The 140,169-nt window shown below is 46.4% G+C and overlaps 9 protein-coding genes, 1 long non-coding RNA gene and 1 other non-coding gene across 23 annotated transcripts in view; 3 read left to right on the top strand and 8 right to left on the bottom strand.

The window, feature by feature from the left end:
* Nucleotides 1-5,338, bottom strand: part of prox1a (prospero homeobox 1a) — a 30,973-nt gene extending 25,635 nt beyond the window's left edge. For 3 of the 5 annotated variants that reach the window (XM_029849366.1, XM_029849367.1, XM_029849368.1), the window contains exons 1-2: nt 4,555-5,338; nt 451-2,514 (exon numbers count right to left, since the gene is read on the bottom strand). In XM_029849366.1, coding sequence (XP_029705226.1) covers nt 451-2,448 — 1,998 coding nt within the window. In that variant the 5' untranslated portion in view covers nt 2,449-2,514; nt 4,555-5,338. Of the gene's footprint in view, nt 1-428; nt 2,515-4,554 lie in introns of all 5 variants that reach the window. The other 2 variants (XM_011612084.2, XM_029849369.1) reach the window with 2 other exon arrangements.
* Nucleotides 5,339-54,551: 49,213 nt separating this feature from the next.
* On the bottom strand, nt 54,552-69,684 carry rps6kc1 (ribosomal protein S6 kinase polypeptide 1). Of its 3 annotated transcripts, none has more exons than XM_011612082.2 (16): nt 69,491-69,684; nt 68,693-68,728; nt 68,086-68,206; nt 67,557-67,672; nt 67,393-67,486; nt 67,248-67,301; nt 66,751-67,164; nt 66,479-66,603; nt 66,275-66,373; nt 65,051-65,098; nt 64,380-64,512; nt 61,748-63,370; nt 61,269-61,358; nt 57,278-57,360; nt 55,778-55,873; nt 54,552-55,604 (listed from the first exon to the last, which is right to left on the bottom strand). In XM_011612082.2, exons 1-16 carry the CDS (start codon nt 69,590-69,592, stop codon nt 55,497-55,499), a joined length of 3,342 nt encoding a protein of 1,113 aa, XP_011610384.2. In that variant the 5' UTR covers nt 69,593-69,684; the 3' UTR covers nt 54,552-55,496. The 3 variants fall into 3 exon arrangements, with proteins under 3 accessions (XP_011610384.2, XP_029705010.1, XP_011610385.2); XM_029849150.1 differs by having other exon boundaries at nt 57,278-57,357; XM_011612083.2 differs by having other exon boundaries at nt 66,482-66,603.
* A 56-nt stretch (nt 69,685-69,740) lies between these two features.
* On the bottom strand, nt 69,741-74,662 carry moxd1l (monooxygenase, DBH-like 1, like). 2 transcript variants are annotated; one of them, XM_003971724.3, is made up of 14 exons: nt 74,504-74,662; nt 73,092-73,314; nt 72,865-73,011; nt 72,143-72,298; nt 71,993-72,076; nt 71,758-71,913; nt 71,580-71,682; nt 71,333-71,505; nt 71,167-71,255; nt 70,995-71,091; nt 70,817-70,876; nt 70,583-70,704; nt 70,409-70,505; nt 69,741-70,220 (listed from the first exon to the last, which is right to left on the bottom strand). In XM_003971724.3, the coding sequence occupies exons 2-14, from the start codon at nt 73,305-73,307 to the stop codon at nt 70,050-70,052; spliced, it is 1,671 nt and encodes a 556-aa protein (XP_003971773.2). In that variant the 5' UTR covers nt 73,308-73,314; nt 74,504-74,662; the 3' UTR covers nt 69,741-70,049. The 2 variants fall into 2 exon arrangements, with proteins under 2 accessions (XP_003971773.2, XP_029705011.1); XM_029849151.1 differs by lacking the exon at nt 74,504-74,662 and having other exon boundaries at nt 73,092-73,412.
* On the top strand, nt 74,103-84,544 carry snx9b (sorting nexin 9b). Of its 2 annotated transcripts, XM_029849152.1 has the most exons (19): nt 74,103-74,451; nt 75,627-75,713; nt 76,545-76,619; nt 77,131-77,253; nt 77,819-77,896; nt 78,687-78,849; nt 80,254-80,392; nt 80,878-80,962; nt 81,062-81,187; nt 81,292-81,409; nt 81,501-81,631; nt 81,727-81,830; nt 81,909-82,012; nt 82,081-82,158; nt 82,235-82,311; nt 82,774-82,863; nt 83,011-83,125; nt 83,217-83,308; nt 83,409-84,544. In XM_029849152.1, the coding sequence occupies exons 1-19, from the start codon at nt 74,440-74,442 to the stop codon at nt 83,454-83,456; spliced, it is 1,845 nt and encodes a 614-aa protein (XP_029705012.1). In that variant the 5' UTR covers nt 74,103-74,439; the 3' UTR covers nt 83,457-84,544. The 2 variants fall into 2 exon arrangements, with proteins under 2 accessions (XP_029705012.1, XP_003971722.1); XM_003971673.3 differs by lacking the exon at nt 77,819-77,896 and having other exon boundaries at nt 74,106-74,451.
* A 1,166-nt stretch (nt 84,545-85,710) lies between these two features.
* On the bottom strand, nt 85,711-93,620 carry LOC101072052 (microfibril-associated glycoprotein 4). 4 transcript variants are annotated; one of them, XM_029849156.1, is made up of 8 exons: nt 93,500-93,620; nt 88,331-88,623; nt 87,984-88,199; nt 87,111-87,230; nt 86,702-87,023; nt 86,390-86,606; nt 86,121-86,316; nt 85,711-86,047 (listed from the first exon to the last, which is right to left on the bottom strand). In XM_029849156.1, exons 2-8 carry the CDS (start codon nt 88,484-88,486, stop codon nt 85,901-85,903), a joined length of 1,374 nt encoding a protein of 457 aa, XP_029705016.1. In that variant the 5' UTR covers nt 88,487-88,623; nt 93,500-93,620; the 3' UTR covers nt 85,711-85,900. The 4 variants fall into 4 exon arrangements, with proteins under 4 accessions (XP_029705016.1, XP_029705015.1, XP_011610383.1 ...); XM_029849155.1 differs by lacking the exon at nt 93,500-93,620 and adding an exon at nt 89,069-89,118; XM_011612081.2 differs by lacking the exon at nt 93,500-93,620 and having other exon boundaries at nt 86,702-86,839; nt 86,909-87,023; nt 88,331-88,700.
* A 6,870-nt stretch (nt 93,621-100,490) lies between these two features.
* Nucleotides 100,491-114,731, top strand: LOC101071825 (potassium channel subfamily K member 2). The gene is made up of 7 exons (XM_011612113.2): nt 100,491-100,766; nt 101,939-102,255; nt 105,675-105,792; nt 108,548-108,708; nt 109,967-110,162; nt 110,985-111,127; nt 112,136-114,731. Coding segments are annotated over exons 1-7 (1,293 nt in total). The 5' UTR covers nt 100,491-100,765; the 3' UTR covers nt 112,493-114,731.
* trnar-ccu (transfer RNA arginine (anticodon CCU)) lies at nt 108,834-108,906 on the bottom strand. Its single transcript has one exon. It is a non-coding gene; the product is annotated as a tRNA-Arg (tRNA).
* Nucleotides 114,732-119,641: 4,910 nt separating the features above from the next.
* On the bottom strand, nt 119,642-135,502 carry prkg3 (protein kinase cGMP-dependent 3). The gene is made up of 22 exons (XM_029849952.1): nt 135,176-135,502; nt 133,759-133,848; nt 133,337-133,399; nt 133,131-133,257; nt 132,843-133,009; nt 132,655-132,768; nt 132,471-132,576; nt 132,324-132,387; nt 132,152-132,229; nt 131,989-132,077; nt 131,556-131,621; nt 131,409-131,456; nt 131,291-131,332; nt 131,085-131,196; nt 130,831-130,967; nt 122,058-122,147; nt 121,766-121,907; nt 121,519-121,682; nt 121,202-121,318; nt 121,042-121,104; nt 120,880-120,955; nt 119,642-120,686 (listed from the first exon to the last, which is right to left on the bottom strand). Exons 2-22 carry the CDS (start codon nt 133,844-133,846, stop codon nt 120,600-120,602), a joined length of 2,040 nt encoding a protein of 679 aa, XP_029705812.1. The 5' UTR covers nt 133,847-133,848; nt 135,176-135,502; the 3' UTR covers nt 119,642-120,599.
* On the top strand, nt 124,897-130,434 carry LOC115253057 (uncharacterized). 2 transcript variants are annotated; one of them, XR_003891383.1, is made up of 6 exons: nt 124,897-125,052; nt 125,794-125,975; nt 126,187-126,334; nt 128,987-129,103; nt 129,316-129,421; nt 129,710-130,434. It is a non-coding gene; the product is annotated as an uncharacterized lncRNA (long non-coding RNA). The 2 variants fall into 2 exon arrangements; XR_003891384.1 differs by having other exon boundaries at nt 124,897-125,334.
* A 645-nt stretch (nt 135,503-136,147) lies between the features above and the next one.
* On the bottom strand, nt 136,148-139,559 carry LOC101071149 (phospholipase ABHD3-like). The gene is made up of 9 exons (XM_003971719.3): nt 139,180-139,559; nt 138,527-138,687; nt 138,265-138,447; nt 137,981-138,026; nt 137,587-137,699; nt 137,336-137,509; nt 137,209-137,257; nt 136,951-137,116; nt 136,148-136,860 (listed from the first exon to the last, which is right to left on the bottom strand). Exons 1-9 carry the CDS (start codon nt 139,297-139,299, stop codon nt 136,667-136,669), a joined length of 1,206 nt encoding a protein of 401 aa, XP_003971768.1. The 5' UTR covers nt 139,300-139,559; the 3' UTR covers nt 136,148-136,666.
* A 354-nt stretch (nt 139,560-139,913) lies between these two features.
* The window catches only part of ctsbb (cathepsin Bb), a 2,508-nt gene continuing 2,252 nt past the window's right edge, over nt 139,914-140,169 (bottom strand). Inside the window, exon 10 of the mRNA XM_003971718.3 lies at nt 139,914-140,113. Within this exon, the coding sequence (XP_003971767.2) occupies nt 140,037-140,113 (77 nt within the window). The 3' untranslated portion in view covers nt 139,914-140,036. The remainder of the gene's footprint in view (nt 140,114-140,169) is intronic.

The raw sequence follows: 140,169 nt of genomic DNA, 5'->3' as shown, positions 1-140,169 counted from the left end.
AGTAAATGTCACGGGGACCTAATCTTAGTGAGTAAGTGATATGTGACAGGAAAGCTTTCTAAGCACTTACGGCCAACATGAAGGGGAAGGCTGCATGAAACGGCGAGAAGGAATAGGTGTGAGTATAAAAATAAATGCAACAATGCAGCGCAATGGAGGAAAGAACAGCAGTGGGAGGAAAAGTGATTCATCAACAATTTCTCAGTCTTTTAAAAGGATTGTTTTAACTCTTTGTAGTGCAGATGTAATATTTTACACCTGTCTCCATAGGAAATGGCCACCTGATATAGATTTTTCTGGCTTTACACAGGAGAGAACTGGAAGTAACCGGACCTTTTGAGTTAATATAAAAAGTCAAGGTCGCTGTCATACACATTTGCTTGTTATTGCCTTTTGAACAAGGCTCGATCTCCCGCGCTCACACTCACCACCAAGTTTGTGAAAGGATACGTTGCTGCCTGGGTAGGGTGAGATGTCGGACATGTCTTGGAGGTCACCGCACTCGGACTTGATAAGTGACAGAGAGAGTCCTTCAGCTGTGCTTCCGGGGTGTGCTGGTGAACAAGAGCGATGGTGATGCCCAAGGTGGTGACCTGATGTCATCTTCGTCCTCAGGCTGGTGGTCTCCCGGGACAGGTCCATGGAATCTGGTGAGGAATGCTCCTTTCCTGGGTAGCCACCTGTGGGCGCACCAAGAGGACTCTGGAAAGGGTAGCCCATGAGAGGCAGTGGAAAAGGGTGTCTAAAAGATGGAGGACTAAAGCCCATGGAGGCAGAGAGTGAGGAGGGGTGAAGGGCAGGGTGGTGGTGACCACCTTGTGCACCCACAGCTGAGGATTGGTGGTGCTCGCTGGGCGTCTTCCTCACAACTAAGGGCAATGCCTCTGTTTGGTCATTGGTTGCCCCTGGCATTCCGGGCATGTTGGCAAAGGAATCTAGTGGATTTGGAATGATGACATCACCAAAGCACTGAAGCCTAGGGTTGGTGGTGTGAAAGTTTGGGTTGTCTCCATTGACAGTCGGGAATCTTTCAGGAGGAATAGAAAGAGGGTGGAAGGCTTGCTGGGGCGGAGGGCGTGGAGGCTTGGCAAACACCTTAACCACTGTGTCTACCACCTGCGTCATGGCTGAGTTGAGCTCCTGCTTCAGTGTTTCAGCCAGCTGTTTACCTTCAGCATGCATGGACGAGCTGAGGCCCCCTGGTGCTTTGCTCCGGCTGATCCCCTCTCTTCTTGGCTTCTCCCCATCTGCCAGCAGGGCCTGCTCCTGAAGCAACGCTCGTGCCCTGTCCAGGAAATGACCTGGATCCAGGTCAGACATCTCATTGTCAGAACGCAGGTCGTCTCCACCTCGGTCATCTGCGGCAGCGTCAGACCGACTGGGGCTGTCCTCGGACATGTTTCCTATGTCGTTGTGGAGATCGTTGTGGAGGTCGTTGTGTTCCGAATCATCGGTTGAGTCGTATATCTGAAAGAACTTCTCCTGCAACTGCCGCAGCTGTTTCTGCATGTCCTCCAGCTGCAGCTTCAGCTGCCTTCGCTCCTCCTGTTTCTGTTCCTTCCTCTGGCACACCAGCTGGGTGAAGCTCTGCTGTTGCTGCTGTGGCAAACGCTGTTTGCGCTTGTTCTCTCGGCTGCTACCGCCGCAAACTTCGCCTCCCCGTGGGCTGCTGGGTGGCTGCTGCTGGGACTGAGGAGGTGGGCAGTCTAACTCTGTTTCTCTTTCCCCGTCTATCTCATGGTTGCGTTCGTGGCGGGAAGCAGCAGGTATCACCACGCTAGGTGAGTGGCTCATGCCACGTATAATGTTCTCTACGCGCGCTCGCTTGGCACGCATGTGTTCGTCATTGAGGCGTTCAATGTCAAAGGTTGCCAGGCCATGAGGACGTCCAAATGGTGACATGCATTCTGGAGGGGTGCTGTCCTGAGATGAGTTACTGCAGGCATCCTCCTGGGGAGCATCCGGACTTGCATTAGACAGCCCCGATCCTGGGAATCCGGCATCGCCTCTGTCGCCCCTGTCTCCACGTTCTCCCCTGTCATGCCCTCCTCCATTTTTAGCCATGTTGTTCTTGAGGAGCTGAGAGATAATAGTAGTGCCCGGGAAGGGCATCATGGCATCCTCGTACGAGTTAGCCCTCTTCAGGAGCTTTCGGAGTACATTAGATTTGGATTCATTGTCGCTGGCTGAAACGACGCCAGGTCCACCATGTGGCTGCACTACAGAGCACTCCATGGAATCTGTGTCCGATCCGTGGTGAGAGTGAGAGCTCAGAGAGTTCATGGCACTGAAAATGGCAGCTTTGGCGCGGGCAATGTTATCAGTGGTGGCTGTTACGGCTGCTACTGTGGAGGAGGCTGTGCTGCCTACGGTCCTCTTAACACCAATGTCCACACGTCTTCGCTTGGTCTGTCTGTTCAGGAAGGAGTCGCTGTCATGGTCCGGCATCACGGGCTCTGGCTATTGGGCCATATCCCACAAACCCAGTCCGCTAGGATTGAAGCCTCTGAGTACCTGAGGGCAAGAAATTCAAGTTGTTTGACTCATTGATTCAGAACATTAAATGTGGCTTGAGCAGTGGAAAGTTCTAGAAAATAGCCTCAGCTGACACTAGTTGTGTAAACTGAAGTTGACGGGAATAGATTACAACATCGGTCTGAAAAAAGGGGACGAGTGTGGTTAATTCGGCAGTCCGGCTCAGTGACAGAGGGGTTAGGAGAATATGCAAGATGGGGTCAGAATTAGGCCTTGGCTCAACATTCCAGGGCAAAGTCCTACATTTTATGCTGCCCCCTGTAACATGCTGTGCGACACTGAACCAGTTCCCACAGAACACAAAGCTGCATAAAATTATGATAATTACTTAAGTACTTGTCCTCATTTCCATTTTTGTACAGTGTGAGCCAAGAGAGCTATTGATTTTTGAAAATTAAATAAAAATAAATACTTTTAGGATTTTTAAAAAAAAAAGTGTACAGAGAGAGGAAATGTTAAACAACCAAATAATTGTTTAACCTATCTTCAAGCTCAATTTAAAAACAACAAAAAAACAGACACACGTTATTTCAGACAATCTTTACACACGTACAATTTAAAAAAGCTGCTCATGAGTCTACCGTAATCAATATGGTCTTCGTGTCTTAAGCAACGAGGAGATCCACGCACAAAAGAGACACAAAAGAAAGACAAAATGGGCCTATTGATTTTGGTGCCAGCGTGGGCTCACTTCTGTGTTTTTTTGTTTGTCTTTTCATCTGGCAAGGGCAGTTAATTCTGCTCAAATGAATAGGTCACAAGGGTCAACTCCGGCAAGGAGCAACTTTAAGCGCTCTTAGAAAAACCCCTAATGCTGCCCTGAAAACAAAACGTTTTGTCAGTGCAGGCCTGCATCAGTAATGCTATGTAAGCAGCGAGCTCTTATTGAGAGCTTTATCAGAAACCCATCAGGGCAGAGTTTCGTTCTACCCGCAAATAAACGAATCAATAAATATTTGAATTCGGATGAATTTAGAAGCTTTTTATGAGCAATTATTTCCATTTTTAATCATCATTCATCAAGGAAACAGGTATCAAAGGACTCACACAAATTAAACAGCTGTCACTGTGTGGACGGAAGGTGTAATATTTTGAACAATATAATTCTGAGTTAATGTTATGGGCAAGTTAAGGCATACGTGGTGACCAAAACAGAAATCAAGGTGAAAAAACATTTTGTAAATTCAATTTTATTTATTCTGTATTTTTTTAATGTATGAGGTCTACACACACACACACACACACACACACACACACACACACACACACACACACACACAGATAGATTGAAACTTTTCACAGAAATTAGTTTTTTTCCCTAATCTGATGGATGAACGGACACACGTCCCCCCCTCAGACAGTTTGATTCAGGTCTTTGGCTGAAGACCTGACAGCCATATGCAGCAGTTCAGACATGAGTTGACACATCGCAAAGGAGGGGAGGGGGACCCAAGAGCTCGACTTGATCGCTCCATCATCCTAACAATGAGCTTTAAATAGTGGCCAGCACCTGTCTTTTTTGACGGCGCACCTGTCCCTCTTTGCCCATGCGCAATCTCTCGCTCATAAAAAAACCTTTCAACAATTTTCTATGAAGCAGACAAAGCGAGCAGGCGTAAATTTTAGCAGATCATCGCCTCATTATATATACATATATAAACTTTTCAACGTTCAACTTATAAACTTTCAACGCTGTGAACGTCTGTTTCTCTTCTCTTGTCTCTTCTCTTCTGTTCTTTTTAAAACACGAAATATCCCCCGTTCTACAACAAGCATTTAAAAAAAAAAATCTGGCGAAGATCAAAAAAGCATCAAATTCACAGCGCACCAAAACTGACGGACTCCTCCGCAACCAGCCAGAATCGTGTCGCCCCAAAGGCAAACACGAAACCTCCCAATAAAAATCAGCTGACGGGACAAAGGGATCAAACTCGTAAAAGTCTCGGTTTGGTTGTACAACCGAGCCATATTTCACCGGGCTGTCGGGTCATTAAAGCAGCGCACGCTGCCCAAACTTACTGGGCAAAGTTGCAAATCAACTCCATATCTCCGCTTTGATGAGGAAGGTTGGGCTACCGTCCGCAAATCATCCTCACTGAACACACGGTCTGATCACGCAACTCTACCCACAGTTCAAGATAAGGGGAACAAACCCGGACAAATAATGTCCACAGAGGCGGTTAGCTGTTTATTTGTCGTTATTGTCCACCTTCACGATGTTTGATTTGTTTGTTTTTTCCGTCTCCGCACCGTGCGCCGGGGAGGCAGCGCGGGGAGAGGGAGGTATCCGAGGACAAGGTTACTTACCCTTTAGATGAAGAGGGGGACAACCTGAACTCCTACGGCGAGAAAAAGGAGAATATATTCAGTGCGCCGGGGGTTCGCTGGATGCTGGAAATTTTTCGCAGAGGAGAAAAAAAAAAAGCTGGGAGAAAGTCAGCGTCGAGCGAGAGGATCAAAAATCGGAAAAATACAGAAGATGAAAAGCGCTTTTACGCGTCGGTGTTTCCCTCTATCCTCTGCCTGGGACTGAACGAGTGAGAGACATAGAGAGAGCGCAAGAGAAAGAGAGAGAGAGGCTGCGTGTGTGCGTCTCCGAGGTGCATTGGATACAGAGGACTGGATGCTGGAGCGCTCCTCCGCCACTAAGATTCACTTTAAGACGCAGCTGAAGGAAACAGGAAGACGTGCGCGTCACGAGCGGCGTGATGTAACTGTCGCAACCTACCAATAAGGAGCGTCCGTTCGGTCCGGAGAACAACGCACTGAACTTGACCAGAGAATGGGACTTGAATGCAACTGAAGAGAGAGAGAGGAAAAAAGGAAATAGCAGTATTACTAATCTCTTTCTTCTCAAATCAGCGACTGCGCGAGTAAGAATCATTACGCACTTTTACACCAACTGTGCCACAATAAAACGGAAGCCAGCGATTTATTAAGTCCGTCGTGTTCATTCTGTCGCGCAATTTAGCCCATTTTGGTTTTGATTGCTTTTGAATTAAGAATGAATAGTTTGTTGTTTAGCTTTATTGAGATTTCTATTCAATTTAACTCTGACACGGGTGACATCACCCGCAGATGATTCTTTTCTACTTTAGGCATAAATATTCATAAAACGATTACTATAAGCTTCTAACTTGTTCTCTCAAGACTTTTCAACACAAACAGATTTAGGAGCCGTCCAGGCGTTCTTGGAGCACTTCACTTCTAACATATTTTAGCAAATTTCATGCCTATTTTTATAGGTTTTCCGAAAGCACGAGCACAGCCGTATCTGAATACCTTCAGCCTTTCATAATTGCTTTTTTCTGAATCGCTGTCATATTTATACTTTATTTTGATGCAAAAACTGCCGGTGCCGGCTCCTCCACAGGCGCGACTCCGAGCAGCCACCAGAGTGTTGCATGCACGAAGTGGCATGTTGAGATATTTTACGCGCAAAGTTTGCTCATTGGTTAAAGCGAAGGCTGATTTATGAAGAGGCAAAGCAGCACAGAGGCTCGGAGCTTTGCTTTGGAATTCAGATTATCCCGGGAAGCCAATATCTGCGGAGAGCTAAACGTCTCTTTGTGTAATGCTCAGTGAAGAGCCGCATTTCATCAGAAAACGCCTGTCACTGGGATCCGCAACATGCCACTGAAATGTCCCCTCCATCAGCGATAATTAAGGGAAATTAGTGGTAAATAATATCAAAAAAAGGTCGATTTTTCTCGCGTAAATCCAAACATTTATATTTATTACGCGTGGCTTTTAGCCCCAGGCTTTGAAACATTTCCACCTGTATTCATCCCTGCGGACACACTGACATCTGATCCTTTTCCATGAAAAGGATCAAGCTCGCTCTCATTCTTACACATTAATTCCTCTTATTTCACAGCAATTTTTGCGCTTTGCAAAAGGTTTATGCTGAAGTAGCTAACATTAAATACATGAAACGATTATTTCAACTACAGTTTAAAATTTAAAAAAGGGCTTAATTCATGTCTGATATTTAAGAAGAGAAGCGGGATAAATCCACCTGCTTCTGCATGTTTGAGTCTCTATTCTTATGGTGGGCAACTTTCCTATATTTCTTAAAAGAGCAACTGGTTGTCACATTTATTTCTATCATTCTATATTACGAATAATTTTCCTCTTTTTTGCCAAAAAAAAACTGTACTTGTCGGATTTAGCATTTGCACTGGAGATCCTTTTTTAAATCCCTTACACAAACAGGAACCCGGAGTACTTAACGAAAATTCTTATTTTCCACACGCACCTCAGTCAGGTGCCAGAAAGGAAAAGGCGAGTCTATTTTCCATGTCGCAAGCAAGCGTTTTTAGGGCAAACGAATTGCAACGAAGTCAGCAAAGTTTCGTGTCTGGAGTGTCTTTTCCAAAGCAGGTGTCCCGGCCCCCAGCTCCCCGCACTGGCCTGCGCTGATTTGGCCCCTCGGCTCCCCAGGGTGCCGTCGGTGTGCGCACAGGCTGGAAAAACAAGGCCGGGACATTAAAGACACGCTTGTTTTGAAAAGGAAGACTCGGGTGAGGTGTAGAGGAAACGTGTTAGTTAACACCGGCTGCTCTTATCGCGGCCCATTCCAGGTGGATCATCCCGTGTGCTTATTTCATCCCCCCACACCCCCCTCCTCCTCTTTTGGGTTAAATGCGACTCACCTCGATGCCCAAGCCTGATAATGCGCTCTGGCAGTGCGCTCTGATGGCTGAATTTACTGACATATTTATTAGAGCTGGGCCCAGACGCAGAATGAGGGAGGCACTGGAAATAATATTTCTCCCAGAGGTGTTATAAAGTATCACTTTTATTATTTATTTTGATCACGGTCTGACCACAATTAAGTGATGATGACAGCTCGATGGTATGTCGGAGTGAAGGGAACCATGTAGCCGCGCTTTCCTCGGTGTCGATTATTATTATTATTATTATTGTTATTATTATTATTGTTATTATTATTATTATTATTGGCGTGTCTTATTTAACTTAAAACGGTTCAGTTATTATGTCGAGAACAAATATTATTTTGGGGAAGCATCTGTTCTCGCCGTAGAATTACATTAATCAGATAATTACAGAGGGAGGGAGGGAGGGGGGAGGGAAAGAGAGATGGTGCTGCTAAAAGCTGTTTTGTTCCGGAGAGGTCTTCGGGTCCCCGAATAAAAAGGTTTAGGAGACATGACGGGAAAAAAGAGGAGAGAGGAGGCTTCGGTGTTTGTCCGCGCGTGTAGGCGTCTCTCCAGTCCTCGTTGGACCTCGCGTCCAGCACTTAATGTATTCAGCTTTCACCATCAAAGATGAGGACACTGGAGGAAAAAAATAAAAGTGCAGCCATCGCATTTGGTGCTGGCGAGAGAAAACAAATTGTGCGACCCGAACGCAATATAAGAAAGACCCGGAGGTAAATTTACATAGATGTTATTATGGTGGAATTACTTCTGAGCGCATATAAGGCTGTGATGGCTGCACGGTGCGGCCCCGCTGACCCACATCCCTCTTTTTAGGCTACAAGTGGCGGTGATTGGTGTGTGCGTGTGTATACGGGAGAGAGGGGTGGTGGTGGGGTGGATGGATGGTGGGGGGGTGGTGATGTTGCTCATTCTCTCTGGCCTGTTTACGCATTTCTACACATACTTCGGCTCAAATAGGCCCGCAGCTTCATCCGCACTAATGACAATTGGCCATTGTTGTAAAAGCAAACGAAAATAAAAAGGAGCAACCTCTTGATGCATATTAGATAAAAAACAACGTGTAAAACGTGAATTTCACGCTGCGGATGCGCGGTTCTAAAAGAAAGAAACAACAACAACAGCAAAAACTGCACACGAGCTGAGAGTAAAACTGCGGACGTTTGGATTAAATCGTGTGTTATGAAAACGGCTTTCTTTAACAATGGTTGGAAATAATGAGCAATTAAAATCCGCTTGCTTGGTGAGGCTGACGGAAATATGGACGCAATCAAACTCATTAAAAGCGCAGATCGTAAACATCTCAATCAGGCGTCTCCGCGTAAATCCTCCAAACTGGCGCACATTTGCGACCCTTTCAGTCAAAGCGATAAATTCAGTAAAGTTTGTTGCTTCAGAAGTCTCACCAACAACCTTGAAAGTGGATTAAAACAAAATTTCAAAAAAAACCAAAAACGTGCTGCGTGAACGCGAAAGTCAGCAGGAGCGCCGCGCGCGCAAGCACGCGTGTGAGCGCGCAGCGACGCACGGAGCGCCTTGGAGGTGCTTGGGCGTGCAGACATGCTGGGAAATCGCCTGGAACTGTATTAAGCCTGACGTCCTTAAAACAAACAATGGCACCATGAAATAAAGGCTTATGCGCTCAAAGTCAAAGAGCCCCCTCAGCAACTCTCCCTGTTTATCTCCCCTCTGTCTGATACACACACACACACACGCACACACACACACACACACACACACACACACACACACACACACACACACACACACACACACACACACACACTCCATTTCTTGAGGGTTACAGAGTCAGACTGGCAGCTCCATGGAAATCGGGGACCGACTTTGCTCCTGTGAACTCTCACCTGTCAACATGGAACAGAGGACTTTACTTGGTAAACACGAAAGGACTTTCGCTGTTTACTTCTGGCACTAACTTAGCCTATTTTCACTGCGAGGCTGTGGTCACTGTTGGTCCTCTGGTGTCCTTTACTGAGCTTTGAGGAGAGTTTTAAATAGATGCCAAAGTGCGCACGCTTTATATCAAGTGCGTACTTGCGCATGTTTCTTCCCTTTTTTGAGAATAAAAATCAGACTCGAAATGCTTCCCAACAATGCGCTCCAGCAATTGGCCTCATCTATCCAATCTTTTGCGTCCGAGATAAATTTGACAGGTACCTAAAAAAGAAAAGGAAAAAAAAAAAAAAACAGTTTGGAAGCTAATCGAAAATTGGAGGCATTTCACTTTCACTGATTCGTGCTGTGTCCTCATTTTCCACGTTCGCCACACAATAGTGCAGCGTTTCCTTCTACCCATTTCCATCTTCCACAGCGCACCACTTAAATGAAAAAGCGGGCTGTGGAAGATAAGCGGCGGTCTGTTTTCGCTCCTCTGATCAGCGGTAATTACATTTGTTGGCGTGGAGGTAAGTGGTCTCCCCGGGGGTCGCGTATTGTACTCGATTCAGCCCGTGTCATAAAATAAAATTACAAGGAAAGGAGAAGATATCCTACAATAACACAGGCGGGCCGTCAAATCAAAGAGCGACTAAATTAAATCTGAAGGTTAAAAAAAACCTCACGGAAAATACATTAGAGCGATGATGGACAGGGGCAAGGGGCTTCAAATAAACGCAGGTTAATGAGGTTTTAATGGCTTTTATACGACTCCATGGTTGTTAAACGTTTCTCTCTCTCCCTCTCTCCCCCTATGGGTCAATTAACTGTAATTAGTGATCAGTTACCTGTTCTTCTGCACTTACTTAAACACAGCAATGAGAGGTGACAAAACAAGGCGTAAGTAGCTCGAAAGTGTCTCACATCCGCGCGTGCACGCTCACACATGCTTTCCAGTGCCAGCATATTCACCCATCTGGTACCTGTTGACTCTTCTTTTACCTGTTTTATGTATATCTGTAACCTTTGACCCTCAGTGGGGCTTTTGGGCTTTTAGGCTTTTGGGGCTCGACGCCCAACACACACGCACACACACACACGGTGAACACACAGGCGGCAGAGGAGCCTTTTGCCGGTGACCTCTGGACTCGCCAGTGACCCGTCACACCATGGAGCGCCTGCTGCCTGCGGGGAGGTCAGAAAGAGGGTAACGCTGTAATAACCAGCCTCTAAACACTCAGGCAAACGCAGACCCGCTGATTAAGATGACACCTGCTTTCTGCTACTCCAGAAAACCTGCAGGTCAGTGGAGGGGGACACAAATAGGTTTGTTTCCAATGGTGCGTAAAACTAAAACATGGTGCTTTTTTGAACCTCCATGTTTAAACCCAGGGTCCACAGACCAAACACATGCACATCAGGCCAGTTGTAGGCTCAAACCTGCTGCTATAGGTGGCGTTTTTGCCATTTTTTATATTTGATGCTATCCAAAGCCTCCAGTAAACCTGCTGAAAAATATAAAGTAGAAGTGGAAGATCAGTCTTGCAGTTACCTTCATCCTAATGTGATTTTACAGCAGCGAGTTGGGTTTGACCTGCAACTTCAGTCTCGATGCCCATTTTGGGCGTGGATAATTGCATCACGAATGGAAACCCGGCTTCAAATATAGCTCAGAAACCAGCATACGTCATAAACTATGGGTGAATCTTCCAAAAGCTGGCTGAAGCAGCATTTTTCAGGGCTGTAGCTGGGCAGCAGCATGTGTCTAATTAGCAGGAGCCCCAGGACCGCTGATTAACGTAGTTCTACAGAGAGCGGCGCTTCTGTTGCATGTTAGCATTGTGTGTGTTGCAATGTAATATGCAAGAATCAGACATACTTCCACGCATACATCGCTGACCATTGCTAAATATCATGGCAACATCGCACCACCAGCAGAAGGACTTAAAGCCAGTGCTTCTGGGTTATTAAGCACACTTCCTGTTGCCTATAGGATGGATGCTAATTGTCATTAATGATAGTAGCCCACCTCTGCCCTCAGTTGGGACGTGCGTCAGCATGCTCCAAACACGGGTTTGCTCACGAGCGCACCCAACACGCAACTGTACACTCACGCACGTAGCGCATATGCTCGCAGGCCTGATGCGAACCACTGCCGGCTGTTTTCAAAGACTTCCCTGCAGACGCAGGCGTCTGCCAGCCCTGCTATAAATCACACGGAAGCTGGTGCTGAGGGCAAAGCACACCTTGTCCGCGTTGCCCCCCCTCCCCTGCACTGAATAAACCATAACATCCTGCCTCTCGTGCTGCCCGACGCCCCTCTGAGCTTGACCTTAATGAAGACCCCCCCGTGCCCTTGTCTCCCCGCGTGTTTCTCCACTCACCCCTCACTCCACCGCTGCCTCCGCTGAGTCCTATAGACGTTTCAAAAGCTGCGACCAGTTTTCAGGCACCGTTCTAACACCCAAACTGTTTTCCATCTTCATTTGATTGGGACTTTTTTTTAAAAAACAACATTTTTTTGGATTCCAATGACTTCCTGAATGGAATGCGGGATGAGAAAGTAAAAAAAAGAAGCACAAAACAGCAGGAAGCAAACGCTTAACAGGAGGATGCCGACACCCTCTTCCTGTCGTGTGCCGGCTCGGTTCAGGTGCTCCGGGCCAATCAGCTCCCTCCGGTCCATTTACCTCAGGGTGTGTCAGATTTGGCCGAGAAGGTCCACTTTCCACCGTGAAGCCTTCTGGAGGAAGTATAATGTTTCTGGAAAGAAAAGGAGAGGGTTTTTCTGCCTGCTTAGGTTCATAATAGAACAATGACCCCCTTTCCTTACTGCCCGACAGACATAAAGTTAACAAAGAATAAAGAATGTGAGGAGTGTTGGGTTATCTGTTGCTTATTTCCCTTTGATTTTTACTACAGCACTGGGAAATGCTGAGCAAATAATCCAGCCCAGGGTTTGGTTCTTGGCATTCCACTAAAAGGCATCATTACAATCAAAAGCCTGCTTTGATAAAGGGAAATTAAAGTCTCCTGTGTGTTTCTTGGCATGCGAACCGCACAAAACGTTACCTTTGCTAAAATTAAATCCTAAGTATTGCCAGCGAGTTCTCTGGTACGCAACAGTGTCTTTTAATTTAAAAACTCAAGCTTGTTTTAAAGTGGAATTTGTATTTTGAGCAAATGTTTTTGCCTATTTTCATCAGTGTCTCATCGTGTGTCTATGTGTGTGTGTGTTGTTGTACATGCTGTATAGTGGGGACCAGGCTATGAATTTCACTGAAAAGTGAGGACATTCAGGCTGTTTAATTATGACGGATCCAATTTGGTTTAAGGCTAGAGTGGAACATTTGGCTGTGATGGTTTGGGTTAGGGGTCAGTGAGAGTCCTCACATAGTGTGCACGCTGAGCACGTGTGATAGAATACCTCAATTTGTAATATAATGACCACATCAGGTGTCCTGAACCAATTCCATCACATGAGCCTGATTTTGTCCAAAACAGAATTATGTGTAAAATTATTAGCATCAACTTATTTACTACACTATTATTAATGAAAGTCTCTCTTTCTCTCTTTGTCTGTCTCTGTCTCTGTCACACACACACACACACACACACACACACACACACACACACACACACACACACACACGCTGTGTCTTTAGCTAAGCCAGAGGACAAGTGATGCTCGGGGCTGTTCCTGCTCCCATTGGCCTTTTCCTTGCAGGAATCTCCTCTTCCTGCGGAAGTTTGTTGCAGAGCGCTCGCCTGTCATCGGCGCCTGGCAGAGGAACGTGACAGTGGCTTTATTCACCCGCTGACCTGTAAAAGAGGACAGCAGGGGGGGGGGGGGGGGGGGGGGGGGGGGAGCAGATGTGTGTGAGTGTGTGTGTGTGACCTGACTCAGGACTTCTTTTCTCTCCATTAAGGTGGTGTAATGAATGTTTGTGATCAGCAGAAAAGGCTGTTTATGCAACTCCAACAACACAAATGCACCCCCCCACCCATGACCACCCCCCCCGCCACCCCAGCCTCCTATTGTTTCCATATTTGCAGCAAAAGCAACAAACCTAAACATCACTAATGAGTTAGCGTTAGCTGCTTGGCTGTATGTTCCACTTTGCATGTCACAACAGCAGAAACTTCTGCAAATGGTTTCATACAGTTAAAAAGAGAAAATCAGACGGAGGAGGAGACGGAACTGATGTCCATCTTGTCCATCTGCTCTGATGGGGTCCAGCCAGCTCTTTTTTTGTGCCACCAGACCTTTCCCCATCCCACTCTGGACTCAACTGCCCCAAGAGACCCAGTCACTGGCCTTGTCTTGACCCAGTTCAGACCCTCACTTCTGGGCTCTGTGATCCATCCGCTCTCCCTCCCTGTCCTCGTGGGGGTGGGGGTGGGGAAGGGGGTGGTTGGCTGTTCTACAGAGAATCCTCAGATTATTAGATGGTCACTTAAGAGGTGACGGGAGAGTGAAGCACTGTGCTCTTAGCCGAAGATTATCCTTTAAAACGAAGGGACGCTGGCGAGGAAAGAATGGGGAAAAAGGAAAAGGGGTGGGGGGGGGGGGGGGGTAGTGAGGATGGTTGGAGTGATAGCGAAGGAAACAGAATTACAAGTTGAAAAAATGCGCGCGAGAGAGGGTTAATGATAAAATACGAAAGGCTGAGATGGAGGCGCGGCAACAGAGCAAGAGAGGGAGAGAAAGGTAGAAATGGAGAGCTGGAGAGAGGAGACAGGAAGGATGAGCACAAGAGCTGGATTAAGCAGAAAAAACTGTCAAGCCTTCGCTAAAATGAAGACCGCATGTGCTATATGGGGGTTTAGCTAACTTCTTTATGATTTAGTCCTAAAACATCGCAAAAATACTTCATTTAAGACATTTAAAAAAAACACATTTTAGGCCATCTACGAACACAAGCACACTGCTGGAAGGATATGTATCTGGGCTGAACCAAGAGATTAGCAAGGTTCTAATATTACAGATTGCTAATCTAGCTCAAAAGATTGTGCATAGATCTAAATGACATCAAATTCAGAGACGTAAAGATAAACAATCAACAGTTTTAGCAAACAATGGCCAATTTTCATATACTAATTAAATCTGGTTAAAGATCCTTCGCTTCATGTTTAGTGATTGGTAAAAAGAAAACATGTGGAAATATGATGGGCATCAAACTCACCTAAACAATTGAATTCAGAGTAATTTCTTAGAATATTATCTGCAGACCCTTTGTGTTAACGGCAACACAATCTGCAACTCCTGGACCTGGACACCGCAGCTAAAGTTTTACGGCTCCAGCTCAGGTGATGTAGGTGACCAAAAGAACAATAAACGAACTCATCCAGAAACAAATAAGTGCTAAAACTTCCATTTTACTTTTGGAAACAATCTGAAGGAACCGCAGACATCACACATGACACAGAGGGCGAGCTGGGTGGACAGGAGGGACGGACGGGGAGACGCGAGCGACCCCTCCCTCCTCTCTTCCATGTTAATCTCCTCATTTTCATTTCTCTTACCATGTGGGATTAGAATGATTTTATTTAAAGTGTCAGCTTGAGCTGCTGGATTGAGAAATCTGGATTTTATGGGGATTATTATTACAGGGAACACACACACACACATGAACACACACATGCACTCAACCACACACAGATTTTTCTTCTCTTACTCACTAATGACCCGCATCATCAACAAATGATATTTATCCTCAAATTCAGAGACAAACACACATTGTGATACACTTCATCGTGTGTGGTGCGATCGTCTCGGCGACATTTCCAGCCAAACTTTCCCACAACCAGTTTAGACCACTTAGCAACAGCTCCACGTGCGTGTGTGCGCGCGAGCGCGCGTGTGTGCTTTGCTCTTCATTCCCATCTTTGGCTGAACGCGTCGCTCTTCCCGGCGACCCGGTCCAGGCCGAGTGAAACGAGGTGAGCGGCGAACTCTAACCAAAGCTTTGCCCCCTTCTGTCAGATTTAACATCTAATCTACATTAGGCGAAGGCTTCCACCACTCAGGGGGAAAAAAAAGAAGAATAAAAAATGCCATCACCTTTTCATCCTCGGGCCAAGCCTTTTATTCCGCCTCTTCTCATTACATTAAAGGATGAGGGAGGCTGCGCGGTGGCTGAACGGTATTTAAAGACACCATCCTCTCATCTGTTTAATTTCTCTTTATTTAAGAGACTCCCTCCGCCCTTCAGCGCTCCCCGTCTCTGTTTAATTTCTCTTTATTTAAAGTCTCCCGACCTTCATCCGGCTGATTGATCTTTGTCTCTCCGTAAATGACGTGGAAGAGTTGTTAATCCAGGCAGGGTCGCAGTCTGAGAGGAGGCGCAGCGACTTCCCACGGCTGGGGTCACGCTGGTGCCGATTCTGCCGCTCCACGTGCACCTGAGGGTGAACAGACTCGGTAAACCTTCAGTTTATTGATCAATCGGGAGCAAAAAGGTGACTAAAATTTCAGATTATTGATCTGAAAACTTCAAAATCTCACCTAAAATCTCAGGCGGGAGAAATAATCATTTTCTCAACATTGGTGGAAGGTCTGTGTAATCTGGAACGCACGCACGCGCACACACACACACACACACACACACACACGCACAAATCTGTAAGAGCAAGGCCTTGGGAAGTAGGTTAAGCAGGCCTGGATCACCTCTCGCTGCTCTCTCCCAGCTTAGAAGCAGGGAGGCTGGGTGGGAGGGATGGGTGACAGAGGTGAAGAGGATGGGAGAGGAGGAAGGAAGAGGAGGAAGAGGAGGAGGAGTGGGGGCAGTGGCGGAGAAATCTTCTTCCAGGACATCTGTCAAAGAGCGCAACTTGTGCGCTGCTTCTTTCACAGCCTCCAGTGTGACCCGCAGATTCCCTCTTGCATGACTGCCCAAAAACTATGAGCGTTCTAAAGGGGGCCGTGGCCCCTGCACTTTGGCACGGGAGACCCCTTTGAGACCCCTTTAAGTAGCGTCTCATGGCAGGAAGTTGATTTAGGCGAGTTTTAAATGTTAAGCAGAAGCTGTGACAGGGGAAACAAATCGACATTTCGAGCTCTTTCGCTCAAAATGTCAATTGCAATACTTTATTTTATCCACGCGTGGGTTCAAACTTTAGCCAGTGTTTTGTAACCTCACTGAGAAGCCGAGCCGACACAGAACATATATGAGAATATCTGTCCTCGTCCTGCAGGTGTTTGGGCTGTACAGTAAACAACAATGCCTTAAACGCATATAATGGGACACACAAACACACGAGCACAAAAGGCTTATTGTGTGTTGTGTGTCTGCTAAACCATTCGTTTTAATCTGGGATTATGGTATTCCCATCGAGATGGCACCGGAGAAAACAATGCTTCATTTCATGGGAGGAAATGTGCAATAATGATGTTAACACCTCAATCTGCCTTATTTAACCCTTACATAAGGTCTCTGTCTGTTCCACAGACACACGTGCACACACACACACACACACACGTATTTAAATCTATGAACTCAATGTCAGATTTCACAAGTTGCATTTTTTTAAGAAATGTGTGTGTCCGTGAGAGCCAAAAAGAGAGCGAGTGGGAGAGAGAGAGCAAGAGACTGTGTGAACGCACTACGGAGAGTAGCTGCTCCCAGGGGGTGTAATCAGACACTAAAATTGTCCATTAACACACTATCAAATCTATTCTTCTCCACTGTGTCACACTTCCACGAGCCATTTGTGGCTTTAGTGCTTCAGCCTTCCTGCCTCTTTACAATAATAGGATGCTTCTTTATGAATAAAGCCTTCATCACCGCCTCAAACCTACACAACTGACACTACGTGTTGCCATTAATCAGACGTGTGCACGTGCAGAGGCAGATTTTGGGTGCCCCGTGCCTCGATCGGTGGAGAAGGACTCACATTTGAATGCCGGGGATCACACATGATGGCCACTTCTCGTGTTTGGAGGTAACAATGGCTGTATTTTCATTGTGAGGCCCCAGGTGTTGCCAGCTTCACACATGGTCACTCATGGCATTGGAGCTCTGGCACACACCGGCTAAACTGAAGACGGGCCAAGCGTGGCGTGCGCGGGCTGCTGTGTGTGCACGGACAAAGATTTAGTGTGTGTGAGGAAGAGAGCGAGAGAAACTCGTCAGTGTTGGTCTGGAATGCAGATGTGATACTATTCCCACAGTAATCAATCCAGCGACAAAACAACTCATATTTCTGCACGTTGAGCTCTTTTAGCTCGTTTGCAAGAGAATTTTAAAAAGCACATATTAAAAAAACCCATCATGGCCCCTCCCTTCTTTCAGGGGCTTAGCTGTTTACATTAGTGTGTCTTCATTTCAGGAGCATTTCATTATGGTAATTGCACAGTTGTGAGTGCATGTACACATGCATGAACATGCGTTTCTGCCCATATGCATGCTGGGTGTGTGTGTGTGTGTGTGTGTGTGTATGTTTGTGTGTGTGTGTGCATCTGCTGTGTGATCAGTAATCAGTTAGCAGTGGGCTAATGCAGCCTCCTTAACCCAGGGGCCTCATAAGACTGATCTGGCCCTGCCCAGCTCTCTGCCAGGGACAAATCCATTACCCAAAACAAGGACATCAAATGTCAACACACACACACACACACTCACACACACACACACACACACACACACACACACACACACACACACACACACACACACGCATCAAGGTGCATTGATATAATGAAAGAGAAATAGTTTTATAAACAATTGGAAACTTGTAGCGTTGGTGATTATGTCAGTTTATAGGAAATATTTTAGAAAAATAATTAATTCAAACATAATAACAGAAGCTAACTATGCAAGAAAAAGGTGGATTTTATAAAAAAAAAAGGAAATCCTCTAAGGGGGTTCCGGGCATTTCGTCAAGCCCCGCCTGAGCAAACTGCCATTCTACAAAAGGTTTTTACATAAACTGCTCTGAAAACATCCCCTCTGAAGTGGCACAAAGACCGAGGCTCCCCGTGGGCCCGATGGTAAGCAGCAGCGTTTACATATCAGTAGCCCTTGTAGGATCTACAGTGATCTGGCAGGTTGAAGAGCTTTAATGCTCTGTCACCCAGCAGGTCGAGTGTATCGATCCCCTGGGCGGTGCAGCTTTCTGGGCTGGCCTGCCTGGGTGACAGGGCCCCCTCCTGAGAATGTCCCTCGTGCCCGTACCCAACAGATGGCCTCAAAGAGGAACCAGAAACACAGGGCTAACATCCAGTTCTCGAGGAGCAGAGCAGAGGAGCAAATGGCCTGTTAATATTTCATACTGATACGCTCACTCATCTCGGTGCGAGGAAACGGACTCATACGAGAGCGGTGGCGCCTGTGTGTGTGTGTCCTTGTGTTTGCTACATATTCAGCACCAAAATACTCATTCTACTAACAAAGTGAGGACATTCTTCATAACATGGGGCCATTTTGGCTGCTCCCATAACTCCAAAAGATCTTTGAGGGTTCAGACATGGATTCATGGTTGGGGTTAGAAATGAATTTAGCTGGGATGGTTGGGGTTAAGGTGGGTTATCTGTTATGTCTTTCAATTCCCCACAAAGATAGAAATATGAGAATGTGTATGTGTGCTCAGACAGATCATAAAAAAATAAATGTGAGACATGAAGCAAATGTGCACTTTTTCCTAAAGGTGAACTGTCATGGGAGCAAAGGCTATAGGAGGAAATAACAAAAAGGAGGCACAAAATGAATAAAAACGATGCACACGTGCACACATGTACTCCTCCCCAATTACTCTCAGTGCCAGATCCTTTCTTAAGCCAGCACACTTCTTTTAAGCGTAACCTGCTTGCTAATAGCCCATAACCTCTGTACAGATCAGTGGAGGTTATGCTATTTGCTGGTCGGTAATTGCCCTCTTCATCAGTACTCTGCCCGCGCAGGCAGCAGTGCGGCCAGCCCTGGGGTCCTCCTGATGTCATTAATGCGTGATTAGGGCCGGTGGGGAGCAGCAGTTAGGAGGTTAAAAAGCCCCTGACAGCCCTCATCATCGGCGAGGAAACCCTGAGACTGATGCAGGGCCTGGGCAGATGGGCGAGAGCGCGCGGTTGCCAAAGCTCTAACTTGTTTTTCCCCCTCACCTCCAACAATCACGCCACGCTAATAAATGGCGCGGACACGGGCGCAGTGGCACTGACACAGTCACACACACCCACGGACAAACACGGGTTCGGAAAGTTTAATGCTGCCGCTAAAGACGATTCAGAGTTCACCAGGCATGAAGGAATAAAGACACAGATGATGATACAGATTGAATTAGGGACGCGAACTGAACTTGGGAATATTCGGCTGGCGAGTCAAACTCGATCCCAGCAACAGGCGAGAGCGTGTGCCGAAGGGTTCCATCACGTCAAGCATTTCCTTTAAGTTGTTATCTTTAATACATGAGACGATTTCCAGCCCCGGCAGCCCAACAAAGTCATTAGACGGGGAGGAAAAAGATGAAATATATATCAAGCTTCTCTCGGCGGCACCAGCCCCTCCGCCCCCTCCCCTGTGAACAGGTGGCTGAGTTGAATGAGAGGGTGCGCTAACTTGGCTGTCACCATGTTTTCCAACAGAACCGCTGCCTTCTAAAGCCAAACCGCCGTGAATTATACATCTATGGCAGTAATTCTCTCAGAGGAGAGTGCGGGAGAGAAAGTGGGGGTGGGGGGGGGAGTAGGAGAGTTAGAGAGATTAATGGCTGGAGTGGTTGTTTTTGACGCGGCGATCCTTGGCTGCGCTTCCTGCCCGCCGCTTATTGGCTTTTCAGAGCACATTTATTTATTTCGTTAACAAGAGAGAGCGGCCATGTCGCTGTCACTCTTTTGGCCCGCGCGGTGCCAGAGCAGACTTGTCATTTCCTGCGCCGTGGCGTGGGGCCTTTGAACCCCGCCGTCTGAAAGTGCCGCATGGAAGCGTCACAGCTTTGCAAGAACTCCTCCACACCGTTACACAGAGAAACGTTTTACTGCTGAAGGGCACCAGTTTGGATTCAATCTGTCTTAAAAAAAAAGAATTTATCAACCTATTGCACTATAGTTACTGTATAAAAGGGTTTTTAATACTAACTTTATCCATTGGAATCACATGAGTTTGTGCTAAAACACAATTTAAACTCCTCTATCTGAAGACGTGAGAAGCCAGTTTAGGCTTTATAATCTGATATGAATAGTCAATCTATTGACTAATCTGTGTTCAACCTCCCGAGAGAATGCGCACAAAAGGCCCTCGGCGGCTCAGCCAATAAACGCATTCACGTCAGTTTCAACGCGGCGCGGTGTGTTCCAACACAATCTGCCCGGGAGGTCGTGACCTCCGCGTCCCCTGCCTGCGGAATAAAGAGGACCTCAGGTCGGGATGACAGGAGAGTCTTCCAAGGAGTTCATGTTACCACATGTCATAATAACAAGAAGCTACTGTTCCCCCGCCAGGCTCCTTCCTCCTTTGTCTTGGAGGGGCTCTGGATGGGAGCAGACAGGACGCGCTGGCAGAGCTGAAACCGAATATTATCATCGGGGGGAATCTTGTTTCAAGTTACCGAGGGCTGAGCCGTGGGTGCAGCCCCCACTTCACACGACAGGAGCACTTTTTCAACACGCGGAAACAAGTTTTTGATTCTCGCCCGCGTCCTATGTTAAAAGAAACAAACTCCTTCCAGTTTAATTCCTTGAACGGTCTCCCGCGGCCACGCGCTCGCACGTTCAGACCGACGCGCCGGCTGCTTTATTCCTCTCACTTGGGCGCCACGGCGATTGAGAGGTCAATATCTCACTTTACCGCCTGCTACACTTTCTTCTGTCACTCACAGCTCCCTCTCCATTCAAACAGCAGGTTAGCCCAACAAAGGAGACCGCAGGGGAGCTTCCCCGAGCCTTCCGCTTACACACATGCGCACTCACACACACACTCATAGCAGAGACCGTGCAGGCTGCGGCACTGCTCGGAGCTTGACGGGCGCTTTGTGCTCATCCGTCAGCTAACCCCTAGGTCCTGAAGATACCTTCAGTCAGCAAGGATGGCTCCCTGAAAGGAGGGATTCACACAGCTCTGAAATATTGATACCTGCAGCTCGACAACCTTTTGACCCCAGCCTCACGTTCTTAGAGTGCACGGAGGGGGTGGGGAAGTGGGCAGGGGGACTCTGCTTGGCTAACGAGGGTGCAAAAAGTAGAAATTCGGCGGGAAAACAATCACTTACAGTTGGGGAAAGTTTTTGAAACTTTAAAAAAATGATCCACTCCATAAAAGAGTGAAACACTCACTAGGGGGCAGATCTCACAGAGTTACCCTTTGAGTTCAGGACAGAGAATTGGCGTGATCGCGGCAAAAGATGGATGGAGGGAGGGAGCCGGGACAGGGTCGGAGGCTTGACATTCCTCTGGGCGATGTGTGTCTCATCAGTGGACGCGTTTGGATTCTTTTAACGGGAGTCGATACCCCCTTCCGCTTCCTAAGCACTCACTGTGAGCTAAGCTGGGGTAATGCCATTTAACAGGGACAATAGGGCCTCTTTAAAAAAAAAGCAGCTTTTAACTGGGCGAGCGCATGAGGATATCAATACAGGCGATAGTTTTCCATGTGCGATCAAACGCAGAGACGGAGGCGTAATTCTCAGTGAAGAAGCAAACAGATAAATAAATGAAATGACTGGAGGGTGTGTTATTCAAAAGAGAAAAGTGTTCCTGTTTTTGTGTTGTATAACATACAGGCATTCGCTTTGTGCCCCCTCCCGCGTTTCCCCCGAGTCCCCACTTTCTTTTTTGCTCAAACACACATGCTCCTGAATTTGTGCTTCAAGTTTAAAGCGCAAATTTCAAAGGCGACTGGGTATCGGTATCGACGCTTTAGACAAAAGGGCCAACTCTTAGGAGATAGAGGGGACATCTGAGGTAGAAAAGAGGCCGGGAGACAGAATGAAAGTGGGGTTAGTGAGACAACGGGGGACACAGAGAAGGAGAGAGTGAGGGAGACAGAGCTGGAAGAGAAGGAGGGGGCACCATTGCACGCTTTCAACTGCCTTTTGTGGGCCTCTCTGCAGATGTCACCAGCTGTTCCCCTGCACGGAGGGTTCCAGAGCGTAGAACATCGCCTCCGGCCCCATCCTCGGCCACCTTTCAAGTGTCAATCAGACGGGAGGTGTCGGAGGGGAGCGCGGGAGGAGGACCGGTCGAGGGAGGTAGGAGGAAAGGGTGGGGTGGCTTCTGTGGAACAGCAAAGGGGGCCAACAGACTGGGCTTCGGTCACTGTCCTGAGAACGGTGCCAGCAATTCGCCATTGATTAAGCCCCCCCCCTCCTCAACAACCCGCTCAATAACACAGAGAGGATGGAGCCAGCCGTGTGTAGACAAAAGAGGCCCGTGGGCAAGGTTAGCTGGAGATCAGACGGCTGCAAGGCTACTGCATGCACACGGCTAGTGTTAGCCACAGTGGTGAGCGATTCCTGATAGCCCGTGCCCACCGCCCAACCCCTCCTCTATCACTTTTGCTCCTTGGTTCAGAACACGCAGGACCGTGAGGGTGACCTACCATTAAATGTGTATGTTGATGCGAGCGGAAGGGCACGCGGCAGCAGGAGCGGGAAAAGTTGTTAGCGCGAGTGAACAAGCAAACATAAAAGAGGCTGACATATGGCGCGATTGACACCGAGACAAACAGCGTCTAACGAGGAGTAGAAGGTGCGCTTATCACCGTTTAACCTTGGAGCGTCTGCTCGGCCGACATAACTCCGAGACACTTTTATTGACGGCATCAATATCTGCGCTGTACGCGTCTGTGTGCATAACCTTCTGATCCCAGAGGGGATGATGGGGCTGGGACCTGCGGCACAGAGTCATTTAATCACTCAGACAGGGTCAGTCGTAGAACCCCGCACAGGAACCCAAACGATTCTTCTGAAGTTTACATTGGCAGACAAGGCATCAAAAACGGGGCTACTGTCACATTGATGTGACATAATTCAAAGCCTGAAAAAACACAACGATTCTCCGGCTTTATTGACAGCCTAAAGTGCAAGTCCCAGACTCTCAATGTGTCTTATCAGGCGCTGTAAGTAGGTCTATTATACACACTATTGCAGCTGCCCGACTGATAACCTCTGGGCCCAGGCTGTAAAACAAAAGGCCTTTGAAGAGGAGAGGAACCGGTGGGTTTCGTGTGATTTATGTCCTCTCCAAACAAGCTGGCTGAGCACAGGTCTCAGACCACAGCTGACCTTGGTGCTTCCTGTCACCTCATCCTGTGTCTGCACACATACCCACCAAAAAACATGCAAATAAACGGAACACCTGAACCGACACAAATGACTAAAATCACCTCGAGCCGCAGCGGTCCACGACTGGCCAGATTATTGTAGTCAGACAAATGCTAGGACCGGTTGCTTTGTGTTGACGCTCCAGACTAAGCATCTGGCTGGAGGAGTCTCTGCTTCTGTGAATGAAGGGAAGCTGTTTTATATATAGAAGACGGCATAAATTTAGCACATTTATCTTCATTTCATTGACTGGAGGGACTTTTTCGTAAATAAAGGATAAAGGCCCATTTCTTGTTGCGCTTTGGTATCAGCTCACACGGGTACCTTTCCCGCCAACATTCCCAGGAACTTCTTAACAGGATTTTATCTACCTGGGTACAAAAAAAAAGCACACAATTTTAAAAAGCCCTACGGGGCTCTTTTCAGGGAAACTTTTTTAGTCAGGGCAAAGTTTTTTCCTTCAGTTAATTTTGATGGGGAAAAAAAGGGTTCCTGTGGTGGAAAAGAGGACATATTTGTTTTTAAGCCCAGTTTAAGGAGAAAAAAATGCAGCTGATAGATCTAGAAAGAAACACAACTGTTGTGCGCTCATTATAAATCGATCAGAAGGATATTTCCCGTCTCGGGAACAAGAGATGACCCCTCGCCGCGCTGTCATCGCTAAACAAAAGAAGGCCAAATCGCTCCTGCCTGTCAGACATGTAGCAAAACACGACTTCAGTCCAGAGAGCAGCACTTTTTTTCCTAGGGGTAATATCCTTTGGCATTAATCACAGCAGTCGTAAATCAAAAGAGCGTGACCACCCCTCCACCTCCCCCCCCCCCCCCCCCCACCACCCCCCTCCAGGGCTGTACCCCAGGTCCTCCGCCGTTAGAGAAAGTTTAAAAAATCATAAATCAAAAGAGTGACCTCGGCCACACGCCATCCTCCCCCCCCCCGTTCCCCCTCCCGCCACACTCCCGCCGTCCTCTCATCCTCCTCGACCTCCCGGCATCAAAGTTCACCAAACGCGTCAGAAATCAAGAGTGGCTTCCTCAATATTTCCTCCTCCTCCACCAGATTTGCTGCCACCACTCGCTGAACTCCACATCCACACGGCCGCAGGGTCACCGCCAGGTCTTGTTGCTGACTGGCGGAATGTGTCTTTGTCTCCCCCGGCACCACACTCTGCTAACTTTGGGAGTCTGCTCGCTCGCTTATGGAGGTGGCCCCGTGGTCACAGAGTCCCGTGTTTTCCTGATCCCCTCCTACAGAATTGGAAAATAGCAGGAAATGTATATCTGTCATTGTCCATTCAGGGGATCACCTGTAAGGAAACAACGAGGCCAGCAAGTGCTGACACAATCATCCCCGCGCCTAGCAACACATCCTGGTTCCGGCCCAGACGCGAGGGACCGTACAGTACGTCTGAGCCGCTCCGCTTCCTGCCGCACAAGGCAAAGAGAGGGGGTCAGGATGGACGGCAGGTTATCACGGGCTGGACGGGGAATTCTGCAGAGAGAAAAATAATAAGGTTAGACGACGGAGTGACGAGACAAAGAATCAGATAATGCGGAGCCGCTTGTCCTGGAGTCGCATGAGAAAGGAGGAATTGGAAAATCACACAACTGTTTAAATGACCTCATTTATGTTCAATGATTCTGAGTGGCCGTGTTTTGGTTTGGGTTTTCCTCTGCAACACAACGCGCATGTTTTTAAATGGACGCGGTTTTTTTTTCTTAACCCTGACTCAGCGAACAACTGCCGCTTGGTCTTCTCCGCTGTCGTCACGTCGCGTCCTTCCCATCACGCAGAGTACCAGGAAATCACGGCCCCTGGAGAGACGGGAAAGAGACCCTGTTTATCCTGATGAAAAGCCGTACTCGTGATCCCGATCCAGCCCTGCACCTGGCCCCAGTGACGTGCCAATAACGTACCCCCCAACACACACACACACACACACACACACGCACACACACACACACACACACACACACACACACACACACACACACACCATAGCCAAGATATACACGCCTCAGAAATGGAATGATAAACAGGTTGTGGAGAAAATCTACCCAAGAATCTTAATCACAAAATAGTGAAGGTTGTGGGTGCCAATCCCCTGCCTTCGATACTTAAGAGTGTATCGTATATTGTCGATTTACTTTTTTAAAAACGTCCATCATATATTATTTTTAATGGATGGCTTGAGGAAATAGATTTTCAAAGTTTTCACGGCTAATTTTAATTATTGAACACAAACTTTGTGTGAACGTATGTGTTGCTTCACATTTCTGGGATTGTGTGTGCCTACACTTTTGTTCTCAGGTGAGCAGGTGATCTCAAAGGTCAGGCTCTGGTAGATCCATCAGTCAGGCCGGGATATTCTTGACAGCATCATCAACAATGCTTTCGAAGAATTCTTGGGACACTTTTGCAATATGTTAATGTGCGTGTGGCTGAACTTTAAACTGAGCCACAAGCAAAATTAGACTTTTGATTTGTGCATGATCTCACCAGCACACCTATGTCATCCAGACTAAAAATACACAGGCTGAAACCACACTGAACCAGTGCCATGAAATCCAATTTGGCATGAGGACTTTGCATTGTGTGGCCAGTGAAAAAAAAATAGAAAAGGGGGCTCTGAAATGGTTGTCTTTGTGTGCACGAAGAGTCATGTTGCAACCTGGTGGACTCAAAAGCAGCAGCAAAGTTTCAACCTGTGAGTTTCTTGCTCCTTTTGAACTGATCCCCCTCTTTTCTTAGCATTGCTCTCAAGCTCACTTCCAATTCTGTTCTTTACACCATCTCGAGTTCCGTTCTCACTTCTTTTCAGCCCACTTACTCTCACCTTTGAATTGAGGCAAAACTCGCTGGAATGAACAGCCTTTTTTTTGTGCTCTCATCCTCTCGGCACAAAGGCCTCTTAATGCTGCGCTGGCTGCCAGTTTTGGAGGAGTTCCATTGTGTTTTGGACCAGCACCTGTCACCGCAGTGTTAAAATGTGGAGAAGAGGGGCTGGATGGTGTAGGACGCCCTCAGCAGGCTGGGAGACGTGTGTGTGTGTGTATGCTTGGATTTGCACGTGCGTGAGCGCGAACGCGCGAGCACACTCACAAGTTGCTCCTTGTTAAATTGGGAAGGGGTGTGATAGAGGTGTCATCGAGGTCATTCAATCTGTGGTGTGTGTGTGTGTGTGTGTGTGAGTGAGTGTTTGTGTGTGAGTGTGTGTGTGAGTGTGTGTCCAGACCAGGCGCCAATCGTCCTGATAAAAGCCCTTTGACACTCAGCTGTTTAACAGCTTCAACTGTTTTTGCTCACTGGATTAATCACACACACACCCACCCACACACACACACACACGCACGCACACACACAGACACACACACACACCTACACCCACACACACACACACAAACAGCTACTTAGATGATCATGTGACACACGAATGCATCAGAACAGGCTTCAAGCACGTGCACGCTCTGTCTGTGCGAGGACGTAAGTGGATAGCTGAGATATCATCACAACAAGGACACACACTTCCAGACGCAGTGAAAAGAGCCAGTTGTTGCGACATGTCACTTTCAGCGGACATGACAGGCGCATGTGATGCGGAGACGCCACAGAAGTGTGTGCACGTGTCCACAATTTATTTTTCCAGTTTTGATTGAAAAATCTGGGACAAAGATCAATGAAATACAAACAAAATCATGACGGTGGAAATGCCTTAATTATACGTTTATATATGACTTTAACTTACCTAAAAAGACTTTTCACCACGGCGGTGGTGACCTGCAGCCCTCGCTCACCGCATTCAAGTAACTTGGATTTGGTTTCTGTAGACATTTTACCCCTGTTGGACATCACTAGAAGTATCTAGAACCAATTCCAAAGTAGAAGAAAGAAGGATTACGACTCCTTGGATCTCTCATTAGTATCAGCTGAAATGTGCACGTGAAGAGATGGCCGAAAGTGCCATGAATGAATCAGGGGTTTGGACCCAAAAAGACCACAAACAGGAAAAAGATGAGGGAGTTTGCCTCCTAATGCTGTTTGATAAGTTTAGCTAAAGTTAGCCGCCATAAGCTCACATCATATCAACTGTTTCCAGCAACACTCCTCACACCAGAATAGACTGGTATTTTTAAACCATTGCTCCCATCGCGGTCTATAAACCCGTGTGTTTAACCACAGAAGAGTGACAGCGCTGATGAAGAGAGGACGCAGTAACATTGTGTAAGCGGCTTAACGTGCACGTTTCCTGGGCTGTTTCGTGTTGCGGATTCTTCGGAGGTCATTGTGTCGCGTAAACAGAATCTGCGTCGCGGTGGGAGACTCCTCCCCCTGAATAATCTACATCTTTATTTACATGACGGCCTGGTTCAGAACAATGTGCTAATGTAGGTGAAGACCAAAGCGCTTTCTCCCGGACCTGCTCCTCCTTCCCTCTGCGATGTCTCCATGACTGGGGTTGACCTCTCGGTTGCATTCGCAGCCCTCAAGACCGTCCAGCCATTATCTCATCTTATCCGTCGCTAAGACCCCAGCGCCCCCAGTCTGGGCCGTGGAGAACCTAAGACGCTCTTGGCTGCTGACATTTCCGAGCAGATGTTTCTCCACCCGGTGCTTTTATCGCCGCGGCTTTCTTTCTTAGAGGGGCGGAGGGAGGGAGGAAGAATGGGATAAACGGAGGGGAGGAGGTTTATAAACATTAGAAGGCCAACAGCTGGTTGCTTCTCGCTCCCTGGGTGCATTAACCTCTTTGGCCCTCTTGCAGCAGTGCCGCCACAAGGAGCCTCTCAGCATCTGGAGCTTAAGTAGGGGGAAAATATCTCAGTCATCACAGTGAGGGGACAGAAAAGCCTGGAAACAGCCTGGAAGATGAAAACAGATGCAGACACTTCCCCTTTTTCAGCCGCCTTTTCTTGATGAGCTCCTGTTTCTGGTTCGGCGAGGTTCCCCTCCCCCCCCTCCGCCCACCTGGCGTAACCTCTATCTTTCTGTAAGTGTGTTTTCACACCTGTACATCAGCGCGTCCGCAGATCAAGTCGGTCGCCGTCCAGCAGCTGCCATTTTGAACATCCTCAGTGTACCTTTTCTTGAGTAAACAGGCCGATTGTCTGCGTCTCTCTCAACCCTGCAGCTGCTTCTCCTTAATCCACTGTCATCATTACCGTCATCATCGCCATCATCTTTATAATCATCAGCCTGCTTAAACACAAATAACAAAGGTATAAACACACAATAGCCCCCAGTAGGTTTGTGGAACACATCAAGGATTAGCAGGAGAAAAGACAGAAGGTTTGCCGTCTTTATTTGAATAAGCAGCATTTGCTTCATGCCGGGCTGGGCCCTTTTCTTCATCTTTGCTCAGTATTGGGTGTTGTGTGCTTAAGGGAAAGGTGTGCGAGTGTGGGTGAGGGCGCAACAATAGGACAGGTGCTCCTGAGTTTACCTTCAAGCAATTTGTTAGCTCAGGGAACAGACGCATAGAGATCTGGTCCCAGCTAATATGCCAATATGGCCACCACAGAAGCACATTAGCGTAGCATGTAGTGACAGCCTGACTCTAAAGCTAATGCCCAACATATCAGGGTCAATAAATTCCCAAATGGGTAAAATAAGGTAGTTGTTTGCAGCTCATTTCCCTGCTGCTGACCCAATAAATACTCTAGAGAATTCGGTTTTGTGTTAATCTCCAATATTTTGTGTGATTTCAACGGCAGGTTTTTAGCATTCCAGTTGAAGTCAAGACATTATCCTTTGAACAATGCCAAACTGCCTTATTGTTACATTAAATATGCAGTTCTTTAATAAATAAAAGCTAGTGTGCCCACCTGTGTGCATTGTTTAATTATGTATCATCATTACTGTCTTTGTTCCCAAACATCCAACAAACACCAAGCAAATGAAATCCTCCAACATTTTAAATGAGTAACCACGCGCAGCTAAAGTGAGCATCAACTGCTCAAATCCATCCATAAAGTAACAAATTACCCAAGTTAAATGTTGTGACTTCACTTGCTGTAGCACATGTTAAATTTAGAGCGAAAATGAATTCACGCTGATGACCCTCCTAGAGTTTTCCTCGTCACCTTCTTGGGCTGCCCTTGCCTACGTCTTCTTAAACCTCAGAGAGCATTGAGTCATTTTCTCCCCACCGCAGGCTGGGTGGACACGTCCACGGCCAAGTCTCACCCGGCAGCGCAGCTAGAAATTAATTAAAGCCGAGGAGAAGAGGCCGAGGCGGGAGGAAAAAGGTCGGGACGAGCAGGAAGGGAAGGAAACAGAGAGCGGCGCGGTAACGGGACGCTGAGCAGAAGCATTGTGTGGCATGTGGACTCTGGGAACAGCGCGATCCTGACACAAATCCTTGGTAAGGGTCCTTTTTTCCTGCCCTCCCTCCCTCACCCTTTTCTCTCTGCCATCAGTAAATCCGGGTTTCACTACAACTTAAGCACTTAGCCGTAATCCCCATGAAGAGGCGATAGCCCTGCACAAGTCACTTTTCCACCATTAAAGGCATACAATAGGGGCGTGTTAGGAGCTCACTTAAATGGATTGAGCACAAAGCCTGTGCTTGATAAGTTTTTAGCTGGGAAGAATCCGCAGTTTACACCCCTCCTTTTGTGCATTCTCTTAGATGTACTTGTCTCAACAGTCTAAGCCGATTTTATCCCTTTTTGCGTTAGTTTAATTCCTGTTACATTGAAAGGCTTTAGACGACGTCCCATTTCTTTCTCTCCCTTTCCACCCACCCCCCCCAAACAAATGTCAGTGAAAGATGCACAATGGAGGATATCTCGCCACTTCCTGCAAACCGAACATCAGGGGATGATGGTCTCTTCTTGATATTTCCACAACTCTCCCTTCAAATTAAGCCACTGGTTCTAATCTTTCAGCGCGGCGCATCAGCCGGACTGAGGGGAAGGATTCTGATACGGTTGTCTCCGTCGGACGAAGGCTGCAGAGGAAGTGGACTCCGGCCTCTTTGGAAAACGCTAATACCCACCATCCTGCGGGGGCAAGGAAGAACGTGTCCCGACACTGCTTATCAAAGCAAGAACACTGGAACACGAGCAGCCAAGACATAAATCCAGGGACAAAAAAGACAAAACAAAAGCATCGCTCGCCATCAAGGAACGGTCGGGAGAGACAATCCAAACATGAAATCAATTATTGCTGCAGTTTGTGCGAGACCCAGATAGGGGGTCATTCTGCCGGGGCCGCAAACGAGTCCTTTCCAGAGTGGGACCTCTGTAGTTTCAAGGACGTGGAAGGAGGTTTGAGGGTAGGTAGAGGTTGCTGCGGCCAGCACACCTCCAGATGCCGAAGAGTTCAGCCTCTAATGAAATGCTTTTAGCTGACAGAGGCAACGTGAGAGGGACACGGCTGAGTATTTAAGAGGCGGTCTAATCCAGAGGTTTGAGTGTTCCCCGCTGCCACCGTGTCTTAAAGCAGATCTCAGTAGGAGGTGCTGAGATGCTCCTCTGGGTTCGGGCCTCTAATGCTTTGATTAAGCTCATCCAGCCAGGCCTGCGCTGCGGAGACTAAAGCTCCATTTAAGGACCAGACAAAGACGGGGCCTCTGGGATGGATAAGAGTATTAAATCTGACTGCCAGCCCCACAAACGCAGATGTAGATTGTGCACGACATGCATGGTGCAGAACGTTAGACAAAAACAACCTTGGGAGCACAGTTTTCAGGCATTTCCTTCATCCTCTGATGCATTGCTGCAGAAAACAAGGTGGTGGAAGTCCGGCTTTCCTGGCTGAGCTGGAACGCCGCTAACTAGCAGCTGTCAACCTGGCGGAGGAAGGGTCTTCTGCCGCACAAACGCTGACGTGCACTGTGCACTCTCTTGAGGAGAATCCTTACTCTCTCTCTCTCTCACACACACACACACACACACACACACACACACACACGCATTTGCGCATTCACGAGCACCGGCACAGAATTTTATGTTGGGCAGGCCCAGATGGTCAGGGAGGGGAGCGCTGCCCAGCGTCAGGGAGGGAGGATGAGGGAAGTGGAAAAATAAAACTAACTAAAAAGAGAAAGTATGCATGCGTGGCTCCACCCCCTGCTGGTAGTCTGCGGTTAAACAAGCCCCGCCCTCTTTCATATTCAGTTAGAATTTGTCTGTCAGTCGTTCAGTTAAGCTAGGCTAACCCAGTTAGCTGCGAGGCGAGTGGCTCTGAAGTAGAGTCTAAATTTGTGGTCGTTCAAAATACTTTGAAACATGTTTGTCCGTGAAATCAATATCAGACGGAAGATCAAATCGCCAAACATTGAATCTAGTTCAGCTGATACAGTCTAAATATTCAACTGGCACAAACAAACAGTGAAAGAGAGGGGGGGGGGCAAAACAAAGGCTGGCGTCAGAGCAGCAGAGATGTTTCTGGGATGTGAAATCCTTTGTCCAGATGGCGATATTTTTTCCCAGCTTTAATTCATTTATTTCATGTCACAGTTGCTCTTTGATCGCTGCTCTCTAATAATTAATGTGGTTTTTGCTGCGCGCCGCTCTTGAAGTCCTCGTTCTGGTCTCTACCAGCACGAGCTGGCTTTGACTTCAACACCTGATGGGGAAAAGCGTGTCTGTCTTTCAGTCACGGTTTAGGAGAAAAGGGGCTCCCTTTCCCTCTCTGGCTCTCTCTCTCTAACACACACACACACACACACACACAGCATCTCTCCAGAGTGATTGGGATACAGTGTTTGGCACGTGTCACTCATTTATTATTGATCAGATCCAGCTGCTGTCATCCACGCATCATTTAGAGAAACACTTTGGTTTGTGGAAACGATCATCTTGGAAGTCAAAATTACTTCCTCCTGCAACTCCTACTGGTCTGGACATCGCAGAAAAATTCTTCTACTTATAATTGAATATAAATTCGGATTTAAGGAAGTAGAGTAGCACATGATTCATTTGACCTGAAGAAGATTTTATAGTTATTAAACATCCAGTTTATTAATAGAAAAGAGACTCTGTGACTTTTGTCTCCAGCAGCCCGACGGCTGAATCCTGCTTCAGAACTCAGTCACTGACCAAGAAAGATCCGGTTCTTGCAGCCATTGTGACCGGAACATTAGTGCAAGCTAAGCTCCGTAGAAAGGTGTTTCTATGACAACCACACCAAAACCCTCCACATTAGTGTGACTGTCAGGTGTGAGTGTGTGAGTGTGTGTGTGTGTGTGTGTGTGTGTGTGTGTGTGTGTGTGTGTGTGTGTGTGTGTGTGTGTGTGCTGGACCGGTGACAGTGGAGGATAAACTGTTACACCGTTTTGTTTGTTTGTTTTGTTTTTGGTGCACGCTCTGGATAAGAGCATGAGAATTCCTCCAGCGTCTGACACCACGAATGCAACACGATCTGCCCACTTTTGTCTTTACCCTGAACAGAGGAACCGGGTGCGAGATGCACTTGTTGGATGAAGGTCTAGGGGATAAGATGAAGGGGGCAGCAGGGAGCTAATGAAGGGAGGGAAGGGGGGGGTGTCCTCTGCATATCCACTCAACCATGCCTGTTCTCAATACCCCCCCCCCCCCAACTCCTCTCTGACTCTCTTCGTTTTTTTGTTTTTTTCCAAATGCAAGTCACCGTGAAAAATGTGCTGGTCCAATATTTGCACAGAAGTGGTGCTGGGACAGGCAGATAACCTATCAGTATTTGAGTTTGGCTTCCCATGCTCCAAATAGCCATCCTCCGCCTGTTTAGCTTATTGATTGGCTTGGCAAGAAACTAGGTCCCCTCAGCAGTGACCAAGGTCATACAACACATGGACTCTGTGCCACCCATCTACCCCCCCCCCCCCCCCCCCCCCCCCCCAACAATACCCCAGCCCTTCAACGCCCACCACGGTCTCCCAACTGCCTCCTCCTCATTTCAGTCGCACACAAGATCACATGATGAACATGTATGTCTGTATAATGGTTTTATATTAAAACTGTTTAAACCATTGTTAAGGGGTCCGTCCCATTTTCTATTGCTTTTCCTTTACAGGGTTGCAGGTTTTAAAATGCGAATTAACAAAAAAAGTGAGAACATTCAGAATAAGTCGACGTATTCATACCTGAATGCTGAGGTGGAGGATTTTATTGTCTAGTAAAATAAGTGGGTCTTTGCTGTTAATTAAAGGGGCAATTAAAAGTCTGCTGATGTGAAACATTTAACTGCTGCATGTGATTAAAGCTTGAAATACATACGGTTGTAGTATCTTACATGTATGTGAGTGAGTATCCGTGTGTGTGTGTGTGTGTGTGTGTGTGTGTGTGTGTGCGTGCGTGTGTGTGTGTGTGTGTGTGTGTGTGTGTGTGGTGGCTCAGGGCCTGGACCAGAGGCAACGTTCCCGATTCTTCCGCGAGGATCGATGAGATTGAATTTTGAAGGTTTTCTCAGGGGCATCAGCTCTGCTTGTCAATACTGCTCTGTGTCACAAGTGCACTTTGTACACATGCATAGACACACTCACACAAACACACACTTCCAATTCAGTGTCCCACGCCAGACCTCCTCTGCCCCCCCACCATCTCCTGCTCTTCTCGTCCTCAATTAAACTTGTCCCATTTTCATCCTTTCAGCCAGCGTGTGCTTGGATCCTCAAAGTTAATTGCTGCTGTTTTGATCTCTCCCTGCATTCTTTTACCTTATCAACACCTCAGGAAGCCTCTCAGGATTTGAGATACACACTTCTGGATCAGAACTCAGGAGAAAATGCTACTTCGAGTGTCAGTATTTGCTATCATTAGATTTCAGTTTCATGCACGTGTAAAAGGGCCATCAGCCTGACCTTCATGATCTTCAGGACCCCCAGCATAACCCCCCCCCCCCCCCCCCCCCCCCCCTTATCTATTGTCGTGGGCTGAAAGTCACACGCAAACACGCAGCATTTGATAAACACACCTATAATCACTCACTCGTGCACTTAAACGTGGCCGTGGGGAGTTTAAATGTCATTGTCAGGGAGGAGCGGCAGCCCCGGGGCCACAACTGTGTGTGTCTGAGTCCGATCTGGTACCCTGCCACACGGAGCTCCAGGCCTGCCTGGAGGCTAAATTCAGCCTTGAAGGACATGAGACAGCGGGCGAGGAGAGGCTGCATCTCTCCTGCACCGAGCCAACATGTTCTGGTCTCAAACCAGAAGTGAAGCCTCTCGTCTTTTGATTGCATCTTCTCTCTGGCTCTGCAGCCTCCTGCAAGCGCGCACACACACACACACACACGCAACGACATCTGCCTGCTGTGCCAGTGTGGGGCATCCACGCTCCATCATTGTCATCTCCCAGTCTCCTGCGCTCCTTCTCCTCCTTCATGTTCTCCTCCCCATCCCTCCATCCATCAGCATTTTCAGACACAATGCTCTGACAAGGGCACGTCCATTCTCTGGTCATACATCACCTTTATAGTGGGGTTTGGTGGGGGTGAGGGTGGGGTGGGGGTGTTGTGGCGCTGTCCCAAACTCCTTCACAAGCTGGGTGAGTGCCAGATATCAGTTTGTCCGTTTGACATTTCTCTTTGTGTCTGGGGTCTTTTTGGTTTGGTGACATTACCGGGGAGTTTTTAAAATCCTTTAATTTTAACCCGCCACCCACTCCAACATGTGGTAAAATGTTCACACTATTCTGAGTGCACCTCTTCATATTTATTCAAATGTAACTGTACCAGCAAAAAAAAAAATTTAAAAAATCCCAAAAAACACATTTTATTCACTTGCATCAAAGCTCTCGATCAGCTAATTGACCAAGTTTAGCACTTAAATGATCAGAGCCAGATAACTTTTAAACCTCAAGTTAAAATGCAATGGTGGACGGAATGTATGCAGTGGTAACTTGATTTACCTGTTTGGAAAGCATTTTAGAGATTTTTGGATGATTTTGTTTTCTGTCTTTGACCTAAAACAATGCTAGTAGGGACAGCGCTAGGTGCCACCCAGAATATGACATAAAATCTTTAAAAGTAGCCCAGAAATCATAAAAACAGCTAAAATCAAAGATCTCTGCGGCACTTTCCCCCTCCTTCCTTGCACTGCTGCGCAGCTTGAAGGACACCTCCTTCTCACCTTTTGCTGCTCCTCTTTAGCTTTTCTCCTCTGGCTCCATCTGTTGTTGTGATCCCTGCCTCTCTCACCTGTTTCTTCTCTCTTCACACCTGGGCTCTATTCTTGGCTTGTTGTTCGCTGCTTCTGTTTTCCAAAGTCCCATCTCTTCCTCTACCCCCCTCCCCTTCCAGCGCTCCATCTATCACTCACTCTCTCCTTCTCACCTCTCCATGCTACCTTCTTTCCATCTGTCCTTGCATCATTTCTCCTCTGGCTCACCTCTCATTAAGCCCCTGTGCCTATTGCCACCATGCCCAGCGTCCACCCACACGTCTCACACCTCTCTTTCCCAGTTCTTTCAGTGTTTTTAGGCTTTTATGCTTCCTTCCTGACCCATCTGACTTTGTGTCATTACGTTATTTTATTACCTGAAGTACTTCCAGTAAATAAACTGAATTTTTGTGTATTATTCTGCTGTTTTATAGTAGAAAAAAAAACTGTCATGTGATGGTCATTTTTTGGCCCCAAAATATACCAAAAATGCCATCATCAACTAAAGTGCATAGTTTTTACCAGCAGTAGGTGGACAGATTGTGACTAAGGTCAAGGAAGCCCCACGGCTGCACATGTGTTCTCTGACATCTTGGAAGTGTTTGGAACAAATTCTTTTAAATCCTTTTAATCCTCCTGGTGAGCCATTTCAAAGAAAAAGAGAACAAAAACTACATGTGGAAAGGGGTGATGTCCTTCCATGCTGTTGCACCATTGTTATCATGCGAAAAACACTTGTTGGCGTCACCTGTTTTATTTTCTGTTTAGTGGTTATTCGTCCGACATCATACAATGATATTTTAGCCACGACACGCCCCTCCCGTACGCCTGTTTAGATCACCCGGCAGCCTTACCTTGACCGCGTGACTCCTCCATTGATCACCGTCTCTACTTCTTCGCTCTGGAATACAATGCATCACAAAGACCAAACAGTCCGTGAAGGGCTAAAATAATTGTTTATAATAGACCCTCCACTTGTAATGACAAGAGTGCCATGATGGGTTTTAGGGTGTAGACAAGAGCTCCCGCTTTGTTCTCAGGTAATTTTCTTTCCCAGCCGTAAGTGGTCAAGGTCCGGCGTTTTTTAAACGCATTTGAGCAATGATGGTGTGTGTGTGTGTGTGTGTGTGTGGGGGGGGGGGGGGTCTGTATTGTTTCAGGAGATGTGCCAATGTCCATTTTGAGTGCAGCAACACTCACCTCCCCACTTGAGGAACAATGGAACACACTTCAGAGATGCTGCATATGAAGTATGTTTATGAGTGGGCTTTGAAAAATGATTGGGGGGGGGGGGGTGTTACACAACACAAGGAATAGGTTTGGTTCTGAGAGAAATGAGGTGGACCCGGCAGGCATCCTTGACATTCTGCGATAATTAAAACGCGTTGACACGACGGGACAAAGACTGATTCACCGTGGCCGTGTTTACAGTAGCGCGTGATTGCAGAAAGAGCTGCAGCCACTCGAAGCGCAGGAGAAAATGGTCTAGAGTCTGGGGGGGGGGGTCATTGTTGAGGTACAGTGTGAGAGAAAACATTGTGTCTGTTTTGTTTGACATAAAAGCCCGCTAACAGCTCCAGTAAAACGGAAGCCGTGCCATCAGGGATCTGGTTACCTTCATCCTTCCTGCAGAGTGGACACCCCAAGGTCCTCAGGCTCACCTGGAGGTGTCGGTCTACCACGCAGGGGGGAGTTCTGTTGGTAAGTTCTTATTCTGAACACATGGGCAAAGAGAGAGACTTCGATCTAAGTTGCCGCACGGAATAATGGCATGCTAATGATGCCAGCATCTGGCCGTTCCATCAAAGGTTTATATTTATACTGAGAAGCAGTGGAGAAAAACACAGCAAGCACAGCAACTGCCTTTGGTGAGGTCACAGTGTCTTCTAATGACCTCATTTACTAACAACAAACCCCAGCAACCGAGCAGCAAACACGCAAGAGTGGATGGATGGGAGGAAGGGTGGAGGCAGGGCAGGGAAGAGGAGGCCATTAGAGGAATGAAGACAAGAAGGATGGAGATATAAGTCAAGAAAGGTGGGGGTGTTATGATAGAGAAAACATGGTGTCAGTGTGGAGGCTGGAGAAAAGGTTCCCTCTGAGTCTGTGGTTGTTGGGGAGCCATGATGATGTAACACCTCACGCATTACCTGAATGTTCTATGGAGATGTTCTTGGTGGTAGACCCATGGAACACCTGGTAATCATCGCTAAATCTGTAGCCATCAGCAAGCCTGAGCCTGGTCCTGCTCAAGGTTTCTTCCTGTTAAAAGCTGGTTCTTCTTCGCTACTCTTGCGTGTTTTGGGGGTCAGTCTCTGGGTTTCTGTAAAGCGTGTTGAGTCAATCATTAGTGTAAAAAAAAAAGGATGAACCGAAGTGAATTGAATTCAACAAATTTAGATCTAACTCTGGATCTTTTGGAAACAAACATGGTCTTTGACTCCTCACTGAGGGCCCTGCAAGGGGGGCAACCGCACCTGCCTAAAGTGGTGAGTGCACTCAAACATCTCCCACCATCATAAATTGGCAGATCTCAGAGTAGAGATATGGAACAAAACAAACAAAATAATACAATCTGAGTTAAAAAAAAAACTAATTTGCTGCCCAGAAATTAATCAAACTGAGATTTCTCTGCAGCATAGTTCACAAGACTCAAATCCTAATCATGACTAGATTCCAGAATCACCAACTGTGACTGGAGGCATGTCATCTGAGTCCAAAAGAAAAAGAGCAGCGAATCCAAGCGCCGCGCTTCACTTCTTTTCTTGACAGTTAGCATAAGTGCACCCAGCCATCTCTGCCTCTCTCCTTCCATCCGTCTGAGCAGCACTAAAGCCCATCTTAATCTCCCTCTCCCACGATCACGGAACAAAGAGCAGAGTGCTGGCAGATCCTTGTTTTCCTAACTGATGTCGATTACATATTTGATAAACACGCATTTGCATTAGCATTAGCCGAGGTCGGGATTAGCAGCGTTCATCCTCAAACTGTTCTGTGTCTCCGCTTCGCCTGTTTGTTGATCTTTTTTCCTGGCAGGGCCTCCTTTTTTTCCCTCCTCCTGTTGTTTGTGGCCATCTCGAATCCTAAAGGACACGACTCCGCGCAAGCAAGAGCACACAAATATTTGAGAGGGTGATTAAAAATCATTTGGGAAAACAGATTATTGACTGTTTTTAAATCAATCTGTAAGCACAAACAGGCTGCTTTAAGGAGTCAACAGGGGTCAGGCGCACTTTGATTCTGTTCATTTGTATCCCTCCTTTTTTCAAGAACTTTCTTCCAGTTGCTGATTGATCCCTCAGAATCTCCCTCAGCGTGTAACATTTTCGCAGCAGAGAAAATATTTCTCACACACAAAAAGTCGGGTAAGTGTTTCAGAAATGCTTTTCTTGTCTTTTCCTCATCCCGCTGCAACAGCAGCGAAGAGGCAAGAATGAGCTCCAGACGGTTGCATGTGGTGAAAGGTTTGAAGGGTCTCTGTTGACCACACACAAAGACACTGATCTGCTTAGCCGGCTTGAAATCTCTGAGTCTCTCTCTTCTTCAAAACCCTTTTCAAACCCCCCACACACTCAAACTCACACAGATGCCTCGAACATTGTGGCCCAGATCACCAGCCCTGAATGAGGATCTTAAAGACCTCTTCCCGACCACCTATTAAACAGCTTAGAGGCGTATAATTGTCGAGCAGACACGTCGCTCCAAAATGGGCTTTTAAAAGCCACATTGTTCTTCTCTGCCACCAAAGGTTGAGTAATCCTTGGGCTTAAGCAGCTGAGAAATGGTCCGTCTCATTCTGTTCTCCTCCTGCTAATAAGATCCTTCCCTTTATGAATGCTCCTCTTTTAATTGTTTGACATTCGTGCTAATCAAGGTTTTGTCTTTGCCTTTAACTTCGTGGAGAGACTCGGGGCAGTTTGTCTCGTGCTCCTCTAATTTCTCGTTTTTGTTTGGAAAAAAAAAATCTTCTGAGGCAGAAGGGCAGTAATAATTGGTGGTAATGACAGAACAATAAAGAGCACGGGGGGGCGGGGGGGTGGAGAACAAATAGAGCCCCCTGTGATGAAGTAAAGCTACATCCTGAGTTGAACCTAATTGCATTTGTGGAAAACAATATTGGACAAGAATCAATCAAGGAGTCATGTAGCCACTGCTAATCAGATTTTATTAATGTCCCAGCGATCACTCATGGATCACAAATCCGAAAAAAATGGAAAATTAACCCCTGAAGTTCTCGGACATTCCGTTTTAATTGGCGAGATGAGAAAACAACCGCTCTAGAAGTCTTGATATCGGGCAGGAGTATAAACGGAGTGAGGGGATTGGAAATAAAAGCCACTCTTTCCTTAATTAAAATGTTTTGGTCTTCTTCCTCCCTGACCAGAAAATTGCCATATTAGAGGCCCATTAGCCTTATCAAGGCAGGCAGAAAAATCCCGAAGATTCAGCCTCTAATAAGGCCGCGCTGTGAGACCAAGACGTTTGGTTGATTAAACTACACCGAGATGATTTCTCTGTTCCACCGTCTTGGTCAGTTGACTCGTTAATCAGTGCAAAACACATTATTTTTAAAGTCGCAGATGCTTTTTGATTTTTATTCAGGTCGATTCTTGGCTGGAGCGACTATTTCAATTTTAGCGTCCCTGTCTTCCATTTGTCCAGGACGACTTCGTTTTTTTTTTATTTAAAAAAAAAAAAAAAAGCCAATTTCCATAAAGCCAAGTGCATCTCCACCACTGTTATTTCTGTCACCAGATGCTTAAATCAAATCAAACAATTCCACAGATAAGAATCATTAAATTGGCTTTCGTTGAAGCCAAGTGATTGGTGGAAATGAAATCCGGGCTCTCCTGCTGGATCTCCAGGTCGAGGATTTGCAGGGGATGATTGATGTGATTGGTTGTGCGTCCCCTCCGAGAGTTGTCCAATTGCCGGTCCATATATACCCCGCTGACCCCTCCAGCCTCTTCATAACTCCAACTCCACGGCTCCATTTAGCAAACAGAGGCTGCTAAAGGACTGCTAAGCTGTACTTCAGCGGTCCTCCAATCCAATCACTCATTTACCTGAAGTGATTTTATCACTCTCCAGAGATAATCGTGGAGAGTCCGAGCACAAAGTGCTGGGTTATTGAACTGACAATGAACAATTAACAAAGTTACCATCCTTGTGCATGTTCAGGGAGCGTCTCTTAACGAGGTATTAGTGGGCCGAATTTGGTGGCATGCCTTTTATTTAGACGCCATGATGTAAATAAATGCCGCTGAGTTAAAACTAGACATTAGTCTCTAAGCGGTGGACGGTGGATATCCTCTCCAGATGGATTTCTCTCTGTCAAGTAGCTCTAAAAGGTTTTGGGATTTGTGGAGTGGGCACGGCCACTGGTTTTTGCATTTTGGGCCGTGCACTCGCAGTGGTCGGTCTAAGGGGAGATATTAAGAGGGGAATTATCTGCAGTGGAAAGGGAGGAGTGAAGGCGATTTGTATATATCTTTTTAGGAGGGAGGGGGAGAGAGAGAGGGAGAGAGAGAGGGAGAGAGCATACCACAGCGGTCCGTTTGGTCAGTATTAAAAAAAGGGGCTCGATTGCATTGAGCATTTTTGAGAAAGCTGCCTGCATCATGCAGCTTTGCTCAGATCTCCCCTAATCCTTCCCACTTCAACCTTAGTCCACTGCAATCTGCATGCCAACAGATTAACACAATACGCAAAGATAATTCATCCGGCGCAGAACTGACAGTGATCTCGCAAATCTCTGACCGGCCAAGGGAAGATACCTTCCCAAAAACCCAGATTAAGTCCACGGATCTGAATCCTTAGACCCTCTCAGGGCACATATTAGCATGGCTGCTGGACATATTATTTATATATTTAGCTGATTTGAAAAAACAGATAATTCTCGGCTTGAGTGTCCTAAAATCTGCCTTGGGTAGGACGCAGGAATGAGACCATAGCCCAGATTGAGGGAGGGAGAGCAAGTGTGGGAGGTGGGAGAGAGAAAAGAGGAAGATCGTGCTGTAATCCATATTATATGACGGCGAGAGCGAGGGAATTATTTAAGAAGCTCTTTGTTGTACTCTTTTTGAAAGAGTCATGGGGGGACGGCATGAAGGCGGTCAGTCCTATTATGTGATTTCAATTAAAAGGCTGAAGATTGGAGATTGAGGAATTATGAATTTTCATGCCGAGCGAATGAAAAATTGAGAGATGTAGACAGAGAAGAGGCGCAGAAGAGAGGAGGGACGGTGTTTTTGAGGCCAGATGAAATGATTCACCGGTGAGTTGTTGCTCAAAGGGTTCGCCTTTAGAGGCTCGATCCTACACACGACTTTGATGAACTCAAACCGCTGTCTTCACCGACTCAATTTCAAAAATTGATCCTCTGCAACACTGCTGCGCCGGGAAGGCTAATTTGCGTCCTCGAACGCAACACCAAGCGGTCTGATTTGTGGAAGGATGGTCAAGATGATGGGCTCAAGATGAACTCTAGTCCTGTTTAATTAACTTCTGCTGTAGTTGGACCCTTTATGTGAAGGCTGTATATGTCAGTGGCCCTCTGGTGGTGGGTTAAGGTAAAGAAATAAGCTCCGCCTACAGAGTTCTCTCATCCTTCTTAAAGATCTTCATCTCTGCATCATGGCAGAGGTTTCACATACATCATTTTTAATGAGATGATGGACAGAAACATGACGTGTGGTGGAGGCTGCTCACATGTAACCACCGATAACGCGAGCAGCCAGCGCTTCTGCGGTAATCGCCTGTGTTTATTGGCATCTCCAAATCTCTGTGTGGACAAAGTTGCCAAACTCCTTCCCCATTGGTTTTTCCTCTCCCGGTGCTGTGCTGGGATAGTTTGGAGAGCCTGCCGTGTTCCCACAGTGACAGACTGTGGCCCCTCTCTGCCGCGCTCAAGGGCCCTTGAGGCGGCCATTATCTGGACGCCCGCCTCGCTGAGGCATATGGGTAATTACTGAGCTAATAGAGTGATGGAGGGAGAGACAGAGGCGGGAGCCTCGGCCAATTAGATGATGCATTAGTGCTCTGTCTTTTGTAAGCACCTAATGTGTGGGGAAAGGATGGGGTAGATAGAGAAAACGTGTCATCTCTGAAGGGTCAGGATCCTTGAGCAAATGCAAACTCTCTCCCTCACACACACACACACACACACACACACACACACACACACACACACACACACACACACTCACACACACACACACACACACACAGAGTCAGGTCTGTACAGCTTCACCTGGACTTTACATTGACCTCCATTCATTTGTTCAAAGCACTCGCAAACATAAGATTAAACCTGACAATAATCTTAATAATTTTATACCCAAATTCTTATCCAAACAGGATCAAATTATTGCTCATACATAAACTTAATTAGTCCATGCTGAAAAAAATTGTTTGACCCAATGTTGTTGATCAGACCAAGTTAGGAGCCCGACAGACACGTTTTGTTGTGCTCCATTCTGCAAGTGTTTCAGAAATGAAGTCATAATTATTGCTCTCTCTCTCTCTCTCTCTCTCTCTCTCTCTCTCTCTCTCTCTCTCTCTCACACACACACACACTCTCTCACACACACACACACACACACACGCACACACTCTCACACACACACACACACACACACCAAATGCAGATGAGTCCAAACAAATGTGGAGACCCTGCCCAGTCTATTGAGGTCTGCTATGAAAATCCACTCCATCAATTACATTAAAGAGGCTGCCTAATGACGGCCACAGCTGTAATCACACTCACATTTTACACCCGCCGCCTTTGTTTTAACCCATTACAACTCCTCTCATAACGGACACAAATTCAGAGTTAAGAATTCCTGGTTTTGTCCTGATCCAGTGATCACAGCAAGTGATTCAGGTTTTTTTTGTTTGCTTTTTTTTTTTTTAACTTGGCAGTTGCTGCTCGACTCAGTGAAGTCGCTGGAAAGAACAAGTTGCAAATGTAACAGATGTTACATCTTTCAAAAGGATGCGCAACTAGAGTTTGTCCCTTATATAGTGAAAGAATTTTAGATTAAATGTGTGTTCAGATTGGTGGTCCTGAATGGTGTTGAGGGTTTACCTTCAGGTAAATTTGTAGAAATTCAATGTTAGTACGTCAGGCATCATGTTTAGAGCCACTTCTATTACTTTTTATCCACTGTTCTCCTCTAGAGTTTGGCATTGTCTGCTGTTCCCACCCTCTTTCCAAACTGGCTTATTGATTAGTGGGCAAAAATACCTCTTAAATATATGGTTGCAATAACTTTTTCGGATCAAACTATACTTAAAAGGTGCCGTCGATGTCAGCAACACAGCTAATCCTCTGCAGTATAAATGTGTGTTGGAAAGATTTACGTACTTTACATAAGCCTAACACGCTGTGTAAATACTGCTCTGCAAACAAGATGGTGGGTTTATCCTCCTCTTCTGTCCCTGGTTGTTAGTGATACAACTGTGTAACGGACTCTGCGACAGCCAAGCTTCAAACAAAACGCATGCTAATGCATGACCTGGCTCTCCAGCCTCCCCTCCTCTGATAGAGGAGCCCAGTTCTCAAGTACCGCCAACCTGGTCCTTAGTCCATCAATGCAGTAAGGTCCATCAATGGCTCTCCTCTCCCAACATTCAGACAAGTAACCCTCCTTCCATCCTCCAGACAGAAAGCAGCAACCTCCTCTCCTGTGGCCTCCGCCCCAGGGAAGACTGGTCCCCATCTCCTCTGGACTGAAGGGCCCTTCGGACGTCTACTGAGAAAGAGCGGCGGGGTGGGAAAAAGAGGACGAGACGATGAGCAAAGGACCGAAAAGCCTAAAGAGAGGTGAGAAAATGTGTGTGTGGGGGGGGGGGGGGGGGGGGGGGGGGTGACAGAGCTTTGAAAAATCAGAGAAGAAGGTAGAGGAGATGAATATTGCATCAGGCCCCTGAGGTTATGGCTGTAGTTCATGTTGTGTATTAATGTGTGAAGTGCTAGTATTCTCTGTCATGCTAATCTCGCCGCGTTTCTTTGTTGTGTTGGCTGGTGTCTGCGAGTGTCATTGCTGCTCTTCCTCTGCTTTCTTCTCTGGCTTTGGAGTGGACGATCAGAGGGAGTAATAGGGGGTAAACACTGCTGTTGTCTAAAAGGATCACATTTGAATAACTAATACCCTGCTAGCATTAGCATACATTAATTATTCAGCCCCTTCAAAGGTGTTAGCAATTTCTAAATGAGACCAAGTTGTGGTTTTTTTTTTTTTAGTTGTATTTATTTATTAAATATTTTGCACTGCTGTTTACAGAAGGGATGCTTCCAGGAATCAGTGCACAGTAAATTTAAAAAAAGGAAGCTGCCATCAGATCTGTGGCCCTTAAGGGGTTAAAACCCCCTTAGAGTTGGTTGCCTGTCCTTGTTTTGCACCTTTATGACATAATTAAAGGGAAAGTTTTCACTGCGGCAAGTTGTGTGCTCTTCAACCGCTCCGAAATCTTGGACGAGGAGAGAAAATTTTGCTGAACCGGGGCGAGCCAAAATTTCCTGGAGGTACTGTGTCGCTCAAGTCTCGTTTGGTGGGGTTGGGGGGGGGGGGGATCTCCTCCTGCCTGTTTTATCCACATAATCAGGAGTCTGCGGAGCAGGAGCAGAGGCTTGGCAATGAAGGGACCCTGCCACATTAGAGAGGAATGAAAAGCAACGTGCCAAGCCTGGCGCACCAACACTTCAGACACAGCATCCTTTCTGATTTGCTCGGGGAGAAAAAAAGATAAAAACTTTGGGAAGAAGGGAGAGGACAGTGGGGGGGTGCAGGCGCTGAGACTGTTTATCTGGAGCGAACCGGGCCGATGTTGCACTTTACGTGCGTTTGTTTTTTCCTTTTTTCCCCTCTTTTCTTCTCTGTGCCCATGAACTTTTGCAGCAAATCATTGGGGAGGAACAAAAGGAGCCGCGGCGGGTTGACAAAGAGGAGAATAGATGGAATGCGAACGACAAGCCACCATCTGCTCTGGAGGATGACCAAAATCTTGACACACTTCAGCAATCCCACAATCCCTTGCTCCAGGAGCGTTCCAGGCACCCCATTCATGCTCTCTCCGAGGCTCCCAGAGTCTCTGTGATTTCCCCCTTTTTTCTACTCCTCAATTAAGTCATTAATTCCTTTCTTCACCCCCCTCTTAATGACCACAGAGGCACAAACAAGCCCCGGTTGCTTCCTATTGAGGCCCTGTGATTGGGCATAATTGCTGCGAGGGCCTGAGTATGGGGGGAGAATGGGAACGGGGGAGGAGGGAGGCATTGTTTTTGGAGCGGGGAAGGAGGACGTTAGATGGGACTCTTCCTCTCTTGACCTGCACCCAAAAGGTGTCGATGACCGCGCGCTGACATCTTACATGGAGGCGCCACCGACAGTTCCAGAAGATTCCCAAAACCAAAAAAAAGATGGACAATTCCAGAAGTTGACAGAAAAGACAGGAGTGTGCATAAATTTCCATGTTAAGCAGCAGATGTGCCCAACTCCTAATTATTATGACCGATCAGGTCTTCATGCAAGTTTCAAGACTGCCATGTGTGGAGTGCTGGAGGGGGGAAAAGACACAAACGAGGCCTTTTGAACCAACGCTAAAGAGTTATATTTATTTAGAAGACAAGTCATGGTGTCATGGTGTCAGGCAGGAGCTCTTCCTCGCCCCGTGTGTTGGACTCCAACTCTTTCCACTTCAGGAAACTTCCAGGGTTGGTTGTTGTTGCCGTTGGCTTGCGGCTTTCTGCTAACACCTAACCGCTTGTAGCCACCAAAGATGCCCTCCAAGGGAGAGGAGGTCCAGCTTTGCAGCCTAAAATCAGCCGTTTTGTTTGGCTGATTGTGCATTATGTGACCATCTGCAAAAAAAAAAGTGCAAGTGTGGGTTTATGTGTGTGTGTGTGTGTGTGTGTGTGGTATGGGTGGGCCTGGGGTTGATGAGGGATGTGCAGGGAATTAGATGGCATTTAATAACACATTTTGGGGATAAATGCATTTTAGAAATACTCACAGATTGCTCCATTTATAGATGTGGAGGAGTACAAACGCGAGAAAAGAGAAACAGAGGGAGAGGAGAACAGATAGAGTAAATCTCCAGATTAGAGATTAGCCATAGTAGCAGATTTAAAGGGGCGTCTGGTCCCGGGCCAGCCTGCTCAGGCATCTATCTGGCTTCTGCTGGCGAGGCTGCTCTGGCCCTTCTAAGTAGATCACTCAACTCTTACAGTGGGGACGCCTGTGTTATGGCTCCTCTTCCTTGAGCCCTACGCCTTTAAAATAAACCTCCAAATCCTGCTGGTTGAAGTCCACTGGTTCATTTCCTTTCCTTTGGGAGGGCTGGGCGTGGAATATTATACTATATTATACTATAATATACTCCTTTAGAACGTGTGAGGGCGGGCGGGTGTTAGCGTGGGGGAAATAAGTGACGTCGCCCTTAGCCTAATGATTATCTTTGGTGTTTTTAGGGCTGTAAGCAGTTCTTATTGGGAACTAATTCCTGTTTTTACACGAGTGTAAGTAATCTGCTGAAGCCATCACATTCGCCCAAACACTCTTACATATGCGGACGCCAAAATCAGTAGGTCAAATAACTATTAGACACACCCGCGGTGTAAATCCCATTGGGGCTAAGCTTTAGGGGTTGGGTAAAAGGGGGCTGCACCAGAGGTGAGAGGTTAAATATGATCTGCAGGAACTTATAACCCATTTATGTCCTTTTAATCGGTTTTAAAAACATGTTTAAACAGACACTTTGGGCTTGTGTTTACTTCCCAAATCTCTTGAGCATACGAGCGAGATCATTGTCAACAGCTGGACAATGTCAACCGCAAGTGCACTGATCCAGAGACCTAATTCAAATAATGACACCGCGTTTTAAAATGATCTTTTGGAGATGAGGGAGGGGGCGGGGGGGTAAATGTGCTTGATGACGGGCACGGCTGCAGAGGTATCCAATTAAGACAGAAACTTTCAGTCCTGTGCAGCTATTCGCTGGGAAAATACGGCGTATTGTGCAGTTCTGACACGGCCTTAAACAAAGACTGAGCCGCGATATTCTTGCCCTGTATTATTCTTCCGTAAGCTGCTTACAACCCCAGTTGTGGTCTGATACAGAGATGAAATCTTGGGGAGGCGTGTTTCTGGACCCAGGAAGCGGTGGCCGCTGATTGAAGAATAGAGCTCTTGGACGGAGGATGTGCTCTGGGGGGGGGGGGGGGGGGGGGGGGTTCACGCAGCCTCCCCGAAAGACGAAAGGGACACAATGAGAAATCACAGAGCTTTTCACTTTCCCCTCCATCTGCGCGCCGCGGAGCGTGCACGGTGTGTGCCACTTGGCTTAATTCTGTCCCATCAGCCGCCGCAAAAGCCCCCAGATCCAATCGCAGAGATCAGAACGGGGCCAAGACCATGAGATGGGGAGCCAAGGAACAGACCAGAATCAACAGCCCATTCTCCCAAGACCCCCCCCCCCCCACACACACACACACACACACACACAGAGAGGAAATGAGAGGGCACAGGAACAAATGTGCAAATGTGGAAGAGAGTAAACAGAAAGTTTGAGATATTTTCTTTTTTGTTTGGCTGGATATAAATAAGAAGAATAAAATGAAGGAACAGAAGTTCTCATACCTTCACAGCTGGTGTGCTATTTAAAAACAACAACAACAACAAAAAGGCCAGGAGATCAGGGCAGAAAGATGAAACAAAATAATGCTTTTCTCAAATACCACAGATTCTCTCTCTCTCTCCTCCTGTGTGACTGTTAATTGTGTGAGAGCAGGTCATCAGTAACAGCACATTAGAATAATGGAAATAGATGGCAGAGACCTGCCGATGGCAACAGAAGCCATCTTCCATATTTGCATGGCTGTGTGCGCTGGGACAATTATGTCATTATCACAGAACTGTGTGTGTGTGTGTGTGTGTGTGTGTGTGTGCGTGTGTGTGTGAGACAGACAGACAGGCAGGCAGGCAGGCAGGCAGACAGACAGACAGACAGACAGACAGACAGACAGGCAGGCAGGCAGGCAGACAGACAGGCAGACAGACAGACAGACAGGCAGACAGACAGTTGAAGCTAATTGTTAAGAAAATCTCACCCCTCTACTTGTGAGCGGGTTTGTTGTTTCTGTGATTTTTGGGTCTTGAGCAAAATGGCCAGATGGATCCACATTAAATGGCGAAACGAATGTTTGATTCACTTTTATTTCCTGCAACACCAAAGACCCAAAGAACCAGCTTGAATGCTTGAAAACGGACAATAACAACTAAATCCATCAGTTATGAAAAAGGACTAAAGAAAGAGGAATAAATGCGAAACAGGGAAAAGACTAAGATGGAACTGATAAAAAGACAAATTGACAATTTTTATAGCAGCAAACTCGGAGGGAAATTCCCATCTTTCACCCAAGGCGACCCTCCCAGTCTATATTCGGGTCCTGCTATGGCTTTTCCTCCATTTCCTGCTGGTAAAAATCCCCCAGAATGGCGTAAAGAAAATAGTAAAAACTCATCAATGACATCTTCCCTCCTTCCTCCAGTTCCTCCTCCACCCCCTGACAGGAGTGAGACCTTCCAGGACTGGTGGGACCTCATCAGGGACCCGAGACTTAAGAAAACACTGCTAAATTAAAAGTGGGGCGACCTTTGCCCTCTGGCTTCCACTTCCTGGACTCACCAGGTCAGGGAAGAGAGCGGCACCTGCCAGCATGCTCCCTCGCTGCCGTCCTATTAGCGGCGGGTGTATTTCTACATCGGCCTCTTAAAATAAGCAACAACCTGTGAAACCACCAGATGCTTTTTACTCCCTCACATCCACTATTTGATGGCGACGGCCGGGTCTGAATTTAAAAAAATTAGTATTGACGTGACAACTCTGAGCAGTTCCGAACATGGACAACAAGAGGCCATTAAATCCATCACCCGAGTCTTCAGGCCGTTTGGGCAGCAACAGAGATGTTGGACAACAGGCATTTATCTCACTAGCAGCAGGCATTGTGGAGAAAAGGTGCGAGGTCTTTTTTTCCCCCTGTGAAACCTCTTAGCGTCCTATAATCAGGAGTGATAATGTGTCTCATTCTATGCTAATGTGTGTGTTTTACAGCAATCAGGCGACAGGTGATGATAGCGCGCGCTGAGAGATGCTCTGACGCGTGCGTGTGCAGCAGGAGTGTGTGTGTGAGCGTGTGTGTGTGTGTGTGTGTATGTGTGTGTGTGCAAGTGTGGACGCAAGGCACCATTAGTGACTTCCCAGGTCCTCTTCAGGAATACAATGGGCGGCGAAATTGCTTTAATGGAAAAAGGCTAATGTGAGACGCACACACACGCACGTACAGGCACATGAACACACCGCCTTAGCAAATCACTCAAGCCAGAGAGAGGTAGAAAAAGGGAGGATATTATCACTTACACTTGAAAAAAAAATAGAGATGGAGGAGAGACAATAGACGTGGAGGAGAGAGTCGGCGCTGCTCTTCTTCCACTTACTTCCTGCTTCCACCCACTAGAGTCAGTAGTTTTCCAAAACAGAGGCGCGTATTCTCAAGTAAGCGTAGATCTGAGCCCGTCTGTCTGCCACCCTCCAACATGCAGCTGTGATTTGAGAAGAGGGGAGAGAGCGCGCGCTTTTCACGGTGCTTTCAATTATTTAATGTGTTTGTTTCGTGGAAAGATATCGAGTCTCACACCAGGATTCCCGATCATAAGAAACAGACTCCCTGTTTATCCTGTCACCTTTTTACTCTACCACAGCACTGGTATATTGTGATCTTAATCTAATCTTGTCATACGAGGGCTCCCGATAGTCTCAACATGTTTGCCGACAATGATAATCCCACTATTATGTCAGTAGAGTTGATATCATGCTCATGAAGGCAACACCAAGACGATGCTTAAAGCTTTTCATCCAACAGTAAAATGATTTCACGCATCGCCGGATGACAGTTGAACCTGCAACCAGCCAGCAGAGGGCAGCCGAGCCGCATCCATATAATCCTTCTTTATTCAAAGACTAAAACCTGTAAATACCGCAACTTCCTGTTAGACCCAGGGTCACATGATCTAAAGCACCCAACGTCACTGGGGATGAAACAATAAAATCATTATCCCCAATTACTGATTGGGAAAGTTCCTTTCCTTTGAGGGCTAAGAATTTAACAGAAATATATACATTAAAAAAACACATTTATTTTATAGTTTTCAATATATTGAAAGAAGAAAGTTTCCTTTACCTGGCTGGATCTCAACTGAAGACCACTAATGCACATTAGCATAACTGGCACACAGCCTTTTCTTTGAGAGGCAGGTCCACACATACACGCACACACACACACACACGCACACACACGGTTGGGTAAGATGAGGCACGTCCCTCCTTTGCTTCTCAATGGTCTCATCTGTGCCCTGCTCAAGGCTGGCATGGCCTGCAGCATCTGTTTGACTGCAGGCCATGCCATAAGGTGCCAGGGCTCCAAGGATCCTCAGCGCTCCCTCAAGAACGCCGCTCTCCGCCCCCCTAACCCCACCCTTCACCTTCATTCACATCTCGTCCTCAGATGTGCCCCCCCACCCCCCACTTTGGATGCCATTATCATAAAGTCCAAATAACTCGTATCGCCCCCCCCCCCCTCCACCTCCATCATTCGCTCACTCACAGGTGACACGTCAACCACCTCCCTGGTCTGATGGGTTTTTTAAAGCGCCAACCTTCCCATCTCCTTTCTTAACCTCCTCCTTTTCCCACTGCCCTCAGGGTGAGTGAGGGCTCGACAGGCTGGCACCGTGACTTGTGCGCACACACGTGCGTGCGTGCACGTGCGCGCGTGCGTTAAGGGAATGCGCCTCATTGCCAGGAAAACTCGCACCTCGGAGGAAACAGACAGATTAGGGTAGGATCTTGCTCCCAGCGCGGCGTTCAAGCCTCATTCCCAAGACCGTCTCCTTAACAGGCGTCACATTCCCCTCCAGGTCGCCCGGGGCAACCCCACATTCCCAGACACAGGGAGAAGAGCGAGTGATCTGATGGCACTCTCTCCCCTCTGCTGGTTCTCCATGCCTCCTGCCCATTAGCTTCCACCGTGACAGTTTTTTAAAAGAGTAAAATGGAGACTAAAGACCAGGGATGCTTTCATGGGGAAGGGGAGGACGGTCCTATGACAAAGAGGTGGTGGTGGTCAGGGGGGAGGGTGGGGGGTGGGGGGGTGGTGTCACTGGCTAACAAGCAGCAGCAAGCTACAGAAGGTGTGTGTAGCCAAGCATGAGGAAACAGTTGAGACAGCTCAGGCCCACTTGGGTGAGCGTGGAGCTAATTCTGTGTAAGCGAGCCGCTGACGGCGTGCCTCGGCCTCGCTGCGCCGCCCTTCCACACGGATCACGGGGGCCCACAGTGCAACAAAAGGAGACACCTCAGGTCTTCGGGGGAGGATTTACTGGTGACACATCTTTTGGGCACCGGTTGGGACTCCTTTACCATCTGAGCCTCTCATATCATGACTCACACGCGGACATGCGGGTTATATAAAGTGATCCAACGCGGCGGAGAAGGTGAGGTAGACCAATGCTCGGAGCCAGAATATAACCAGCACTTTGTAAAGAGGTATATTGGGAGGGTGGGGGGGGGGGGGGTTCTGCAGCAAGACACCTTCAATAATTGAAGCTGATGGGGAGTTGAGACATGGCTCAGGGGTTAGCAGGCATTTAGACTCAACTTTGTCTCCCCTGAGAGGATTCTCCTGAGCACCTGCATGAAAGGGTTTAACGTTTAGGACCAAAGTGTTGAAATCGGAACATAAATGTAGTAAAAGGACAAGTTGTTGTGGAGTCTGGAGTGGAATAAAAAATAAAATAGTACAGTACAAGTAGCTCAGCTACAAGTACCATCACATTACATCACTGCAAGACCCTGGGAACAAAACAGGTATAGATGGAAACAAGGTGCAAACATTTCTTATAGATTTTGATTAGAGATTGCCCCCCCCCCCCTACACACACACACACACACACACACACACACACACACACACACACACACCTTACCCTTACATGTGGTATTTCTTGTTTCTGACAGACGAGCCTTTATCAGGACTCACTGATGCTACAGATAAAGATGTGGCTGTTCTCCGGGGGTCAGAGTTCACAGGCTGCGTTAATCACATCATGGCTGAGATGCTCCCTGTGACATCTCAGCGACCATGTTTGTGCTGAAAGCAGAACATCACGTAGGACGGCGTCTAATGAAGGTGCACCGCGGGTCAATCGCCTGTTTGCCAAATCACCGGACCCCCCCAGGCCAGTTTATTGTTACTGTTCCAGGCACTGGAACACACTTACAGCCCAGTCCCAGTCATACCAAATGTAGATTTAGAGGATCAACACAACACATTCAATTTAAAATCTATGGAATCTGTTTAAGTTTGGATTAAAATGTGGCCGAGCAGTTTTTCAAGAGTCCCTCTGGGTCCATGGACGATTGTGGGTAAAGTGGGTGAATTATGTTAATGTCTCCTCTGTTCATTCATATTTTTAGACCATAATTTGTCCCTAAAATATCTTTCTATGCTACAAAGTCAAGTCTGCCAGGATATATGGAGGCCAAATTAGCCAAGTAGACAAAAATGGAGATTGTATAGCATTAACAGGATGGTGCATCAGGAAAATAATATCTTCCCCTCACGGTGCCGTTCACCTGCACGTGCTGATTGTGGTGCTGCACTCTGTGTGTGTGTGTGTGTGTGCGTGCGCGTCCGTCTGCAGTTAAAGGAATGTGTGCTTGTGTCTATGGGGGGAATTATGAAGAGGCATTGTGTCTCCTCATAATGACATCATGGCTCTGACAGAAGCTGGAGAAGATGCCCGAGGTCTCAGAGCGGAACTCTTCAGCTCGATGCAAGAGTGTGTGTGTGTTTGTGTGTGTGTGTGTATCCGTCCCTGGGCTACAGGAGTCCTCCTGGGCTTTGTGAACGAAAGTCAAAGCGGCAAAGACAAAAACAAAGCCTGACCAACAGCAATATGAAGCAGAGGGCAGGCCATTTGGCTGCTGCCCGCTCGCTGGTGCCTGTGCGAGAGCGGCGGGCGCCAGGGCCGAGCATTTGCAGAGGGGGGAGGGAGAGGGGGGAGGGAGAGGCGGGAGAAAGCTGCAGAGAAAGAAAGAGGGAGGTCCAGGAAGTTGCAGAAGGGGTTCAAGGGTCAATTCAGCCTGCAGGACCGGGTGATGTTTTCAGGCCTCAGAACGAGAGGCCTGTGTTGCATCATGGGAGTCCTTGGCGCGTCCCCTGATCCTGCCTGTGACCAGACGGATTCTTTCCCGCGGCTTTGAGTGCACTCACCGAAACACTGTGCGTTATAACGTGAGTTCTAATTATGCCATCTTCTTAATTCCACCTAAAAAGGGTTGGAAACCATCTAAAAACTTCAGCCTTAATCTCAAATTTATCAGATGAAAACACAGTCTGCACAGGCAGAGGAGGAGCAACTTCCCTTCCTGCACCTCTGGATGTGCTGGGGGGGGGGGGGGAAGGGGGGGGGGGTTCCACATCCGTGGCGAAGGCATTACAGTCACATCTCACATCTGAATGAGATTGACAGGTTTCCTCTCTGAGCCCAGGCGAACCTCTCGCCCTGGGTGTGTGTGTAATGAGAGGCGGGTCTGATGACGGGCACTAATCAGCCCCGACTCTTGACCCCGTAGGGGTGAGGCTGACACAAGGGAATACTCCCTGACACGGTTAGCACCCCCCCCCCAGATTCCAGGTAATAAACGTATCCAGTGAAATCTGCAAACGTGAGATAAAAAGATTTCTGCCACCTTCAGACTGACACAATTCATCCATATTTTCCTACAATCCACCCATCAGACTTTTTTGCCAGTTACACCAACCTGACAGTGTGTGTTGCAGACTTATCGAGGCACTTGTATGTGTGTATACGTGTGTGTGTGTGTGATTGCATGTGTGTGTGTTTGCATGCTGGTTTGCATCACTGTCACAGTGAGACACAGCAGGCGTGACAGCGGCTTTCTAAGAGTATCATCGGCAGAAAAGACCCTCCGGACGGCCCCTCCTGCAGGAAAACAGCATAAAAGGAGGATGAGCGACACATACTGACCCACGCAGCTTTATTTTGACCCAGAATGCACAGGAGCGAGCATTCAAAGGAAAACTGTTTGAAGGTGTTTGTACCACCTGCTAGTGGAGCGCAGCATCGACAGAGCCGGGATTTCAACACGTCATCCTCAATAATCTCATTTAAAAATGCATTTTTTTTCCCCTCACACAATTAAATATCTGAAATGTTTTCATACAAAATCACATATAGGCAGAAGTAAAACAGGCAGAAAAGTCACAACATGTTGAGGCAATAGGATTGGATGTCAGCAGGGAATTAACTGGTCAGTGATTTTACTTGGCAGTAAAGATAAATAATGCTTACATGCAGAAAAGCAGAGTTCTTTGATGATACAGGTGGCTGCACACTAAACTGGCTGAAATCAACTTTAAAATAATCTACTCATACGACCTTTTTCAACCTTGCATAGCATCCGCTGGGGGTTGGTCTCCGTGAGCACGTTGGCGACTTCGAAAATCTGATTTTTGTTTACTTGTGTGTTGGAGCAACTAGTTTAGCTCAGATAAAAAGCGGTTTGGCTCCTGGCTCATCTCACCGGGCACTGTGGAGAATGACCAGAGGCAGCAACAACAGCAACAGATGTGGGTTGCGCACGGAGCGGGTGGCGCCCGACAGCGGTGGGTGAATGAAGTGTTAAGAAAAAACGTCTCCTTTCAGTTTGGCTCCCTCCGGCTTGGCTAAGACTCTCTCTTACACGGGTGCTTCTTGCATAAATTATTGCACCGTACACGTGGTTTAGTGTTCCCTGCACAAATGTCCTCGTCAACTAAAACTAAGGTGAGGTACAGCAACAGTCTACAGGGAAGATAATACTTCTTGGCAACGTCCATCCCAAACGTGAGGGCTGTGCAGTGATGTGCAGTCTGAATTAACGACACCTCGGAGTGTTTCCTTTTGCTTTTACCCTCCCACAATGCTCAGCGTCTACTGGGCCAGTCCATGTTGACAAAGAAAGGGTGGGATTTGATATCATCCACACCTGCCACACCTGCTCCCAGTCGTTCCACTGGATTGTACTGGAGCAACTGCACAAGACAAACAATAGAAATTATTATTTAATCAAACACAAATTAGGTCTAGTGAGCAAGGTTAATTATATGGTTACACCTTAATTCATGGGGAACTTTGATGCTGTCTGTTATTTTTGGCATCGCTGTTTAAATATCACACAGGAGCAGAGATGATGCTAAAGCCTCACCTGCTCCAGCAGAGATCTGGCCTCCTCTGAAACCAGCTCGGGGACGTTGAGAGTGGTGTGGCGGCCGATTCCCGCTGGATGGCACCGCAGCAGCGACTGCACGAGGGACGGAGGGGTGGACAGAGCAGATAGCCATTAAGGAAAACAAAGAAAAGCCGACGGGCCGAGGGCTAAAGAGTCAGATATGCTGACGCCTGGTGAGCAGAGGGGTCAGCGCGGGACTGGACAAATAGGAGGCTGAAGAGGCGGAGCACCTGAAACAACACTGATCACAGCAACTACAACAAGACTCCGATTCAACTACTGTTGCTCTTTCTTGCAACTGCTGATTGACATAAAAAATGACCCATATTTACATTAAACATCTGTCACGCTGGAAAGAGTCGATTAGGAGGAATACTTGCGTTCGTGGGGGGGCAAAAAAAAACAGAAAATAGTGCCATGAGGGAGAGAGAAGAAGTGCAAGTGCTTTTCTAACCACACAACGAAGCGCTGTTGTTAAAATAATTGACAATAATGACTGTAATGACCGTGCAGCAGAAGCACATCTTCAGCTGACAAAAGCTCGAAACGTGTGTGGCAAGAGGAAGCGGACGCTCTCTGCTTTTTCCATTAGTTCGGTTTTCCCTCCCTCTCGCTCTCTTTCTCTGGTGCTGCGGGAGTTCTGGCTGGGTTCCTGGCTGCAGCCAAGACTGCTCCAGGCAAGATCTTATCCTGCAAGGATCAAGAGACACTATGTGCGCCTGGGTGTGTGTATCCTTGCCAGGACCGTACACAGACATAATCATCAAAGGAGACATCTGTGCGACTGACTTTTTTTCCCAGGTAAGTGGGTGTGTATTGTTCGACATAATAGCGCTAACCTAACACCCTAAATCATGTTTGGGCAATTGGCGGGAACAACTGATACAGCTGATATGAAATCATGCCTGCTGGCAAGCAGTTAGAATGTATTCAAATTTAATAGACAATAAAAATAATAAGGGGACTCTCTGCACCTGCGCTGGCTGCTGCAGTGATGCTACCGTGTGTTTTTGTCCTTCAAGTATGTAAAGTTATAATTAGCCTGCGTGCTGTTGTGTTCAGAACACAAAAGGCTCATCCCTTCCTCTTAAAAGAACGACCCTCAGACGGCCCTGATGGTGTGGCGCCTTGAGAGCTGGCCCGGTCTTCACCTTCCTCGCCGACCTCCGATCGGCGTACTCAGAGCCCAGCGCTGCTCCAGGAGCCAGCGAAGGACGCCCAATGAGAGCTGACCCACTGGCCCGGCAGATGGAGCTGGGAAAGTCACACCGACGCCCCTGGTATTCCCCGGGAACCTGGGTAAGAGGCCGGAGCCAAGACGCGCCTCACACGCAAACATGGCACCGAACAACAAACGCCACCTACTCACGCGAGCAAACACACAACCTGGCGCTACCACAGACAGCGTGACGGAGCTGGGAGCCAAGACACCTACACATCGCTGGTAACACCTTAGCAACAAAGGTTTGGACTCACCGTGCCAGTTAGGAGTTCAAACAGGATGGCGCCCAAACTCCACCAATCACAGGCTGCAGTCTCCTCGCTGATACCTCCCACTTCTGAAACAAAAGCAAAATACTGAATTCATCTGGAACTTTTAGAAGTTCCCGGTTAGAGACTGCAGATTTCTGGAAGTTAATAATCAAATGTAATTATTCATTTAGAGGTCCGACACCTCAATTCATACAAGTAGCTGAGCGATTAGACATTAAAAGCCTTTAAATTCACAACATTAATTACTTTGTTTTTCATTGAAGTGGCAAAAATCAGCCCAAAACGTGCACAAAACACGGACACAGTTACACACAGGAGCACACACAAACAAGTGTGTGTCTCATAAAAGGCTGATTTGCATAATAAAAAAGCAGTTAAATTGAGAAAACCGTCTGCTGCAACTTCGCACCATCTGCATGACCTGACCTCAAACACACACGCGCACACACACACATTAAGACACGTAAAGCAGGAACAAATGAGAACAAACACTGAGGCGGTTTGGTTCAGGTTGCTTTCCACCGCAAACGTCTTTCCTCTTTAACACTAACCTAATGCACGGTGGCTAGTCACTCACAGAATATAAGACTTATACCAAATCTGACAAAAACATATTTTTAAAATTTACAAATAGCTGTTTCGAGTGATTAAAAAAAATAAATCTGACTACTAAAATAACTACATACCTCTTCATCATCTTTTTTACATATATGAAAAAAAAACCCTGCTCATTGCGAAGCTGTGTCTCAATTATGATTAACTTCAAATACACAAAATCTACACATCACACAGCTTCTGATCTGGAGCTTCGGAATAAAGTTCCTCTTTCAACTTCACGTTCTGCTCCACTCACATGAGGCGTGTTGGGACGCCACAGATTAACAGAGACAAACCAACACTTTGCTAAAGTCAAGGTTTATACTGTGTGTGTGTGTGTGTGTGTGTGTGTGTGTGTGTGTGTGTGTGTGTGTGTGTGTGTGTGTGAGCTCTGCTGGGTACCAGATGGCCTCTTGTGCCGCTCAGCTTCCCTCTGCGCTGCTCTTGCTGGAGAGGGCCGGGGCCCAGGGTCACGGCTGTGTGTGCCCAGGGACCGGGCTCCTCAGCTGGCTGAACACAAGAGACAAAGACCCCTCATCTCCCAGAGGCCTGTGTGGCTCTCTTGCAGTTAAGGTTAGAGAGGGCTATGATACGCGCCGCGTGTCTGGTGTGTAGAGGCGCGCGCAGACACGCAAGTGTAAATACACGCACAGCCAACTGAGCAACCAGTCTTCAGGCCTCCCCAGGACCACTGTTTTGACAGCCAAGGAGAGAAGATTGTCATTGAACGGACTAGTGATACCTGCGCGTTTAAAAGCTGGAGGGGAGATACGCACACACAAGCGCGTCTCAGAGCAAGGTCGATGTCATCACAATGGATTAATGTCTGAGGAGCTGCGGGGAGAGTACAGTGGCGCTGGCTACACTTACCGCTCTGTCAGAGCGAGGCAGGGGGAGCAGGAGACAGAAAGAGGATGGGAAAGGAGAATTAACTGCAACCACAGGCCATGGGTCATTCAAGCCCGCCCCCACCTCCCTCCCAAACCACTGTACCGATGTGTACAAATCCAACCACTCTTCTTGAACAGTGCGTTTAAAAAAAAATAATCACGAGGATTCAAAGAAAACAAACGGATGCGGAGAAGTTCAGATAAAACAATGCATCGCGTTCACCTCGCGGCCTCTTCTTCCCTTTCCCCTCAGCCGAGCAGCCCCCCCACCACGCATCGTATCTTATTCACACCCCGTCTCCTCTCTCCTGGGGACCACAAGGAACTTTTGCTCTTCTCCTCTTTCACCGACTTCCCTAAAACCTTAACCGACAGTCATTGTTGGAGGAGGAAGTAAGCTGCGCTCAGGTAGGAAGTAAGGAGGCGAATGTGCGTGTGTGGGACAAGACACACACACGTTTCAAACATGTGAGGTGACCGCTCGAACAAAAATGGGAACTAAAAATTATCACCCACAGATCTTCACGAGCAGATTAAAGTAAAAAGTTCCTGATAAGGAACAATGACTGTGAAGCCAAAGATAAAGAGGAGGAAGAATACTGGCGAATTTCCCATTTCTTACACGCTGGAGACAATCAATCATGGCCAGGCTTCCCTCTCTACAGTGAAATAAACAACCGCTCACCCTCTCGGGGTTTCTTTTTCTTTTCCTTACAAGAGAACAAACTATCAGACATCTGATGTTTATGGATTATAATGAAACGGTGAGAAAGTAAATAAGCAGAAGGGCAGAATAAATACAATAATACCCTGATGCAGGATTTTCCAAGTCCACTCCCGTGTTATTTGGGTGTGAATGCGTGTGCTATAAAAACATGTTTCTCTCCTTCTCTCTCTGTCACACACACACACACACGCGCGCACACACACACACACACACACACACAGGACAGACCCCCTGCAAGCTTTCTGGCAAACATTCATAAATCTGTCATCAGGAATGAAGCCATCACTAGGGTTGACCCTGTCTGGATAAACTGCAATGCATAACAAGGGCAGGACAGACACACACTCCCTAACCTCCAGTGTGTGTGTATGTGTTCTCAAAGACAGGAAGATAGGCGGGGAATGAGTGCAGAGTAAGTAAATGAAAGCTGGAAGAGCAAATCCCCTTTAAAATATGTGGAAATAAATTCAGCATTAATAAAAATAAAAAAAATGGGAGGAAAGAAATACTGAAGAAGTTCAGCAGTGACTGAAAAGTATAAAAGTATAATGAATTGATGCGCTGGGGGATCCACAGCTCAGACATGGCATAATACACCCCCTATTGGCCACTTAACGGTATGACATTAACAACAGAACATTAATTCTAAAGTTATTTAACTTTTCTTTCACACCAGAGCTGAGCACTTCTCATTAATGACAGATTTATTTTATTATTTTTATTATTTCACCTGCAGCTATTCAAAAATCTTGTAGGGGATGATTTTTTAAAACAGGCTAAATGGTTAAATAACCGAAAAACCTAAAATTGCTGTGCAGTCATGGGTCAGCTTCTCTCTCTACGTGCTTCTGTTTCCATCAGCCGGCTTTGAAACAAGCTGTTGCTAAGTAAATAAAAACGCACACTTTAGATATTAGATGGAGCAGTTGTTGCTTTCAGATTTATTACAACGGTGGAGTCCTGTATGGCCTGGCCACAAGGATTTGATTTAAATCTGAAGTGACCTTCTGGGCTCCAGAGAGGATGAACAGGAGTGATAACATGAGTGCGCGGGAGACTGAATGGGCGCGAGGCTCGGTATGTGAGCCGCAGCAACATTCTAAAGAATAGTCATTGCAAAACATCATGCAAAAGTGGCCGGTCGGAGCAGCATGAAGCAAACTGAAAACCTGAAACACACATTACATTTTTAGAGGGATGCAGTAGACACACTCACGAACTCGGTTTCTTCGGGCAGCTTGTAATCAGCGTGCCAGAACTTCCACAAGCCCGCTGGCTCCGCGCGTCATGCTATGTGACACCTAATGTTGCGCAACAGCGCACTCTATGGTGCGATGCAGGAACTGCAATTTTTTTCCCAGCTTGGCATAAACTAAACCCTGGTGCGAACACAAGCATGAACTTTTCCCATTTATCCTTATGATGTTAATGCTCTACATGGTAATTTAAATGTGAAATCACACTGCAGTGATTCCATGACCATACTGGTCTATACATGTGAATCATTTGAAATAGGAAGTATCTTGTACAGTTTTACTGTTGCAGTAAAAAAGTGAACACTTTTTGCACGACTTGGGTGGTTCATGTTTGGCTATGAATGAGGGTTTTGTGACCATGGGAAAGTGGCCTAGTTATGGTCCTGCATGCCTACAAAAATTAACCCCTTGCAAACCTCAACCCTCACAAACATACGCACAAACACAGAAGGAAGTGCACGTCAGAGAAGTTGCTTTTGTTGTTACGTGTGTAAAGGACTCACCTGGTGCACAATACATGTTGGAAATGGCTTCTCTGTCACAGGATTCCGCTACATCGACCCAGCTACAGAAGTACGTGAGCTGAACGTGACCTAAGGAGAAAGGAAAGGCGTCACTCACGTTGGCTCTTCTGAAGGCTGTTCATTTTCCAGATTTCCTTTCTGCTGCGCTACATCCCTCTGCAAGCTTTTCAGGGAAACAGCCCCTGCGATTACTCCTGTTTAGCAGCTACCCGTTAACGCCATCATTAGAACTAATGGTGTCATTAGGTAGCAGTGGCCATTAGCCTGGGCTAGTCAGACTGATGCACAACACTACACCCCTGATGGGCCCTTCAGAACAATAATTACCACCCGGCAGATGAAAACAGCCACTCAGGTAATTAGATGCTTGTTGATAACGAGGTAAAGAGATGACTGTGGGATGACAAAGGAAGTTTTAGGAGATTCTGTGACCAATGTGTCAACAGCAGTTGTCTCACCTTGGTGGTCAAGCAGAATGTTGTTGGGGTTCAGGTCTCTGCAGATGATGCCCTCCTGGTGCAGAGAGTCCAGGGCCGTCACCATCTCTGCAGCCCAGCACCTCACGAGCTCCTCCGGGATACGAGCCTGGGATGCAGCTAATGACAACTCATCCAGCTTTGCAAACAGCCGCGACACTTCTTTATCAAACTCGGAGCCTCCTGGACCACAGATAACTTTGGATGATTCGTCGTCGAGAGCAGATGAACTTTTAACCGCTGCGTGGGCCTCGGTGCCACTGGTGGAGGGGCTGAAGCTCGTGCTGTAACCGCAGGGGTGTGAAACCAGGCCAGTGTTTTCATTTGTACTGTCCTCATGATGCTCATTAAGCGAGTCAGTAACTGGGAGATCAATATCTTGGCACGCTGCAACAGAAATGATAGGTTTATAGGTTTCCTCATCCTTGAGTGCCACAGAGCAGTGGTCCAACATGGAGCTGATGGGAGAAGACGACGCAGCACTGGGGCCACAGGTTGCAGAGGCGGTGTGTAAAGATGGCAGCTCCTGCTCTAGTGGCAGCTTCTGCTCCTCTTCTGGATGGATGAGAAGTTGTAGAACATCAGGCTGGATGAACCTCTGAGGGGAAGCTGTGGCCTCGAGTCCCAGAGTCACCCCAGAAGTCTCCAACTCCTCGTGTGGAGGATGCAAGGCTCCACTCGGCACGGGCAGGTTGACCAACAGGTCCGGGGGATGACCTTCATCCTCGACTGCTGCCTCTTTAAATGAGATGACTGGCACCGAGTCGTTGGACCCCTTATCGCTACAGTCCAGACCCCAAAGCTCCCCGCTGTGGACCTTGACCTCCTGAGCCAGCTCCGGAGGGCCCTCAGTGACATCTGAGCCTAGGTCAGACGTTGAAAAGGTGGGGACAGACTTCTGAGAGAGGTGCTGCTCCCCGAAGTCGAGACAAGTCGCCTCGCTTGCGCTGTCTTTGCTATCGATGCGGAAAAACTCCATGGGCGTGTGCTTGGACTGATCCAGCGTCAGTGGTTTGGCCGGGGAGGGAAGAGGACTGAAGACTTCAGTGTGATCTTGTCCATCATCACAATATTGCTCATGGCTGCTTTTAGACAACTCTGTAAAAAAGCCGAGTTCCTGAGAGCTGATGGGCGAAGAGAGGCTGTCGTTGCTGAGCAACGAACGGCTGCGGGAGGACGTCGTAGCGGTCCCAGTGGGGACGTCTAGAGACAGCATTTCCTGTTCACTTTTCTCATCCTGCTCTTCTAACACATCTGCATTCACTTTCTCCTGCCCATACTCGTTGCAAAGTGCCAAATAACTGTTGGGGCACTCTTCCTCTGAGACAGCTCCCGAGTCCAACTCTTCGTTCAGCTGGGGAAGGAGTGCAGTATTCGGAAGAGACGTGACGGCGCTCTGCTCTTGCTTTTGTAGCTGTGGGACTGAATCGGAACAGGGGCCGGGCCCAGAACCAGAAGAGACAGAGTCTACGTCCAGATGCGCTAACGCGTGCTGTGGGGTGCGGACTGCTGCCGTGTGGCTCTTCTGGATGAAAGGAATGTCGAAACTCTCCTCCTGGCTGGAATTGTGAAGGTATTTTCCAATGTGAGACCACAGTTTCCCACCTACAGGTTTAAAGAAACAACATTAAAGAAAAAATATGAAGAAACACACCAACATTAAAAAGCAACATCGGATTGAATTGTTTAGGCAATACACCTTTATTATAGCACATTAGCATTGATGTAAATACATAGAATTTACCAGGTCATTACCACAAAGGTCAACTAAAACCCTTTATGAGTGGGAGTACTTGTCTAGTTCTCCAATTTAGGGGGCTCATCAAGCAGCTTCTATTGTCTTTTGGGTGGCAGATAACTCACTTTTTTTGTCCATAAAAACTTACCCCAATGACAAAAATTTGTTTTACGCCAATTTATCTGAATGAGGTTTATGTGTGTTTTATGCTCGCGGTGCCATTTTAGCGTTATGGCTTCCCTCTGTCTTAGAGACGCACGCGCAGCTGCAACAGCAGCGATTGGAAGTCGGCATCTGTTGTGCGTGATGAGAATGGATCGGGAGGTAAAAATGATGATAATGATGGCGGGGCAGCTCGGTGGCTCAGGAAGTAAAATCGTCCACATTATTTTGCGTAATGTCACTCGGGTCACTGCCTCCCTCCACCTGTCTATCCTGATACTGTAGAAGTACCTGACAGATGCACAAGGAACCAGAAGTACCCACAGAGACCCTAAAACGTTGGCAGCGGTTTGATAAGACCATTATGTATCGGTAGTAAGTATGGCTTTTTTATTTTGCTAATTAGATTATGCTGATCAGTCTAATATCATCAATACTGTCCCCTAATGTCACAGCATGCCTCACTAACACACAACCTTAGACATATCCTAGAACGAGCGGTATGAAAGAAGGCCCAGGTGTTAGCATTGCTAATGAAGCGCGGCACCACCTGGTATTCAGAATAATGGCCTGTGACACACACCCGTCTCAATCAAACATCTGTCCAAGACAAGGGCAGAGGGAGGTGGAAGAGGAGAGGGAGGTGGGCCAGGCAAAGGAGAGCAGAAAAAAAACCGATCGGGGACACCGATGCCACAAGCATGAGGTGTTTACCTTCAGCATATTGTAGCAGAAGGAAAACCGCGTCGTCAGAGACGATGAACTTCCTCAGCTGCACCATGTGGGGCACAGAGTGAGGCATGATCGTCCTCTTAACCCGCCCACAGTCACTGCTCTTCCTCAGGCCCTGCAACAGAGCAGATACATGGTGAGTAATTAAGGTAAGCTCGACAAAGACACGGAGAAATAAAAGGGAAATATTAGTGAAACAAATCAGTCAAACCGCGAGGACACGACGCCGTGCAAACGTGTCCACTTTCCCTTTCATTATGAAGTCAGGCCAAGGAGAAACCTCCCATTAAAGAGATGTCAGATATGCCCCGCGGCAATCTGAAGTCACCGGATTCATCAAGCCACATACAGCGCACAACTTTAACAGGCCCATGCAGCTCTATCAGGGCTACGCTCAAAGTTCACATTGTCCATGACAGTGTGTGTGTGTTGTGTGAGTGTGCACGCGCGTGCATGTGTTTAGTCATCTGTGTCCTCTCTGTGTGTTGGCATCTGGCACACGTCTCACACCTGAGAGCGGAGGAGCTGACGGGGACAGACCCATTAGAATCAATTACAGCGGTCACGAATGCGGACTAGTGACACACTTAGGACAACAAGGATGTAGAGGGAACACACACACACACACACACAGAGTAACAAACACAACCTACTTTGAGGATGAATGTCTCTTGTGTCATCTTGTCCATGACCAAAAGCACCTGCAATAAAACATCACTATTAAATTGAGGTAGAATCAGTTTGGATGTCAACACCCAAAATGGGATTTAGATGATATTATAGCGTAAAAAACAAAACAAAAATAATAATGCTGATAGGGACTGGAAAATACTTCTGCAGCTCTCAAATATTATCTCAAATATTAAATTGGGATGGTCATGTGGCAACTGGATATTCAAATTGCTGTTTTATTTTTACTGTGCTGCTATATTTTACCGGTTAAAGCACATCCACTTGTCTACTGCAGCTTCAATCTTCCTGATATCTCCATTTCCTGCCTCCTCTCCCTGACATCTCTATTGCCCCTCTGCTCCCTCGGTCTCTCACGGGAGAGCTCGAGCATATGTGCATGAGCCGTCTGGGCTTCCGCGTCTGTTTTGTGGGTGCGTTCATGCCGCGTGACCCTGGTGGGGAGCGGACAGGTGCAGGCTAAATGGATATGAATGGAGTTGTGAGTAAACAGAGCGGCGCTGCTAGCCAGGGTGCTAATATAATTAAGATACAAACATCAGGGAAGGGGGGGGGAGGTGGGAAGAGGGGCAGCAGGGTAGGAGCTCTCTCCATCTGTCCCTCTGTCCCCATTAAAAATGAACGAAGGAAGGAGGAGGAGGATGGAAAGAGAGATTAAACCGGATGATTGCTAGATGACAGAGATCCCATTTTTAATAATTTTGTCCATCCTGTGTGTGTCTCTGCTGAGTGGCACATGTTGGTGTTGTGTCAACATTTTCCTTGGGGTTTTGCGGGTGTGGAGGATGAGCATCATTGACTCGATGTTGTGTGCCGCTCTTTGAGCCGCCTGCCAAGTCATTTCATGGCTGAGCGGTGAACTTGCTTCGATGGCAGCTGGTTGAGTGGACCGGCAACCTAAACTGACCTTGTGGTGGTCATAACTGACGACGAGCGTACACACACACCCTTTAACACACCATCCAACCAATCTATTACATTTTATCGCCGCAGATAAAAAGAGACGGCTGAAGCAGGGAAGGACACAGGAGGAGAGACGGAAGGATGGATGGACTTTTCGGGGAATTCAATTAAAACGTTTCAATAACAAACACAAAGAAAAAAGCTCAAATTTGAGTGGATTTTAAATTAAACATAAATTTCTGAACTGTCAGGAACGTTGCATGACTAGTCACAAGTAAACTGACCTTATCTATGATGCCCAGCACCCTGTATGCTCTCAGCTCCTCAGATGGACCCTGGTAGCTCCCCCTACCGGTGGATGTACAGCACTGCACCCCTAAAGCCTTGGGGTACACAATCAATTGGATCAGAAATAATTGAATCAACTGAATCTATATTGAAAAGAAGCAAATTGGTAAATATTTTAAGGAATTTGTGATCTTAATCACCACCGTCTGCGTCGAGCCTTGACCCATGTTGCTTCTCAGATGCTGACTGGCGATCTGCTCTGCACGCATCAAGTACTCTGCTGTCTTCTTCTTCACTGCCTCTCGCCGCGTGGGGCTGGGCTCACCTGAGGAAAAGACAGGTGGAGAGGGGGGTAAATATGTAAATACAATACCAGCCTTTAACTGTAAGTACTGTAGATGAGTCACCAATATCTGATTCGTTATATATAAAGATTACTAAGATGAAAGCTCGCCAGTTCTCTCAAACTAACCTTGCACTCCCCGAAGCAGCTGGTCCACTCCGTTACGGTAGCAAGAGAAGGCTGCGTGGAAGTCCTGCTCGTTCTCCTTCTGCACGGCCAAAGAGATGAGCTCGCTAGCTCTGTCCAAATAGTCCGACTTTACGTCTTTAGAGGCGCCGCTGCTGACTTTCTTCAAGCTTCCAGAAAAAAGTAGCAACCGCCCTGGCTTGACCTCGGGGTTAAGGGTGGAGGAGACTGGGACAGGAGATGGGGTGCGGTGATCGTGCAGAGAGGGCAGGCGAGGGCTGTTGCTGCTGCTAACTTTAGTGGCTCCCCCTTGTGGGTAGTATGGGGAGGTGCGGCCTGAGGCCATGCCATCGTCCAGATCAGCCAATGAGTCTGTTTCCAAAGCCTGGGAGGTCAGGTCGCTGTCACTGGATGGGCCTGGAGGCAGGAGGGCAGAAGGACACACATCATTGCTACAAAGTCTTTGTGTCAAGTAAAAGTAAGCTAGGCAAAAAAATTACCTCCATACTCAGAAGTGATCGTCAAATCCTCTGCAGCACTGTGGTCTCTTTGTACTAAAATTATAAATATATATATTTGTAGATTGAGCAAACATGAATCATCTTATCAACTCATTCGTTGATTAAAAACAAGAAGCGTCTTTACCGTCAGAACTGCCGTCCGATAAGCTGTCAGCCAGGAAGTCAGCGAGCGGCTCAGCTGGCCCGATCAGCTCCGACCCATCGTGAATCTCACCCCCCTTGATAAGTGTGAAAAGCATTTCAGTCAACAAGCATTCGCGGGTTTCTGTGAGTTCCTGTTTTGCGTACCTTGAAAAACTCTCGAATGTGTTGGCTGTTGTAGAGAGCGGGAACATTAGCGGAGAACTGCAGCAGATCCTCGGAGCACTGTCGTCTTTCCTCTATGACCGAGTCATCAAAACGACCTGCGTGCGGAGACCACATCATTACGTCTACATGTTTGCTTTTCGTCTGGAAACAGCAGGAATTTAAACTGTCTTTCTGATAAACAGAAACATGAAAATTCTGCTTTTCACCTACACCCATTAAAGTACTTTCTTAAAATACAATCTAATGCCCAGTAAATTAAGATTAGCCTGTACCACCAAGACATCAACAAGGAATGTCATGTTTATGCTGAAAGCCTAAATATTATATCCTAAGTATTGTCAGGGTTATACCGCCATCTAGTGGACGGAGTCCCGAACACCCATATCTTGATCATTGCTCAGCCTATGTGCACATATAGCATAAAGCTACATCAGAAACAGCCCGGGTTTAGCATTAGAAATATTAAATGGTGTTTAAAAGCAGAGGATCGAGCTGCTGTCTTTCTTACCAAAAACTTTGGCTCTGGCAAAAGGAGGAAACAGCTCTGACTGGCTGCACAGAGTTTTGTGAAGCTGCCAGAGGTTTTGATGAAGCTTCCGGAAGTCACTGTATCTCTTCCATACTGTTATCTATAGATGACAAGATAAATGCAAAGAGAGAGGGAAGAAAGAGAAGCAGGGCAATAAGCATTTAGCACACGTGATGCTGCAAAAGATGCTTATCTTTTCAGTTTTCCACTTAAACGATTAACCTGAATGTGTTCCTGTCGACGAGCATCAAACATCTGCTATGCTGCAGTGGTGACATTAAATAATATATAATATCAAACAATGACAACTGGGCGCCAGTAAAGCTGAGAGAAGTTGGTAATGAACAATAAGAGTGTGAGGCAAAGGCTGATGGAGTTATTAACATCATGCCTGCTGCATTAGTGCTGCTTCCTGACACGAGTGCATTCCAGTGTGTTACATGTGAAAGAATGTGTCTTTTTACAGCTTTTCCAAATAACACAAGCAAGAAATGAAAAGTGCAAAAAGGGACAAACACAGTCATATAGGGAATTCCTTATTATTTCATGGGTAAACAAGGGGAAATATGAGTAGTCAATGTCTTACCTCTTGGACATCCTCTGGGTTCTTCCTAGAAATGATCTGTGGAAAAGGAGGATAAGAGACATCGAGGTCATGGAAATAATGTTTCTGCTGCAAAGATTTTCCTGCACGGCCGGATTCGACAATGAGCGCCTTCTGTAACAAATGACGAGTCTTCAGTGGCACATGGAGACGTCACCAACTTCCATAGCAGGCAGGACAGGAGCAAAAGAGGGCTGTCCTCTTGCTGTCCTTATTCAAGCAGGGAGGGTGTTTAAAAGTCACTTTACACTGTTACAGCCTGACAAACGTGTGAATGAATAGCGTCTATTCCACTATTCATTTCCTAACAGTTATATCTATTTACTTTACATTAGGAGTCTTCTAGTGTAAATTTCTGCAGTCAATGCTGACTTTATTTACACACGTCAGGCTTTCACCACCCCCCAGCACGATGCATGATCTAATCACCAGGGTCCATCACCACCGTCCTCTTATTGGCGTTCCATTGTCTTTAGACTACACCCTAACTAAGCTAAACCTCATAGCGATCTGTTAATATTGACAGGTTAGGGAAGCGCTTAAAGGTGGAATTAAATCAGAAGTTCCTTTGTTGACATGTATTCGCAAGTGGATCGCCCGAGCAGATCTATTAGCTACATTTCAAGGTTTTACCAAAGCTGCCGCTGTCATCGCTCTGTTGCTAAAGCGACGCTATTTGTGTTGTTTTTGCATCATTGATTTGTTAGCACAGCCAAGCTACAACTGCCAACAGCTAGCATTTAGCCTAGCTGTCAGCCTGTCCAACCTCCATTTACGTACCCTTGCGGTGACTTTGTACACAGTATAGCCTTTCTGGTGCCTTTTAGGGTCCGTGACAGTGTAAAACCGAGCAAGGTCTCCTTTCTCCCGCTGCGATATCATTCTGATAGAGCCAACATTGCCACGAACAACAGCCAGCTAGCCGTACATTCATTCACTGACAACCGAGGCAGTGCTAAAGAGCGCCCCCCTGAGGAGGCGGAGCGCCACGACACTACAGAAGCCGAGTAGGTGTTTTTATATGTTTTATTGAATATTCATAACAGTTTCTCTTTAAGTCACCAACATTAAAAACTAGCATTACAATTAGTATCAATGTAGAAGTAGGTGCAAATTAAAATACACCTTGTATCATATATAGAAATCAAGATAGGAATTATGATTAATATTAGGTTAAGTTAATTAGACTACTTAATTCTCATCATATGGCATTGCAAGCTTACATACAGTGTAAGCACAAATATTATGGCTATTGATTAGCAAAGGATAATGTAGAGAAGCCTCTTTAAGCATCAGGGGTTGTTGGTTACGATTGCACTACTTTGGATCCCTGAAACCGTTAAATCGATGTGATCCAGAAAAGCAAAAGTATGATCCCTGATGGGCTCAGGATGCAGGAAGTACGCAGCACGTTTGAGCCGTTAGCGGGAGGAACGTTGTCCGCACACGTGACAGTAGGCGTTTTCATCATTTCCCTGATGAAGCCGTTTTCGTACACTGAAAACCCGAACTGTGGAAAACAAGGAAACCAATTCAACGTTCTGAAAGATCATTTGACAAAATAAAGTGCAGCACCAAACACATGACCGAAGTTTGAGATAAAAATTAACTGGGAACTTATTTCACCCAAGTGCTTTTTGGGGATTACTATATTACTATAAGTCCTGAACAGGTGTGACCTCTTCGGCTGTTACTTACGTTGTCGTCAGAGGCAGCCTGGATCTGAGGTAAGGTCTTCATCTGCTCCTCGTAGCTGGCAATTTCATCCTGGTCTGAGGAATTCCCATTGAAGATCCTGTTAGAAACAAGCGTTAACGCGAGGCCGCGATGGCGCGAGGGATGGATTTATTGTGCAGTTGGTGCAGAGCGAACCAGTCGCTCGTGCTCATCAGCGGGTGTGTGGTGTTTGGACGGCTGACGCACGAGGTGACCTCGATCAGAGGGTAGTAGAGCAGGAAGGCCAGGCACATCTCCTCAGTGGTGGCCAAGCCCATCTGGAGGGGTGAAGACACAACAGATTATGGAGATAATGATGATGATGGTGATGATGATGGTGATGGTGATGATGATGCTCCTAAACATAAATCCGGTGTTTGAAGCCTTTACCTTGGTGACCCTGCTGCGATTGGTCGTGCTGTAGGTGCATTCTACTGCAATTTCATCACCCTGGAATTCAAGAAAAGGTCACAAACTGCCCACATTTCAGTCTTTCAGATGAATGAAACCACATCACGGCCGGACAAATGTGGGATAAAATGCAGCTGTGGACGCGGTTGGGATCCACCTGCTTGATGGTCCTGACGTTTCCCAAATGGTGCGCCTGCTGCATCTCAAAGTTGTAGTTTTCCTCCACAAAGATGAAGTCGATTTGCTCGCCATTCCTGCAGAAAAGGTCACAAATCCATCGCTGAGAACTGGAAACCGGTCGGTTTATCTCTGACGCACAGCTTTCCCACCTGTAGTGGGCGGCTCGGACCTCCCTCCCCACTAAGTGGGTGTGTGGCAATACGGCAAACACCTGAAGATCAGGTATGGGCTTCACGTGCTGTCAGGTGGGGGAAAAAGACCGTCAACACTCGGTGGGCTTTTAAAATCGGCTCTCCTCTGAGATCCATCCCAGACCTGAGGAAAGACGGTGGTGTTGCAGACGCCATACGTGTGGAAGTGGGCAGCCTTGGGTGGGATGTTGTAGTCCACATAGCCAGGCTGCACCCCCGTGGTCAGCGTGCCCACGTCGTGCTGCCCAGGCTGGGCGGGCCTGTGGTGGAGCCTCAGTCCTGAGCTGTCTGTCCTGTCTGCACACAACACGATCCAGTCCAGAATCTGCTGCTTTCCTTCTCCAATGCTAATAATGCGGAATCGCGCCGACCTGCTTCCTTGTTCGGATTGTTGTAGTGGATTTCCAGCCTATAAAGCACGTCATGGTCCTCGCCTCCGATGGGAATACCTGTGTTTTCTGGAAGCTGGTACGCCTGTTGACAGTTAAAGAAAACCCTTGAGACGGCAGCTCCACAAACGGAACCGCCTGGAGATGGACCTTCTCTTACCCTTCCCCCTATTCCCCACGCAGCCACCACAGCGAAGCAGGCGTCCCCCATGCCCCCCCTGTAGCACTGCCCGTCGGACACCTCGGTCACGTAGGAGGGGCAGCGGTACAGCAGCATGTGGTGGACCAGGTCGTGGTGCTCAATGTCTGGCTCCACCTGAGGGGAAAAGAGAAGGAATAAAACGGGTCCAAACAGGAAACTCGGTGGTTTGGAGATCACGGATTATCTATAATACCAAATAAATGTGATGTTTTGTGTTGAAGGTGGGTAACGGCATGATTTTACAGTGGTAGTAGGTGTGAATGGCGGGAACGGTGATCTGAAAAAGAAGAGAGAATGAATGAAGCGAGGTGAGAGTGGATCACAGATGTCTTATTATTCGTACCTGCTCCACTGTGACACTGAAGTGGTCGGAGCTGTTGGAGGCCGCCGCCCTGGGGCTGTAGTTCAGCAGGTTGACCTCTCTGGTGCCCCTGTGGGTACGATGGTAGCCGATGTCATCTGTCAGCCCGAAGGCATAGATGAGTTTAACCGGCTGCGCCTTCGAAACAGACCAAAAGGTTTAAAAGAAATTGCGAAAAATGGGAGAAAAAGGCAAGTGGAGGTTCAGGTTTACAGAAAAAAAGCGCTAGAAATCAGTTACTCTGCATTTTAATGCACGATTTTTGATCTCTTATCATTAAGAACATTTCTGTGCACTTTGAATTGCTTCAGCTTCCCATAAAAATAAAAAAACCCTGTTTTTCCAGTTACGTAAAACAAATCTTTTTGTCCTTTTCTGTTGTTTTCGCCATCGGAACATTTAGGTGAACCAGACAATAAGAGTGAATAAAAGGGAGGATCATATGAGCACAGGCAGGAAACCTGAGCTTTGAGGAGAAATAAAGATTCTATAGCGTTGAAAATACTGAAGCACGGAGAAAAATGAACCAGCTGCAGTTCAGGTTAAAGCCCAGTGGTGTAAAGCCACAAAGTTGGATTGTGATTAGTTCTGGAACATTTTGTGTCCACAGCAGTAACACATGTAGAATAATCAGCTTGTTGCTAAACACGGCTCGTTCATATGGTAAAACTCAAGTTCATGCAAGTGTCCGCCTATCATCTCACTCTGATATGGAAGTCTTGGTCATCACACGACTGGATCGGCCTCCTAAAGCTCATCCTGGTCTGACCATCAGACTCTTCCAGAGAAAGGAGGGTGTAACTCTGCAGTTTGTCCACCACAGGCATGGATTTCCCCGTGGCGTGATAGTCCTAAAGCATGAAAACACAATGCTTTAAAGCCTGTAGCAACACAAGCTGCTACACATGCACTTTTTCTGATATTGTCTTACTGCGAAGTAGTTTCCAGTTGGTCCGATTCCCCCGATGACGATATCAGAGCCCTTCATCCCGCCATTAGGACTGAAGCCAAAGCCCACCCAGCCTGTTGTGTTGACCACCAGCTCGAATGTAATGTTCCCTTGGTGATTATCAAAGCCCCAACTCAGACACACCAGACGGTCCTGGTCCAGGTACTCCATAAAGCGAAGGTCAGGAGGTTCTGACATCTGTGCTCTTTGAGTCCAGAGAAACATGAAGATGAGAGGAAGCAGAGAGGCCATGATGTGTCTGTGAAGCTGCAGGCATTCAGACTGAGCTCGAGCGCTGAGAAATGTTCCCTCCCCCCTTCCTTCCACACACCTGCACTGCTGGATGGGCTCAGGTGATAACAAAATATGCATAGTCATACAGACTTCACCAGCCATCAACAAAAGAGGGTCTGCAGCTCTTTAGCTTCCTTATCAAATATATGCGTTTTTTTATAATCATTTGCTCAGTTATAATTTTCACTTATTACAGTGTCTGTGTACGTCTTACATTTCATGGTATTTTTGCTATTTGAAACAATTTTTAATAGGATTTTTTCGTGGCTGTGTTCTATTTCGGCCTATTTACAGTATTTTGATGATCATATGTGCAGAAACAGAGTTTTGTTTTCATTCTCAGCTCCAAAAGACCTCAGCACTGGTGTAATAGCACTCGGTTGCCTGCAGATGTCGCCCTCGACGCGCCAAAGCGGCATCCGGTCTTTTTTTTTTTTAATGAACGCGTATTTTTCTTTTTTTTAAATACGATTTTGCATCTTTGATGTAAACACATTATTTTCCTTGTGTGTGCCATGACAAAATATTAACACTCTACTCTTTTCCGAAACAACAAAACTACCATTACCATTAAAATTTGAATATGATTTGAAATTGTTTTGATTATTCGCTCACGACTGTTTCGGTTTAGTGGCTGCCTATGTCTGAGTCATTTCGTGACTAATATTTAGAGTTGGGCTTTATCTGAAGGCCTCGCTCGGCCCTCCCGACCGACACCACCTTTCCGGTTCTCCCCGCCGTGCAGGTCACTCCCTCCGCGCTGTCAGCAGCTCCGTGTGCCGTTCAAACTTGGAGTGTCTCTGGGAATAGTGCGCGTCCCGAACCGTCGTCTTTTTACCCCAGCATTCGAGTTTTATACGTTTTATGTAGCCAAGTGTTTTAAACGTGAGTGACTCGCGGAAGAAAGCAGCGGGAGGATTTGCCGTGTTTCCTTCGCTTTTAGCTGAGAAGCAGCGGGGGGAAATGTCCAGCTGAGGAGGAGAGACCCAGAAAACCGCAGGGCCCGTGTTTGGAATGATTAATCAAAGCTTTGACAATGGCAGTAAAGGTGAGATCGATCCTCGTTTCAGGTTTATTTTATGCTAGTTTGCGTGTATTACTTTGACAGGATCCTCCTGACGACAGCTGTTTGGAGAATAACGAACGCTGGAGACGAAGTTTACTGGTCTTCAAATGAGCTCTTCACTCGATAAACTACATGACGAGCGTCTACAACATTTTTATAGACTCGGGTTTAGTTATGTATACTGAAGAAGTAGTGGACATTTGTAGTTGTTAAATGTGAAGTTTTTTTTTTTTTACATGGAAAATGTTTCTCATTCGTGTCTTGTGACATTTTACTACCTCTCCAGTGTGGGTCGTTTGGGCTTCAGTGGCATTATGGGAAATGTAGTTATTGTTTTGGGAAGCACTTCGCTGAGGTGCAGAATTGACCTTAGCAGTTAGCACTTTTAGCTGTTTAAGTATGGTAATGCTTTGTACTAATATTAGCGCATGGTTAAAACACACAAACACACACAGATTGAGGTTGTTGGTAAACCTAAACATAAATGGGTTTAACCACATTCAGCACACACTCAATTCATCTGTTATACATTAACAGACCCCCATTTTTCAAAGATCAGAGGGGTTTTTATGCAAGGCAACATGTTGCATTGATTTGCCACTGACTTCTAAATCAATGATATTAACTTCACCCACAGTCACCAACTAAGATATTGACAACAAAACACTTTTGCAAAGCACACCAAGCAAAATGAACACACACGCACACACATGTGCACACTCACATTCATACCAGAGGTGATGGAGGGGTATTAGGCATTAATTAGGGCTGGTGAGCCACAGAGACACTCAGTTTCTGTGGAATTGTATGGTTAACTTGTGATTGTTTCTACGTTTCACAATAGAAGGAAAGAGAAAATTATGGAAGTAAAAACACCATTAAGTCAAAATTACAAAATAGAAAAAGACGGGGTTCATCAAAACAGCCTCGGTTTGTTTTCGGTTTATGCTTGTCCTTCGTTACAAGTCAGCATAATCTAGCTAGAAGAACTAGTTCTGCCTGTTTATCTCTGCTCTATTTTCCCTCCGCCAACGTCACAACACTAATGACACCACTGTTTCTGCAGTTGCACCTGTGTTTGAAATAGAGGTCAAATGAGTATAATTTCTCTGATTTTATTAATCATTTGTTTGTTCTTGTCACTTGTCTTTGCAAAGGCACAAGTGTTATATGACTTCACTGCTGAGCCTGGGAACAATGAGTTAACGGTGAAAGAAGGCGAGACGGTCACTATTACCAATCAGGTGAGTGTTTATCCCGGAACTCATCCAAACCTTGAACTCACAAGGGGCTGCTGACATGAGCCATTGATGGACAACATGTTGCCACAGCCTCCTGGATGGAGATACTGGAGTTGCCATGGTGCAGCCTTCATCTGTCTGTCTGTTCTGATATTTTCTTCCTGTTTTTAGGCCAAAACACATTTCCTGGTGATAAGCTTCCATTTCTCAAAGTCTAGCTGAGCCGAGATGCTTTGGCAGCTCTTCTGATGCTACGTCCTGTTTTGTTACAGCCTAGAGATGTCAACACAGGCTAATTTACATTCTCTTTTACTTCTCTAGGTTTACAGAGGATATGCATACTTAAATAAACGCACTTAGTCATTAAAAACGTGTTTTTTATTTTTAAAAAACCCACATGATCCAAGATTCTCTCTAAATGACACAAGGACACGGAGAGAAAGAAAGGGCGGAAGTTTGCAAACATGATGTCATTGCAGTCAGTCGCCAGTGGCTCAAAGGTCACTCACTGTTTGCTGACCTACATACTTTCCTAATCTAGTTCTGTCTTAATCCAATGAGGGGCTGGTGTTCTTCTGGAAAACAGAATGTTTTTATTCACAAAATAAACTTGATGTTGAATTTACAGTAGATGTCAGGGCTTCTGAGGTGTTTTCATCTGCTCTGGTTTCCTCCACAAATATTTAAACCAAGTTCAAAGTGGTGAATCGTTGTTCACCTTGTTGGCTGCGGTTGAGTCAATCAAAAACCTGAACGCTGAATAGCTTCATCTGTCCATTCTGCTGTTCTCTGCCAGCCGCCTGCTCTCAGTCCCACTGCGGTTTGTTCTTACAGAATGTTGGAGGTGGCTGGATTGAAGCGCAGAACTCGAGAGGGGATGTTGGATTAGTTCCAGAGGACTACGTTGAGGTAAGAAAGACCTGTAACAACACAGACGGTTACCTCTGACTTCCCACAGCATTTAATTCCCTTAATGTCTCCATTTGCTGAGAGGCCTGAGTTGAGCACTGTGGTACTCTCACGTACTGGGTGCTGAAATCACAACAGGATGTTCCTCTTCCACCGGTTTTGCTGATTAGGACTTTTGTCTTTGACTTGTTTTTCTTCAGGTTATGATTCACCCTAAAGACTCTTGGAAAGAGGCACAGAGAGTTTGATTCAAAGTCTGCGGAATCCCTAACACAGTTTAGCTCGGCTCTAAACAACCTTCTGTGTTTAGAAAAGAGAACCGGGTTCTTTCTCCGCCTGATTCAGTAAACAAGCTCACAGACACGTGTGTGTTAGGCCTTTTATTTTAACCTTCCAGCTACTGATGAGGACTCGCTGTAGTTCAGACGTTTCATTTTGCCATCACTCAGCGTTTATCTTCATATTTTAAGGCAAAGTTTTGTTTCCCTCTGGTTCTGATTCTGAACTGTAGGTCGGTAAGCCGTTCACAGCAGCAGGGTTCACAGCACCAACTCCGGGTGCAGCAAATATTGCCTCTCAGGACCTGTCCATCTTTGATGCATATGCTCCCCCATCAGCACCGCCACAAAACCAGGTAATGTGACCTGTGACCTTTGCTGACCTTCGTTCGCAGAATCTTGTTTACGCAGGGGACATTTTCTGTCTGGCGCATATAAAGAAGTATGGAATCATTTATTAGCTTAATTTAAAATAAATCTGCCATCTTCCTGATTTGTTGTAATTGTTTTGATGGTGTAGCGTAGCGAGCCAAAAGCAGAAGTTGAGGGTTTAGTTCTAGTGAGGTTTGAAGTGCAGATGCAGAAGTGAGACCTGCTGTTGCCAAAGATCTTTGTGTCAAGCTCGTTTAATTCATTACTGAAGAGATGAGTGCCAGTAAATGAGGCGCACGAGGCACAGAGAGAGACGTTAGCAGAGAGGAACAGCTGTGCACTGTTCACTGTTGGTATGAATGAAGTGCATGTGTCACATCGGAACATGCATCACCGTCCCCCCCCCCCCCCTCTTCTTTATTTCACTCGTGCCCCCTCAGACACACACGACTACGTGTATCCAGGATCACTTTAACCCATCCCCTCGCCAAATGTTGGCCTTCACTGCTGGCACTTTGTGATGATGTCACCTTCTTCCCCCCCTTCAAGGTGGATACTGAGGTCTTTATTCCCCAACCGGACACCCCTGACACCCCCGTCTCCCCCTACCTTTCGTCCCCAGATGAGGTAACCGCCGGCGGGGGTGTGGTGGGTGACGCCGGTGTCATCAAACCCCGGCTCTCCACCGTGAGCCGTTATCTGCCCCGCCCCCTCCTTTCTCATTTGTCTGCGGTGGCAAATCTCCCCCCCGCTCCCCCACAGCATGTCACCCACTCACTGCACCTGACATCACCGTGCACATTCAAATGGCAACAATCAGCCCCCACACTCCTGATCTTTAATGTCAATCAGCACGATGTGAACCGAAAGATTAGTGGGTGATTTTGACTCTTCACATAGAATCATCAGACCGGAACACCGACATTTCCCGTAAACGATGATCTGAATTTAATAATTAACTTTCCGATGCCATTGCATAATGCTGAAAAAAGGTATTTGGTTGCTCACTGCTGTTGTGATACTTCTGGTTCCTCTGGAGAGCTTCAAACGAGTCCGACAGGAGTGGAGTTTTACCTTCTTTCCACCCCTGAACCGGGTCAGATGGGGCGTTCCATAAGATCGGCCTCCAGCAGCATTTGTGAATGGTTTTGCGTGTGCATGAGTGGCCACTCACACCAGCAGGCATGTGTGTATTTACATGCATGTATGTGCAGCATTTTCTCTTGTGCATTTGTGGACTCGGCATATCCAAAACCACTCTGGGTAATTTGCCGTTAGATCTGCGGTCTGTATCGTGTGTGTGAGTGTGTGTGTCTGTCTGCATGTTTTCGGTACTTTTTCTCTTGTCGTTAAACTAGAATGGAGTCTGTGTTCCCTCTCTTCTGCTGTCACTGATCTTCTCCCTCGTCCCTCCCAGACTAGCAACGGTAACGATCCCTGGTCTGCGTGGAACTCTGACCCCTCCGGGGGCTCCAACAACAACTGGGCGTCCAATCCAGAGGGCACCCAGACAGGGACGGGTGCTGGAGACCCCTGGGGCTCTGTATCCCAGGGCCACCCGCAGGCCTACCAGGGTCCAGGTATGTGAGTCGTGATGGTAAATTTGAGTTTGTCTCCACTGCTGAGCTGTTGGATCATTTGAGTGGTTTCAAAAAGCTTAAATAGCTGCTCTCTCTGGTGTCACAAAAACCTCTGTCTGGCTCCTTCTCTGTGGGTTCTCATGATAAAACCACAGCTCTGAAACCTTCAGGCTGAGATAAAGAGAAGCCAGAGCACAGTCATTCACGAACAAACAGCACTTGTTTAATGGGGCGGTGCTGTGTCATCCTCTGCAACCTGATAAACGTCACTTTGTCTTGGCATGCGTCAGATCTGTTTCCCCCTGAGCTGTTTACCTGAAAGGGCCAAAGGAGAATTCCACCTCGGTGGGATGCTGGAGCATCTGCGATGGGACTTTCAGACAGTTCCAGGGCTGAGCAGATGCTTCACCATGTGGACGGTGAAGTCATAATCCAGAACTGCTGCCAGGCTGGAAAATTCTGCCTCACACAAATTCACCAGAGCTGTTTTTGAATTCGCCAGACCTGCTTTTTCAGCTGCTCTTCAGTTTGTTTTTGAAGGAAGTGGAACCGTTGAGTAGATGTGCCGATTTATTTCCATCTCCTCTCTCTTTCTGTCCCCAAAGACATCTACCCATATCCTTATCTTATTGATTACGCAGGTATCAGTATTTGTCGTCTCGCTTTTGTCTGCCGGTACTAAAATTGTCCTTGTAGTTCCTGGCAGTTTTAGATGCATGTGTGTTATCGGTTTGTATTCATTTTAACACTCATGCAGTTCCATTAACCAGTTAATTAGCACCAAAATTCCTCACGGTGCTATCCAGACGCTGGGCATTATTACATTTAATACAGGTTATTTCACATTCAGAGTGAACGCAGCCAGGCCTGCTCAAGCAGGTAGAAGGGTAGAAATGTTGCTGTTACTTTTAGTTTCACCTTTTTACACTTCCAGCAATCAGGTTTAACGTATTTAACACCTATGGAGGCAGCCGCAACAGAGCTCTGCATCATGCACACAGCTGTTTTGTTGTCTCGGTGACTGTTTCTCAGGTCATTGTTAATCTCATTTATTAGATTATCGTGTCCTGACACACAATTATTCCGGGCTGTGTGATGCAGCAGCAATCCACGGATTTTCTGACTAGTTTGCTGTGTGCACAGATGCACAAATTCTGTCTGCTTGACTGAAAATCATGTAAATAATGCTTATTCTTGTTGGATGGGAAACAAATCTTATCCAGCGCATGTGTGTGGCGGTTGCATCATGATAACCTGGAACCGTTGCTTCCTGATCTAATGGAAGGTCTAATCGGATGCACCGGAGGAATGTTCTTGAGATCTGCGGACTTGTTGTGAGAGAGAGTGCAGATGCCGTCTGTTTCTGAGGTGATAAACCGTGGCCACGCCTGTGTCCGTCCTCAGGAACTGATTACGATGAGTGGGATGACGAGTGGGATGACGCCAAGTCCACCGGCGGCTACGGCGAGTCCGAGTCTGGAGACGGCGGAGCCGTCCAGAGGGCGGGCGCTCACGCCCCCTCCATGAAAATCTCGCTAAACAAGTAAGAACACTGTTCTTCCAACTTTTCTGACTCCAAATATGGGGATTTGTTGTTGGTTTTATTTATTTATTTATTTTAATTAAGCTACTTTGACACCTTTTCAAGGCTCTTAAAGTGATGAGCAGTGAAAGTTGTTTGTGGCTTCAATCTGTGAAGGGCCTCTGAGTCTCCTCGAGCTAAAGTAAATGTACTAGATGTGTTTCCTTCCTCTTGACATTTTCACAGCCGTTTCTTCTCGGTTTGATCTTGTGTTGTTCACATCCTGTCTTTGTTCCTGCGTTTGACCTGTTCCAGCACCTTTTGCTGTGTCACCAACGCTCTCCTTCAGTCCCAGAGGTGTAGGGCATACATTATAAAATAACTGAGAGCTTACCAGTTGCTCCTGGCCAGGTGGAGCCCAAAACACTCGCTGATGCTCACGTTTTAAACCTAAAAAAAACCCCAACATGTTCCTGAAATGCTACTTCTCTTTTCTCTGCACGCAGGTTTCCGGGGTTCTCCAAGTCAGGTCCAGAGCTCTACCTCTTATGCAAACAGTTCACTAAGGGCAAAGAACGGGTGCCGATTTATGTAGGTCAACAAGCTTGTCCCCCCTGATTTAAGTACAGAGAACTCCTGTTTGTTAGAACACACAGCAACAGTTAATTAAACTTCGTATTTAACGCTCAGATCGGCGAAGTCGGTCCAGTGTGGCTCTACCCGGAAACTCAGCTGGACTGCATGGTGGCAGATCCCAAGAAAGGCTCCAAGATGTACGGTCTCAAGAGTTACATTGAGTACCAGATTACACCCAGCGTGAGTATCCAGCTGCTCCTGGAAGTGAAACTGCGCCCCCACATTTGCTATTCTGGAAGAAAACCACCGTGTCTGTTGGTAATTCCCTGGTTCTGGATTTGCAGAACACAAACCGACCAGTCAATCACAGATACAAGCACTTTGACTGGCTGTACGAGAGATTACTGGACAAGTTTGGTTCGGCCATTCCAATCCCCTCTTTACCAGACAAACAAGTGACGGGTAAGCAGCTGACTCGGCGTGAAATTACAAACCTGAGGGGGTTAAAAAAAAAAAACACTTCTGCGTTCTGTTCTGTTCTGTTCTGTTCCAGGAAGATTTGAGGAAGAGTTCATAAAGATGCGTATGGAGCGACTGCAGGCCTGGATGACCAGGATGTGCAGGCATCCAGTCGTCTCCAACAGTGAAGTATTCCAGACGTTTCTCACGTACAAGGATGAGAAGGTCCGTCTTCCTCCTCCATTTCCTCTTTTTATAATGATCACACTCCTCGGTGAATCATTGAGTAATAACTATATCATTCCCGTTGATCCGGACAGGACTGGAAGACGGGAAAGAGAAAAGCAGAGAAGGATGAGACGGTGGGAGTCATGATCTTCTCCACGATAGAGACTGAAGCTCCTGACCTGGGCGCCCACGAAGTGTGAGTTGAAGCAAACCGAGCTCAGGTCCTCTCACATGGGACGTTGGCTCCACCAGTTTACCGTTTGTGGTGTGACAGGGAGCAGAAATGCGAGCAGTTCAGCAGGTTTACCAAAGCCATGGACGACGGGGTGAAAGAGATCCTCACCGTGGGCCATGAGCACTGGAAAAGATGCACAGGCCGTAAGTTGACACAGCACAGGCGCTCACGAGTGTTCACCAGCCACGGCCTCATTCCTGCTTCTCTCCAGCTTTACCAAAAGAGTACCAGAGAATCGGAAAAGCCTTCCAGAACCTGTCTACCGTGTTCACCAGCAGTGGATACCAAGGTAGGGCGAGCACGCCAGCTTTAGCCTGGCAGCGGGTCCAGAAGCCTCCATTAACTAAAGGTTTCCACCACTTCAGGTGAGTCCACCTTGACCGATGCCATGACCGCGGCCGGCCAGACGTACGAGGAGATCGCTCAGCTGGTGGCAGAGCAGGTAGGTGGAGGCGTTTCTGGGCTTCCTTAAAGGTCTTTTTATGTGGCAAAAACAAACGCGCCCTCGTGTTTTTGCACTTTTCCTGCGCGCGGCCGTTCTTTTACATCCTTCCCCTAAAACAACCCTTTAACCCTCCGTCCCGTTGGTGCTGTATCTGGAGCTGAGGGAGCCTTTGCCTGTGACCTTTTAGATGGTTCTGTGCAGCTCCGATAAATCAAACTGCTGCCTTTTTTTTTTCCTGTGGAACCGTTGTCAGCTGTGATGCTACAGATGGGAGCTATTTTGCACTTTGGTTAAGTTTATATCTAAATAAATCTAGGAGGAATGGCTCCTGTGAAGTCTCGTTTCCGTGTATTCTTCCATGTAATGTTCAGATCAGGTTGCCATTTCCTGTTTGAGTCTCACTCTGTTCCTCTTTTAGGTTCATTTTTTTGTGTTCCTGTGTATTTTTCTTCACTGTAGCCAAAGAAAGACCTTCACTTCCTCATGGAGACCAACAATGAGTACAAGGCTCTTCTCGGATGCTTCCCAGACACCATCGGCGTTCATAAGGTGCCTCAGGAAATAGTTCCACGAAAGTTGATAGAAATCAGATTTCAATATTTTTCCAATTTAAGGGACACAAATATAAGTCTTAGTCTGGTAATATGTGACAGTAAAAGCTCCTTTACTTGTTTAAAACTTTCTGAATTTTCACAGGCGGCCATTGACAAAGTGAAAGAGGGCGACAAGCTGGTGGCCGCCGGTAAAATTACCTCTCAAGACAAAGTCACCATGGCCAAGCGCGTCAGCACCATGTCTTATTCATTACAAGGTAGCGCGCGCTCAAACACGTGAGCCGTGGACTTTGCTGGAACCTGATATCTGAGTTCACGTGGTCCCTCCCTTCTCTCCGTCTACCACAGCTGAGATGAACCACTTCCATAACAACCGTATCTATGACTACAACAGGGTCATGCAGCAGTACCTGGAAGAGCAAGTCAAGTTTTACGAGACGGTAAAGATATTTGAGATCGACCCTCTCGAGCGTCTCTGGCGTTTTGGCGCCCGCCATCCCGATCGCTCGCGTCATATTCGCCTTTCTTCTCTGTCGACAGATTGCTGAGAAGCTGAGGAACGCACACCGTCAGTTTGTGACGTTGTGAGGACACCTGCGTCTCCTCTCCCACTACAGAAGAAGAGAGAATCCAGCTCCAGCTCCGATCTCGCTCATGCCGCATTCTTCTGCCTCCATTTAATTTAAATTTCACTTCTCCTGTTTATCGGACCTCATCTCCTTTGCTGCTCGCGCCAACGAGTCTGGGCTCGTCCGGCCCGGCAGCGTTTGATGTAGAGACCAGCAATGGTGGCACAACACGAAGCATTATTGACACACACCCGGTCCTCTGTCCAAGGGTTGCAGCTCTTAATACGTCAGTATCACTCCCCGTGCGTTTCATCTGCCATTTCTGTTAAAACATAGTAGGTTTATCGGTGTCGGCTCCACCTCACGTACTGACACTCAAACCAAAGCCGCCCTCCCGTCTGTCAGTTTCTGAACGCGCTGGCGTCAGAAGCAGAGCCGTACTCGGTGTCTCCCTCGGCCGACGGCGTGCTTTTGTTGTCATGCTAGCACCACTAACATCTGCAGTGCAGCTTGGGAGTCGGCAGAGAGTGTGTCTTCAGCTGGCACTGTCCTGCTGCATTTCCTGTAAGGCTAACAGGAAGCTCCACCTCCTTCCTGCCTCACTCGTGTCCACTCGCTGTGTGGAACAGTCGGTTGCCTAAGTTGGCGCCCCACCCAACCCCGAGCCAGCACGCTGTGACACTGCAGTTTACATTTGGAGGAGGAGAGAGAGGATTGGAATTCTTCTGTAGGGCTTCTCCTTTTGAGCATTGGTGGTCTGCTCTCTTCCAGTTTGCTTGTTTTGTTGGGTTTTTTTTTTTACAATGGAGGTTAATATGAAGGTGCAACAGCAATGTTAATCATAAGCAAAAGGAGATGAGTTGGAGGCAAAGCCAGGGTTTTTTCATTTATGCAGTTTTACTTTGCAATGCACAGTTTTCAATCAGACTAATCCTCACCACTTTGTTTTCTTATTTGATGCATATGGAAAATATATATTCTGTCGGAGCTGTCGGGTGCTTCTCTTCACCGGCATACTTTTATATGTATAGAAGTATTTCCAATATAATGTACCTAAAAGAGAAGCAGAAATTCTGTTTGATTTATTAAACAATGATTTGTACCGGGCCCGTTTGGTCACTGTGTCTCCTGGGTCACGCACAACGTGCCCAGTACTCTCTGGCACAGTCGGAGCCTTTATTTGCACTGGTGGATTCTTGCGTGGACACACGCGGGGGGTGAGAATGAATCGGCAGCCTGTGCGACGGGTCAAAGAGCGCGTTTGTGGGGGAGAGTGAAAGGGCCTCTTCAGCCCTCGTCGAGCTCCAGCTCCGTTCAGGTGCAGCTGGACTCCTGAGCGAAGCCCCTAATGGGGCCTTCGTGTTCGTGGAAGCCTGCCGTTATGCAAAAACACGTATTAACTGAATAGAAACCTGCAGCCGTTTAAAAAAAAAAATGCTCCTACTGTATTGGAACAAATCCACCATGTCTACTGGAAGCTACTGATAAACGACATGTGCGCGCCCGTTCAGATTATTCTTATCTGTCCTAGTTTTCCCTTCACTGCTCATACACAGCTAAAACTGCCGTATTTATATGAAACTGCTTTATCTCTATAGGTTTAACTGTACCAAATCATTTTAGATATTTAATTTTTCAGTTATTTCTGATAAAATCAAAAGCCTACAAATTCCCTTAAAAAAAAAAAAAATTAACCTTAACGCAAAGAAAAAAACACAATCCTAAAAGAGTGAACAGTTCTATATAGTTTAAAATGTACCTGTGGTCTTTACTTCTCTTCATATTTGTGCACGTTTCGTTTAGCGTTGTATGACTTTTTCAATAACCGCTAGATGGCGACATAACACGCTAATCCTCCAAAGCGCTTCCTGCAGGGCAGGTCTATGCTTTTATTTCTAACTAAATCAATGTAATAAAACCAACCTTGAGAATTTACACCGCTGCAATTATTATCGATTTAGCCATGACCAAAACGTTTTTTAAAAAAACCATTCTAAAATTATGAAATATAACAAATCAAGTGCGTTCAAGTGCTTTTTATTGGCTGATTCAAATCAGGAACTGTTTATCAATACACTGATCATTATGATCAAGTAAAAGATACGTATTTTCAACTAATTACCTAATTAAATTATCAGTTTGTGTTATGTACTACAGTGGTACATACCCTTTGTTGGGAATAATCAAGTGTACATATTTATGTTGCCTCATAATTAGTCATTAATGATTAGCCTCTATAAATTGACATTTTTTGCAATTTTCTTTTTTCCACTACTTATTCCTGTTTACAGACAGGTCGCCAGTCCATCGCACACATGCACACTCCTTTCTCGTGACAATATGGAATTCTTTTCTAGGTTGCATTTGCCGGTGATGATTCCAGAGTCCTCTCCAGGTTCATCCGCCACGGCTTCCTGTTGTACCATCACTCATTAAACGTCAGCTAATCCCATCATGCCCGGTTCAGGGTGACATATGGGCTCGAAAGTTGCGAGGCCGGATCATCATGCTGACTTTCCGCAACGAGTAATAGTCCGAGTCTTTCCAGGAGTACCAAACAATCCCATCGGGGCCCAGTGACCCTCGGGTTTTCAGGGTGTAACGGCCTCCCTGCAAGAGATGAGCGAAGTTAGGACCCGCGATGGAACAAATATGACTGACGGTGCTGTTTGTGGACATTTACCCTGTAGTAAAAGCCGTTGAGGTTGGCGTAGAAGCACTGGTTGTACCACCAACCGCTGTGGGAGATTTCAGCGCAGATGTTCCCGCTATCGGGGGTGCTGAAGCTTTGCTCGTCGTGGTACCAGCTGAAAGAGTCCTGAACCGTCCCAGTGAAGCCTGACACGTGCAGGCGGTACTGGTGCTCCTCATCCTCCACACTACAAACACACAATCACGAGCCGTTGTCACAGCAGGCAAACAGAAGCAGCTGTCGGCAGCGTCTGCACCCACCTGAATCTCTGGTAGAGGGCATGTTTGTGCTTGTTGCTCCAGTCCTCCAGGTGGATCCGGAGGCTGTACTCCCCCTGGGCGCTCAGCTCGTGGATGTGTTCGTTGCCCAACCAGAACTCTGAGTGCAGGTCACCGAAACCATCCCGGTAGTCCCTCCAGTTGCGGTCAAAGCTCACTGACCCGTCAACACGCCGCTGGATCACAGTCCAGCCGCCACCTGAGATGCAAAAGTGGCGTCATGCTATCAGAGAACTGTCCAATATGGAGGGTAGAGACCAGCCTGGCCAAGCTACTCTTGTTGTGCAGGCTCACCATCCGTGTCCATATCACAGTAGACCTCCAGAGGCATGGCGGCCAGTGATGGGACGATGGTGTAGAGGCCCGATCTTCTGACTCCATTGTAATAGATGGAAGCACAGTCTATGGGGCAGCTCCTCACGTGCTGAACATCTGAGGGAACACAGCTGGGACTGAGTGCCATCGTCCTGCAGACATTCACCTCTGTGGAAAAGGGCGTACCTGAGTGCAGGGCTTCCTGGGTGTTCATCAGGGTGTTGGGGTGGCCGATGTTGACGAGGCACCCGTGGTTTCTCTGCACTTGATCCACCAGGAGCGTCAGATTATGGAGTTGATTCTTTATAAATCCACCCCAGCACAGTTAGTGGCTTTTAACTCACATTTGAGGAAAAGACGAATGCGAAGCGTATGATGGCGTGCATACCTGGAGGTCTATGATCAGAGTGCCCTGTAGGTGCAGCAGGGTGGTGGCATCAGTGTGCTGGACCTCCAGCTCATGAAAACGATGCTCCAGTGACACGTTTATATGGTTTGTCTCTTCATGCTGACAATAATGACCAAAATCACAATTTACTGAGTTGTTAAATGATAATTCTCAATTATTTATATATCTGAATCTTGTTTTGAAATGAATGTTGTTTAAAACATCTTGTTGAGCTTTAAAACAAATCATACAATAATGAAATCCTTTGAAATGTCATCGAACTGTTTTGTTTACCACCCCAAAACCCGCGTACAGCTCCCCCTACTGGTATGTAACGTAATTACACACACAACAAAACTCCAGTACATCAGCTCAGGGCGCATGAAGGCACCATCAACACCAGTTTACTGTACCAGTGTGTCATGTTTGATATTTAAGAACTTTTGGTTTGTACATAATATGCTCACTGCTTGGGACACATGCGACAACACGTGGGAGAGTAGAAGGCTAATCCTGTTAGTGACTGAGGTCAAGGACATGCTGTGCAGAAGCCAATTTGATGACCAGGCACAATATTACAGAGCAGACAGAGACACCATTACTGCCATGTGTTCCTTAAACAATGTTTTATATCCCAGCACATGCTTATGTTTGAACTGCTGTGTCTAGTGCCAGGTGTCACTGCCAGTAAAGCAACATCAACAGAGCCGAGCTTCATTATTTAATGCCTACTAGAAGAACCCAGTCACGAGGAGAACGCCTGCAGAAATCTTGCTGTCACTCAGCGGTCCGGCTTTATGAGACAAGCCCTCAAAAGCAGCTGAAGGGATTGCTGCTGGAAGCTGACCCCAGGCCTGCTAAGTCAATATTCACCTGCAGCTCCAGGACCTTGATGCGGTGCCGGTGGTTCCTCAGCTCCTCCTGCAGCTCTGAGATGGTCTCCTTCAGTGCCGCGATCTGCTGTTTGCTCTCCTCATTTTCGTGCAGCCAGTAGGAAACTTCCTCCGTGCAGCGGAACATGTCTGGACATTTCTGCTCGTCCAGCTGAGGCAGCGTGGCCACCAGGCGGCACATCCCATTATCCATCACCTGGAGAGATGGAGAAGATGTCATGTTTCTGACCCTGCTGCTACCACGGGAGCAGTGCATCAGCGTGAGCCCCCTGAATGTGTATGTGCATGTAGGTGATGGATCTGAGGACCGCATTCTGTGGGTATTACCTGGTTGGTGTACTCCCCACACTGCGACCCCCCGCCATAGGCCAGAGAGGTGGCATTTGGGGCATCTGACGCAGCCTCTGGCAGCAACACGATGAGGATGAAGAGAGCAGAGCACCCTGTCCAGCCAGCCGGGTTGGTTAAGGATAGGATGGACATGGCTCTCAGCCCGTTAGTCTGCTCCTGCCTTGTCACAGTGAGCGGGGTTGGGGTGCTTCATCATCACCATCATCATCATCATCATCGAAAGAGAAAGTTGTTGCGCCGTGCCTCAGTGGTGACATTTATTAAGATGTCTGTCACAGAAGAATGACTCTCTTTATCCACTGCTTACATTAAAATGCACACACACACCTATGCTTGTATCCTTGTACTATTTTTATGGGGACTTTAATCGACATAATACACCCCCGTGCCCCTAACCCTTAAAGGCTCGTCTTAATCCTTAAACAGTCCTTTGAAGTTGTGAGGACCAGACGAAGTGGCCTCACTTCCCAGAAATGTCCTCACTTTGATGGTAGAATGAGTATTTTGGTACTCAATCTGTAGCATGTACAGAAACACACACACACACACACACACACACACACACACACACACACACACACACACACACACACACACACACACACACACACACACGCAGCTGCCCTGTCAGTTTTACCTCTACCTGATCCGGCAGAAAGGTTTTTACTCATGTAAACATTTCTGGCACCCCTCAGGAAAAGATGGCATACTCACCCCGACCGTGGCGCAGGTTCTGCCCCACACCTGGCCCATTTCAGGCTGACAGGTTCTCTGCATGTTCCTCTCCACTTTCCCTCTCGCTCCGTGTGACTCATCCTCCCCCTCTCTCCAGCTCTCTCTCTCTCTGCCTCAAGGTGTAGACATCTTAGTCCCATAATCTACCTTTAAGAGGATTCAAAGGGCTGAGGGGTGGAGGGCGCCACAGAAGCACACCGTCATAAAATAAGTGGGTCAAGAAATACGATAAATTATATTATTTTCATTGGATGTTGGGAAGAATCTAAATTCTCTGATTCTGATCAGACCACACAAACAGGAGTAAAAGCTGAAAAAGAGATAAAGAAGACTGCAACTGGAGAGATTAGCGGGCAGATCAAATGAAGTGTCACCACTTCCCCGCAGAGATACGGAGTAAATAAGCACGAGGCATCATAATTCTGCTCAGAATCAACATTGATGTGAGTGGGAGGACGAGGGCGCTCATCCTATTAGTCTTCTGCTGTAGTTTGTCTTTAAAGGGCCCTGAGGAGACCAGCTGCATCTGCGGGGAGATCCATTTTTAATTGACAAGGTGGCGTCCGCTCCGTCGGAGAGCCGACAGGTGGTTGGGGCCACATGGTGGCACCACATAACAACTTGATGGGCCTCCATCTTTGACTAAAAACAGCTACATATTTGAGTTGTAGTTCTTCTAAATCAACAGAGACTCACTCTGAGTGGGGAGTGTCATAGACGTGTTGCTGCCGCCCTGACAGTCGCAGGTCGCTTTATTTCATCATGTTTGGCTTCTTCATGAAATATGTGGAATTTATTTTCATGTTTTCCTGGCCTGAAACTCAGGTTGGATGAAGCTTAGTTTAGGTCTTTCAATTCGATTTTAAATGAGTGAGTTTCCACTGTTTTACTATAAAAACGTAATTTCCTTGAAGTTTATGCCTCAGAGCAAAGGCAGAAGGCGTATCTCCACTGCAGCGGCACATCGCAGCCATTTGTCAGTGTGAACTTGTAATTATATTTAAAATCATCATTAATCGTGGCTGAGCGTTGCTCCTCCTGCCGTGTTGATCTGCGAGGACGGGAGCTCAGGACAGGAGGTACTGGGAACATGACGCACGTGTGGAAGGACAATTTATAGATGTTACGGGGCAACAAAACAGAGTTTGAATTGATTTATCCGCCGCTGTTGCTCCGAGTAACAGGAACCTCTTGTTACAGCAACCACGTGTATCTGCGGTGCAAACAGCCATTAGAGCAGATTAAATATGCAGCTACTATAAGTTCCTTTTTTTAAAAAAAAAAAGTCTGTTTAATACAGGCAATTATAGTGCAGGTGCATCGTACAGTCACAGAGGAGACTTTTAAATTCACAAAGAAATAAAGCTTGATGTAATGCAGCACCACAGATCACATGCTTAGCTAAAACGTTCTTCCTGGACTGCGTACTTTTCTGCTTAATTCTGTATTTCCCCCACTCTAACTTCATTTTTACCCCTGGGGGTGAGTGAATGCCCCTGTTTGGGTATGTGCAGTGCTTAACAGAGGATGATATCTATGTTAAACTCAATGATTTAGTGTGCAACCACTAATTATAAATGCCTATAGGAGGTACTGCCCGGTGCTGTTGCACGATGATCGATACATTTTATGTTTGTGCACGTGAATAATTCAAACAGGACATAAATCACAAGTCTGGCGGGCGGCTTCCATCCAGACATAAATAAGCGTTTGTTTACGTAACGGCCTGCGACGTAGTTACAGCTCAGCGAGAGAAAAACGCTTCATTGAACCAGACGCCAGCGCGGCTTCGCCTCCCAAATGTTCCCTGAACTCCCTCGAAGAGGTGTCAGCTCCCCCCGTTTCACCTTTCCCTGTCCAATGAGACCTGCAGCCCAGCAGATCACAGGCCGCGTGATGCAGGGGGGGCCGCCGGGGGTCTGGAGGCCTGCATCGCTGCAATCCATCCATTAATCACTATCAATCAGCATGCAACTCTCTGGCTGCACTGTACACACACACACACACACACACACATACATACAGTTCAAGGTCTGACTATAATAAATCTGAAGTGTCACTAGACTTAATCTGCTCTATTCATCACTGCAGTCTTGTGAGCTCCGCTGGCCTTATTACCTGAACACACCTCGGGGACACCCTCGACGTGAGCGGAGGTGAGTAACTCTAAGGCCGGAGCAGCAGGAATCACCGGCGAGGGTTATTGAGATGGCTTCGTAGGATCAGCAGTAACAGTAGGAAGCAGTTACCATAAACGCGGCGTTTTGTTCCACACTATTTCTCAGCATCACAACACGTCTATCTCATTACCTCTAATTAGTGGCGCGCCAAACTCTCTCGTCGGAGGGTTGTTGATCAGGCATCTGTTTCTCTCTTTCCTCAGGGTGAAAAATGGTCCACATGCAACCGCAGAGAAGGATTTTCTGGTTTTCGCTCTTTCTTTCCCTCCACAAAACAACGTGTGGTTTAAACTCGTCAAGACAAGCTCATGGGGCATCTAAAAAAAAGCCCGGACTCCTGGGCCGCTTCTCTGATTCTGATTCTCAGAAGATTGGGGGTTATTTTTAACTGCCCCAACCATTGTACAGATGAGAGCTGCTGATTAGATAAGACCCCTGTTGTCCACACTTGATGTTCCTTCCGTGCACGGACGCCCTCCGGCCATCACTTAAAGATGAATAAAAACCCCAAAATACACAAAAATACTCATCAACGGGTGAAGTCATTGTTACCTGTCATGAATAATACTGGTCACAGTGACCTCACGGCATCAAATGACAGGCAGAACGACTGGGATGCTGCTCTCGACCTGTCAGTGATGTAAAACGCTGCAATTTTCCATCAGTCTGCTGATGTTTGTCGAATCAACACACACTCACACACACCAACATTTGACCACCATGTATCCTAAGCCACCCAGGCTCAACACACCAATGTAAATCACATTTTGTATGAAATGGCCGTGTAACCATGGCAACGATGTACGGAAGAGAAAGGATACTCACTCATGCCCACAAGAAGGTTAAAGAAATGATTAAATGGCCAACCTAGATCCCCGAAATGGATGTTTTGTGCAGACTCCAGACGATGCGCTAACCAGGCTCTCCTCCCATGACTGACAGCTACCGAGGAATTTCCATAATCCTTCGAGCTGTACATGAACCATAACTTCATCCTCCCACTCCGGCCTTTTACAGCCCACATCAGGCACGCTGGTGTGTTCAACATTCAAAGACGCCAGCATCTGCATTTTATTTTCCATATATCAAATGTTAATGAGGTCAGACTTACATTTATGCGCGTTTGCACTTTTAGCATCCAGTAGAAACAGCAGTTTGGTTCTTCTGTAGCATTTTACTTTGCAGTTCAAAGTAAACATAAAAAATAAATACACAAATACCCATGTTCAACTCCTCACAGGGGGGGAGGAGGGCCAACAGGAGAACTGGAACATTTTTATAGTTTCATATTTATATTCATTCTATTTTTAATTTATTCTATTTTATTTCTTATTTTATTATATTTTTATTATCTTTAATAGGTTTAATGGGGTGAAATGGTGGTGGGAAATGTTGTAGATGCTTGTAGATCTTTGGAGATGCTAATTTCCCTGGTGGACACCCCCTAAAGGGATCAATAAAGTAATCTTGAATCTTGAATCTTGAAAGCCCAGCACAGCTGCTGTGGGAGCTGGCTGCTATACACTATTTAAGTTCATGGTTTGCAGCCTCGTGGAGTCACGTGAAGCCATTCAAAGTGCTGCACAGTGGTGTACATTTTCTGGCATTATTAATCTGACAACTGAGCAAATGGTCCCATTTGTGTGACAAATCGGATGCTAATGAGTGACGTTATCATTGCCTGTAACCAGATGAGATGACGGAGGGGAAGCCTGGAGTGGCAGCAGGCTCCCCCAGCTGGGCTCAGAACCTTGGCTCTTGTGGCTGATTGTGACTGTGGCCACATAAAAATCAAACCACCTTTATAATCCTGAAAAAGGGGAGAATTAGGTCTTGACCACCTGGACTCGAGTGTCCACTTCAGTTCAGTACATGTGTGCAGCTCTAGCCAGGTGGAGGTGCCGACTACATTGTATCTTTTCATTCATATTGCATAGTTCTCTTTTTTTGTAATGTAAAAAAAAAAGTATGATTCATTTCTGCTGGTATGAAGGTTCTGAATTCAGGGGAGTTACACACAAACCAATCGGATCGCCACAGCCCAGCAGGTTCCACTGGATTATTGTTGTTAAAAATGCTGTAATGGTGCAAGATTCACCAGGTAGATGATGAGGTCCTAGTTTATGTGATAAGAAGAGGGTGAACATCCTCACACACACACACACACACACACACACACACACACACACACACACACACACAGACACACACACACACACCCATATCTCACATGAAGTCCCCTAAGAGAACAGAAGTACGGAGGCAGTTGCTACGGTCTGTTCAGGGGCAGTAATGGGCGGACTAGACCGATGATGGTGGGTGGAAAATAGAATCCTTCTCTCTGCGTCCTTGGCCAGTCAACAGTCTGCTTCCACTGACTCCAGATCAGCTCCTCCTTCCTCCGTATTCGCCTCCAAATTAACAGAGCGAACGCGCTGATATTGCACATCTGGAGGCACGGAGAAGCAAAGCGTGTCTGAGGGTTGCTCTGTTGTTGCCGTGGCTATCTGGTTGCCGCTGTACTCGCGTTGGAAGCCGGCAGCACTTGGGTTTCCAGAGCTGCGTGCAGAGTGTGTGGGAGCGAACCGTCTGACCTCGCCGCTCGGTCCGGAAAAAACAACAGGCGCAAAGGAGGTGTAGCTGTGAAAGCTGGTTACTATGGAGGTGATGCGGCCGAGCCAGACAGCTTTACACTGATGGATGTGGTTCCTGACGGCAGCCTGATGTCTTTACTCAGTAGATTAAGACCGCAAAGCCACATACTCCTAATTACTGCTCCTTGAGTTAATCAATAAGGCTGAGTCAGCTTTTTCTCCGAGCCGCAAAATGGCCTCAAACATTCCCCTTCTTTAAAAGCCCCATTCATATTTTAAACGCTGAGTTCAGCATGTTTAATAAGTATGATGACGTGGTCACATGTCCTGGGACAGTCTGACATGGAGTCTGCTTTGGCAGCCATCCTGGCTTCCTTTGCGCAGTAAATAAACCATTTACCCATCGGCCTCCCTAAGTGAGTCCCAGTCCCAGCCCCTTTTCCTCCGCTCCTGCAGGTCAGGATCAGCAGATTCTCCTCCTGCAACCAAAAGACATTCTCGAGAGGCCCCCTGAACGGACACCCCACACCAGTCCCTCCCAATCTGAGCTCATCCACCTTATCTGCTCCACGACCTGCCACTCAGAGGGGTGGGAGTGCCCCGAAGACCCCAGGAGCTGTGCAGCCGGGGGCCAAGTGCTCCCAAATGGAGAGTTCAGTCATGATAAGGAGATCATGTTGTGCACTTTGGAAAATCGAAGCCTCTCAATTTCAACATGATTCTTGTTTTTAAGTCCCACACAAATGGCAGCGAAGTGTGTGTGAGGGGTGTCTCCTGTGACCTACATGACATCCTGTGATCTCACTCCCACGTCTGCGGAGCACGGGGGGGGGGGGCGTTTGAAGGAAAAAAGGCAATGCAGATGTCGTATACTCAGCCTCTCTTTGGCTTGGACTGATTTCCGAGGCTTTCAGCAGTTTTTTGGTTGTTTTCTTTGATCTAAGACAGCAGGATCTGTCCGAGTGGCAGCTGATGAGCTTCAGTACCTCTGTGAGATGGGTGCTCCGGGGGAAGACGGGTACTGAAGGAAGGTCAGAGCGAAGGAGGCTCCTGTGGGCTCTTTCTTTTAATTTGTGGTTTGGTGATCTGGTGTCTGCAAAGGGGGAGGGCACGGTGGAAGTGAGCTACGAGAGCACGGTCCCCTCGTATGGATTTCCCATGTTTGCCTCTTAGATGTGCATCGATCGGTCTGTCATCGTCTCCGACCGCAATGTGTCACTCAGTGGGAAGACAGTGGCCGGACTGAGACACTCAGAACAAACCCCCCCCCCCCACAAGTGTGTGTGTGTGTGTGTGTGTGTGTGTCTGTGTGTGCGTGTGTGTGTGTGTGTGCGTGTGAATGACTGCTGCTAGCTGCAAAAATCAGGAGAATGTTGTGCAATTATTTATTTTCCAGACAGCTTAAATCATAAATCAAGGTTCTGTCAGGACACAAACTGTTGGAGAAAGGTGTCTTGTGTTCATCAGTTCATTTTAATTGCCACACTTGTCACGGTCGCCGTGCACATGTGCCCTTCAACAAAAACAGCCCCCATGCTAATGTGCCCTGATTTCTTGGTGACAGGCTGCGAAGCAACAATAGAGCAACAATCACTGGTAGAAAAAGGAGGAAATTGTCCCTCATCACCATGAATGCAACAGCTAAATATAGTCTGATTATTAAGGCATTATTAGAACTATTTTCCAGCATTTACTTGTGACATTTCCTGCAGAATTCTGCAGCCTTATGTAACCTGGTAAAATACTGTACCGATAAGTTTCAGGGCTGTTTTTTTTTTTTTTTGCTGTGTACAGCTTTCAGTCTCGCCATGTCTTTTTAACAACAGTTGACAGAGATTTAATTAGCTAGATTTCATTAGCTGCTTCACTGAAACCACCTCTGTTTTGAGTGAGAGTGTTTGAAAGGAAATGACAGACAGCAGCGAGTGTTCTGCCCAATACAGATGCCGTGACCTGCTGACACACACGGACACGCAGTAGAGGTGTCTTGCCAGTGGTCACATGGTCATCAGGTCCATCCCTGCGGCCTGCAGGATGAAGAGTCCTTGAGCGAAGGCGCTGGATCCCAAAGTGCGGTCAATACCGCATCTAGTGAGAACGTTAGAGCTTGAAACCCAGCTTATAGATGCAGCCCTTTGGTGTGAATGCAGTGAAATGCTGAAACACTACGTGTGAGTCTTAACCCCCTTCAACAAACTCTTCAGTTTATTTCTATCAGTTATGCAACAGTTCTCAGTGTGGGAGAGAAGTGGCCTGAAAAGGAAAACAGACGTTGCTGAAATGATGAAGTTATCTGTTTCGGCGATGGATGTAATGCAGATTCCATTGTCAAGAAGAGACGGCGACCACTTTAATAACTGAGGGAAATTGAACGCTGTTGACCTGAACGGCTTAACTCATTCATTTTCTTTGATAGTCAATTATCTTCCAAAGCCGCCCTCAGCCGCGCCATGAATACCAATTCCAGAAATTATACAGTAAAACCAGATTTTTGAACAGCTTTGCTCGGCATCTTTTCAGATCATGACAAGTTAAGCAAAACAACGTTTTAAATGAAGCGGCATGGCATCAGACACCGATGCCCCAATCACAAAACAAAGCAAATGCCTAAAAATCATAACACTTTAAACGTTGCCACATTATTCCCAAGAAGGAATCAATTCTTTTCTTAACTAAAAAAAACACAGTTTGACATCATTTAACATGGTTTTAAAGATGTAATTGGACTTGCAATGTTGCAAGTCAAACATTAATTATAATCTCTTTCTCTTTTCTTGCAATAGAAAAGATTGTTAGCGTTGTTTTTCTCCTCACCGCCCACCTAAAGTTTCTTCCCCAACAATATCTTTTAGTTTGGGGATGACAATAAAGTGAGCTGAATGTAACTTATTTTTTCATTAGACCCGCAGCACCGTCAGACAGTTTAATGTAGAAAACTTCTCCAGCCTTCAAAAAGCAAGACCAGAAATCCAAGATCAGGACAAACTCGTGTCCCTAAAGATGGATGTGGTCACATTAGAGAAGCGGCGATGCATTCAAACATGACGGGTGACGTAAATTCTCCAACATCCACGCCTGAAAACGCGACTCAGCAGCTTGAAATACTGCTGATAAACTGACTTTGGGAAGAAAAAGACCCCCCACATAAGTGGAAGTGGTCACCTTGAACAGTAAATCCCTTTCTGAGCTACACTACACAAATTCTAGTAAGACACATTTCTGTCTGAAACCACTTTGGAGTCACCTGACAGGTCAGACATGAGGCTGAAAATAGATTTTTACACTGGTGTCTCCCCTTGTTTCTGGTGTTAGCAGAGATTACTATTGTAATTGCATCCATTAATGCGTCAATGTCACCCATAATGACGTTACTGTCGCGCGACAAAAGCCAAACGTCCCCCGTCAGGTGCGCTCGTGTTCACTGGAACACGTCAGCAAATTAGCCTAAGAGATGCTGAAGCAGGAGTTCATAACGATTTCTAACGGGAGGACGAACTTATGTTAAGCTGTTTTCTTTCTAATATACATAAATGGATTGCAAAAATCTCCGATCTCATTTCTTTTAAACCTTATTTCCTTAATCTCCCTCTTCTTTACCTCATCTCTGGGCTGAGAAGCCTGGAAATGACACGAGGGGCGGAAATAAGGGCGCGATTTAATAAAGAAAGGAGGTGCACCCACTGTGATTGTGTTCCTGCTGCCAATTATATACTAACAAGCTAAAAGATGCTAACTGCACTTACCATTCCCATTTAACACATCCGCCAACGGGTGCTGCGGATGGAAACCAGACTCTCCAGTGTTGTATATGAAGCATCTGGGTGGGTGTGGTGCTTTAATGTGATAGATATTTGAGTTATTGTCTCTGCCTGCGCCCACACTAACACCAGCGGACACACCAGCCTTTAGCATTTACCCTCTGAGGAACCGTGGGGGGAACAATAGTTGTCTGAGAGTGTTTAATGTGTTTTAGGACGGACTTGGGAGAGAAACTGAGGCACTGGAATTGATCAGGATCTGTTGTGTTGGTTTAACTTAAAATCTCATCAAAGCTGTGAAAGCGGTCAGAAAAAAGCTGGGAAAGGGCAGAGAGGAAGACAATGAGGGTGTTTATGGATTTTCATCCTCTGTCCACAAAGTCAGAGTACCTGGTAATTGAGTTCATCCTAAACTCAACTAGGGGTGGGGGGGGGGGGCACTCACAGAGTAAAACGGAGCTGAGGTTATTACCTTATAAAATTATTAGTATTGTTGGCGTCCTCCCTGTGCCACTTGATCATCGAAGCGTATGGGGAGACACTTTTGGAAATGTTTTAAATTCAGGAGATTAAAATGTTTTAAAATGATTGTTTTAAATCTGTGGCCCAGACAGTCGGAGCTGCAGCTCTGAAGTTGGCTGCTTATTAATGCCAAATACTGTAACCCCCAGCAGCACGAATGGCTCTCTGTCCTCTATCTCATTAGTGGCCTCTGAGATTCAATAATGTCACGGAATATTGATATTCCATAATTGTGGGTTCGCTGGCACTGCACAGAAAAACTAGCCAGTTCATCCTTTGCAACAACTGCACGGTAACCATAGCAACTTGAATGTTTTCCCACAGCTGCAGGACTGGTGTTGAAAATGACTTAATGTCAGCAAATAATCGAAGTCCGTCAACCACAATTGTGATTTGACATCATTATGTCACTATGGTGCATCGCTATAAAGGAACAGTTGCATTCCTCAATCGGCCTCATGGAGAAATGGATCCCCCACCTGTTGGAGGTGAGTCTAGGAAGACGGGCAACGATCGGAGCTTTTGCGAAAATGGCTCTGCGGGTTTCTGACGGAGGCTCAGACGCATCTTCCACGTTATTGAAAAAATAAGCACAAAAAGTCAGAAATGGGCAGAGGAGGAAAACAACAAAAGACCTCAAAAGCCACTCGGCTGGAAACTAAATGGTTTTATCTGCTCTTAGCGTCGAGCTGCACATCATCCTTGATGTATTTGTCCTTTGCAGATCAGCCAGAAAAATGTGACCATGGGTCAAACACACACACACACACACACAGGAAGCATCCTCCAGGGTGTGTGTTAGCTAAAGATCACAGATGCTTTACCCTTCTTCAGCACCAGAGACCTAGACTTAGTGGACTTGAAGCTCATCCTTGAGAACCTGAGAAGAACTTTTTAGGGTGCACATCTGGAGCCAGCAGCACAACTGGATCTCGCAGTTCTGACAACTTCTTTCAAGGATAAGGATAAAGGATAAAAGACTTTATTGATCCCACATTGGGGAAATTGCACGTTACAGCGGTAGCCCGTGGTGTACAATACAGAAAAGTACTAAAAGAAAAAAGAAAAAGACTATTATATTATGTACATTGCTACGTACATTGTACAGTATATACAGAAATTAAAATTATGTACAGGAGGAGTGTCGGACAGTGTGAAGAAAAAAAATAAGGTGCAAATAAGATGTGCAAATAAGACATTCCAGAGGTAGGATGATTAGTTAGTGCAAATATGCCAACGCTGGGTTATTGGTGCTACAATTAAGTGTTGTGCATGTTGAACAATCTGACGGCAGTTGGGATGAATGACCTGCGCTAACGTTCAACGCCTTCACGGTGGGTTCACCACTGCTGAACTGGGTCGCTGGTTCTGGTTCTGCCGCCAGTTCCCTACAAGGCCTCGGGGTGTTGCTGAAAGTGGCGGGCGTGGCGATGATGGCTGATCGCCCCCACAGGGCAGGTGAGGATCAGCAGTTCTTTGCCAACGATGCTTTTCCGAGCCCTTTTCTTGCCCTTCCTCTGGTACCGTTCCGCCCTCCTTAATGTGATGAGCCTCTTCATTATGATGCTTGTGAGTTCTGACAGGGCAGTCCTCTCATCTTCCTTCGCATCTCTGGGATTATTAGTTTAAACCTGTGGCCCAATTCAATTAGCTGCTGTGGCTCATGCAAATCAATACCGTTGTTTCTCCTTAACACACTCGCACCAGGAGAGAAGAGAAGGAGATGAACTGACGATCGAATCACCTTAAAACCGAGTCTGCGTGGTTTGCACCTGCATGTAGACGTGCGTAATAAACCACATCTGGAACGTAAACCATCAGATAAATTGAATTAAGCTAACTGCCCCGGAGGCTGTGTGGCCACCATGACCTCCTTGTCGGGGTGGGATGGATGTGGAGATAAAGGACTGCCACTGGGATGTCACCACAATGAGCCATTGCATGATATGGCTGTGAGGATTGAGCTGGACCAATGTGGTGGGGAATATTTAAGATGGAGAACTTGATCCTGGAACAACTGCACTCATTTGGACCAACACCTGTCTGTGGCTGCCTGGAAAGATCAGAATCAGTGACGGCTCATAGGTTCTTCCCTGAGCCTTTAAGGGAAGCGTCGTGGGGAGATACGTGCTCTTACGTCCACGTCTCAGGAGTAAAAGTCCGACTTGGAGCTGCGTGACATCACGCGAAGCCTCTGAACGGACCCTGCATCATTTCCTCACACAGTGTCCACCAGAGCGGCAGGGAGAGGTGCGCGTGTCTGCTCCACAAACCCTCTGCGTCCTGCCAAAAGGGAGGAAAAACACCTGACCGGACACAATCCCCCCCCCTCTCTCTCCCCCTTCTCTCTCTCCCCCTTCTCTCTCTCTCTATCTGGATTCCACGGAGGCGTTTTCCTGCCTTTACGCACTGCTTTAACTCGTTTGATGGGGAACACCGTGTTCTGGATGTATTTTCTCCTGGGCTGGTGAAGTGGAGGGAAGCGCAGGAACCATGTGGAGGACGACCCCTGCCCGAGGATTCGGAGCCGGGCACAGATTCTAGAAATACTCACGCTGCGTTGCAGGTGGGGGGGAAGAAGATCCTTCGAAGAGGAAACAAAGAGAGACGAGATGGTAGAGAAGTAAGTCCCTTAAGAACCGAAACTTAAGTTATTGAAATAAATGTTTCTGGACATGTTTTTTGAACAGCAAATGCGCACCTTAGGCGTGCACCGTACGCGGATTTCTGCCTGGTGTCATCGCACTTTATCCTTCTGTCCGTATGGTGGGAGTCATCGCGAGGAACATTGGATACATTTCTTTAACCTCCAGGCTCGTTCCTATAGCTGATTTGATCCACATTGACACTTTCAGAGTGATTCTCCCCATTAGTTGTTTACTGGTCACACTGGCTTTTAGGTATTCATGGGCAGATTATGTAATGTAACAAGCTGTTGGGAAAATGGGAGTGTGGCACGGACTATTCAATTTTTGATGAGGTTCCACTCTGTTGTGGTTATTACCTGTATTGTAAGGGTTCACAGCCGGAGAATTTCACTCATAATGTCTGTATTCATGCACGTCTCCTCAAGGTGCAGTCTTGGAAATAATTTGATGGTTATATTTGTGTATTTTGCTCCGTATTGTGAATCCAGGCAGGAAATACGGGCTAGAGAGCTAGATCTAATGAAACCTATGAAAAAATAAAGCGCATGTCGCTGCAGATGTATAGCTCCAGTGTTTTTAAATGGAGGATGTTGTGAATCGTGCTGGAGACAGTGCCTCGGTGACCTGCTGCTGATCTTTACAGCACGATGTCGTAGGCAGATATGTGCCACATCCAGGCAGTGTTGTTCCCCACAGATGTTCCTAAGTCTTTCGGGTTTTAATTACATTATCAGAAATTTGCGAGGAAACGAATAATATATTGATATACACCTACGGCTAATCAATAAATTAAAGCAAGAATGGCCCCGCCGTGGGTTCGATTCCCGGTCAGGGAATATCCAGTTACCTAATTGCCCTTCGGAGATAATTATAATCAATACCTGCCTTGAATATAAATTAAATTTTGGGATAATGAATGCAGGTTTTTCTTAATGAGATAACTTGAAATGTGTTCCCTTTAGGTTTATTACTTCCTTAAATTTCGGTTTTCTTTTTCTTTTTTAAGTTTTGCAGCTTTTACCTTAATGGCAGGTAGCTTGTTTCGGAGGTCACGTGATAGGATAAATGTGATGAAAATTGAGACTGACCTGCCCAAGGAAATTTTCCACCGATAAACAAACTGACTGACGTTAATTATTCCTCACAGTGGCTGCACCTGACCTGCTTGACCCAAAATCTGCCGCCCACAACTCCAAACCTCGCCTGTCCTTCTCCACCAAGCCAGTGGTCCTGAACACCCCCGAGGACAATGATAGTGACACCCGGACCACAGTCATGAGGTGGAAAACAGTTTCAGCCATCTTCTTCTTGGTGGTGCTTTACCTGATCATCGGAGCAACCGTGTTCAGCGCGCTGGAGCAGCCGCACGAGAGCTCGCAGAAGTTAGCCATCCTGGCGGAAAAGCTGGACTTCTTAGCCATGCATGCCTGCGTGAACTCCTCAGAGCTGGAGACTTTGGTTAAGGTAAGCGCAAACATTAGCATCGTCTGCATAAATGTAGGAAAACATCACGTGTGAATACTGATGTTAATGTGCAGACGGCTCTGATGGCTGAGGGTGGGTAAGGCCCAACCCCCCAGCATCAGGCTTGTTCCATCATCCCGATATTCCTGGTTCATGGACCCTGAGCAAAGATCTGCTGCTGCTGCCGCCACACCTTAAGGGCCTCAAGCCAAGGTGCTCCAGCAATCTTACGAAGACTTTTCCCTTTTGGAGGTTTTCCAGACAGAAGAGACATCAGAAGAGCCTACTGAAGGGAATTACGTAACTCTTTAGGAGAAGAGGCTGCTGGAGAGAGACGTTTGGATCAACCTCATGACCTTGCTGCTACTGCAGTCCAACCCCAGGGGTCTTGGGCTAATAATGAAGGAACGAACGCCGTTTTATCATAGATTTAAATCAGTTAATCATAATGCTGACGGATTACCTGAGATTCACACCTGTATTTTACACGCACGTGGCGCAATCCAGCCGGCTGGGGACGAGCACGTCACCCTCCTCCCAGCCTGGAACGCTGCCTTGAGCAGGTTCAATGCAGTCCATGCACATTTGCCAGGATCCACAGCTCAGTTCTAAAATAGCACATTCAGTTCATGATTGTCAACTCGACCCTTTTTTTTGTGGTTCAGCTTCGGCCAGTTACTTTCTTGCTAATTGCTTGTCAGGCAGCTGATGAATGAGGGACTGAAAGCTCTTTCGCTCCCTTCCTATTTTAGGAGCCGTCTCTGTGCTCGCATCAAGTGAAATTTACAGTCTAGACTATGACTGTTTTCACACAGCTAAGGGGTGTATTACTGACTGAGAAAAGCCCATCTACTGCCTGTGAGTGAGATTCTTTTCCATGGAGACCCAGCAGGTAGTGGGTGACAGTTATGGGAGACGTCCGAGTTGCACCTCAGAGAGGCGTCATCTGTCAGACTGGGTGATGTGGCAGAGTTAAACCTACAGCAAACAGGAGGCTGCTAACAATAGTCCGCTTTAGCAATTTTTATTATTTGTGATGTTTTTATGGATTCGGTGGCAGCAGAAACTCCTCCAGTCTTTACAGGACGTTGACGCAATCTGCCGGCTGAAAAAGAGATTCAGTGTTAGCTTTAGAATGAAATAACGTGCACTTATCACAGGAGAATCGCCCAGTTTTATCCATCGTTCGCCAGGCAGCAGCTCCATGAGTTACGCAGCTTTTCAAGCAGCCGTTTCTTTCCCTATGATGATTTATTGATAGACATCTTTCATACAGGTGTGCACCATCCTCACACACATAAGCACACACACAAACACACAAACCAGCAATATTTTTAACGCACAACTCCCACTGATCAAAAGCCAGTCAGAGAAGAGATGGAGGAAGGTGCTCTCAAAGGGAGTAATTAAAAAAGGGAGCGATGTCAAAAAACAAAAAAAAGAACCCTGCGACGATTCTCTCGAGAATGCAGCTTGAAGAAAACCAGGGTGCCCCCCCCCCCCCCCCCCCATCCCCGTGGTTATATTAAGTATTCATACAAATCTTTGCCAAATCAGTGAACTGATAGCTGTTTTGGCAGGCGAACAAAGGGCTGAGCGAGCCAAGCTTGTTTGTTCGCTTCGCTAAATGATGTTTACAGGAGCATTCGGTGGAGGCTTTCAATGTTTTATCTTTCAATCATCAGTTTAATTTTGTTTTAAAATGAGCAACATTAGAATTCGTTTCCACTGTCCAGGGCTTCTGACTATGGAGCTTTAGAGACATTTGAGGAGGAGCTTTATGATCCCATATGCTGCTGGCCTGCAGAGGCGTTAGAGAGGCCACCACTTAAGGTCTTTAATCGCCTTCAAGCTTAATCACTCCAGGTTAGTGTTTTTCATACATCTAAGTCTCCATTTGTTGAAAAGGCCAACCACCACCTTGCATCCTGCCAGATCCTGTTTCTGTGTTGGACAGCCAACTCAACTACCCCCTCAGGCAGAATGGAGAGCCTTCCTGTGCCCTCACTGTACCTCTGAGATCCTCGCCGTGCCCTCAGGTCTGCTGGGGTCTTCTCATTTGTTTTTTTTGCGTTCACAGGTTCAACTGGGATGCCAGATTCTCGAAACTCATCTGGATTGTGTAATGTCGAAATGAGGAGAGGCGGATGATTACGGACGCATAACATCAAGCATGCCCTCACTTCAGACTGTTTAGCCCCTGATTTAGCACCTCGTTGTGTGCTAATTAACTAATGTTGCATCACTGAGAATGGGAGTAAATGAACAAATAAATGTGACCCTTGTGTTTCATGAAGCTTTTTAATCGCTGAAGGTTGGAAGCATTAGACAGAAATGATCTGCAAGGATGTCTGCACACACACTCCGGGAACGTTGTGCACACACACACACACACACTCGGTGACCCAAACACCATCCAGCAGGGGCAGAATGACACAGTCCATGTGGTGCCTTGACTGCGCGTAGTAACGCAGCTACAGACGGACAGAGGTGTATCCAGGCTGAACCTGTGTGACGCCCGCTGTCACAGTTAATGTCATTTTCCTCCCACTCCCATCCTCATCCTCGTCCTCAGCCTCTCAGGCTGTTCAGCCACATGAGCATTTTCAGCAGCCACGTCCTCATAAACCCTCAGCGCTCTACTGCTATACTTTGTCTGAATTTGGATAAAACGTATGCCCGAGGCACCAAGTCTGTGCCTATTGTCAGCGTTGATGATGAACTCAAAGCCCATTATAAACACATTTATTTCAGATTAATGTACATGCATTCATTAGGTCCCACATAAAGATGATGAGCTCTAATGAAAGGAACAGTAGTGCGGGCAGGAAAAGCTCATTTTGCAGTGGGTAGATGTGGCGATTCAGCCTATGGGATCCGTCTCCAACAGTGATGTATGGGTCACTGTCCACCAGAAGAAGAGGTTTTTAAATTGTCCATGGTTTCTGTCTCCTATCCTTTTTTATGTCTCACTGTGTGAAATACTTTTTTAATATGTGCTCTTGCATCTTTCTGCCTATTTTATGTACAACCGAAGCTTTATTGTTCTCATTTGTAAACTGTTCTCACGTGTAAAACATCTCACAGCAAATAAGCATGTGTGTGTTTTATAGTTGCTCCTTATTCACTCATTTTTCTGTCTTCCTCGCTTGTTTGCTGTAAATCCTGCAAGACAAGGATCTTAAAATCCTGTTAGCGGCTGAGGGAAGTGAAGGACAACTCATTTTCTCCTCCAGTCCAAAAAAAAAAATACCAGAAAAAGGATCATAGATTCTAAAAAAAATTAGCTCACCTTTTAGCCGCGCGCCGACCCGCCGATAGACCCCCACAAGCGGTCCAAGCCTCTTCACTTGGATGCACACTGATAATTTTCCTGATCTGTGTCACTCCAACAATACTTTCCCCCCCCCTCTCTGCAGCAAGTGGTGTCAGCCGTCAGAGCTGGCGTGAACCCTTCAGGAAACTCCTTCAATCAGACCAGCCTGTGGGACATCAGCTCTTCCTTCTTCTTTGCCGGGACTGTTATCACAACTATCGGTGAGCCTTTCCTCGCTCGCGAGGCTTGGATAGTCACGCTTTGACGCAGTGTTGTGCCAAGAAACCTTTTTATTTCGTCGCTCCCAGATGGTGTTTGGTGCTGACCCTCGCTTTATTGTCCTGTTACGATTTGACCTCAGGGGCACCAAAGACATCAATTCTAAGTTAAGGTGCCAGTTCAGTTTAAAAGGAGGACCGATTTGTTTGTCGTGATGTGCTAATGCATCCAGCATGTGTATTTAACACGGTGGATAATAAGCTTGTCACCTCCAGCTGTTGGACAAAATGGACCCAGCCTTCTCTATCGGCCCTCTCGCGCCATCAGAACAGCTCTGACCTGTCAGGACGTGGACAGGGGGACATCTGAGGGTGTCTGCAGGGTCCATTTTCCATCCTAACCAGTGGCTGTTGGGTTATGCTGCTCAATATGCCATAAATTACCGCTGATTTTTACTTAATTAAATCATTTTTATGAACGATTTTGACTCAAACACATATTTTCCCAGTCAAACAGATGGATGTGTGTTTTAAAGGGACGCTCGCATTGTGGTGCAGCATGCAATGTTTTTTAGATGAATGGTCCTCATCTGTATGCAGAACGCAGCCTCGGTAAATGGAATTCAAACAGCACGCCAGGCCTTTCACACAGCTGTTGACTGTTTCATTATCTACTTAGGTACACATCCACCTTCTCAGCACAGATCTGAGAGCTGAGCTTTTTAGCTTTTCTGTTTGCTTCTTTCACTTCAGCTTCAGACGTTCAAGCTCATTAACACATGAGAACCCAGAACCTTTTCTCCTTAAAGAAAAATGCTAGGGGTTACACCAGCGACCATGTGGACAAACACAACCTATTGGAAGGGTTTGCATTTATTTTTAAAAGCTTTTTATGTTCCTTTTGTCATATTTTTCACACCGTGGTCACCACATGTGTAGCACGTGTCTCTTAGAGACCTAGTGAGTTAAAGTCAAACTCAAAGGTCAGCTTTAGTGTATTTAAAGGCTTTGTGACAGTTTCAGTGATTTTATGGGTCCATCAGTCATTCCAGCAGTAAAAAGGGACTTAAAGGAATCACAGCCAAGCTAACAGTCATAGTAAACTTTTGAGATAAACTGCGAGGATCCGAGGGTGTAAAGAAGCTGTTATGGGTGATTTTGCTTTCACGGTTTTATCACATAAATATAAGTTCTGGGTGGTACTTGTGATGTTCGGTGTAAAACAACACATGTTTGCTGAACTCTCTGTTGGCAGTAACAAAAAGTGATATTTTAGAGGAGCTATTTCTGAAGTCACTGCCTAAAGTCTCTTTAGAGAGATACACTCTGAATGCAAAACTACGTTACATAACACAAACTGTAAGAGCTGGCCTGTTTTCTAGCACAAATTCAAATGCTGAGTTGGTTGTACAGTTTAGATGAGGTTGTGTAGAAACCTGGAATTCTGCCATATTCGTAGTCCAAAGGTTGCTCTTTATTATTCACAATGCTAGTTTAGAAATTATGCATGAATCCAGTTTTTAATCCAGACTGTTCTCCTCGCGAACCACTTAAATCACCACTTTATGACATGGCACACAAATAAATGTCCAAATAAACTACAAATAACCAAATGTCTGCCAGTCAGTGTGATCCTACCTGGTCTGACTGAGCTCTACTCCCAGGCAGCTGTAGCTCATTACAAACAGGCTTCATATTCATTTCCATCACCTTTTTCCTGATATTTTGACACTACAGTCATTATGCTGAGCAGGGCCACTTTTGGGCCGTTTATTGTTGCTTTATACCGTTGCTGCTGCCATTAAAGCTCAACTCAGAACATGTGAATTATTCCTTTAATTCTGTTAAATGCTTGCTGTTTCTCTCTTGCATGTAAAACAAAACCATTATGCTTTATTGTCCAGGACATAAACCCAGTCAGCACTGCCCTGAATGTAGCCATTTGTGGAAAATAAGATTTTTATTTTCATTCAGAGTCATCAGCTCATAAAAGAGGAACTACTTTAAAGTTAATGTTTCATTCCGGCGGTCGTTGTCGGCATTGAGTGTGAAACTAATTAAAAATTGTCATCCAAACTATTTCTAATACTCCCATTCTAATACAGGAGAGAGGAAAACGCAGGTTTAGCCTAATCCCATGAATATACTGACGCTTCTGAACACAAGTCAAAGCTGCTCAGTACAGCATTAAGATAATGTGAACATGACGGTTTATTTTCATGTAGAAAAAGCTGCAGGATGCTGCTCGTATTGAGTTTTTTTCAGCAGAAGCACCCAGAGGAGCCAAAGCCAAATTAGATCTCCTGCCTGGCATTGAACTAATTATAAAATTAATGCGAATTGATTGACAATCTTTTTTTTTTTTTGCATTTAGTCTCTAGTCTCCATGTTCCAAAGAACCCTGGAGCTCCCCTCCTGAGACGAATGACTCCATTAAAGGTGGATGTAGTTCATTATGCAGACTCCGTATGAAATGTTGAATAACGAGAGTCATACTGGTGGTTCGGAAGTCTCGAGGTCACGAAGGTTTCTCTCCACTCGGTTTCCATCTGAGTCTTCAACCTGTCTGTTGTTTCTTGTTTTTATCAGCTTTTCTGCTAAATAACATCGGTGCAGACTGATGACTGTTGCTACTAATGAAAAGATTATTTAATGGCTGAGAGAGCGGGTTTATTTCCAGGAGAGGGGGTCAAAGTTCAACAAATGAGCTAGTGTTTGAGGGGAGAGTTTTTCATCTATTTCATCCATCCTTTTGCAGGGTTCGGAAACATCGCTCCTCACACCAAAGGAGGCCGGATCTTCTGTATCATATACGCCCTGCTGGGAATTCCCTTGTTTGGATTCCTCTTGGCCGGTGTCGGAGATCAGCTGGGAACCATCTTTGGGAAAGGCATTGCCAAAGTAGAGAAGATGATTGTGGTGAGCACTTTTTATGTTGGCAACTTTTAGGTTTGAATTTTCTTTTGTGGAAACCATTTAAGTAAGTAATTGTGCTTCACTGGCAAGAAAAATAAGGAATAGCCACACTATTCCATGCTTAAGCTCACCCCAGATGGGACTTGAACCCACAATCCCTGGCTTAGGAGGCCAGTGCCTTATCCATTAGGCCACTGGGGCTTGCTCTGAAAGGTATTGTTGTATAAATCACAGTGGGATTCAACAGTGGGTCAGACATGTTCCACATGAGAGGGTTTGACATGTCCACAAGAGGGACAGGGAGCTGTGGGTAGGAGGATGCTGAGGGTGGGACTATCTGTAAGGAGACAAGTTGTTTGGCATTAGAGAAGAGGATGCAGAGAATAGAATTTGCAGTTTGTGCAGATATGAATGGGGGGTAAATATCTAAAGGGTGTCGACACTGAGTACATCCTCAAGTTCCACTTTAGAGAAATAATGGTCTTACCAATTGTTGGTATTGCATTTATTCCTCCATTGCAACAGGTTAATTAGGATCTGGAGCCAGCTTCCTCCCAGAGGAGGAGGAGGAGGAGATCCTCCTGGAGCAGATCCAGATGAACTGCAGTGGTAGCTGTGTCAGGAAGATGGAGGCTGAGACTCCCCCCTCCCCCGCTCCATAATATAATGTAACACCACTGCAGACCTTTAGAATCTACAGTACTGAGCTCCGCTCTGAGGCCAGTGGACACGACAGACTCTGGATCTGCGGGATGCCCCCCCCCCCACGTCTCTGCGCTTTAGGGGTTACATAACCCTGACAGGAGGGGGGAGGAAAGGGCGCCAAATGCCAAGAACCAGCAGAAAATGATCACCTCTGGAGAAGGGAGCAGGGGAGACGGCAGTATGCAGAATTCAGTTTGACGTGAGACTAAAACAAAGCTGATATTGGAGACGATCTACGTCAGGTCGCTCTGTCTCAGCTCGTTTGGGGCCATTTCATGTCACGTGTCACGACCTCAAGAAAGTTGAAGGAAATGATGACACTTTCTGAATATTAATTTCTCGTCGGAGCAAAGGCTCAGGTCGAGGGGAAAATCACCGCGACTGGAGGATTTAATTAAAAGAAACTGTTGATTTTTATTACATCATTTATCACCTCTGTTGCATTCGCGGCGTCTCATCCACGATTCCCCCGCAGCCCCGTTGCTCTCATCAAGACAATTGCTTTCTGAACGCAGAAATAATTCATCGGCTCGCTCGTTGTCTCATCTCCACGCAGAAGTGGAAAGTCAGCCAGACGAAGATCCGCGTGTTCTCCACGCTGCTCTTCATCTTGTTCGGCTGCCTCATCTTCGTGGCCTTGCCTGCTGTCATCTTCAAGCACATCGAGGGCTGGAGCACGCTGGAGTCCATCTACTTTGTCGTCATCACCCTCACCACCATCGGCTTCGGGGACTTTGTGGCCGGTGAAAAAGGTAATCCGATATTCTTTCTTTACCCGTTGGCCCTTCATTTACCTCCAGCTCAGACTCTAGTTTAAGCTTTGAAAACTTCTTTACTTTGATGACTTCCTTTAAAAATCAGGACAGGAAACCCCACTTTCAACACGTACAGTCACCAAGAGGCAGCGGCGCCTCTGTTGCGGTGATGTTTGCGTGGCTCGCCGTCTTTGTGTGTCATCTCTTCAGCTGTGATTTGCTCTGAAAACTCTGGAATGAGGTGTAGAGCACGGATGACCTGCTTCCCAAAGTCTTCAGTGGCGATTTAGGCTGGTAAAGCGCACAAACGGGATGAGCTGGCTTTCAGAAAACACAGAAGAAAGAGAGATTAGACGAGTGGAGCGAGCTGCACAGGATTCACGGGAAGCTTTTTGGTGGTTGTGGAGGGTTGCGCTGTACATGCTGTAAGCTTCTACAACGGTTTGGAGACTGTTTGGAGTCCAAAAGGACTGGCTGGCGTCCCGCTGGGTGGTGGTCAGGGCCTCCCTGGGCGCCCCCCCAGCACTGGGTCGCTGTAGTTGTCAGAGTCACTGAAGCAACGCTGGTCAGGGCTGCCAGATGAGTGGGAAGCGTCGGTGAATCTCCAGGGAAGGATGAAAGGACAGTATTTTAAGCGGAGAATAAGTGGCGTCCAACACATCTGCGCAGAGGTTCCTGTGCTCCGGTGGAGATGGTCTCCATCACGCCTTTTTGAAGCAGTCGGTCTAAAATATTTCCTCTCTGTGCCCGCTAGTTCCAGATGAACGTTGTTACTGTCGATGTGTTCTCATCCGTCACCGTTTGCTTTGTTTGGCGCAGCCGGCTCAGAGAGTCCGGAGTACCTGGACTACTACAAGCCTGTGGTGTGTTTCTGGATCATGGTGGGCCTGGCGTACTTTGCCGCCGTGCTCAGCATGATCGGAGACTGGTTCCGAGTCATCTCCAAGAAAACTAAAGAAGAGGTACGTACATCCCACCAAGTACCGTCACATCATCCAAAGCAAAACAAAAGGTTTATTTGACCCGAGACCATGTTGTGACCGAACCTTTGTGCCGTCTTAATAAAAATGCATCAGCAGACTGAGATAAAAGGAACCTTTTTCATCTCTGTGCAAAGGAAAGTAAGATAATGAAAGAGGTGGAGTGTTGTTCAAATCCTGCGGGCCTTGTCCACCTGGCCAGTGACTGTGCTGAGTGGATTAGCTGCATCAGAGGAGGCAGCTGACCAGGCTCTTAGACTACCTGACAGATGCTTTTCTTTCAGCGCAATCAGCTCTTGTAACAGCGGTGCTGCAACGCTCCCGTTTGTTTTATAATGCTAAAGCCAGCACGTCCTCAGCAGCAAGCTAAAACCTGAAATGACCTGAAATGTTCTGTATTTCATCTCCACGAGCTAGCTTTAATACACAACAGGACTCTTACGGTGCACTCTAATATGAACAACTCATCACGGATTAATAAATATACATTGACATATTTGTTGCTGAGATGAATCCAACAGAAATATTAAATCATGCTCATAATTCTATATTTCGCTGTCGGTATAAAACACCTCTGTTCACCTAATTACAGCGAAATGATGTGTGAACGATGAGCCGGAGAAACCAACAAAATGAGAACTGAAGTACTCGAGTGTTTCTGCTCCAGCGTGTGTGTCTAATGTGTGCACACCTGCAGACACACGCGGTAAATTTGTAACTTGAGCGCGCAGAAGTCGACTTTAAATGAGTGCGACTCAGGGCCTGATGAATAATCAAACACCCGGGAGGAACAGGCCTGGTGGATTATGAACCGGAGAGCAGAACTGGCTCCCGTTCCCTCCAGCACTTCTCAAGAGTTATAAAGCAGACAGCACATGAATAACAAGTTCATTTATTTTAAAGGGATATCAAGCTTGCTTTTAATGGGCAGTAATTAAATAATCAGTAACTGACTGTAAAAGAAAAAAAGGCTTTGATATCTGTCGGCAGGTCGGTGAGTTCCGAGCTCACGCTGCCGAGTGGACGGCAAACGTGTCAGCGGAGTTCAAGGAGACCCGGAGACGACTCAGCGTTGACATCTATGACAAGTTCCAGCGAGCCGCCTCCATCAAGCGCAAGTTGTCCTCCGAGCTGGGCATCAACGCGGCGGTAAGCCAGGAAATGACCCCCGGCAAGCGGGCGCTGTCGGCCAACGTGTACGAGGACAGAGACGCTCCCTCCAATGTGACTCTCTCCCTCAGTCCCATGATGGGCGGCCTGTCCAGAAACGGCAGCCTCTACATGAACGGCCTGAGTCCGGATTACGCCGACAGGCGAGAAATCGCCATCATCGAGAATCTGAAGTGAGCGCAAACATCCGGCGGGCTGAGGAACAGCGCACGTGGCGGCAGACGGTTTGTGCTTATTGCCTGAGCACCAGTGACGCTCGCACGCTCACTTGATGGATTTCCTCCAACCACTGATTGAAAACATCGACCCAATCACGGATCAATGGCCCAGATGCCTCCATCCAGCCTCCTGCCACATCATCTCCCAGGTCCAGCATCTATCCCAGAACCTCTGTGCCATCGTGTTTGAGCCAAATCCAGACGGAGCTCTGGGACTTTAGCGTCGGAGGGAGCGAGGGCAGGAAGGAAACCAAGGCCCAGACAGAGGCAGCGACGCAGCGGGCGCCTCCGCACACCCACAGACAAGCCTGGAAACACAAAGTCCAGGCCACTCGTCACATTTAGAAAGCAATAGAGCTGCATGTGTTCGCCTCCACGCTCTCTGAAATCTGCATCAGATAAAGAGGATCTTCACGCAACCAAAAGGAGCACTCTTTTGTGAGCACGCACTCGTTTTTCTCTCCCTAAGCCTTCGCTTCTTCTGCTTTCGCAGGGCGGCCTGCCCCCACTACACAAACGAATGTTGACACGTTTCTCCTCCGTGACTGATGTCCATCTTCTCCCAGAGGAATAATCCACTTGTGCCTTATAGACAATAAAACCCCCACTCCTGAGGACGTTGGATGCACGAAAGTCACGGGGGTGACACGCGTGTGAGCCCCAGCCTTGTTACGTACGGACGGTTTTAATGTACATTTGCAGGAATTTTGGACAGTATGAAGAGAGGCTCTGATGGACGTCGAGGCGAGGACGCTTTTTTTTTACCCTTCTGAGGAGAAATCTACAGAATGCATGACAGATGAATAGTGAAACTGACTAACTGGGAAAACAACACCTTTGTCTGCCAGCGTGAATTTGGCATTTCCCATCAGCCTAAGTGCTAAGACGGTTACATTAACCCCGGCGCGGCACACGGGCGCGCTCGTCACGCTGCCCATTACTCCCAGCGTGGTCGAAGGCTCGGACACACTCTGTCATTCTGAAGCCCTGTTCCGGAGGCTTCCATAAATTGAATCCACTGCTGTTTTTTTGTTGTTGTTTTTTTAATTTAAATGCTTCAGGATGGGGGGGGGTGTTTGTGCCACATAACAAAAGCTTTGTGCTACTCCAGAAATGAATCCCTGAAGGTTCCAGAGCTGGGCCACGCACGTCCACTGTACATTCTTGCTTTTCCTGTGTGACGCCACAGCTTACATCACTGCCTTCAATGACAGAAAGGGAAACGTTACACCCGGACGATTCTCACCTGAATGTATAGAACCCACTTCTGAGCATTTGTTGAGATAAACGCCTATATGCAACCGATCTGGTCGCGATGAAAGGTCGAGTAATCCTTGATGCCAAATACACACTTGCCATTTTAGATTCAGGATATTTCTGAGAAGAGTGCAATCGTGGTTTTCCAGCTGGGTTGGACTGTGTGACTTAAACTGATTATCTGATATTTCCAGTCTGTAGCGTTTCCGTCTGCAGTAGGACAGCAGGTGCGCCAAATGTCTGTAACCTTTTTTTTTTTAGTTTCTCAGCTATTTCTGCCTCTGGTGAGTCTGCACGTTCAGTATTCAAATCAATCCAGATTAGATCTGAGACTATCGGTTCACTCTGGGCATTAACATGCGACTCCGCATGCGTCTCATGCGGCCACTTGTGAGCAGATCTCATTTCCGCAGCTTATGCATGCAAATAAACAGGCAGATCACGGGGAGATGTTCTTAGATAGTGACAGGCTTTTCCATTTAAATAAAAAAAAAAACAGCTAAGAATATGACCCAGGCGAGAGTCTTAAATACTCCAAGAGGCAAATCAATTAATGAATGATGATTGATGTTGATGCCATTTTCAGACTGAGAATGTTTTGATTTGACTACCAGAACCGGTGTTGCTCTAATTGACCAAACAGAATGAATCATATCGTAGCGGCTGAGCCCTTTTAAGACAACACGTTTTTTTTAAAAAGCTGGTAAATCATATTTGACTCACACATGAGACCACACAACTGTAAAAAATAAGCACAAACTTTATGGATTTCTGTGTTCGGCTCCTCGTCCCCACTCCTATAGAGTAATCTGGGGGATTCCGCCAGAATATCGATCACTGTTTACTGTGATATCCAACATGTTTGCCGTCAATAAAGGTGTCTTTTCAATGTAAAATAAAATAAAAAAAATCATGTTTACATTTCACTCATACTTCAGCAGGTGAAGCGTAAATATCTGTTTTGTCATATTTATTTGTTCTGCCTGTTCTGATCAGATCGGGATGATATTAAACACAGATCTGAACTGGGCCCTGAGAGGCACTTTTAAATTTAGAGTTGCACAGTTAACTGTCACGCAGCTCCTCAAAACCAATTCCAAGAATATCAGAGTGCTTGATCATTTTTAATGACTTGAAACAGGTTGCAGAAAACCTTTCGTGAAAAGCTCGCTGCTAATGTTAGCGCAGGCCTTCTGCAGCTCAGGCCAAATGATTCCCTCTGGATGTACGACACAGCTGCCCATTTTATCTTCCAATTTGCCAAATTTGCTGGCTGGACTCTGAGGGAGCCTCTCCATCCTTTACACTGTTCCTGCAGGTTCCTTCCATCAGCATTTATGGGCCAGTTCGAAGATAAATGTTAGCTGAAGTATGGTTAAAGTCCAATAAAAGCTGAGGAAGCTGCATTACATTTGAGCATTGTGCGACGGCGACGGTATTTGTCCAGCTCAAATATAACCTGCAGAATTTAGACAAAATCAGGCTGTAAGACATATTTTATATGCTGCAAAGAGTTTGGATTTCCTCAAATATAATATCTCTTGAGCGAGTCAGGAGGCTGTGAGATAACAAAATCAATACCGGAGCAACAAATTTAATTTATGACCAGCAGAAAGAAACAATAAACTAGAATGGATGAAATAATGAGTAGAGAGCTGAATATCTCACTGGTACTTTTCACAGAGTGGGCTCAGTCTGAGTGTTCCAGCTGCTCCGCCTCTTGTTTTTCCTGAAAGCCTGAGCAACAGTTTGCGTCTGACCCAGCGTAGGTCATCAGCTGTCGAGTGGAATCAAATCACGGAGGCGTCGCCAAGACGCTGTGAAGAGATTAAAGACGGGGAAACGTGGTCATTTTGCATTTCTGAATGCAGGCAGCGACTTCAGAAACACACCACAGGCTAGTTTAGGGGTCAGGCTGGGGGGTGATGGGCGACCTGCTCCTCCCTCCAGGCTGCAGGAGTGCCGTCAGGTGGTTGCGTATCCCTCCGCGACGTTAAAAGGTCCAGTGTTGAAAAACCCACGCAGATGGTTTCACGCGGCGTCCTCCTCTGCTCTCCCTGGGGGATGCTGCTTTTAATTAAACGGGAATCCCAGTAAATCCCAGTTGGGATGTATCTACCCATTCATGAAACTGACTGTATGTAAATGAGTAAACACTGCGGTTTGCCTTAGCCTCTGCCACAGAGAACGTCCTTAATGTCCAAACAGGACAACAGCAAACGTGCTTTTGCATGTTCGGATCTCCCAGTAAAAATCACCCCCTCCCAGATTTCTCAGAGGTTTTGCAATAAAATATTTTCCACGTGGCAAACACAACAGGTCCACATTGTCTTCCCTGTGTGATTGATCGTGATAATGGAGACAAGGAAATGCATCCGGGTGCACTGGGTCCTCCTGCAGAGGTAGACGTAGTCAACTGGGCTGGTTGGGGGTCGAGCCATACCTGGTGGTTGTCTCGCAACAACATCCTGGAGTGACTCATTCTGCACATATAACCTGTTGCATTACTTGATACATTAGAGGGGTTACCTAATGCTTAGGTAACCCCTCTAATGTAGACAAACTACAGGAACATCAGATTTCATGAGAGTTCCCTTTCCTGACTGCTGAGTCAAGAACAGGTGCTTTGAATGAAGGCTCCTCCAAATTGTTTTCATTATCAATAATCACTCAATTTTTAGAATTTGTTTCACTACGTAACGTGAGAAGGCGATGTGCTGTTACCAGCAACGCTAGGTAATCGCAGCTAATGGTTCGCATCTGATGAAGACTTATTCGTGCACCAGGGGTCTGTAGAAAACGGCTCGTACCCCGTCGCTGTGTGCAGGACAACATGGACTACACCCGCATCCACAACGCAGACGGTGAGTCACAAACTGTCAACGTCACGACTTCCAGAGCGCCAACCCCGACACCTACACGCAATCCCCCGTTCGCACTTCATATTCAATCAGTCAAGTTTTCAGGGCTTTTTCTTCCATCTATAACTTCCGCCCAACGTAAAGATGAAACACACATCGATCGCTGCCAGCCGGCCTTAATGTGACTGGACAGGTTGCTTAACAACCGGGTGACATTGCACATCAGCGCCAGGCAGGTGCCCTTTAGCAAAGCAGCAGATGCTGCGTTGCACCTCGAGGACACGGCCCTGGACCCTGCCCTTCAGAGGGAATCCAGCACCACTTACTGTGGAGATAATGGCAGTTTAAATGTACACACGAAAAACTGAAAGGGTCTTAATACTCGTTTCTTTCTATATGAGCCTGGAATCACAGTTAATGGACATAGAGGGAGGTGAAAAAGCAACTTTCTTTTTTTTTTTTAAGTCCTGCTGACAGGAAACTACTGAGCTGGCCTGGCTGGAGGTTGGCTGGTTCATTAGGGATTCTCTCTGCAGTGACATCAGAGAAAAGCAGCCACCTTTTGCAACCGTCTCAGGCTGGGGAGCTACAGAGAGATACATGGAGAGCCCGCGTGTGCGGGGGAGAGAGACTTGGGCCCTTTGTAGACGAGTGGATATTTTTATTTTTTTCGCTTGCAGCAGCCAAGACCACCTGGCACGATCCCCGTGTGTGTGCCAGTAACTCTGTTCTTTGATTTAAAATCCATATGCTCATTTACTTTTGTGCTAACGCCTTGCAGCTAATTGTTTTTGTGAATCCTTGTCTCCTCTCAGCATGCAGCGACTCTCTTTAGCAAAGGTTTGGTCCAACTAACCTGACACATTATAATGGATGAGTAGAGCTGTTGCTGATCAAAAAAATAATTAAGACCCTAAAAAACAAACTCCAGTGGGCGACAGCATCTACAAATGAACCACAACTGCTAAATCTAAAGTTGATAGAGAAATCTATGCCCATTTGTACCCTGTTACTGATGGACTTTGCAGTTCATTCATTGATTTCTACAACAGTGATAAATACAAGTGGATGGTTGGTTTTAAAGGGTAAAACAGCTTCACTTGCAGCATCAACTATTATATAATGAACTTTGCTTCAATTCAAACACACAGAATATTTATGTCACCGTCTTTGGAACACTGATTCATCCTTATGTCGGTTTTTACGTCCTCGTGACTGGAGCAGTTGCTGGGGATGCCTGGAGGAGAACAGATGATTTAGAGATTCTTTAGAGAACACTTCTGCCCTCCGGCACAATCAGAGCCTACGTATAAACGTGTGTGATCACCTGTCCAGGGTTCTTTTCTCCAGCGAAGGCTGACCCAGCACACTGACTGACAGAGGAAGCTCTCGTTTTGACTGTCATTGAGGTTACCTTCTGTAACCATCCGTTTTAGTCCATATCAGGTTAACAAGCCAACGCAAGGGTAAAGCTCATAGCAAATAAGGACAGGAAGGTGGTGCAGTAAGGCAAAAACACGAAGGACAACCGTTCAATCTTCAGAAAATTCCTTTCATTGGAGAAAAATAAAGTCTTTGGGCAGAACAGCCAAAGCGCCACGTGCTGCAAAGCAAAACAAGGCTCAACTTCCCAGCCTGCTTGTTTGAACACCAGGATTCTGTATCTCCGAGCCAACATTCAGCCTGTAGAACCATTCAAAGGTCCAAGATGATCTCCAACCGGCTGCTGCACAAATGTCCTCTTTAAGTGCCTAAAAGGTAACCACTCCTGTAGTGGTTGAAAGGGCTTCCAAACCGAGGGCGCCAAAACTGAGCACCTTGGGGAGGAAGGGTTTGAAACGAGAGGAATTAAAAAGTCATCCCTCCCCGACCCCAAACAAGATGGATGCACAGACCAAGCAGCAAGTCAGACAATCTGCAGTGGAGCTGCAGCATCTACCTGAGGAGGAGCAGCAAATTCCAGCTGCAAGGACCCAGCCCATCACACCGGATGACTGGGGTCAGGTCCTGACTGGGTGGGCCTTCTCTAACCCAAACAACGTCTCGGACGCTCAAACCCATCGTGAGGAATATGAGCACAACCACTGTGCAACTGCCTGCAGGAAACTTTCAGGGCTCAGACTTCATGAGCAACAACATCCTCAACTCAGAAGAAATGGTCAAGCCTGGTTTCTCAGAACTGAAGAGAACAGGCGGTTAGATGAAGACAACAGGGGGATTTATTCAGAATAAAGGGGATTTATTCAGGATTCAATAGAACTGAGGAGCTGCTGCCTTTTTAAAGAAGACTTTGAATTAACAGGTGGTGAGAGCAGCCTCAAACCTTTAAAGGAGCAGAAAAGAAACTACCTGGAAATTTGAATGTTTCAAGACAATCTGGATGGTTTCTAAAAGTTTCAACAATGCAGCGAGAGAAAAGTCAAGTAGACAGTCAGAAATGAAGCACTGCAGTCCTCAGTGTCTCAGGGTTTTACCTGCAAGGTTCCATCCACAGTGCGGTGAATTATTTAAACTGTGGCAGGTTTGTGGGCGTCTGTGGGGCATCTGAGCCCCCTGCAGAAAGCAGCTGGGTTCCCCAGCAGAGGAAAAAGAATCACGTGCATGTTAGCAGTCAAGGAGAAGCTGCGTGATGGAACAGTGTGGAAGGTGTCAGTCCAAGAGCAGAGGCAGTTTGTTCTGTCTCCCTGACAACAGGCTGGAGACTGAACAATGAAATTGTAGTATAAAATCTAAATACGCAATACACAAATTATTCAGAGTTAGAATGAGGAAGGTTTAAGAGCCTGGAAGCATCTATTGAACCGTGTTCTCTTAATTCCATCCGTTCAGAGGATCAGCGGCGTGGAATCTGCAGGCCTTTTCTCCACATCCTGTCAAAGATGCAGCACTTCTGGTGATGCAACAACCAGGGACACAATGCAATGAGAGGTCTGCTTAAATGCACATTGTTAGTCTGCACACTCAGGAAAAGTGACGAAATGACAGAAAAATATGAGTTAAAATATTTGCAACAGCAACATTTATTTAAAAAATGCAATAAGGACTGGCATAAAAACACACGCTACTAAAATCAGGGTCTATATTGTACAAATGGTTTTGAGTAAAAATGTGTTTTATTCTTAGAAAAAGTCATTGTGAGGTTAGACTGTATGTTTAGGATGCAGGGTCTCCAAGGAACCGTGCTAGAGAAAATTTAAAATATCATTAAAATGTCGCCTGTTCGAGGGCAAATGTTTGCACGCAGATGGCATTTCTTTGATCGCTCCATTGATGTTTGATGCTTTGATACAGCTTCTTTTCACGCCCTGTCTGCAGGTATTAAAACCGTCTGTGTTGTGTTTGCTGCCCGGAGAGATCAGCCTCTGGAGCACTGCTGGTATCACTAAAACTGAATTACATTTTCTGCAGGGGGAGCAACATCTGGGTGTTCTGGGGGTCGGGGGCAGATCAGTGCAGGCAGGTGAGTCCACAGAGATTTGTCCTGTCTGTCGCTATCAGCATAGCCAGTCAAATGATTAAATTCATCCACTCGAACAATAGCAATATTAGCCTGTACACAGAAAGGGATAGATAAATTGTGCACTAAGAAATACATTTTATTATGGAAACATATGGATATGAAGATTTCCAGGAGCGATGCGGAGTGAGTGGAGATGCTACTGTGCACAGGACACAGTGTTTATTCTCAGCTAACAAGCACACCGGCTGTATTCTAATCTGCGAGGAGTGCGATGTTAACACTTCATCAGGCACCAGAGACTCTGGCCTGGAAACACCACGTCCTAACATCTTGTCCTAACACCTCCTCATCATTTTTTTGGCCCACGAGCTCCTTTGTTCTCCATAGCAACGGAGAAGACGGTGATAAATATTTGGGAAGCATTGTTTCTCTGCAGAGGCACTAATTTAATTATCGTTTTTCTCGGCGTGATCTCCTTCGGTTCCCAATCAGAATTCCCGGTCCCATCCAGAGAAGTCCTCTTCTGCTTTGGTGTGATCGACAGGGAAACGGTCAAAGTTGATGTAGCAAGGGCCCTGGAAGAGGAGAGGGAAGGATAAAATGAAAACTGTGAATGCACACATTAAATCTCCTTCCCTTTGAGGGTGAGAAACTTTAACGAACGACGCACTTTAGATACGGTGACATATGGAAAGTACTGTTAAAATAATTCAGCAAATTTCCAGATGATTCTAAAACCCTCTCGCAGCTGCTGGATTTTGGACTTGCCTTGCGTATCAGTCGGACGGTGGGGGCGTCCAGCTGACTCATGCGCAGCTTGTGCCAGTTGATGCTGCTGAACCACCTGGGGTGAGAAGACGAGAGGGAAGAGACGTCAAATGTGCTGAGAGAAGCACCAAAACGCTCCGACAGCAGTGCTGCCACCGTCACCTGTGGTGTCGGACATCTTTGATTCCATTTTTGGTGTTTCCCAACCTCTGACCAGGCCGTGGTCTGCAGACAAACACACACACACACAGAAGTCAGACATTAGAGAACAGTAAAAAGTGGATGTCCTTCATATATGTTACACAAAAGGGCTTTTTTTTACCTGCATAGTTTGCTGATGATGGACTTGGACGCCTCACTCAGGTAAGGCGGATACTTGAGCACTCCGTCCAAAATCTTGGCATAAATTTTCTGAGGCTCTGAACTGGAAAATGGAGGGCTGAGAGGAAAGAAGACTAAAGTGACTGAGGGACACCTCAGCGATAAACCATCACCTTTATTCCGCAGACTGGTCAAATTAGTCACATTTCTTTGCTGCCATCTAGTGGTTTGATTGTATTTTTTATTTTTCTGTTTTGGGTTTTTTTTTTTTTTTATAATCGTTCATTTCAAATTTAAACCATTTGAATGAGCAGTTACCTTCCTGCCAACAACTCAAAGATCAGGATTCCGAGGGACCAAAAGTCAACTGCAAAGTCATGTCCCTGGTTCTTGATGATCTCTGGAGCCATGTACTCAGGAGTGCCCACGAATGAGTACGTTTTCTCCCCACGCACCATCTCTTTGGCAAACCCAAAGTCCACCTGCGCCATAAAAGCCAGGACTTTAGCGCTGGCACGCGACGGCTCGCGCTACCTCTAAATTAGGAAATAAAGTCAAAGGTCACCAGTTTAACGTAGCCCTTCACATCCAGCATCAGGTTCTCGGGCTTCAGGTCTCGGTACATGACGCTCTTCTTGTGCAGGTAAGCGAAGGCCTCCACCACACAGGCGGTGCAGAACACAGCTGTGGGCTCATCAAAGCGCCCTCTGAAAAAATTAAAGGACTTAAAGGTTGAAGCAGCCTTCCACTCGCCTTTTTCGCCGCATTTCATGTCTCGCATCTGTCAGATTCTCCCAGCTGCTGCGGTTTGAGTGTGAACACATAAATAATGAATGTGCAATTCTTCTTTCTCTCACACTTCTTTGAGTTTGGTCCAGATCTCCCCTCCACCGCAGAACTCCATGATCATGTAGACGTAACACGTGTCTTTAAATGTGGCGTGAAGCCTAAAGAGGACAGCAGAAACGATGAGTGTGTGTGTGTGTGTGTGTGTGTGTGTGTGTGTGTGTGTGTGTGTGCGTTTACTTATGTCAAAATTTGGGACATTTTTCAGAATACACACCAGTTGATTCTGGTCACCTTTGCAATTGGGGACAAAAATCACTGTCCCGATTTAGTTTTCATTCTTTTTGTATTCTACAAGCTCCAACAAGCATTTCTGTCGAATTTTGGGCGAAGTCCCAAAAAATTACACATTTCCGTTTTTTGAGTGTAAGTGTGTGTACCCCCCCACCACCACCCCCAACAAATCTGTGTGTAACCCCCTACTGGAAGTGTATCGAACTACACCATGCACATGTCCCCAATTTCACTATGAACTTTCGGATAAAAGTGTATCTCCTCTGCTCTTTAAACTTATAAGACCTAATCCTATAGATTGGGAAGATTTGCACTTCAGAAGCTTTGCAAAGTGAAAAAAGGGAATTTTGAATCTTTTGGCCGACGTTGCACCCTCAGAAGGTTGAGTGGGCCCGGTGCTCTCAACATGGGCTCAGCACCTCCTGCTAATAAATATATCTATCAAAAATATATGTCTATTTGGAAAAAACATATATACATTTCAGCCCACTTGCATTTGGGAAAAAAATGGATAAAGGTAAGATTATCTGGGTTCAATGAAGGCCTTACAACCATCTTTTGACTGACCTTTGCCCTTAAAAAGGCCTGCTGGTGCCCAAACAGTGATTGACAAACTGCATTTTTTTTAGCTTTAGGGATTTGCAAAATACATTAAAAAATTTCCATTTTATCAAAATACTTCATGATCACATTTTGGCTGAGCCAAATAATAATAATTACATACACTGCTCAAAAAATTAGAGGAACACTTTTTAATCAGAGTATCGCAACTTATCAGTCAAACTTCTGGGATATTGATCTGGTCAGTTAAGTAGCAGAGGGGGTTGTTAATCCTTTTCTGCTGCTTTGTTGTTAATGAAATCAACAACATGTGCATTAGAGGGGCAACAATGAGAAGGACCCCAAAACATGAATGGCTTTCCAGGTTGAGGCCACTGATACTTTTTTTCCCTCCTCATCTCTTTTGGCTGATTTTTTAGTGACTGACTTTCTACTGCTGTAGTTATTCATTTGGCTTGGATCAACATCTGTGTTGATAGTATGGTGCGGTACCTGGACGCTACAGAGGTTGCACAAGTAGTCCAACTCCTCCAGGATGGCACATCAATACGTGCCATTGCAAGAAGGTTTGCTGTATCTCCCAGCACAGTCTCAAGAGCATGGAGGAGTTTCTAGGAGACAGGTAGTTACTCCAGGAGAGCTGGACAGGGCCGTAGAAGGTCCTTAAATCGGTATCTGCTCCTTTGTGCAAGGAGGAACAGGATGAGCGCTGCCAGAGCCCTACAAAATGACCTCCAGCAGGCCACTGGTGTGAATGTTTCTGACCAAACAATCAGAAACAGGCTCCATGAGGGTGGCCTGAGGGCCCGACGTCTTGTAGTGGGTCCTGTGCTCACTGCCCGGCACCGTAGAGCTTGGCATTTGCCATAGACCACCAGAATTGGCAACTACGCCACTGGTGCCCTGTGCTCTTCACCGATGAGAGCAGGTTGAACCTGAGCACATGAGACAGACGTGAAAGGGTCTGGAGATGCCATGGAGACCATTATGCTGCCTGCAACATCATTCAGCATGACCGGTTTGGTGGTGGGTCAGTGATGGCCTGGGGAGGCATATCCCTGGAAGGATGCACCCCTACTGCTATTAGGTATCGGGATGAAATCCGTGGACCCATTGTCAGAACCTACGCTGCTGCAGTGGGACCTGGATTTCTCCTAGTCCACAACAATGCCCGACCTCGTGTGGCTAGAGTCTGCAGGCAGTTCCTGGAGGATGAAGGAATTGATACGATTGACTGGCCCCCACGTTCACCTGACCTAAACCCAATAGAACACCTCTGGGACATTATGTTTAGGTCCATCTGGCGCTGCCAGGTTTATCCTCAGACTGTCCAGGAGCTCAGTGATGCCCTGGTCCAGATCTGGGAGGAGATCGCCCAGGACACCATTCGTCGTCTCATTAGGAGCATGCTCCGATGTTGTCAGTCATGCGTACAAGCACGTGGGGGCCACACAAACTACTGAGAATCATTTTGAGTTGCTACAATGACATTTTGGCAAAATGGACCAGTCTGCTGCATCATTTTTTCACTTTCATTTTTGGGGTGTCTTTGATTTCCCCCCTCTATAGGTTGATCATTTTAATTTCTATCAAATTATGTGGCATCATTTTGTAACTAATACATCACCTACTTTTTATCAGGAAAGATATTCAAGATCATTTTCCCCCGTTTAGATTTGATAGATGATAAGATAAAAACTTTATTGATCCCACATCGGGGAAATTCACATGTTACAGAAGTAGCCCGTGGTGTACAGTACTAAAAGAAAGAAAAAAAACTCTTATGTACACACATACTGTATAGATATAGATATATAGATATATCTATATCTATATATATAGATATATATAGATATAGATATATCTATATATATATATACATACACACACACACATATACTGTATAGATATATATATATATATATATGTGGATATATATATATATCTATACAGTATATGTGTGTGTGTGTATGTGTGTACATAAGAGGTTTTTTTTCTTATATATATATATATATATATATATATATATATATATCACACACACAGTATTGCAATCCAGTACCTGATATCGCAAGTTGGCACATTCCACTTTCTGTGCCAAGCCTTAATCAACCCCCCACCCCCACCCCCGCCGTAACTTGGTTTGATCAAGTCTCGCGAAAGTGGAGGCACCGCTGGAGCAGTTGGGAGGAGTCAGCGCGACAAAGACAGGTAATTAAAGACCCTTTCATGCAAACTAAACACTTAAAAACCACATACTTTCGGGGTTTGTGGATAATGTGAGCACACAGAAAATCAGCGTTTACACCAACATCTTGAGCTAGTTCGTTATCGGTTGAGCTCGATTCGCGTGCAGCCGGTCAGTCCAGGTACCCACTTCATACCCGCGGTTAGGCCGTGCCATTTTCCCTACGTCAGCACTTGGTTATGTTTGTTAAATTGATTATAGACCATCCGCACGTTTGGCGAAGATCGTCACATAAAATCGACCAGGTTAGACAACTAGTTGCTATCGTTTTGTTAAAGTTGTTATGCAAATCTGAATCTTAATGTGTCGCGTACTCAACCGGAAGTGAGCGAAGCAAGGCCCTTTAAAGGCCCTTTTAATTACGTGGTTCAGAGATATGCGTTGAGCATGCAAAACACAAAATAGTTAAATAAATTAGATGCTTTATCACACTTGGATTATGTCTAATGAGCACAGTAGAGGCATTTCATACATTTATTATGCATTTTATTTATGTATTTTAAATTAATTTAATTTGTTACAGTATGAACTTTGACAACTGTACCCCGTTTATATAACTTTGGATATTACATCCATATCTAAATCCATTTCTTAGTCCGAGTTTGCATTTGGTCATACATAAAGTAAATAGAATTTTGTGAACAGTTTTTGGAATACCACTTTGGTGAGCTAAGGTTGTGCAAAAAAACTTATTTTGTGAACAGATTTAACAATGGCTGATGGTGGCTCCAATTTAAAGAATCCTTCCAGGAGGAAGCCGCGGCTGAATCCACAACATGATGCAGAAAAGCATATACAATGTAAAACTGACAAGGCAGTTCTTAGGGAGGTATTTGTCAGCTCTTCCAAAGGTGATGGAGATTCAGAATGGCCATGGCGCAAACAGGTATGATAACCTTTAACCCATTGTCTAGTTTATAATAGTGAAAAAATGCAGAAAGTTGCAATTAATGTTCCATAGACAAGTGATGTGCACATTATAATGCACCATTCTTCTAATATGTAGACCTTTGAAGTATGAGTTCATCTTACCTATTCCTAGATATTCAAAATTCGACCATACAAAACTGATTAAAATGGCAAAGGATTTGTGGCAGCTGTATTTTTCAGGTCTATTTCTGTGTGGAACTGCAGGTTCACTCTTGCCCTGTGACCACTCCATCATTGGATGAGGACGTGGACAGCAGCCATCAGTCGCTGCTTCCTTCTGAATGTGTAGAGCCTTCGCCCTACAATGGCAACACAGTAAGTAACTTTGCATCTAAATGCATGTAGCTGGTAACTATTGATCATATCTGATCATTTAGTCTTGTGTTTATGCTTTATGCTGAGGTCACCACCTGATCAGTGGACATATGAGAGCACACTGTAAATCCAGATGGCTTCTCTCATCTCTAGTTAGTGCTACCATGTCTCTGAGGGTGTCTCGGATAATGTGGGTGTGTTTGCTCATAGCAACATCCTTATAATAGACCTCAACCGGTAGACAACTGCATCTAAACACGCAAGTGTCCCCACTTTGGCTCAACGAGAAAGTGTGTTTTAAGTGTCCCTAGTTGTCGGATAGGTTTGTGTATTCGTGGGAGATGGGTCCGAATACAGGAGTGTCCCCACTTTGGCTCAGCTAGAAAGTGTGTTTTAAGTGTCCCTAGTTGTCGGATACGTTGGTGTATTGGTGGGGGATGGGTCCAAATACAGGAGTGTCCCCACTTTGGCTCAACTAGAAAGTGTGTGTGTGTAAGTGTCCCCATTAGTAGGATAGCCGTAGGTGTTGGTGTCTAAGCAGCTTTATCTTGAGAAGAACATGTCAGCCATCATTTATATTGGTTTCACAAACATTGTATTTATCCCTTTCTACAACTGCAGGTTCACTCTTGCCCTGTGACCACTCCATCATTGGATGAGGACATGGACAGCAGCCATCAGTCGCTGCTTCCTTCTGAATGTGTAGAGCCTTCGCCCTACAATGGCAACACAGTAAGTAACTTTGCATCTAAATGCATGTAGCTGGTAACTATTGATCATATCTGATCATTTAGTCTTGTGTTTATGCTTTATGCTGAGGTCACCACCTGATCAGTGGACATATGAGAGCACACTGTAAATCCAGATGGCTTCTCTCATCTCTAGTTAGTGCTACCATGTCTCTGAGGGTGTCTCAGATAATATGGGTGTATTTGCTCAGAGCAACATCCTTATAATAGACCTCAACAGCTTGACAACTGCATCTAAACACGCAAGTGTCCCCACTTTGGTTCAACGAGAAAGTGTGTGTGTGTGTAAGTGTCCCCATTAGTAGGATAGCCGTAGGTGTTGGTGTCTAAGCAGCTTTATCTTGAGAAGAACATGTCAGCCATCATTAATATTGGTTTCACAAACATTGTATTAATCCCTTTCTACAACTGCAGGTTCACTCTTGCCCTGTGACCACTCCATCATTGGATGAGGACGTGGACAGCAGCCATCATTCGCTGCTTCCTTCTGAATGTGTAGAGCCTTCGCCCTACAATGGCAACACAGTAAGTAACTTTGCATCTAAATGCATGTAGTTGGTAACTATTGATCATATCTGATCATTTAGTCTTGTGTTTAAGCTTTATGCTGAGGTCACCACCTGATCAGTGGACATATGAGAGCACACTGTAAATCCAGATGGCTTCTCTCATCTCTAGTTAGTGCTACCATGTCTCTGAGGGTGTCTCAGATAATATGGGTGTGTTTGCTCATAGCAACATCCTTATAATAGACCTCAACAGGTTGACAACTGCATCTAAACACGCAAGTGTCCCCACTTTGGCTCAACGAGAAAGTGTGTTTTAAGTGTCCCTAGTTGTCGGATAGGTTTGTGTATTCGTGGGAGATGGGTCCAAATACAGGAGTGTCCCCACTTTGGCTCAGCTAGAAAGTGTGTTTTAAGTGTCCCTAGTTGTCGGATACGTTGGTGTATTGGTGGGGGATGGGTCCAAATACAGGAGTGTCCCCACTTTGGCTCAACTAAAAAGTGTGTGTGTGTAAGTGTCCCCATTAGTAGGATAGCCGTAGGTGTTGGTGTCTAAGCAGCTTTATCTTGAGAAGAACATGTCAGCCATCATTAATATTGGTTTCACAAACATTGTATTTATCCCTTTCTACAACTGCAGGTTCACTCTTGCCCTGTGACCACTCCATCATTGGATGAGGACGTGGACAGCAGCCATCAGTCGCTGCTTCCTTCTGAATGTGTAGAGCCTTCGCCCTACAATGGCAACACAGTAAGTAACTTTGCATCTAAATGCATGTAGCTGGTAACTATTGATCATATCTGATCATTTAGACTTGTGTTTATGCTTTATGCTGAGGTCACCACCTGATCAGTGGACATATGAGAGCACACTGTAAATCCAGATGGCTTCTCTCATCTCTAGTTAGTGCTACCATGTCTCTGAGGGTGTCTCAGATAATATGGGTGTATTTGCTCATAGCAACATCCTTATAATAGACCTCAACAGGTTGACAACTGCATCTAAACACGCAAGTGTCCCCACTTTGGTTCAACTAGAAAGTGTGTGTGTGTAAGTGTCCCCATTAGTAGGATAGCCGTAGGTGTTGGTGTCTAAGCAGCTTTAACTTGAGAAGAACATGTCAGCCATCATTAATATTGGTTTCACAAACATTGTATTTATCCCTTTCTACAACTGCAGGTTCACTCTTGCCCTGTGACCACTCCATCATTGGATGAGGACGTGGACAGCAGCCATCAGTCGCTGCTTCCTTCTGAATGTGTAGAGCCTTCGCCCTACAATGGCAACACAGTAAGTTTTCTTCATGGTTTTCCTGTAGGATTAACCATAATGATGTAACTACTACTTGAAATGAGATTAAATTAGCATAATTTATTTGTTCAATCTTTTCCATTAGTCATTAAAGTGTAGCACCTTAAACTCGGGGAAAAAACAAACTCAAATTGAAAGGCGACGTGCCTTTCTTTTGCACCAGCGTGCGCTGCTTGATCAACGGCTAGAAGAGTTGGATAATGTGAGTATCATCTAGGTATTTGTATGGCCTCTCTCTTCATTTTTACTTCATATGTTTCAATACAACCTTTTAAAAACTTTTCATTTGTCGTACAAAAAGATATTGAAACTGGTCATTTAAGATCATTTTAATTTTATGTGCATTTTTCTTTTGAATTACTTTAATTGTGGTATATGATTTATAACATTGTTTGTATGTTTTTCAATTACCAGGTTTCAGCTTCTACCATCTACTGCCAAATTCTCAAAAATGTGAATTTCATGGATTCGTGCAGTAACTCATGAGTTTAACCCAAAACTAAAATCTGGACAAAGTCAGGTGGTTTTCTTCATCTCTCACTGTGTAGGGGAAAATTATTTATTGGCCCTATTTAATGAAGGGAATCAAGGAGTCAATCTGAATGTGTTAATCAGTTCTGCAGTTTCAATTCAAATTGCAGTAAAAAAAAAAAAATACTGCATTACAAAGTCTCAATTGATTTGAATTGTTTAAACTCTAGTATTTTACTGCCTGAATCATGCTGATTTGTCTACATTGGCATTATTGTATGGCATCATGTATAATCAAATGTGGAAAATAATTGATTATTTTTATTATTTCTTTTAGTCCAAAGAAGATACTTCGGCTGAATCGATGGATGAAAGTAGTGATACTGACTACAGTGATGCTGATTACATCCGTGACTCTACTGGAACTGGCTCTGATGACAGTACATTTCTGTCCTCCGAAAACAAACTACGGACTTTACGATTGCTTCAATTAATGCCAGTTGATAATAGTTCAAAAAAAGAAAGCAGCTCAGCTCTCAGCCAAAACAAAGACTGTAGCACTGAAGAAGACAACACAGGAAGGAAGTATAGACCAACAGGGAAAAGGACAATCAGCCAAAAGAGAAAGAGGAACACATCACTCCATCATAAGAAAGTCAATTCATCAATTAGCCCAGAGACAGCAGAACCTTCAATTCAAATAATGTGTACCTCAAATGATGAAGATCATCATGTGGAATTCGGAATTGGGGGAGGTACCAATATATACATTCATACCTACCATACATACGTTACATAAATGTCAACTTTCCTGAAGACTCCAGGAGCAGCAGGACATAATTCAGAGCTGGAGAGTCTGTAATTGTTTTGAAATCATTTTGCAAGTGTTGATTTTGTTATGAAAAGCCCAATGTTGTTATTACCTGTGTTCTGATCCACATGCAGGTCATGTGGATCCCCTTTTCTTTTTTGGAGCACTTTACAATTACAACTATCGTTCTCTTTTGTGTTGCTTCAGTGAGCATTAAACTGATTTCAGGAAGCTCTGGCCCTGCGTTGACATGAATCTCTGTAGTGGTCATTTGCCATAAACAAAAAGTCCAATTCAAACTTGACTATCATAATTAACTGACTTGAAAGAAATAAGACCCCAAAGATAACTTATATTAGGAAATGTGTATAATCAATGTCCCCAAAGGTTTGTCCCTGATTGTCCCCAAACTGCTGTTAAAAATCAGACTGCGGAAAAAAGGCTTTAAAAAATCAAATCAAACGATTTTCGTATTAAGGATTTTTTTCTGAATCCGAAAATGGTCGCACCTTCTCTCTAAACCATTCAGAAAGTTGGGTTCGGAAAGGTGGGGTGTTCGTTCATCCGCTCCCAATTGTCGTCTAAGTAGGTACGTGTGTGTGTGTGTGTGTGATGTCAACAGCTGGCATATCTGTGGCCGTGGATACCTCACAATGAAGTCACACTGGATGGCTTTGAGGACCTTCTTCTCAAACAGCATGTGCTCCTCCTGTCTCTTGGCAACAATGTGCTTCTTGCTGACTCGCTTCATGGCGTAATACATCCCATGATTCACTGTGGTCATCTTGGAATGATGAGAAAATAGCGTCAAAGGCATAACTCTGACGTGCGCAAGTCAACGACCATGGTTCAGAATGAGGCATCTTTAAATTTAGATTTTTAAAGCGCATAACCCGCCCACCAGTTCAACGCGACCAAACCCTCCGACTCCCAGTGTGACAGGATCCCCCTGATAGCGGCCCTCCTGGTACAGCACAGGAACCAGATCCTTAAACCTCAGGGTGGAACTGGGACTATCGGAGAGACAGAACTATCAGCTCATTTAGCTTTTACATTAGCATGCTTTAAAGGTCGTCTCCTGACTCACAGAACATCAGAGTCACTGACCTGGACTTGGGCGGAGCCTGAGCCTCCTGTAGCACTTTGGAGCTGGGAGCAAACAGACAAAAGCTTATGTGAGCTCTCCTGAAGAGAAGGCTCCAAAGTTTACCTTTGTAGAACTTACTCATCAAAAACCTCCAAGTGTTCTACGGGAATCGTCTCTTCAAACACTCTATAAGGAAAGAAGGCTGCTGTTACTGCGGCCGTTTGTTCTCGTGGATGAATTTAATCATTTGAGAGGAAACACAGGAAAGAATACGCTCAAACTCACTCCTTGTCAATGCTGAGGCAGGTAACGGGGCCGTCCGCGGAGCAGGTGGCGGTTCTCAAGACTTCCCTGCATGGTTGAAAATGAAAAATAACTATCTTAAATGTTCCACTAAAAAAACACGTTACACATGTCGAACCAGGGAATAACGGTCTGCCAACACCTCCGTGAGGACAGCAGCGATATGAGACAGCGTTTCATGAACAGCTGCCCTCATGTGGCTCCTGTCATGAGCTGGGAGATGAAATCACAGCCGGTCGCCGTGGAGACGAGCCGCATAGAGAAACCAAACCGTTAAATGTTAGCGTGGATTTAAATGGATTCGCGATTGCGAGTTTGGACCGTGAAGCTGTAATTTTAGGACGACCCGAGACGAGACCCGGCGCACAACCTCCCGGCGGTTGTCCTCAGGCCAGGGTTCTGTTGCCATGGTTACCGTATAAGGGCCTGCTCCCCGAAATGTTCCCCTTTTCCCATCCTGCGGATCTGCTTCTGATGCCCGTTGACGTTCTTAGTCACCAGAACCTAAAGAAAAATGCAAAGAAGAGGAAGAAATGTCCATCCTGAATAATGTGTAATCATAATTAAACTAACATTACCTCTCCTTTCAGGATGATGTAGAACGTGTTTGCCTCTGCTCCTTCTCGAACGATGACATCTTTGTCCTGGTATTTCACCTGAAGGGGACAATAAATGGGACACATTGCTGTTTTTATGTGCTAAACTTTACAACGCAAACTGAGTCCAATTGCAACTTGTATGAGGACATACCTCTTCCATTGAGTCAATGATTTTGGACAACTGGACGTCGTTCAGGTCCTTCAGAGTTCGAGACCTGTGAAACCAAAGGCGTCAAGCTGAGTTGCAAACTGTCCTCAGCTGATGGGAGGAACCATTTGAGAGGGAACGTCAACCCACATCTTGAGGAAGCCCATGAGCTGCTCACGCCTCTTCTTGGACTTGTTGGTGATGATGGTCCTGTAGGTCTGTCGCTCCATGCACCACAGGCGCACAGCTGTCTTTGCTGCAGCAGAGAGGGAACAGACATGAACCACCACTGTTGTGCTTCTAACGGGGTCATTTTACAATGTTTGACGCTGACCTGTAACCGTTGCTGTCCGTTTGCAGTTGTAGAGGATGGCCAACTCCCCAAACACGTCCCCCGTGGTCAGGGTGCGGAGGTCCCGTCCAGCCTGGGTGACCCGGAGCTCACCACCTAAGCAGAGGGAAGCCTGTTTAAGTATTCCCTCCCATCAGCTGCAGTCCGCCGGACCTGAGGCGTGACCTCACCAGCAACGATGTACATGCTGTCTCCTTCTGTGCCCTCTTTGATGACGTGGTCACCCGGTTTGAAGCTGGAGACCGCTAAGAGCTCCACCATCATGGCCGTTTGCTCGTCATCGAGGCGGCTCAGGAAGTCATTTTTCTGGATGGCTTTCACGATCAGGTTCGCCTCGCTGGTGAGGGGAGGTCAAAAGGTCAACTTGTGTTCACCCCCAGCAGGCCCCTCATGCAGCGTTACTGTGCAGGAGTGGCTTCGCAATCACGGCTAAATGAGCAGCAGCAATAATTACAGACCTGGAATTTTTCTTGACCCCGGCGCGAGTAATCTCCACCGTCTCGTGGATGGGCTCGGTGGCGATGACAGCCGCACGGCTCTTCCTGACCTCGGGGTCAGCCTCATTAACGGGCTGAGAAGGGAAATCTGAAAGACAAGAAAAGCATATTTAGGGAAAACTCCTGAAAATGCCAGGAACAGCATGATGTTAGTGCAGGACACTCACCCAGGTCATGATACTGACTCTGCAGGTTCTGCAACAGCTTCTCCTTCTCCTGCAATCTCTTTTCTGTAAAGGATTTTTTTAACGTCAAACACGTTATAGAAATGTATAGCAAACACATTACACATGTCGACTGATTCTGGTATAATAATCTGACCTTATGAGTAACGAGCCTATTTATCCGTCCTTCCTTTAAAAAGGTCTGAACTTAATCCTTATTTGCTGCTTATTATTCTACTGAAGTCACATCTGTGCTGGTTCAGTTATGCTTCATGCATGTGCTGCAGGGTTCTGGTCACATCTGTCATGTTATGGATCATTATGGCATGATTTCTGGGAATGGGACCCTCATAAATGTGATCCTTAACTACGTCTTACTGCTGTGTCGACTGCTGCTTAACGTCTTTGGATGCAGCTGCACTCACCCAGGTCTTTGTTCTGCCTCTGCAGCTCCTTGTTGATCAGGCACTGCTTCTCCAGCTGCTGTTTCAGCTCTTCTATTTGCTTCTCCATGACTACCGGGGAGGGAAAAGCGGATTAAATCACCAAACATGGTGGCGAGCAACACTCCCGCGGCACAATCGATGATCGTAGATGTTGGCCCGGTTGAACACAAACACGAGATAGAGCAGAGGGATTTCCACTGTGTGCAGCTACGCCGTGGCCTTTCTCACAAGGCCCAGAACTCAGCTGCGGCGGCTGCACACAGCGAGACCCTTGTTGAATAATGCACACTGATGATGGATAGACAACAGGGTGCTCTCACAATCCTGCCAACACCCAGACTTTGGCTGAAGATCCATTAATGTCAACCCCTCCAAGAACCTGCATTAACACAAACTATTCTAAGAGGTGAGTTTGCAGTCTGTGTATTTCTTTGTTCTCCACATGTGCTCATGCAACAATGTTAGCCATAAGCGTGCAATTTAGTGGTGAAGACTGAAACCAGAGCCACCTGAGAGCTGGTGTTCATGATCTTTCCAAAAGGCCTGATAGTGAGGTGTCCCTCTCACTGACGGGTCAAACGGTTCCGTCCCCGCCTGCACAAGGCCACACTCTCCACACAAATGGTCCTCACAGGTAAATAAACCCTGAGTCACATACGCTCTCTGTGTTCATCACATGACCTTACTCGCTGCGGCCCCACCCTGAACATTGGACGGAGGACCATAAAGTCACCGAGCAATAGACCAACAAAGTGCGAGTGGCCAACGCGAACTCCTTGAATCAAGGAAGGTCAAGGAACGCTTGTCTGACGCAAGTCTGGGTGGGGGGTGATGTGCTTTTCCGGGCTGGAGGGTTAGACCGGCCAGCCCCGGCCTGTGTTGCAGGAAATCTGATGCAGCGGGTTCATTAAAGTTTTACAGAGAACACAATGGCGACAGGACACGCACCAGGCGCTGTTGCGCCACGCTGGGACGTCAGATTTGCCTCGGGTTTTTTATTATCCTGTCACGCTCACACATGCAGCTCCGCACAAACACAGTTAGACAGCTTTCCAGGAAAGAGAAATGGGCAGATGGAGCCGATAACCTTTGGTTGCTGGTCCTTATAATAAAGGAGAAGGAGGGTTTATTTATCTCAAAGCCTCAGGGCTCAAACATTGGACCCATAACAAGTTTCCGGCTGGTTTATGACATGAATTCTAGGAAAGACTTGTGACCTTTGGAATCTAATCATGTTTCTTGGAGGAAAAGCATGGCTACACCTGTGAGCCAGGAATACTGTACCTTGTATCAATAATTCATGGACATGTGCAGCACATGTACAGTTTGCAAGGACTTTCCTTGAACCTTGTGTTGACACATGCACGACGAGCTCTCCTTACATGATGTCACTCACCTGCAGCCTTGGTGGGGATCAAGAGAAGAGGTCAAGATCTTTGCGGACTACAAAGGCCGCATGAATCACAGGAGTCAAATCTGCACACCGGGTCCACGTTCTGACTGCGGGTTGACTGTCCTCTGCGCATCCACACAGTAAACACACCTGAGCACATCCAAGCGCGCAGTCTCCAACCTCTCTTGCATTACTTCTGCCTGCTCACTTTTCCCAGCCTACATTGCTCCGTCTGCTCGGCAGCGTCTCACTATTTTTACTCCTCTCTCCCACTCTTTCCTATCTGTCAATCTCAGCTCTGGTGTTGAATCATTAACAACAACCTGAGGCTCCACCCATCACACCAGGTAGAGGAAGAGGAAGAGGAGGAGGATGGAGGTGGGGGGTATCTTTTTTTTGTGTAGTCTGTATCTGGCCATTATTGTTGATTTTAATAGGATTTATTTTATTTTGGGGGGGTGGGGGAGGGTTTGCTTTGCTTCTAATCACGTGGGAAGCAAGCGCTGTCTTCCTCTGAAACAGGTGAAAAGCTCAGTATTTCAGAGGACTGTTTCTTCTCATTGTGATCATTATTCTGCTTCTTTTCCCTCCGAGAGTCACATTCACGTCTGTGAAGTTATTTTTTTCCCCCTGGTTTTCCACGTGACAAGGATTTTTCCAGGCTGCGGCATCAGCGGATGAATTCAAATGAGCCATTAGCGTCAGCATTGTGACACAGGGCGTGGGTCTTTATTATTCACAGTTAATTATTGATACCCTGCCTGGTTAATCAGTGACATTATTGACCCCCACTAGTGTGAGATAAAACAGCTCTTAAATTCACCAGTGGGGTTATTAAGGATGGCATTTTTCCACCCTGGAACAACACGAGAGCAACTATTAATCAAAGCAAAACCAGCCCAAGTGGCATATTGGGGCTGACAACAGCCTCTGACGAAGAAGCTGCTTTAGAAAAGATGTAAACGCAGACCTAAATTAAATATATGGATTCTTCATTCTTTAATTCAAGTGTGATTTATGACAACCCACAGGTCCCCGAGTTGTAGCTACAGCACAAGTGGGAAGGACACTGGAAACAACGAGCAGCTGGTAACACAGTCTTCACATGCTGGTGTCAAAGTAGCGCATTTATATTCGCATTTATATATAATATATATATATTATGAGGCTTTTGAGGCATTGAGCTTGTTCTTGATCGATCTACAGACTTTCTGTCAACACACCAGTGCATTATCTGAATAATAATGTCAAACAAAAAGCTGATAGACTAGTAAAGTAAAGAGTATAATACAAATACTGGACGTCGCGCTGTGACATCTGCTAATGGATGCTGATTAAAACCCCTTCAGATACTGCGGAGGTTGATTAGTCAGATAATCTTACAAATTAGTTGGTAATTTTAGACCAAACCCAACATGTCTATGGTCTTTTAGGCTCTATTGCATAGAGATATTGTCATTAGTTTGAGCCTGGTTGAGAAGGAAAAGTCCTCTTTTACTCCTTGATGCCACAGGCTTCGTTGATCTCCTTCAGATGTTCGAAGACGGCTTGGACGTATTGACTAAACACGCGCTCCATGAAGCCCTCGCCACGAGGAAACAGTTCCTGCAGGAAAGCAATGTGCCCCCCATGGGCCGTCAACAACAGAGCCACATTAGGGAGGTCCTGGACCGTGGTCAGTGGGAATGCTGTGAGGGGAGAGGGGAAGGAATTACCGGCTAAAACATCAGTGGGATGCCAAGAGAATCCAGGCAATGAAGGTGTCAAATTTGACGTACTGTGGTGAGGAGAGAAGGGGTCATCTGCAGCGTTGAGGCACAGGATGGGCACCGCAGTTTGGGGCAGCTTCTTGTCTGGACTGGCATCGCGGTAATAATCTTCGCAGGTTTTGTAACCAAACTGCAAGGCCGTGAAGCGTTCGTCAAACTCGCGGATTGTCCTCGACTAGAAGAGAGGAGAGGGATCGCGTTCAGAAAATGGAGCGATGACGAGCCAAAAGCAGAGAGGGAAAAGGAATCTTGTAGACGGGTCCGTGCCTTCAAGACGTAGTCGATGTCCGCCACTTTCTCCAGAACTTTCCTGTGTCTGTAACAGATTTATTTGAAGTCGGTTTATCGTTCGCTAAACGAAGGCCCGAATTTCACAAACCTCAAATTTTCCGACCTGATCATGCAACGACACAAGCCACGAGTGAGGTATTTGTTAAAGAGAAGCCAGTTCAGTGGTTTTTCCATCGAGTCTGAGGACTTCTGAGCATCCCAGGGGACCGAGATGGTCAAACCCGCTACCAGCCCCGACTCCTTGCCCTTACGGGCCAGGTAACTCAGCAGTAACATGCTGCACGGCATTAGAGAAGAAAACCATGAGAAGGCAACACAAGTTTACCAAGACTACAGAACTGTTGGTCTACTCACCCTCCCAAGGACACCCCAGCACCGAGCACAGGGGCGTCTGGGTACAACCCTTTGACATGCTGCACCACACGTTCAAGATCAGACGTGTCGGCGGCACAATAAGTGACAGGCGTCTGAAGCAGAGAGCAGGAGAGTGAGTGTTCGGTTCCACTTCAATTTTGGGTTTCTTTTATTTTGTTCATCATGAGATTCATCATGAGAAAACCCTTGCTGTCTAAAACACAGATGTTACGAGGCAAATGAGGAGGACCGTGTTATAATGACACCCGACGGCAGACTGACAGAGATCAATGTGCAACCACAAAGGTAAAAAGGGTCTGCTGCAGAAGTTCTGTCCTCCAAACGTTACTCATTCAGAAGTGAATGCAATTGATCCAGTTCAACTGGTACTCACCAGCAACTCTTCCCCTCCAACGCCACGATTGTTGAACACAACACATCTGACGGGGGCGATCACAAAAATAAATGATTGCGAATACACGCAACGACCTCAATCAAAACACTATTCACACAAAAACGGGAACTGCAGACGCAATGGAAGGATACAATTAAGGGTGACATTTCGTTCAAATGGGTGATAAGAAACAGGAACTTGGCAGCTTCGCGCTGACAAGAGGAAGTGCAAGAGGATATGACGCATTCAATTCAGTTTGGCACACAGGTAAAGAATGTGCTGACCTGTAACCATGGCGAGTGGCCTGGCTTATGGCGTGGCGCACATACCACTGCTGGCTGTTCCCCGTCAGACCTGGGAGGATCAACACCGTGGGACGAGTAGAGGACTCTGGGTGGGTGGCGCTGACCTCATTGTCCACCCAGTCCAGAGAAATCTGGCCTCCGTCGGCTGTACGGATGAGTTCGCTGTGGCACAAAGGGATAAATACTGTTTTATAGTGCCGCTGAAGAAGAAACCGAACACAGAGGAGGCGGCGCAGCAGACTTGCGATAAGTAGTAGGTGGTCCAGATTTAAGGAGGGCACAGACGAGGGTTTGCAGCCGACCGCCCCAGCACCAAGGGGTTGGTCTGAAGCGCTCCGACACGATGGGACAGTGAGTGTGGAGGAATGCGCTGAAAGCTTCGCTAGATACCAGGACCGGTTTCTGAAATTACAGGTGTCAGATGAGTATTCAAAACAAGACACTTGGGTTTTAGGGGGCTAATATGACAGGAATGTACTCGACTCGCGTCTTCAGGATCCACACTAAAAGGTAGTTACTCATGAAAAGGTTTATCCTAAAGTGAAGAGCCTAAAAAAAGCTTAGAATAATTCAGGTCCAGTAAAAATTACACTGCTATTCCATCAGATTTGTGTTGTTTTGTCACAAGTATTCGTGTTCTTGATTTGAACATTTCATGTTGATGCACGATCAGTGCTATGCACAAACATATCACCAACACATATATATAAACACGTGTATATATTAAATAGAATATTATATAGTTGTGTGTGTGTGTGTGTGTGTGTGTGTGTGTGTGACGTAAAACTTTACTTTAATGACAGTCAAATGGGTTGCAATTTAAAGACTTCAGGACATTTCAATTTAAAAGGCAGAAATACTCAAATGAGTCTTTTGCTGGCCGCAGTGACTGACCTGACACTTGCGGCCCCACAGGTAATACAGAGCGGCCGTGAAAGAGCAGATGAGCACGGTGGAAGGTCTGGAAATACACTCCCAGTTTGTACTCCAAAGTTCCAAGGCTGATAAAGACATTGCAACGTGTCTCTCTGGCTCGGATTAAACAGTCGAAGTTGTCAGACAACACAAGGAGGAGGAGGACAACACAACCAACAGTGTTGTTCGCTTTCTCTAATCACCACCGCTTAACTGTTGTGTTTCTATCCACCTTGACAAATTGCGTTGGCTCAGCTGCAGCCGGCAGATCAGCTTCATGTGCCTGTCAAGCTTCAAAGCGCTCCAGACTTCGTTCCAAAGCGCAACACTTCCGGCTTTCAAACGTCCGGCTCCGCCCACAGCTTGGAAATGACTACAAATATGGACGATAAGTACTGGGCATGCGCAGATGCAATTACCTTTTCTTTTTATGCACTAATACCATCTAGCGTTTAACTGTGAAAGTAGCAGTTTTAAGTGTTTTGCGTTGGTTGATTGTCTACATTCTGAGGCATTTAGTTACTATCGTACTTGGGTAAATGATTATAAACAAGTGTGTAAACCGTATTTTATTATGGAATTTTTACAGCTATTAATTACAGCGTATTCGACGCTCTACAGTTACCCTGCTTGGACAAACACACAAGAGCACCAAATGTTACAAACCCCATATAAGAACTCATGTCCATTCAAAACGTTACACGTTCTTTTTCTTTCAAATTGTTAATTTTATTGCACATCAATTATGTGAAAGCTGTTTATCTACTGCAGAAGAAACCAGAGATCATCCTAATGATTTTAAGCAAAAGCTGATGAGGTAGAGAGGACTCTCTTATTTAGTTAAGAGGCGTTCCTGCAACCATTTCTGACTCGATGCCACACTCATCGTTTCCTCGCTTGATCTTGAAGAAGCCTGAATTGAGACAAAAAATATGCGCCAATGCAAATATTTCTTTACTGCATCAGGTA

This window comes from Takifugu rubripes, chromosome 16 (genome assembly GCF_901000725.2).
Source record: "Takifugu rubripes chromosome 16, fTakRub1.2, whole genome shotgun sequence".
NCBI classification, from domain to species: Eukaryota; Metazoa; Chordata; class Actinopteri; order Tetraodontiformes; family Tetraodontidae; genus Takifugu; species Takifugu rubripes.
Note: the sequence above shows the minus strand (reverse complement) of the source record. Positions and strands in the feature narration are given on the sequence as shown.

Excerpts from the sequence above, each read along its gene's own strand:
- LOC101071825 (XM_011612113.2), top strand. Across the intron at positions 105,793-108,547 it reads GACTGTTATCACAACTATCG|GGTTCGGAAACATCGCTCCT; the intron begins GTGAGCCTTTCC and ends ATCCTTTTGCAG. Across the intron at positions 111,128-112,135 it reads CCAAGAAAACTAAAGAAGAG|GTCGGTGAGTTCCGAGCTCA; the intron begins GTACGTACATCC and ends ATCTGTCGGCAG.
- moxd1l (XM_029849151.1), bottom strand. The coding sequence starts at position 73,361 with ATGGCCTCTCTGCTTCCTCTCATCTTCATGTTTCTCTGGACTCAAAGA. Across the intron at positions 71,256-71,332 it reads ACACCACCGTCTTTCCTCAG|CACGTGAAGCCCATACCTGA; the intron begins GTCTGGGATGGA and ends CCCACCTGACAG. Across the intron at positions 70,877-70,994 it reads ACGTCAGGACCATCAAGCAG|GGTGATGAAATTGCAGTAGA; the intron begins GTGGATCCCAAC and ends CTTGAATTCCAG.
- LOC101072052 (XM_029849156.1), bottom strand. The coding sequence starts at position 88,486 with ATGTCCATCCTATCCTTAACCAACCCGGCTGGCTGGACAGGGTGCTCT. Across the intron at positions 86,607-86,701 it reads CTGTGATATGGACACGGATG|GTGGCGGCTGGACTGTGATC; the intron begins GTGAGCCTGCAC and ends TTTGCATCTCAG. Across the intron at positions 86,317-86,389 it reads GCCCTCTACCAGAGATTCAG|TGTGGAGGATGAGGAGCACC; the intron begins GTGGGTGCAGAC and ends GTGTGTTTGTAG.
- rps6kc1 (XM_011612082.2), bottom strand. The coding sequence starts at position 69,592 with ATGATATCGCAGCGGGAGAAAGGAGACCTTGCTCGGTTTTACACTGTC. Across the intron at positions 67,165-67,247 it reads GATCACTTCTGAGTATGGAG|GCCCATCCAGTGACAGCGAC; the intron begins GTAATTTTTTTG and ends TCCTGCCTCCAG. Across the intron at positions 63,371-64,379 it reads TCTGCTACAATATGCTGAAG|GTGGGAAACTGTGGTCTCAC; the intron begins GTAAACACCTCA and ends TTAAACCTGTAG.
- snx9b (XM_029849152.1), top strand. Across the intron at positions 81,188-81,291 it reads AGTACCAGATTACACCCAGC|AACACAAACCGACCAGTCAA; the intron begins GTGAGTATCCAG and ends CTGGATTTGCAG. Across the intron at positions 82,159-82,234 it reads CACCAGCAGTGGATACCAAG|GTGAGTCCACCTTGACCGAT; the intron begins GTAGGGCGAGCA and ends CCACCACTTCAG.
- prkg3 (XM_029849952.1), bottom strand. The coding sequence starts at position 133,846 with ATGGAGAAGCAAATAGAAGAGCTGAAACAGCAGCTGGAGAAGCAGTGC. Across the intron at positions 132,078-132,151 it reads ACATCATCCTGAAAGGAGAG|GTTCTGGTGACTAAGAACGT; the intron begins GTAATGTTAGTT and ends ATTTTTCTTTAG. Across the intron at positions 131,457-131,555 it reads TGCCTCAGCATTGACAAGGA|AGTGTTTGAAGAGACGATTC; the intron begins GTGAGTTTGAGC and ends CTTTCCTTATAG.
- LOC101071149 (XM_003971719.3), bottom strand. The coding sequence starts at position 139,299 with ATGTCTTTATCAGCCTTGGAACTTTGGAGTACAAACTGGGAGTGTATT. Across the intron at positions 138,448-138,526 it reads CCACCTACTACTTATCGCAA|CGAACTCATCCGTACAGCCG; the intron begins GTCTGCTGCGCC and ends TTTGTGCCACAG. Across the intron at positions 137,258-137,335 it reads TTGTGTCGTTGCATGATCAG|ACACAGGAAAGTTCTGGAGA; the intron begins GTCGGAAAATTT and ends AATCTGTTACAG.